Raw genomic sequence first — 127,444 nt, 5'->3', positions numbered from 1 at the left:
ATTGTTGGTCCCTTTCCTATTCTCATCAAAATCAATGGATGTCAAAACTCATATTAATATCGGTAGGGGAGGATGGTGCTGTGATGGCCACCTCTTGGCCAGGCATAGTGTAACAGCTTTCATCCCATATGTTGCCCCCTGCCAATGGTCACTCCACTGTTGCAGTAGTCTTTCTTAACGTAATTCTCAGTGCTCCCTCTTCACAACTCAGCCCTCTAGCTAGATCACTATGTGTCTCCCTTGGTAGCCTCGCCGGACCAGGTAGGGAAATGCAGGTTTCCCCCTCTCCCCCCACACCCATTCTATGCTGGGTTCCAGCCCAGAGACCCCTATATAAAGCAACTATGGTCTACTTGCTCCCAGTCCACATCGCTATTTCCCTGGACTCCTTCCTCCTTTCCTTCTCTACCTTATGGCCCTATCCCCCTCTGGGTTTGCTGACCTAAATTCCTTCCTCCCAGGGAGCAACTGTAGACTACTTCCTCCCCCCGTCCCGACTTCTTGCCAAACTCTGTAGCCCCAAACAAACCTACCTTCTCCCAGGAAATGACTGCAGACTACTTCCCTTGCAGTCCCCTTCTTTTCTTTTCTTTTCTTTTCTTTTCTCAGCCCCTAGCATGTGAGGGGTTATGACCACCACCCACTGCAGTTTTCACATAAGCAAAAATCTATTTCCTCTCACCCAGTCTTGTATCCATAAAAAAGCAAAAGCAATGCTTTATTAATGCTATTACTTTCCCGGTACTCTCACTAATCTTTTCAGACTATATTCTTTCACCTTGAGGGATCTCAGTTCTTCATAAAGAATCTTTCTTTCTGTGCAATTCTCCCTGCATTGCCACAGCAGATGCTCAACTGTTTGTTTGGCTTTGCATGTGTCCCACAACCAGTCTTTGTACTTGTTTAGTAAATATAAATTACCATTCAGGTCACAGTGACCTGTTGGCAATCTAAATATAGTTATTTCACTTCTTCTATCATAGCTATTAAGTATACCATTATCCTCAAGTTTAGGACATATTTCACAGAATCTTCATCCTTTTTTTCTCTTTGGTCCATTGTTCTAGCCATTGTTCCTTAATTTCACTCTTAACCAAACTTTTGAAGTCCTGTGTACTCAGAGGAATCTTTATATTAACCTCCTCATTTTGAAGGCACTTTTAGCTGCTTTATCTGCCTTTCCATTGACCAGTATCCCGATATACACTGGAATCCACACTATTAATATATGTATATCTAGTTGTATTATCTCCCTATTTAAGAACAGTATTATGTCATTCCTGTTTTCCAGGGCTCCCTTTCTAATTGCTGTTATACCCAATAAAGATTCAGATAGGATATCAGTCATAGAAGGTGTGACAGGGTCTGCTTACCCTGCACTAGCCCAAATAGGGTTAAGCCCATATTACTGACAGTGGAAGTCCCGCCTCCCAGGCGGGGCTGGGCATGCTCCAAATGCGCTAGCAGTATAAAAGAAGGAAGCCCTGCTCATTCTGGGCTGGAGGCCCCAGGGGAAGGACCTGTCTGGGAAGCTCCTGCGGAGGGCCAGCCACAGCCCCTGACTGTGCCAGGAATCAGAGCCTGGACCATCTGTACCCCAGTGACTAGAGGAGCCACCGGAGGCAACTGGCCCAACTGACCACAGAGAACCTGACATCTCATGGAAGACCCCAACGCAGATACTGGTAGGAAGTGACCCAGGAAGGGTGATGGAGTGGTACCTCCCACCTGGGAAACCTCAGTGTGTTTCGGTAGGACCCCCTGCTGAGTCAGTAGCAAGTTGCAGTGCCACTGTTAGGGCCCTGGATTGGGGCCCGGTGGAGTCAGGTGGGCACAGGCCCCACTACTGGGGCCACCACATCCCTTGGTGGGCGCCCTACCCTCATAGACTCTGGCCGCTAGGCCACACTGGCCAGCACCCAAGGGCTACTTTATAGACTCTGGCCCCTAGGCCACGCTGCCCTGAACCTAAGGGCTGCCCTATAGACTCTGGCCGCTAGGCCACGCTGCCCTGACCCTAGGGGCGTAGACTGTCACAGATGGGCATATGTCCCTTATTCAGATCAGTGCCAACAGTATGCCCATCATAATGGCCACAAGATTAGGTGGTCCCATAGATCTTTAATTCCAAATTCAGGGATACAAAAGTCCGTTTCCACTCTACCAGTGTTGTCAATGCTGACCTCATTTGCTATGTATAATCTCATAAACCTTAGTCATCATATTTGACAGTCCTGCTCTTCTTTGTTTTATTGTATAATTCCAAATCCAAAACTGGAGAGCCAACCGTCCAGATATAGTTTGATTTCTTCTAAGTAGAGATTTTAATTTATTTCTTTTCATCCAAATTTTTTACACATCCTGTTAATTTGTGGTGCCCAGTTATTTCTTGTCTACTTAATTCCCAACAGGGGTTCCAGAACAGGGAGAGTCAAGGGGCCATGGCCCTCCCACTTTTGAAAGTGAACAGGCCTGGACCATACACTTTTTGCCCCAGGCCCAGCCCCCTGCCACTCCTCTTCCCTTCAAAGCTCTGCCTCCCAACCAGGCCAGAATCTGGAGCCGGGTCCAGGGCCTGCTCCAGGGTTTTGGCCGCCCCAAGCAGCCAAAACAAAACAAACAAACAAAAAAAGCGTCGATTGCGATCTAAAAAAAGCCGCGATCGCGATCCTCGGTGGCAATTCGGCGGGAGGTCCTTCACTCCAGGCGGAGTGAGGGACCGTCCACAGAATTGCCTCCGAATACCTGGACCTGCCACCCCTCTCCGGAGCAGCCGCCCCAAGCACCTGCTTGAGAAGCTGGTGCCTGGAGCCGGCCCTGGCCGGGTCAGGAATAAGAGCCGTGTGGGCAGCTGTAGTGAGCCCTGGACCCTCCACCTGTTCTGGGGCACAGGTCGGGGGCTGCTCTCAGGCCTCCCCACCCCAGGCAGGTGGAGGGGCTCAGGATCCCTGGCCCAGTTCCAGATTCCAACTTGGCCAGGAGGGCAGGGCCTCAGGGGGAGAGGGGGGGCAGGGACGGGGCCACGGAGGGGGGGTGGGGCCTCATGGGCCCCCAACTTTGAGGAAGAATCTGTGGCTCCCGCTTCCCAACAATCCTCGTATATCCATTTAGTACTCTTATCTTCACTATTTCCATTAACCTTCTCCAAAAATTTAAATCTAACAATTTCATTCTTAAATTTATAGGTATTTCTCTGGTTGCTAACTGCAGCACACACAACGGAGTTATAATACTAGCACTACATGCGATTCACAGAGCTTGGGCTTCGATTGACTTTAATTTTTTAACTGATGATTTAGAAGTTGAATTAAAGTATTGGCGTCCATGATGTAAAACTGGTCTTCTTAATACCCTATACAGCATCAGCAATGTGTTCTTATCTGCACCCCAATTTTTCCCAGCAATACTTTTAAGCAGATTTATGCTGTCTTTTTATTTAGTCTTTATATGATCCTTCCAAGTTGGTTTGTTATCGAACATAATTCCTAAGAATGCAAAATTTTGAACTATATGTATTTTTTCTATATAGAGATATAGGTTCCATTCTTCCCCAACCTTCCTTTTTGTGAAGATCTTTCCATTTGTTTTACCAAGTAAGAACTTAAATCCCCAAGTATATCCCCATTCTGAAATCTGCCATAGCACCTCACTGGTTCTCTCCATAGCTATTTTAAGTCTTCTATGTTTGGCCCATATAGCACGGTCATCCACAAATACCTATTCCTGCCTGTATATTCCCCGGGAAATCATTAATCATTAATCATAATATTAAACAGGGTGGGCTGATAACACTCTCCTGCGGAGTGCCATTAATAAGTTTATAAATATTCGACAAAGCTTTGCATAGTTCTATTACTTCAAAAGTCTCTTACACACCAGAACAGTCTTCCTTTTATTCCACTTCCTGCTAGTTTGTACAGCAAGCCTTTCCTCCTTAGCATGTCAAATGCTTTTTCAATGTCCAGAAAGACAGTTATCATAAACTCTCTATCAGAGGGGTAGCTGTGTTAGTCTATATCCACAAAAACAACAAGGAGTCTTGTGGTACCTTAAAGACTAACAGATTTATTTGGGCATAAACGTTCATGGGTAAAAAAAACCACTTTTTCAGGTGCACGAAGTGAAAATTACAGATAACAGGCATAAATATACTGGCACATGAACAGAAGGGAGTTACCTTACAAGTGGAGAACCAGTGTTGACAATGCCAATTCAGTCAGAGTGGATGTGGTCCACTCCCAATAATTGATGAGGAGGTGTCAATACTAAGAGAGGGAAATTTGCTTTTGTAGTGAACTCTCTGTTCCTCCTGTTTTTTTGTATTTGTTTCTAATCTTACAATATTATCAACTGTGCATATTCCATTCCCGAAACCAGGACACAGTTTATAATTTCATTTTTTCCAAATATGCTACTAAGCTCTCATTTATCATTCTTTCCATAATTTTGCCCACATATGATGTGAGGACAATAGGTCTATATGCAGCAAGTCTTGTATGTAAAATGCCAGGTTCTCCTATTGGTATAACCACTGCTTGCTTCCATTATTCCCTTTCCTCATATTATTATATAATTTCAATTAAATTCTTAAACTCCCTTTGCTATAGATCCTGGCATCAAGATTAACATGCTAATATTGTCTTCACTCTGCTTGAGTGAAAGGCCTAGGAATTATAAGATTTCCTACAACTGTCAAGCAGAAATAGTCAGCCATCCTGCATTTGAGTCCCTCTTGATAACCCCAGACCTGGTCATCTAACCTAGCATCTTCTGTAACCTGTGCTCTGAGAAGCAAATAATCTATATTTCTATCAGTTGACATAAACTTTCCAGTTTCCTTATTTCAAATTCTAAAGTATATATGTTTCTGTAATAAAGTATGTAGAGAATCTGTTTGGTAATAGCCACTTAACTTACACCAGTCTGGGATTTCATTTGGTGACAACAGCATCTGATGCCTTCTATAATTACTGTACTCATAGATTACCCACATTCCACTAAGAACTTGAACTGAAACTATTTGAGGATTGTATCCTTGGAACTGAAGATTTAAGATTTCTGTATTAAATTCAATTTTCTTCCCCTTGAAACCTTCCTTTTCAAAGAGGATATGATTGGCTCTGAAAGCTTAATGTTTATAACATATAGAGATTTAAGTCTTGTTTGGGGTGGACATCCCATTGCAGACAAATTAGGATAGGTTCCTTCTTCCATCACATACTGACTACCAGAGAAATCTTCTTTATCATATGCAATCCAGCTGCCACCCAAAATCTTTGAAGATGTTATAGCAAATGAAACATCAATATAATTGATTTTTTTCTCAAATATTTGGCTGTAACCTTTGAATTCTGGTTATGAAAATAACTGGACGTTAAATTTCCCCATTTGGCTATTGATGGTATCCACAACTATGGACTGAATTGAAGAGATCTTACAATTAGTGGCTCGTCCAAGCCTCAGTGCTGGGATACAGTCCTTTATCAAGTATGTATTGCTCTCCTGTAAAGTCAGGATTCTCATAGACAACCCACTCTCCACTTAACACGTTTATGGATTGTGTCCTCAGCCATTCCAAGTGTCTCTCAAATTGTAAATAATTCCTAAAACATTAATATTGGAACTTTTACTCCCAAAGCATTTTTCACTGAACGTTATCATATGGGGGTTTCTGAAATCTCCTAGCTCTTCACTGTAACCACCCCAATCTTTCCATTCTTGGTACATATCTTCCTCCAGCAAATGATGACCTGCAAACTAATATATTGTAAGGAATCCAAACGCCTCCGAACACTTTTATGGACCCAACTGATGTAAATAGCAGTGTCTTCTTTTCTCACGGTACTTCTTGTTGCTTTCCTTCCTCAGTAAGTGTATTTCTGGTCCCAGTTTCATATATTTACCTTCAAAGAGAGAGTTCTCATAAATTATTACCTTTGGTTCTCCAGTTTTGTGGCCATGCATTTTCAAGGGATCTATCTCATGAACCTAATCTATAGTTCCATCTTCTCCCAAAACACTAAATTAGGATATTCACCAGGCTCTAACATTAAAGGGACTCCCTGGAAACCATGTTCTTCATAAATTAGTCCTATGCTCCAATTTACTTTTAGAGAACAAGTCTGCTGTCTTGTGCCAAATATATGTGTTTCCTCTTTGTTGTCAAAAAATGAAGTTACAATTCCTCACCCCTTCTGGTTTCATATACAAGTTAATTTGGCAAATCTTTTACTACATGTTTAATTTAACTAGTCACTGCAAGCTTAGCAAATATACATTAATCTTTTTCTTCTGAAGTATTTTCACCCCAAATATTAGTGAGTTCCTGTTCTCCTTCCTCCAGAGGAATAGAGGTCCTTCAAAATTTGGTTTCTCATACAGAATTCAGCTTTAACTATGTACCATTCTTGTGAAAGTTTGTTTCACTATATCTCAGCATCTGGTCAAGTCTGGGACGGATTTTATTTTAGCTGTTTCCTGAAAATGCCTCCCCATCTAATAAACCAGCAGAGACATTTGGTTCACATCAGCTAGACTTTAATGAGCTTGAGAAATTTTTGTCAGTGCTTTCATAGTTTGGCATTTGTAAATTTAGTTATTTTTTCCCATTATCAGTATGCAAATATTTTTCCATGTTACTTGGAACTTTTGAACCTGAAAGGGACTCAGACTTTTGAGGTACGTTGAATGGTCTGGCTGCATCAAGTTGTAAAGCAGGCATCCCTTAGGAGTCAGCTGTGAAAGTTGTTCTGATGCTGTTTATTGAGGATACAAAGGGAGTAAATATCTTTTCTTTAGTTGTAAATATTAGCAAGCTTGAGAAGACAGTACTTTTTCCAGACGGAACTGCTTAATTTCACCATCTTTACCATCCTTGTTCTCTTTTCCATTTACTTCCTGAATCAGTGCAGGTTAATCTCTTTTGGATGACTTGAGTAATTTGAAAAATATACTTTGTTCTGTAGATGCACGCTTGGGTATGACTCTGGCTTCAGTTTCTAGGCTTTGTATTTTAAATTACATCCTGATCCTGGGCTTTTTCTCTTTTTATTCACAAAATAAACTAAATATACTCGGATTAAATACGTTCTCTAAATTGTCTTCATGAATTGGAGACATTGTAAAGTGATTGCGGAAGACTTTGGAAGCTTTGGCCTTTTCTTCTTACAGGCTATACAAATTGATCTGTCTAGATTTTTGATAAAAGGAGTACTTGTGGCACCTTAGAGACTAACAAATTTATTAGAGCATAAGCTCTATATGCATCCGAAGAAGTGGGTTGTAGCCCACGAAAGCTTATGCTCTAATAAATTTGTTAGTCTCTAAGATGCCACAAGTACTCCTGTTCTTTTTGAAGATACAGACTAACACGGCTGCTACTCTGAAACCTAGATTTTTGATAGTTTCAGTAAACTTTTTCATGTCAGATGCGGACTCGAAAATGCTCTCATTATTACCATCAAAAACATTACAAGTGTTACTTGGGCTTTTCTGAACATTGACAATATTTTGCTCTAATGTCTGTATGTTTTCTAAATTGCTTTTGTTACTCTGCATGTTTGTAGACATTGACTCTCCTGTTTTTTGTCTTTTTCCCTTCTTTTTGTATTTGAGAATGCATATTCTGCTCTAATTCTGATTCTTTGGGATCAGATTTTAAGGGATATTTATAATCTTTACAAGGTGATGTGATCTCTGTGTTTGATAACAATATTTGTTCTTCATGTTGATGAGGTTGTATTAATTGCTCTATTAGCATTATCTTGGAAGATTTCATTTTGTTGGGGGGTTGTAAAGATGTTATTTTAGGTAACAAACAGTCCTTATTAATGGTGGTGGGTTCTACATCTGCTTGTCTTAAAGAGCAAGCACGAGCATATGCTTTGCTGGTGTGGTTAAAGAGAGATCCCATAACTTTAGTTGTAACTGTAGGACTGGAGATAAGTTTCTCAGCTCTGAGCTGTCTAAATCAGAACCTGTTTGTTTTTCAGTTGATTTGTCTACTTTTCCATTTTTAATCCCTTCAGTACACAAGAGAGCTCCTCCATCAGAGCTCCATTTTTACACGTTTTGCTGTCTTGGATTCAGTTTTCAGAAAGTGAGCAAGTGGTGCTTCTCTGTGTTATCAGTAGAGGAAAGTTTGGAAGTCTCCACATTGCTTTCACCAGAAGGTGTGGTGAAATATTTTGGGTTTTGGTTTTATTGTTTATTGCTACCACAGGTTGGATAAACTGTCTTTTTGATAAAGAATCTTTTACCTGACTCTTCAAACTAGTGGGAGAAACAGGAACTGCGTAAGATTGACTCTTTTTAAATGATCTTCTTCTGAATAGGGATGAAGTTTGTAGTTGTTTACTTTTGTCAGATTCAGTTTTAGGTCATCCCTTGTGATTTGATCCAACCTTTATGTCCTGGTTTCTTAAGGTGGAAGAATTCCATTCAGGAGTCTGTTTAAATTTAATTTTTCTTTCTGACTTGTTTATCTTTTCTGAAACCACATTCGAAGAAACAATGCCATCCAAAACAGAATCTTTTTTGCAGTATTCTCAATCTGATTTCTCTCTCCATTTAGAGTGTCATCAAATAACTGACATTTCCTCCTCTTTCCAGATCTCTTAGTAATAGTTTTTTATCCAATATGCCTGTATCATCACAAACTTCTCCTGATAGATATCTAATGTTAGAACTCTAGCAGGATCCATGCATTCAGTTGATTTGGATTTCACACTGTGGCAATTCCTTTGATTTGCATATTTGGGACGTATGGACACTTACACATTCATTAGTTGTTTGTTAATATGTTCTTTTCTAAGTCTTCACTGGATTCATAATTCAAATTTCTGATGAAATTTAGCATTGTGGAATTAGAAGTATATAGAACAGGCTCTTTTTCTAGTTCCTTTATCTAGTCTCCACTCTAAAAAACATGTTCCCTGAAGGTGACCTAACATATTTCAATGCTGCCGTTCCAATCAGTTGACCTTTCACTGTCAGAAGGGACTCCCTTGCTGCTCCATTCTGAAATATGACTCAAAGGTGTTATTGTCGTACTGAAATTATTGTGTCTCTGCAACAGCATTCCAACTTCTTGCCTTCTGCACATAGGGAGTTTAACATTTTTTCTTTAGGTCTTCATTATCTATTGATTTCAGTTAGGTTGTATGCTTAGGAGGATTTAGTATTTGGACTTGAAGAGGGTTCTAGCAAATTTTTGGCATTTTTTTCCCTACCTGAACTAAGCACATTTCTAAGCTTTTCCAAAACTGGTTTATTTTTGTTCTCTTCTTTGAAGGAGTCTGGAGACTGTGCTTTGGAATTAACAGTTTCAAGATTGGGGCCCGAGTCATTAGGGCATGGCATGACCCTCTATATGCAAAGGTGAAAACCTTGCTCTTAAACTTTACAGAATATTTTGTTTAGGTATTCAAATCAAGTAACAGTAAAGGTTGCTCAAGTACAACCACCACCCAGACATGAAAAATGAGGAAGTCCACATTTATGTCAAATACACATACACAGCAACCAATCACAATTTATTGAAAGCCCTGGCTTTAATATGTCATCCATCAAACTCCTAAGCAGATACCCCAACAAATAAACCTTAAGTCTGTCCCTGAAGTCCAGCGCCCTTCTATTCGCAGCTTAATCGCTTTATACAGGCCCAATCTGCTCCTTCCCAGCTGAACTTTGTCTTCCATTAGGTTTACTTTTCCCTGGCTCTCCTCCAGGTGCAGAATATAAGCTTAATTGACCTAATTTAACCTACTCTGCCTTGTGTAGGGGTGGTCACCCCATCACAGATGCCTATGATTTCCATTCCATTTTAAGTGCAAGTTCAAATTGGTTAGCTGTTTCTAATTCACGGGACAACATTAAGCCAACAGTACCAGCCAAGGCCTATCTATAAGGATAATCTTTGTACTATGCTCTGAAGGTCAGTGGACTGAGCTGTATGGGCAGCTACTGAAACACGTAGGGTCGTAACTTGGTTATTCCATTGTGAGCAGGGTTGAGCTCTCTTTGGATGAAATGAGAAGTAAAAGGGAAAAATTGATTAAATATCAATAATCAAGCCTATAGACTAGATCGTCAACTGATGTAAATCAGCATAACTCAATTTCCTTCCAGGGAACTGTACAACTTTACACAAGCTGAGGACTGTCAAGGCTGTATCCCCACTTTGAACTTTAGGGTACAAATGTAGGGGCCTGCATGAAAACTTCTAAGCTTAACTACCAGCTTAGCTCTGGTCCACTGCCACCATTTCCCAATTGGATTCCCTCCCTGGGAAGCCTTGAGAAACCTTTCACCAATTCCCTGGTGAAAACAGATCCAAACCCCTTGGATCTTAAAACAAGGAGAAATTAACCATTCCCCTCCTTCCTCCCACCAACTCCTGGTGAATACAGATCCAACCCCCTTGGATCTAAAACAAGGAAAAATTAACCATTCCCCTCCCTCCTCCCACCAACTCCTGGTGAATACAGATCCAACCCCCTTGGATCTAAAACAAGGAGAAATTAACCATTCCCCTCCTTCCTCCCACCAACTCCTGGTGAATACAGATCCAACCCCCTTGGATCTAAAACAAGGAAAAATTAACCATTCCCCTCCCTCCTCCCACCAACTCCTGGTGAATACAGATCCAACCCCCTTGGATCTAAAACAAGGAGAAATTAACCATTCCCCTCCTTCCTCCCACCAACTCCTGGTAAATACAGATCCAATCCCCTTGGATCTAAAACAAGGAAAAATCAATCAGGTTCTTAAAAAGAAGGCTTTTAATTAAAGAAAAAGGTAAAAATCATCTCTGTAAAATCAGTATGGAAATTAACCTTACAGGGTAATCAAACTTAAAGAGCTCAGAGGATTCCCCTCTAGTCTCAGGTTCAAAGTACAGCAAACAAAGATAAACACTCTAGTAAAAGGTACATTTACAAGTTGAGAAAACCAAGGAAAACTAAGATGCCTTGCCTGGCTATTTACTTACAAGTTTGAAATAGGAGAGACTTGTTTAGAAAGATTTGGAGAACCTGGATTGATGTCTGGTCCCTCTCTCAGTCCCGAGAGCGAACACACTCCCAAACAAAGAAGACAAACAAAAGCCTTCCCCCCCCTCAAGATTTGAAAGTATCTTGTCCCCTTATTGGTCCTTTGGGTTAGATGCCAGCCAGGTTACCTGAGCTTCTTAATCCTTTTCCCTGTAAAGGGTTTTGGAGTCTCTGGCCAGGAGGGATTTTATAGTACTGTACACAGGAGAGCTGTTACCCTTCCCTTTATAGTTATGACAAGGACCAAGGCCAAGAGCCTGATATTCAACTGGTCTAAATTAATGGAATTACAGCAAATTACATTATCTGAGAATATGGCCCAATAAATATTACGCAAATTCTACTTTGTGTGTTTCCATTCAAATGAATTTGCATGTATAACATATTGGTAAATAATTGTCAATCAATTACACTGGTCTACAATTTTTGAGAAGTCGTCTGCTTCAGAAATAAAATGTGCTATTTATTATGTATTTTGATGTGCTGAATTCAAATATGACAATTAAAACAACTGATTGGCTACTGTTTCTAAGATATTTAAGTTTTTACATTTTATGTCTATGTATATTGTGTAGATAGTAGAGTTTTAATCATAAATTGTAAACCTAGGTCTTTTCATGTGTTTATGGTTGCTTGACATGATAATATTTCACCTGTCCTGTTTATGTAACACTTTAAAAATCAGCAAAAGGGTTATATAAATAAAATTTATTATGAAACAAAAGGCAAAAAACTATTATGTACATAGTTTAGTCCTATTCAGTGTCTACTCGGCGCTTCTTGGCTTGTCTCTTGTATTCATTAAATGGAGCATCTCTTATCACTGTCCAGCAATAGTCTGCAAGCATTGATGGGCTCCATTTGCCCTGATAGCGTTTCTCCATTGTTGCAATGTCCTGGTGAAGTCGCTCCCCGTGCTCCGCAGTTGGGTGGAAAAAAATCTAGATGAGAGTGCAAAAATTGTATCTTTAGTGACATGTTGCAACCAAGGCTTTTGTATGCCTTGAGGAGGTTTTCCACCAACAACCTGTAGTTGTCTGCCTTGTTGTTTCCGAGAAAGTGGCAATAAATTAACTGGAAGGCTTTCCATGCTGTCTCTTCCTTGCCACGCAGTGCATGGTCAAATGCATCATCTCAAAGAAGTTCACGAATCTGAGGACCAACAAAGACACCTTCCTTTATCTTAGCTTCACTTAACCTTGGAAATTTTCCATGGAGGTACTTGAAAGCTGCTTGTGTTTTGTCAATGGCCTTGACAAAGTTCTTCATCAGACCCAGCTTGATGTGTAAGGGTGGTAACAAAATCTTCCTTGATTCAACAAGTGGTGGATGCTGAACACTTTTCCTCCCAGGCTCCAATGACTGTCGGAGTGGCCAATCTTTCTTGATGTAGTGGGAATCTCTTGCACAACTATCCCATTCGCAGAGAAAACAGCAGTACTTTGTGTATCCAGTCTGCAGACCAAGCAAGAGAGCAACAACCTTCAAATCGCCACAAAGCTGCCACTGATGTTGGTCATAGTTTATGCACCTCAAAAGTTGTTTCATGTTGTCATAGGTTTCCTTCATATTGACTGCATGACCAACTGGAATTGATGGCAAAACATTGCCATTATGCAGTAAAACAGCTTTAAGACTTGTTTTCGATGAATCAATGAACAGTCTCCACTCATCTGGATCATGAACGATGTTGAGGGCTGCCATCACACCATCAATGTTGTTGCAGGCTACAAGATCACCTTCCATGAAGAAGAATGGGACAAGATCCTTTTGACGGTCACGGAACATGGAAACCCTAACATCACCTGCCAGGAGATTCCACTGCTGTAGTCTGGAGCCCAACAGCTCTGCCTTACTCTTGGGTAGTTCCAAATCCCCATCAAGGTCATTCAGTTCACCTTGTGTTATGAGGTGTGGTTCAGAGGAGGAGGATGGGAGAAAATGTGGGTCCTGTGACCTTGATGGTTCAGGACCAGAAGTTTCATCCTCTTCCTCTTCTTCATCTGACTCAAGCGAGAATGATTCTGGTGCATCAGGAACCGGCAGTCCTTCTACAAGGGGTACTGGGTGTATAGCTGATGGAATGCTTGGATAATGCACAGTCCACTTTTTCTTCTTTGACACACCTTTCCCAGCTGGAGGCACCATGCAGAAGTAACAATTGCTGGTATGATCTGTTGGCTCTCTCCAAATCATTGGCACTGCAAAAGGCATAGATTTCCTTTTCCTGTTCAACCACTGGCGAAGATTTGTTGCACAAGTGTTGCAGCATATGTGTGGGGCCCACCTCTTGTCCTGATCTCCAATTTTGCCAAAATAAAGGTGGTAGGCTTTCTTAACCATAGTGGTTATACTGCGCTTTTGTGATGCAAAAGTCACTTCACCACAAACATAGCAGAAGTTATCTGCCACAAGTACGAGGCATCTCTGCTCACTTTGGCTAAACAGAAATGTGTCCCTTTGCAAAATCAAACACTGACAAATAAGAGAGCACGACACTGTATGATTTCTAGAGCTGATATAGGGCAGTTTGTTCAGCAGAGTGATGTAAGCTTCGTTATGATTGCATCATCCATGACTTCTAGGAATAACATGATGTAATTCATATCATGTATGACGCAATACCAGCTTCAGATTGCATCATTCATTGTTTTGCCTAAAAAGCAAGTACTGTCCAAACCCAGTCATAGATTTATTCATAGAACCAGTCAAAGATGTATTTTAGTCATTTCTGGTTTAAATTGAGATCCCTTCCCTTTATAACTCACTTATCCTCCGCCATTCCCAAGTCAAGGGTCGTATATACTGACCCAATAGCATATCTTGAAAACTAGAGCCAATGAACAATTTTAAGCATAATTTTTGTTCTCAGTGACCCAGAATTAGTAAAGTTTGACTACATTTATTTCAGAAGCATTTTGGCTGTAGAGCAGTGTTACCAATTCATTAAAATAACAAGAGGGAAACATATTTCTCCTTCTCTTTTAACAGGTTTATAAGAAGAAATGTGCAATAAACAATCTAAACTTTACTGTCAATACTAACAACATTTACTTGTGGTTCTTCAGTTTTCTTCTTTACTGTTATCTCTGTTTTAATTCAATTTCCAATTTAAAACAATATATACACCACTACCTCGATATAACATGACCCGATATAACACAAATTCGGATATAACGCAGTAACACAGTGCTCCGGGGGGGTGGGGCTGCGCACTCCAGTGGATCAAAGCAAGTTCAATAAAACATGGTGGTTTCACCTAAAACGTGGTAAGATTTTTTGGCTCCCAGGGACAGCGTTATATCGAGGTAGAGGTGTATTTGTCTTCCATTATAACAAACCCATATTACTGTGCATACATTTATATTTTATTCATCCATCTCAATAAAAGTGCATTCGATTTTAAAATTTATTCTTATAATGGCTCCAGAATATTATGTTGTGAATAGAAATTGGTTTCACCAAGTCTGGAACCACTTCTGAAGCAAAGACTTATATGGAAAAAAAAAAGTTTTCCAGCACTGTATCGGATTTAAAATAGCCAGCATTAGGTGAGACACAAAAGGCCTGCCAGAGACAACTGGTCAGATTCAAATTGTTTATTCTTCTCTAATACTGATATCATTTTGTATCTGTTGATTGGCTAGGTGGTTAGAGTGTAGTGTAGTGCTCTTAATGTCAAGGTCTTAAACTTAATACAGAAGAAGAATGGTCCAGTGGTTATCACACTGGCCTGGGACTTGCGAGACCAGGGTTCAATTTCCTGCTTTTTGTGTGACCTTGGCCTCCCTGTGCCCCTTCCCTGTCTATAAAATGTGGGTAATAGTACTTTCTTGCCTCAGAAGGGTGTTGTGAGGACAAACACATTAAAGATTATAAGGAGCTTAGACACTATGGTGATGGGGACCACTAAGTATGCCTTACATGGATATCCTCTTAGTATCTAATACTATCCCCTCCATTCATTTCATGTATTCTAGTTAGATACTGAAGAAATCTGGGGTTTTAAAAGAAAAGTTCACCTATGGCCATGATGTGGCAAAGCAAGTAGAGCTATAGTAGCTTCAGCAAACCTAGCATACTGCTTTTATATGGATGAAGGGCTAGAGCAGGGGTACTCAAACTTTTTTTGTTGGGCTTCCCTTTGAAAATTTCCCTTTCAGGCTGCGACCCCCCCCCCCAAAAAGTGATAGCAAATTACTGTACATACTCATAAGAGCACTAAATGAAGCATGTAATTATTATCCCTGCAGTCAAAGACGCTGAAGACTTTCAAAAAGTGTAAAGCAATAGTTTTCAGGAATAAATATGTGGACATTTAAGAAACACATTTTTTGGGGAGGTGCAATAGACAACAGGACAAAGTTTGGGGAGCTGGAAGCCTTTTCCAATGATTTTGGCAATAATCATAACATTGTCCCAAGGATTGTGGCTTTATATGCAACTATATACGATAAGTTTCCGGATACTTAATGCTGCTTTTTTAAGGACAATTATTTTAATCCAGAGAACTGATATCCTTACATCAGTTTTGCCCAGTATTTATTCTTTAAGTACATCAAAGCTGAGAAACCAGATTTGCATAAGTAAGTGGTTGGAAATGGGAGAAGCACATGACTTGCTGCAATTGAGATTTGGGTATAGGCTGCTTTGAGAGAAACTCAGAAGTCAGCCAGAGGCTGGGATTGGAATTGCTGCTTCAGAACGGAATCACATGAGATGTCAATCAATTTCTCTTGAGTTTTCAAGGTGAGTTTTATTAGGAGAAAACTGGCAGTCAAATGGATTTCTTATCCAATTAAATGTGGTTAGGTCATAATCAGCAAAATATTTTAGAAACTGGGCTCAGAGTGTAGAGACATGTGTTCAGTTACATGTTCTTGTATATCCCCAATAGTGACATCATTGGATGAGAATTCCAGGAGATTGTTCAGTGTTGAAAATATTTGAAAATTTTTGTTGTTGACTTGTGACTTCCACAGATCCAGTTTTTTAGCAAAGGCATTAATTTTGTCATTGAGTTTGAGAATGTAAGTTTCTTTTCCTTGCAGTGACTCAGTCGATGAATTTAAACAATCAAAAATGTCTGATAGATATGCGAGTGCTGCCAGCCATTTGATGTCACTTAAATGCTTCTTTGGGAGGAATCCACTTCAGTCAGAAACAAACGCACTGCATCTCTCAATTCAAACAGATGAGTTAGAACTCTTTCCTGTGTCAGCCAGCGAACCTCTGTGTGCAGTAATAAGTGCTGATGCTCCAATCCCATTTCTCCAAAGAGACTTTTGAAAAGTCATGAATTCAGTGGCTTTACTTTAATAAAAATAACAATTGCTACAGCTTAATTCAAAATTGATTTAAGATAGGGATCAATGTCCCTGCAGCAAGAGCCTCCCTGTGAATCATTCAGTGTCTACTAGGCTTCTAGGGCCACTTCTGTAAGTCTGCCAAGAAGTCCACTCTTGGTACCAGGCATAGCTTTTGCAGCATCAGTGCAGATTCCTACACAGCTGTTCCAGTTAATGTGTTCCCCCATTATAAAGGCATCAAGGAGCTTAAATATTTCCTCTCCCATAGTATATGTCGGCAGTGCCTTGCAGAAGAGAAAGTCTTCTTTACCTGTGTTTTCTCAAATGTACTGAACATAGACCAGTAACTGTGCTGCTCCTGAAACACCAGTGGATTCTTCAATCTGTAAGGAAAAGAACTTGCTCTTTTTAATCCTTTCCATCACTTGCTCTCGTATGTCATTGGACATATTGTCAATACGATAACTCATTGTATCATTTGTTGTGGAATAGAGCTCAGCTGAGTGGCAGAATCTTTGTCAATCATAATCTCACATATTTGTTTAGCTGCAGGAAGAATAAGAGAGGCTTTTTTGCCCTGGTGATTAAAATTGAAACAGCAAAAGACGCCTCCAGAGTTTTGGGTGTCACAGTTGCTTATTTACGTATAACAGTTTTTTGTTGCTCAAGTTCATGAAGATTTCTTTTAAAAAATTCCACAGACTTCTCAATGTATATAAGTCACTAAATTTTATTTGGTTTTAAGCTGTTATTGACCAAAACTTCACTGCACAAAACACACCGGGGACTTGGAATGTCTTCTGAGCCAGTGTAAGTAAATCCAAATGCCAAATAAAAACCAGTATTTTCTGTTTTTTGGGCTTTTTTACCACACTTATGATTCCTAACTCTTGTTCTCCACCATCTATGTCGACTTCAGCTCTCCTCTTCAAGCCATGTACAATAAAATGATCCATTTAACAAAATTAATTTATTTAAGAAATTACAGTACTGTATTTTTTTAAATTTTTGCTGCCTATTTTTTCCTGCTTTTAGAGTGGGGGCTGGCTGTCTTCAACAATATGTAACTCTTCTGCCAGGTGGAGCAAGCAGCAACCAGGGCAGGATTCAATATCTAGGGGTTCCTTTTTAACAATGCAACAAAGAACCAGTTTGAGCCCCCACCTAGTAACCTGGGAAAATTACACACCTCCCCTGGGCACCTCTGAGACGCAATACTTCCCCACTTGCAAGCACAGAGTCTGAGTGTAGAAAAAAAACTTTAAATAAAAGGAGAGAAGTCACCCAATATTAATTAGGGAAAATGCCACAAGCAGGATTCATAATCATAAAACTGTGAGCAGGGTGCCCACCCAGACTGCGTGGGGTAGTGCCTTCCATCTCATGTTCTTGAGGTCTACAGCCAAAAGTTCCTTTTCTGTGCCTGTCTCTGTTGGTCAATGAGGACCCCGGGGTTCAGAGGTGCATATGTGTGTCAGTACAGCTCTCACCCAGGGAAGAGGGCACGTTGCTTGCTTTGCCATCTGAGCGCCTGCTCTGGTTCGCTGCCTGGCCGCCTCGCCAGCTCACTGTCAGTCACCTTCTGCAGCCACCTGCCTCTCTGCTGTGACCTCTGCAGGTCAGTCTCATAGGCCTTGGCTACACTCATGGATGCACAGCGCTGCCGAGGCAGCGCTGTGAAGCGCGAGTGTAGTCGCACCGCCAGTGCTGTGAAAGCTCTGTCGCAGCACTGCAAGTACTCCACCTCTCTGAGGGGAATAGCTTGCAGCGCTGCGAGCGAGCATGCAGCGCTGCAGGCGCTGATTACACTGGTGCTTTACAGCGCTGCATTTGCTGCGCTCAGGGGGGGTGTTTTTTCACACCCCTGAGTGCAGCAAGTGCAGCGCTGTGAATTGCCAGTGTATCCAAGGCCAGTGCTTGTCAGCTCTTTGCAGGCTGGGCAGAAACACTGCCCCATCAGAAGCAATTTCACCTCTCATTTGAGCACTTTAACATAACAAAAAGGCTCCTCCTAAAGCTTATTTAGCTCTATCTTTGAACAGTGGGGAGGAATAGGTTAAACCAGGCTGGGGAACCTTAGGGAATGTCCACATTTCCTAGCTAGGACACCTATCCCCACCTCTTACTTTCACAGGGCTCTGGCATTCGAGCCCCTGGCTTAACAAGGTTCTTTCAGCTGAGGGTGACCCCCTCATTTGGGACAAGTTAAGCACAGTTCTGTTCCCCTTTATTCGTACAATAACGACAACAACAACACTGATAACAGCATTTCACTACCCCTGCAAGTGATTTGTAACCCAACACCAGCCAAAGTTGATTACTTTGAGCAACACTGCTCTATCTGCTGGATATCTAAGCAGAGTAGGGGTGTTTATGTAAATACAGTCTGCTCCTGAAGTCTCTCCCCCGCCCAGCTAGTTGTCAGGGGAGAATTCATTTAAACCCTGCTTACAAATATGCTACAAAAGGGTCACGTTCCATGACAACAAGGCCATTGCTTAGGGAAGTGACACAATCACAACAGCCTTGTTGTCATGGAACGCCCAGCTCAGAAGGCAGAGCCACTGCCAGCAGCAGCGCAGAAGTTTGGGTGGCTTGATATGCTATTGCTACCTTACTTCTGCGATGCTGCTGGTGACAGCGCTGCCTTCGGAGCTGGCCAGCAGCTGTCAGTCTTCCCCCTTTGGGGCTGGGGCCCCCCATTTGAGAAATGTTGGGCTAGAGAATCCATTTAGCAGCAGTTCCGACCTTCCCAGCATCATACACAGCCCCAAAATAGGCATCCCAAATCTTGACTTCTCTTATCCATTAGAACTACTCCAGTTCCAGTCATAGGTGTTGTCTTCACTACAGATTTTATCAGGTTAGAATACAACTGTGAGGTTTGTAAAGTTTGTGCAACAATTTAAATATTTTGGTTCAGTGTTGAGCTATGATGGAAATCTGACTCTGGATGTTAGAAGTCACAAGAAGAGCACTTGATGCAAATGGAGGGAGCTGACGGGAATTCTCTGTGACAAGAATATGCAAAGAAAACTAAAAAAACACGATTAGGTCAGCCATGACGTATGGGTCGGAATGATGGCCAATGAGGCAGAGAGAAGAACAACTGCTTCACGCTGCCAAACTGGCAATGCTTTGTGCATGCTGGGTGAGATGAGCGCTGATAAGCTATGCAATGAAATGGTACCTGCCATGACGGTAGAAAATAAGGTGACCAGATGTCCCGATTTTATAGGGACAATCCCGATTTTGGGGTCTTTTTCTAATATAGGCTCCTATTACCCCACCCACCCCCGTCCTGATTTTTCACACTTGCTGTCTGGTCACCTACCGGAAAAGCTGAGGAAATATTGACTGAGAAGGCTGGTGTCAGTGCGTGGTTTACTCCTCCGCTCACACTGGGGCTGAGGGGTCCCAGTGCCTCTTTCCCCCCCCCTTACACTGGGATTGGTGAGTCCCAGTGCCTGTCCTCCCTTTACACCGGGTTTTGGGGTTTCCAGTACCAGTTTCCCCCCTTACACTGCAGTTGGGGGGGTGGGGGTGTCCCAGAGCCTGTTCCGCCCCCTTACCCTGGCTTTGGGGAAGGTCCCAGGTCCTATTCTCTGCCCCCCCCCCCCCCGGGTTTGGTTGGTCCCAATGCCCGGTGTCTGCCCGTTAGCTCGGTGGGGGGAAGGTGGTAATCCGCTGCCCTGTCTGTCAGGGGCGAGGAGGCGGGGCTGGGGGCGAAGTGCCCGCCCATAGCGGGCTGGGCGGCTGTGATAGGTCAGCAGGCGGAGGGGGTGGTGCAGTGTGAGCCGCGCCCCCTTGGCTGGGCGGGCGCTGGGGCTGCCGTCGCGCGCGAAGGCAGCGTTGGTGCGGGTGCCTGCTGCCGGCGGAGCACAGCGGCTCAGGTAAGGCGTGAGCGGGTTGCGGCCAGGCGAGGTCCCTCCGCCCCGCGCGGGGAGAGGTGGCGTTGGGCCCGCGTCGCCGCTTGCGTTGCCCCGGGAGACCGTGCGGGTGGGCGCTGGGACATGTGGGCGCAGACCAGGGTACGGCCGCGCTCTTCCCTGCGAGCTGCCCCCGCCTCGGAGTCCAGCCTCACCCGCCGGGGGGGGGTCCTGCTGGCTCCGGGCTTCCCCCCACCTCATTCGCTGCGGAGGCGGGTGGCAACCAGCGTACTGGGCTGCTGCTCCCCCGCCACTTCACTGGGGTTTGGGTGGGGAATGTGGGGCTAGCCCGTGTCTCTTCCTCTGTTATTCGGGGTGGGGCGGGGGGCCGCAGGGCCCAGTCTGCTCCCCGTACCCGGGGGGCCGCAGGGCCCAGTCTGCTCTCCTGGAGCACCCGCGGGCCCCCAGTGAGGGGCTAGCACCGCACAGACACTTAAGCAAATAGGTGGGCAGTCACCTCCTCAAAGAGCTGACACATTTATTTCAAACTATAGCAGGTGGATGAGGCAAGCAGAAGTAGGGTGTGTGGGGGAATAATGCACACGTAGTTAGATGGTTGAAGGAGAGGGTCCTTCACGTCCACTGGGCTCTATGTGTAATTTTTTCCCCCTTTATTATAGTTTGTGCATCCAGCACACTGCAAAATGTGTTTTACGCTTTGAACTCACCATTTGCCTATAAATAGGGTGAGGCAGTACCAACCTGAGACGCCATTCCCCCTCTTTGAAAAACAAAATTTACTTTGTTTTTATTGTCCCCCTGTGAATCATTGAGACTGGGGACAATGCAGGGACGTTTTATCCGTTATACTGGTATAGTTATATCTGTATAAGCCCTGTGAGGACATTCCTATTCTGGTATTAGGTTGGTTTTCTTTTTTAGCTTAAACCTTCTTTCAAAGTGTAACGTAAACTAAAGCAAAAACTGCCTCTTGCACCAGAATGAAGAGTATACTGCCGGTATAACTACTGGTTTTAATTCATTCTCGGGTTATACTGAAAAAAAAATGTTTCCTTCTAGCTGCTGGTGACATTTGACTATAAAGTGTCTCGAGAAGGCTTTTCTTAGACTAAACATGAGAATACTGAAGTTAGTTATGAGGATGGGTGGAAAAGACTTCTGTAACATTGGCTCCACCTTCCTGGTTGAATCCCTAAACCCCTTTCTGTATAGTGATGTTTCTGACATTGAACTGATACCACACTTGATTTTACTCATTTTTTTAAAATTTAGCTTCAAGGCAGTCTCAGTTTTATTTTATTGATCTGGCTTTCAGTATGCTAAGCTCTCAGCATTCCTGTTTTATGTACTGACATCCTGTGTATGTTCCATAAAGCGCTAGAAAGACTTTCACTTTTCATTTTTCTCCCTTTTTTATTTTCATGTTGTCCTGTTTTTTTTATTATTATTTTGATTTTTCCCTTCCCTTTTCCTAGCATCTCTGCATCTGCTTAGTTAGAAATGTATAATAATCTAAACCTCATTTTCACTTTGAGCTCCTACCTGGAGGAATGAAATCCATTTGTGACATAAGATTGCCTTTTGAGTACCTAGCACTTGCCTACAAAGAAACAGAGAAACCTCATGCCAGGTGGAGAAAAATAAAGCTAATTCCTTGCCGGTTTTGTAAGGTGTGATGTTATTAAATGTTCCTTTTTGGTAAAATGTAGAGAATATTTGTACACCAGCAGTTTTGTCATTTTTCTCTTAGACATGATTTCTGTATGAATATGAAGTTTCTTTACTAACTCCCCATATGTTTAGTTTAAATAAATAAAACTATGAAGCACTATAGAGATCAGGAATTTCTTAAACCTCCCAAGGCTATACTGTAATTTGTTCGTGGGTATAAAAGAAAATTACAGATTATATGAGAGTAACATTAAGAGCTTGACCTAAACCCACAAAAGTGGAAACTAACAGTTAAGGCTAAAATTCTTCCAAACACTACATTTTTGCCTAACTACTGAAGCACATCTGGTTTATAAGATTATACCTAAATGCAGCTAACTATATCTAAGCGTTTCACTCATTCCTTTGCGTTCTGAGTACTTCATATTTTAGTGCACTCCCTTTTTAATTTCCTTTTATGCTACCCTCTTGTATCCTTTATGTAGTAACTCTTGAATTCCTGTTTCCTTCCGCCCTCAATTTAAAAAAAAAAAAAAAAATCCATACGTTAGAAGCCATTAAAAAGTGAGTACTTGTTAGTCAAAAGAAAAAATAAAGGTAATACATAGGGGGATACTGTAATAATGTTGGATTAGTTGGATACCATTGCATAGTAACCATTGGCAAACATTGACACTCTAGTGGTGGTCAGAGTAGTTGTAATTGTCATAGTGCTGGGGAGATTTTTCATTGTCAGTGTGCTGAGGTTTAGAATGTCTTCATAATACTCTGCTTTTCTCAGGCCAAAAAACTATGTTGTTTAAAACTAGTGTTTAAAAATACATCTCCGAAGTATCTGGACTACACAGTGCATATCATTTAGACTAGAATGAAAATTTCCACCTTAAAATAGAAGTCCTTTTTTGCTGATGTACAAATAACCTCAAACTGGTTAGTCCTCTCCTATCAGTCACTTTTATATGCAAAATCTGAATATCCTGTAATAATAGCTTTTAATGTAATTTGTTTGTGTTGGGCATGATGCAAAGTGCCAGTGGCCTTCTTTAAAACCATTTTAATGACTACATTCAGAAACTCCCTTTCAGCTGCATACATAAAGTTTGATCATTCATTTGCTAATTCATGTAATAATCAAAATCACAACACTTCCATTGCGTTAGAAAGGTAAGAATACTGATATTAAAATATGAGTTGTGTGCTTTTATTTGTAAATCAAAAACAGTTTAAGGGTTTTTTTTATTTTTAATATAGAGCATTTATACAAAGCGCTTTACAATAGTTAACTAACGGTACGAACAACATTTGGAAAGATCAGTAAGTGGTCCGCCGAGACCCTCAGCAATTTTTAAGTGGTTTGCGGGGAAAAAAAAGTTAGAGAACCACTGGTCTACGATACAATTCTGCTAGTATAGTAGTTCTGGATAGAATGGTCTATCAGCAATCCTGTTTGTTGTGGCCCTTTATTGTGGTAATAAAAATTGGCCCAGTTTGTGAACGTATTCCTACTTTGATCTGGAGGACAATATTGATGTGGTTTGATAATGATTGATTGTATAGGTTGTGGAGATTCCTGGGTTTAGTTCTCTAGTGCTCTGTGGTGACTTGTCAATTAACGAGTCATAATTGGGCCTTAGATTTTTACATTCACAAACCTTCCTACTCCATTTACTCCTGGGGGAATTCTGCGTCAAAAAATTAAAAATTCTGCGCACCATATTTTAAAATTCTGCATATTTTATTTGTCAAAGTAACACAATATAATTATGCCAGTTTCAATTATTTTGGTAATTTATTTCACAGTATCTCTCAGTAAGTATGCCTGTAACAATACAGACCAAATAAAAAAGATTCTGGTAATTTTTTTTTGTTTTTGGTCAAATAGATTCCTTACTAGGCACATTAATACAGAACTTTGAGTAATTAATTTAAATTACAATACATAACTGTCTTTCCTTCACCTGTCAGAAACAGTGCAAAGGCTTGGGAGAATCAGGGGTAATGGAGGAGCTGAGAGAGGGGGAAGGAGCCTGGAGTGAACCTGGAGGGTTGTTGGGTGTGGGTTGGAGAAGTATGGAACAGGTTTTTTGGGGGGAGGGAGAGGTGGGATTGTGAGGGAGTTGGGAAGCATCCCCCATGCAGACCCTGGCTGACCCCAAGCCTCTCCCATTCAGTCAGACACATGGGGCCCTTGTCCCCACACCCTCATGGGTCTCTGCAGTCCCTCCCCATGTGGCCTTGCACCCCCACTCTCATTCAGCCCCTGGCTCAATCCTGTCACCCCACAGGCTCCTGAGCCCACACCCCAATGTGTCCCCGCACTAGCCATTCTGAACCCCAGTCTGTGACCTCCCCCAGCAGCCTTGTGTGCCCCACTCTCTGTCCTAATGTGACTCCATGGGGAGGGTGCTGTGATGAACTTCTATTCTTGGGAGAATTCTGCGCCACTGTGCATGCACAGAATTTTTTTCCCCCACAGAAAATACATTCTGCCCGAGAAGTGTTTCCGTTCTTCCTTTTGACAACTAGAGGCCGCTGTGGTGTCAGAACAGCTGGCTGGGTTCATGCTGCTGGCTGTTCCAATGCCACAGCAACTTCTGGTGGGCAAAAGGTGGAAAGGAACTGCAGCGCTTTTTGGGCAGAATGTATTTTCTGCAGGAAAAATAAGAATTCTGCAGGACACATGAATTTTGCACATGCGCTATGGTGCAAAATTTCCCCAGGAGTATCCATTATCTTGTTGTGGTGTTCCACTGTTCTTAAGGGGGGAATGTAGGCATACACTGGCATTTTAGGACATAGCAGGTCCATGGTGTGCTGTAGTTCCTTGATGCTTTCATTTTGAAGTAAATTTATGAGTAATGCATGGTTTGGAGGCTTTTTTAGTTGGAGTTTTACCTGGAAAACATGGCATTTTTTCTCTCTCTAGATTGCCTTGTAGGGGCCTTGTGCTTTAGTAAGTCTAAGGCAAGACTTGGCCAGATTATGACAAGATGATTTGTATACCAACTGACTTTTTTTTTTTCTTGAAGGTTTTTAGTGAGAGCTCTGGGTAAGAGCACAGTTTGAGCAGTGTATGTGTAGGTTGAACATGTCTGGATTGATACCGTGGTCCTTTCTGCTATCTTGTCACTTGAAGGCATCTGTTTGAACATGTAGTTTTTTGTTTCATAGAGAATGGATTGGTACATATGCTAATTAATCCACCATCATTTCCATTTTGCAGAAGCCCAAAGTTCCATCCAGGATGTCACATTGAAGAAAAGCTCTGTGTAAGCTCAAAAGCTTGTCTCTTTCACCAACGGGCACTGGTCCAATAAAATATATTCCCTCACCCACCTTGTATCTCTGATATCCTTGGACCAACACAGCTACATGAACACTGCATAGATTGAATCAAAGGTTTTTTTGGGGAAAGAGAAGCTTGAAATGCACTTCCTAATTTCTTCTTCTTTTTTTTTTTTATATGTTGATTACCATTCTGTAGTGCAAAGATGGGGAACATCTGTTTTGGGTTTTGTGTAGTCTGATGATATTGGCTAGTCTTTTGATGATAATCAAGTAACTTGAATATCTTACTGATGATCCTTCTAATACAGAAGAATCTGTTTTTTGAGGGCTGAAGCAGTCCCAGCATGGTGGTTAGCTCCTATGATCCTGTCTCCGGTAAATGGACTCCAGAACTATGTTGAAACAGCTCCTATAAGGCTTATTACTGTGCACACCTAGAAGTTTGAATTTCTCCTTTAATATATTATTTGGGACTTGTTGGATCTAATTTTCTGTGGATTTTATTTGAATTAATAGATTGCAATAGAAATGTCTGAGGACAGGTTTCATAGGCTCCAAGGCCAGAAGGGACCATCATGATCATCTAATTTGACCTCCTGTATAACATAGACCACAGATCATTTCTTAAATAGTTCCTAGAATATATCTTTTAGAAAAACATCCAATCTTGATTGACAAGTTATCAGTGATGGAGAATTGAACATGAACCTAGGTAATTTGTTCCAGTGGTTAATTACCCTCACTGTCAAATTTACACCTTATTTCCAGTCTGAATTTGTCTAGCTGCAACTACCAGCTATTGGATTGCATTATATTTTTCTCTGGTAGGCTGAAGAGCCCATTATTATATATTTATTCCTCATGTAGATAATTATAGTCTGTAGTCAAGTTACCTGCTGTCCTTCTCTTTGTTAAGCTCCATCATTATAAGGCATATTTTTTTAATCCTTAATCATTCTCATGGCTCATCTCTGAACCCTCTCCAATTTATCAACATCCTTCTTGAATTGTGGGCATGAGAACTGGACACGGTATTTCAGCTGTGGTTGTACTAGTCCCCACAGTGGTAAAATAACCTTTGTACTCCTACTCCAGATTCCCCTGTTCATGCTTCCCAGGATGACATTACTTCTTTTGGCTACAGCATCATATTGGGAGCTCATGTTCAGAATATTATCCAGCATGACCCCCAAATCTTTCTCAGTCACTACTTCCCAGGATAGATTCTCTTATTCTGTAAGTATGGCCTACATTCTTTGTCCCTACATGCATACACTTGCATTTAGTCATATTAAAATGCTTATTGTTTGCTTGTGCCCCGTTTACTAAGTGATCTATATCGCTCTGAATCAGTGACCTGTCCTCCTCATTATTTACCACTCCAACTTGTGTATCATCTTCAAACTTTATCAGTGATGATTTTGAGTTTTATTTTCCAGGTCATTGATAAAATGTTAAATATTGTAGGGCCAAAAACTGACCCCTGTGGGATGCCACTGAAAACACACCCACTCAGTGATGATTCCCTGTTTAGAATTACTTTTTGAGACCTATTGCTTATGCAGTTTTTAATCCATTTAATGTGTGCTATGTTAATTGTATATCATTCTGGTTTTTAAATTAAAATATGGTGCAGTACCAAGTCAAATATCTTACAAAAGTTTGAGTATATTATGTCAGCACTTTTACCTTTATCAACCAAATTTATAATCTCATCAAAAAAATTACCAAGTTAGTTTGATTTACATTAATTCTACTACTCTCCTTAAATTCTTATTAACTGAGTCCTATTATTTTACTGGGATTGATGTCAGGCTGACGGGCCTATAATTACTGAGGTCATCCCATTTACCCTTTATAAAAATTGACACAATATTAGCTTTCTTCCAGTCTTCTGGAACTTCCCCGGTGCTCCAAGTCTGATTGAAAATAATCATTAATCTTCCGATGACTTCCTCAGCTAGCTCTCTTAAAATTCTTGGATGCAAGTTTTCTGGACTTGCTGATTTTAAAAATGTCTCTTTATTAGCTTTTGTTTAATATCCTCCAGAGGTACTAGTAGGATGAAGAGTATTTTTATTGCATGATGACACTACATCATTTTTTCCTTCAAATACAAAACAGAAATATTTACTGAGCACTTCTGACTTTTTTGAATTATTATTGATAATGTAGTGTTGTTATGGTCCCATATTATTGTCAGGTTTCTCTTGTTCCTAATATATTTAAAAAAAAAAAAAAAAAAACTCCTTATTGTCCTTAACTTTGCTGGCCATAGATTTCTTCTTGTGTCCCTTGGCTTCCCTAATCAGTTTTCTATAATTTCTAACTTCTGGTTTATATTTCTTAAAATGAAATTATATTATATTATATTTCCCTTTCTTTGGTATATATTATTTTTAATTTTTTTTGTACGTGTCTTCACTTCCCGTCTAAGTCAGATTGTGCTGGTGTGTGTTTTTTTTTTTTTTTTTTTTTTTTTAAGTTTTCTTCCTGAATTGTGGCTTTTTGAGATTCTGGTAAGGTGTTTTTAAATGATTTCCAATTATCATTCACATTGTTTTGAGTCAGTTCTTCCTTCTAGCTAACTGGCTTATGACTGTTTTCAGCTTTGTGTAATTGGCCCCGTTAAAGCAATAAATATAATATATATTACTGGGTTGGACTCATTCTGCTTGCACGTTATAAATATGACCAAGTCATGATCACTTGTACCTAAGCTAATATTAATTTTTAGTTCTATGATCAGCTCCTTGTTAGGACAAGTTCTACACTAATAAAAAAATTTCCCATGTTGACAGTACAATTTTGTTAGTTGGGAAATCGTAATCTGTAATGTTTAGAAATTCCGAAAATTTTTTAGTACTGGCAGCATGAGACCTCCAACGTGTATCATTTAAATCGAAGCCCCCCCATAATCACATACCTTTTCTCCTATGTATTATGGATAGGTGCATAAGGAGGCGGTTATCCTTTTCCCTGTTGTGACTTGGTGGTCTGTAGCAGACACTAACTAATACTGTATCTTGTACTTTATCTGTTAGAACATTGGTTCATAAGCATTCAAGATCATTTTCTTCTGAGTTATCAGTAACTCAGGAACAGGGAGGAAGGATTTTCTCATAGTATTTAATATTATTTGTTTAAATGACTTGTTTCTAGATTGGATCTGGAAGTTGGAATTGGTAGGATTGTTTCTCTTCTGAGTTGTCATTATTTCTAGAAACTATTTGTGTCTAATGCTGCTTCAGCCTGATAATCCCCTCCCTCAGTGTAATTTGATTTCCTCTGTTAACGCGTTATTATGTAATTTTGTAGTTCTGCAGTTCTCAAACTGTGGTGTAGCCTGCTGGTGGTTTCCATAGAGGAGGTTCTATGCAAACAGCATTGTTTTCAGATCTGAAGGGCTTGGACATCGGTAGAAGCAGCAACAAGGCAGAGCCATCATAATTGCCTCCAGTAGAAGCAGCTCCTGCATAGAAGAGGAAATGGGAGCTGTTCTATATTCATCTACATTACATCTTTAATATTAGTGATGTAAGCTCTAGCATAGACTATGCTTAGGTATTTTCAGCACAGTCTCAGAGTAGGGTTTCATAACATGGTAATGAAAATGTCAGACCCTATCTACTCTGGTGCTGGCACTACTATCACCAATGCAACTGTATCAGTGCTGGATAGTGGGTATGAAATTCTGTAGTGTAGACAAGGCCTCGGAGACAGGAACTGTCATCTACCAGTGAGAATGGAGCTACCAATTGTCTCAGGAGCTGTCAGTGAGACAGGAGCAACCTCTACCACTACATAGCTCTCTTGTGGTAGTCCCCTTCTTCCTGCACATAGGTCTGGAGGTGAGACCTCCTAGTGAGGTAAATAGAAAGGAACATAAACACTGCCAAAATAAGTGTAAAATTGTAATAAGAAAAGCCAAAGAGGAGTTTGAAGAACGGCTAGCCAAAAACTCAAAAGGTAATAACAAAATGTTTAAGTACATCAGAAGCAGGAAGCCTGCTAAACAACCAGTGGCGCCCCTAGACGATCGAGATACAAAAGGAGTGCTTAAAGATGATAGTCATTGCGGAGAAACTAAATGGATTCTTTGCTTCTGTCTTCATGGCTGAGGATGTTAGGGAGATTCCCAAACCTGAGCCGGCTTTTGTAGGTGACAAATCGGAGAAATTGTCACAGATTGAGGTGTCGCTAGAGGAGATTTTGGAATTAATTGATAAACTTAACAGTAACAAGTCACCGGGACCAGATGGCATTCACCCAAGAGTTCTGAAAGAACTCAAATGTGAAGTTGCGGAACTGTTAACTAAGGTTTGTAACCTGTCCTTTAAATTGACATCTGTACCCAATGACGGGAAGATAGCTAATGTAACGCCAGTATTTAAAAATCTAGAGGTGATCCCAGCAATTACAGACTGGTAAGTCTAACGTCAGTACCGGGCAAATTAGTTGAAACAATAGGAAAAAATAAAATTGTCAGAACATAAATTGTTGGGCGAAAGTCAACATGGTTTCTGTAAAGGGAAATTGTGTCTTACTAATCTATTAGAGTTCTTTGAAGGGGTCAACAAACATGTGGACAAGGGGGATCCAGTGGACCTAGTGTACTTAGATTTCCAGAAAGCCTTTGACAAGGTCCCTCACCAAAGGCTCTTACATAAATTAAGTTGTCATGGGATAAGAAGGTAGGTACTTTCATGGATTGAGAACTGGTTAAAAGACCGAGAACAAAGGGCAGGAATAAATGGTAAATTCTCAGAATGGAGAGGGGTAAGAAGTGGTGTCCCCTGAGGGTCAGTCCTAGGACCAATCCTATTCAACTTATTCATAAATGATCTGGAGAAAGGGGTAAAAAGTGAGGTGGCAAAGTTTGCAGATGATACTAAACTGCTCAAGATAGTTAAGACCAAAGCAGACTGTGAAGAACTTCAAAAAGATCTCACAAAACTAAGTGATTGGGCAACAAAATGGCAAATGAAATTTAATGTGGATAAATGTAAAGGAATGCACATTGGAAGAAATAACCCCAACTATACATACAATATGATGGGAGCTAATTTAGCTACAATGAATCAGGAAAAAGATCTTGGCGTCATCGTGGATAGTTCTCTAAAGACGTCCACGCAGTGTGCAGTGGCGGTCAAAAAAGCAAACAGGATGTTAGGAATCATTAAAAAGGGGATAGAAAATAAGATGGAGAGTATCTTATTACCCTTATATAAATCCATGGTATGCCCACATCTTGAATACTGCGTACAGGTGTGGTCTCCTCATCTCAAAAAAGATATACTGGCACTAGAAAGGGTTCAGAGAAGGGCAACTAAAATGATTAGGGGTTTGGAACGGGTCCCATATGAGGAGAGATTAAAGAGGCTAGGACTCTTCAGCTTGGAAAAGAGGAGACTAAGGGGGGATATGACAGAGGTATATAAAATTATGAGTGATGTAAAGAAAGTAAATAAGGAAAAGTTATTTACTTGTTCCCATAATACAAGAACTAGGGGCCACCAAATGAAATTAATGGGCACAGGCTTAAAACAAAAAAAAAAAAGGAAGTTCTTCTTGTGGAACTCCTTGCCTGAGGAGGTTGTGAAGGCTAGGACTATAACAGCGTTTAAAAGAGAACTGGATAAATTCATGGAGGGTATGTCCATTACTGGATATTAGCTAGGATGGGTAAGGGAGGGTGTCCCTAGCCTCTGTTTGTCAGAGGGTGGAGATGGATGGCAGGAAAGAGATCACTTACTTGATCATTGACTGTTGGGCTCACTCCCTCTGAGGCACCTGGCATTGGCCACTGTCGGTAGATAGGATACTGGGCTAGATGAACCTTTGGTCTAACCCAGTACCGCCATTCTTATGTTCTTAGGGATGTGGCAGGCCAGAATTTCAAGGGAGTGGAGAAATAGTTGCAGGTAGCTAGGGGGGAAGTGTGGTTTCCATCCAATAGAAGGACAAAATAACAAATATAGAAAACACAGTAAACAATATCTAAATACTTTCCTAATGTTACATTTCCATATAAACAATTGCAATTACTACAAGGACAGTTAGTGATTACAAATGAGATCAGGACTGGGATATTGGAAAACGGCGTCCATGAGATTCTCTCAAAGGTAGTCCATGCTAGGAAAATTTGAGAACCCCTGTTACTGTTATCAGTATTGAACAGATTAGTGTCTATATGGTGTATGTCTTGAGGTTCTTTATAGTTTTTCTTTATATTTTTGCATCAAATATTACCCTTTTTTTTTTTTTTTAATTTTTCTGTTGTGTGCTTTTAATAATTTGTTGTTGGATTTCAGATTTTGAAGTGAGTTTGGGCTCTATTGTTTGATTAACTGATTAATTTTTTTTATGAGTAGAGAGGCTCATGAATGTTTTCCTTTTAATTGTATAGGTTTTATGGACAGATCATAAAGGTTTTAGGTGTGTGGCTAGTTGCTTATCCATTAATATAATGGGTGTAAAACTAGTTAGTTACATTTTGACAAGCATGGTTGGGATTTGACTATTTATTTGTTCATTATGTCATAGTCACACATTGTCTTTTACTGAACTAAAATTAAATCTACCTAAAAAAATCCCCTTTTATTCTGCTACTGAAGAACACTGTGGGCTGCTAAGTCCTTGCAGTCTGAGTCACCACAATTGTAGTAAATGTTAATAGTTTTGTGAACGCAGTTACATTCTGTATGATCTGTTTTATTTATAAATCAAAGGGTTACTGACAGGTTAAAAATCAAATTTAAGAAGCATATTCCTTGCTAATGTTTGAAATCATATTTAATTATTAAAACAAAATTAAAAACATTTTTCACTATTTATGCTGCTAAATGCAAAGAGCAAATCCTATGGCTATAAAAATTTGACTAGTAAGTTTCTAACAAATTTCACTTTCAGGTTCTCATGTACTAGCAGTGATAGGCCTGGGGGGAAAAAAAACAAGTGGTGTGGTGTTTTTTTTTTTTTTAAGCTGGTCACCAACCCTGCATTTTGAATCATATTTGACCTGACAGTGTCCCTTGTTAAAAGTTTGCATCTCTTTCAGTTAGTTTTAAGGACCAAGGCTCTGCTATTTCAAATGCTTACACATGTTCTTAACTTTAAGACTTGGCCTGTGATCCTGCAAACACTTACACTTGGTTAACTTTAACTGTTTGCTGCATCAGTGACCAAGAAAGCAGGGACAGCTTGGTTACAATATTAAGTGAAAATAGCTGGGTAACAACAGATGGATTTTGGATCTGAGTCTGCAGCCCACATCCTATGGGGCTGGTGGCTAGGTTGGACCTATAAGTAATCTGTATAAGCGGCTGTAGTTAGGCAAATGTTTGCGTGTCAGGAGCATCATCATATGAGTTGGGCCAGGCTTCCTAATTGTCGTCTGAGTTACTGAGGCCCCAAACTGAGAAAAACTTTGTCTTGTTAATAATGCAGAACAACAAAACTCATTGAAGGCATGTGGAATGGCATTTACCTTTCTACAGTTTGGAGCCTTAAGTTGACAATGTCTTCTAAAAGGCCCAAGTTTTGTAAACTACATTATTAGTCTCTTTTCTGGTCCTGTTTTGTTGAGCTGCATTTGTTCAACAAAAGGGTGTGGAGGCAGACACCAAAACATTATAGAACACATATAGGAATGTAGAATAGTAAATACTGTATTACGCAGCTTTGCATTTTACTTACAGTTCTGAGTCAGTATATCTGATTCCAAAAGATAAATTCATATACTAGTGATATGGCATTAATAATTGTATTTGCTTACCTGTCCTGCATCTTTTAGTTTTTAAAGTGTAGCCAGGAAATCATGACATATTTTGTGACCAGTAACTACATATGTATTAGAAAAAATGTTGATTGATTTTCATGTTCTACGTTTGTGCTTTGTGTATGCACTCTTTTTTTTTTTTTTTTTTTTTTCCCCTGAGATAGGGATGAGTGAGTAGTAGAGCTGCTCACAACATCCTAATTCATATGCCAGTGCTGAAGGGAGCAGTTCTTGTAGTGGTGCTGACTTCCTTCTATTCTTTTGCCCATAAAAGGAGAAAAACGCTACCATATGACTTGCACTGGAGAGAATCACAAGGCAAAAAATGTATGTTTTAAAAATCACTTTAGGAAGTTTATTCTGTTACATTGCTTGCTGTATTCTATTTTATGTAAACATGTCTAAAGTAACTCAGATATTTTTTTGGTCCCCTCCCTCCGCCCTGAGTTTTGTGCATCTCGGTTGGTAACAATTTTTTTTTTTTTTTATAAAAGAGAGACCATATTACTGGTAAAGTGAAAAATAGATTTAATTCTTCCTGGGAATACTTGATAGTAACACCTTCAATGAAGATCTGCAGAATTGAAATATATTTTGTTGTTCTGATGATTTTATTTTTTTGTTAAACAACTTTGAACTAAAGGCCCAATTGTTCTTTCTTTCCCTTTGATGAGAGAAGATTCTGATGGGCGCAGGGGGGGGGGGGGGGTGTAAAGAGGGTGGAAGGTAAATACCAGCTCTTTCACCAAGCCATTTCTAAACCTCACAGAAACATTTCTCCTGGGGCTGAGGAACAGCTTTCCAGAGCATTCTTCCATCCTGTGTCAGTGACTATCTACACACACACAATCACTTAAGAATCACTTGGATTTTACAGAGTATCATGCAGTTTTGTCAATAGCATTGTTGTTTTGGCTACTTTAAACTAAAATAGATCTGAAATTTTAAAATATGTAGCAAAAAGCTGTGATTATAGATTGTCAGCTGCAGAAAATCATTCCATTGTGTGAATATTTGTATAGTGTCAAAAAATTACACATATATTGCATATTGGGGACCAGATTCTTTACTGCCTTGCAACCCTGTGTAATCATTTATACTCGTGCTAAGTGGGTTACAGCATTATTATTATTATTATTATTTTTTATTTTTTTTTTTGGGACTATGCCAGTGATTTTCAGACCTCAGTGGTTCAGGAGCCAAATTAATGATCAACATTACCCAAAAGAGCCACAGTAGTGTGAATTCACTGTTTCATTTACTTTAGTAGTATATATTCATGTTTAAACAATATGACAGGGAAATATTTAGTGTGTGTGTATAATATCTGTAAAAATTCTCTCAGCAAAATAACTGACCAAGTATTATTAATTTATCACCTATAATTGGTTAATCACATAGTAAAAGCATACTAATTGGTTGTTAATTAAATCAGTGTTTTAATATCATGTGCTGCAAATAGCTGCAGGAGACACATTAAAGAGCCACTTACTTAGTCTGAGTATGACTGAACTAGGCAGTATCTGATACCCACTTTGTACCTTGTGTAGCCATTTATGTAAACCACTGGAAAATCACACCACTGGCAATTAAAGAGCCATTGCTTTATTTCTTTTAATCAGAATCGAGGGGAAACTTTTGTATTAACTATGAAATTAAAATCTTAAAAATCTAGAGCCTGGTGCCTTTTCTTTAGGAATAAAAAGTTCTTTAACAAATTGGTGTTAACAAACAAAGAGGATTAGCTGGTCTGAAGTAACTGCTATAGTCTACATCTATTAATCTGTTTTGGAAACAAGTGAAAACATAAGTAGATGTCATTCCCCTTCCACCCCCCATTATTCATAAACAGTAGCAAACATACAGCCTCCTAAAAATTGGTGGTTTTATTTTACCTTTTCATTAGCTTCTCAAAGAGATCAAGTGTCCTCTCCAGATCCCCACATAACAACCAGCCAACTTAATAGTGGCAATGGAAGGCTGTACTGTCAGCTGCTCTATATTGGCATACCGTCATTGACGCTAGTGGACCTATGCCAATTTACAGAGACTAACAATTTGGCCCAGAGTCTCTTCTGGTATTGGAAGCAATCCAGGTGATTAGAATAAGGAGTCAGATGCTCAGATACAATAGAGATGGGCACACTAGTTATTTTTATTATTAAACAGAGATTGAGAATTTCCAGGCTTCTAGATAGAAGATGCACTTAAAATTCCAGTTATTCCCCATAGTGCCAAAAGTGTAGAGAGACTGTTGCCTTTGATCACTGCAATATGTAGATTGATATACACTAGCTGAGGATCAGGACCTTTAACTTTTGTCATCTAACAAAATATTGCAAACCTCTAATCACATTTTTAACTAAATGAAAAAAGGAGCTGCTGAGTACCTGTGTGGAATACCTGGAAACTCAAAAAGATACTGTCTGCTGTGTCCCTGGTTAATTTTCAGAATTCTTGTTTCTGAAAAGCAATGTCTCCAGAAATGGAATTGCAGCAACCCTCACTCAAGAGTATTATGAGAAGTATCACTTTTCAGGAGATTGTGATTCACAAACTTGCCATTGATGCTGTGGGGTAAGCTATGACCGGTTTATTTCTAGACGTTTCAGATGATTAGCTATAGGCATCCAGCACAACAACCATGGCTATCGGAGGAGGCCTTCCAGATAATTAAATTGAAGGCCGCAGCCCGCCAGCATGGTGATAAGCACGCTCCTAATCAGCTGAAGTGAAAATTTAACACCCTGAGACTCCGCAATTGCGAGGCATATTATAACCAAGTGGTGGATGATGCCAAATTTGGCTTGAAGCCAGCATTTCATGCCATTCGCAATTTCAGCAGTCAAGAGGTAGTCACTACAAACTGCATCCTGAATGACAGCCAAGGCCATCCATGTAAATCGGATGATTACCTTCTCTCATGGGTATTCTATTTCACATTTGGGGACAATGTATACCTTCAAGTCAGCGGCACTGCTATGGGTATCCGCATGGCCCCACAGTATGCCAACATTTTTATGGCTGACTTAGAACAATGCTTCCTCAGCTCTCGTCCCCAAACCCCCTATTCTACTTGCACTACATTGATGACATCTTCATCATCTGGACCCATGGAAAAGAAGCCCTTGAGGAATTCTACCATGATTTCAACAATTTCCATCCTACCACCAACCTCAGCCTGGACCAGTCCACACAAGAGATCCACTTTCTGGACACTACACTGCTAATAAGCGATGGTCACATAAACACCACCCTATACCGGAAACCAACTGACTGCTATACTTACCCAGATGCCTCCAGCTTTCATCCAGACCACATCACACGATCCATTGTCTACAGCCAAGCTCTAAGATACAAACGCATTTGCTCCAATCCCTCAGACAGAGACAAACACCTACAAGATCTCTATCAAGCATTCTTAAAACTGCAATACCCACCTGCTGAAGTGAAAAAACAGATTGACAGAACCAGAAGAATACCCAGAAGTCACCTACTACAGGACAGGCCCAACAAAGGAAGTAACAGAACGCCACTAGCTGTCACCTTCAGCCCCCAACTAAAACCTCTCCAATGCATCATCAAGGATCTACAACCTATCCTGAAGGACTGTCCTTCACTCTCAGAGATTTTGGGAGACAGGCCTGTCCTTGCTTACAGACAGCCCCCCAATCCGAAGCAAATACTCACCAGCAACCACATATCCCACAACAAAAACACTAACCCAGGAACCTATCTTTGCAACAAAACCTGTTGCAAACTCCGTCCACATATCTATTCAAGGAACACCATCGTAGGACCTAATCACATCAGCCACACCATCAGGGGCTTGTTCACCTGCACATCTACCAATGTGATGTATGCCATCATGTGCCAGCCATGCCCCTCTGCCATGTACATTGGCCAAACCAGACAGTCTCTACGCAAAAGAATAAATGGACACAAATCAGACGTCAAGAATTATAACATTCAAAAACCAGTTGGAGAACACGTCAATCTCCCTGGACACTCCAATTACAGGCCTAAAAGTGGCAATTCTTCAACAAAAATACTTCAGAAACAGACTCTAACGAGAAACTGCAGAACTGGAACTAATTTGCAAACTGGACACCATTAAATTAGGCTTGAATAAAGACTGGGAGTGGATGGGTCATTACACAAACTAAAAACTATTTTCCCCATGCTAATTTTTCCCCTACTGTTACTCACACCTTCTTGTCAACTGTTTGAAATGGGCCATCTTGATTATCACTACAAATGTTTTTTTTTTTTTTTTCCTCCTGCTGATCTCCCACCTTAATTGATTAGTCTCGTTGGGCAAATTGCAGTTTCTGCCTAGATGTCTAGAAGGCTGTGGAGCATCTATACAGAGGTAGGGTTTAGCTCATGCCACAGAAGTGTTGCTTTTTAATATATCTGTTTTCCAGAAAATGGTTTCCACTATTCATTCTGAACATCGCTGAAAAATGTACTGTTGAGTGCTGTAACCTACTGATGACTTCAAAATTCTGGCTATGATATTCCAAGACCTTTTTTGAGGCTGGCATAGAATGACTAATTAGAATTGTTTGTTTTCTCTCATGCAGTAAATTCTTGGACTCTGTCTCCTTTCGCCTAACCAGATTCTCTATTCCTATCATGGGGGTTTTGTTCGGGAGTGCAGACGTGCAAGCACATCTGAAAGAAAATCAAGGAAAGTGTGGGCCCCTTACTGAATGAGGGAGGCAACCTAGTGACCGAGGATGTGGAAAAAGCTAATGTACTCAAAGATTTTTTTGCCTCTGTCTTCACGCACAAGGTCAGCTCCCAGATTGCTGCACTGGGCAGTACAGCATGGGGAGAAGGTGACCAACCCTCTGTGGAGAAAGAAGTGGTTCGGGACTATTTAGAAAAACTGGACGTGCACAAGTCCATGGGGCCGGATGCGCTGCATCCGAGGGTGCTAAAAGAGTTGGCGGGTGAGATTGCAGAGCCATTAGCCATTATTTTTGAAAACTCATGGCGATCGGGGGAGGTCCCAGATGACTGGAAAAAGGCTAATGTAGTGCCCATCTTTAAAAAAGGGAAGAAGGAGGATCCGGGGAACTACAGGCCAGTCAGCCTCACCTCAGTCCCTGGAAAAATCATGGAGCAGGTCCTCAAGGAATCAATTATGAAACATTTAGAGGAGAGGAAAGTGATCAGGAACAGTCAGCATGGATTCACGAAGGGGAAGTCGTGCCTGACTAACCTAATTGCCTTCTATGATGAGATAACTGGCTCTGTGGATGAGGGGAAAGCAGTGGATGTGTTATTTCTTGACTTTAGCAAAGCTTTTGATACGGTCTCCCACAGTATTCTTGCCACCAAGTTAAAGAAGTATGGGCTGGATGAATGAACTGTAAGGTGGATAGAAAGCTGGCTAGATCGTCGGGCTCAACGGGTAGTGATCAATGGCTCCATGTCTAGTTGGCAGCCGGTTTCAAGCGGAGTGCCCCAAGGGTCGGTCCTGGGGCCGGTTTTGTTTAATATCTTTATTAATGATCTGGAGGATGGTGTGGACTGCACTCTCAGCAAGTTTGCAGATGACACTAAACTAGGAGGCGTGGTAGATACACTAGAGGGTAGGGATCGGATACAGAGGGACCTAGACAAATTAGAGGATTGGGCAGAAAAAAACCTGATGAGGTTCAACAAGGACAAGTGCAGAGTCCTGCACTTAGGACGGAAGAATCCCATGCACTGCTACAGACTAGGGACCGAATGGCTAGGTAGCAGTTCTGCTGAAAAGGACCTAGGGGTCACAGTGGACGAGAAGCTGGATATGAGTCAACAGTGTGCTCTTGTTGCCAAGAAGGCTAACGGCATTTTGGGCTGTATAAGTAGGGGCATTGCCAGCAGATCGAGGAACGTGATCGTTCCCCTTTATTCGACATTGGTGAGGCCTCATCTGGAATACTGTGTCCAGTTTTGGGCCCCACACTACAAGAAGGATGTGGAAAAATTGGAAAGAGTCCAGCGGAGGGCAACAAAAATGATTAGGGGTCTGGAGCACATGACTTATGAGGAGAGGCTGAGGGAACTGGGATTGTTTAGTCTCCAAAAGAGAAGAATGAGGGGGGATTTGATAGCAGCATTCAACTACCTGAAGGGGGGTTCCAAAGAGGATGGAGCTCGGCTGTTCTCAGTGGTGGCAGATGACAGAACAAGGAGCAATGGTCTCAAGTTGCAGTGGGGGAGGTCCAGGTTGGATATCAGGAAAAACTATTTCACTAGGAGGGTGGTGAAACACTGGAATGCGTTACCTAGGGAGGTGGTGGAGTCTCCTTCCTTGGAGGTTTTTAAGGCCCGGCTTGACAAAGCCCTGGCTGGGATGATTTAGCTGGGAATTGGTCCTGCTTTGAGCAGGGGGTTGGACTAGATGACCTCTTGAGGTCCCTTCCAACTCTGATATTCTATGATTCTATGATAAGCAGAACCATAACACTTTAGCAATGGTGTAGGAATTGGCACCACTCCCTTATGAAGTCCCACTCATGTGTGTCCCCCAGACTTACCACTCCCAGAAAGGGTTTTTCCCTGCTCTACATCAGCTTCTCTTCAGAAGAGATTCTAAAAGGGCAGACAAGCCACTGAAGGAAAAACTACCAAGGCAGAAAGAATCTAACCAATTCTGCTCTGTGTGGTGGGGGATGGGTGGCTTTTATCAATAAAGGTTCCTTCCTTTTCTCCATATCGATCTGTTTGTTTTCAAGAGCTCTAATTAGGAGGCCTTTGATCCTATCATGGAGCAAGGTGAATGGGCAGTTGCTTCTTGTCTCTAGTTAGATCCACCGTGGCTCTCTTTTTCACACCATTGCTGAGCTGCCAGAGTTCCTGCTCCAGGGACTCCCCCATCTAGCCACTTGCCTCTTCCTGGTATTAGTCAGACTTCATTTTTAATGCCTCAGAAATTCTTTTAGTTGCAAGGCAGTGTTGAATCTAAAGTGCTTTAGTGGTTCTGTTCGTTGAGCAGGTGTATAGCTTTCTTTTTCCTCCCTCTATCTCCAATAAGAACTGATTGATTAAATACCCTGTTGAATTCTTCTAAAGATGTGAGGCTTCTTTCTACCTACTATGCTCTGCTGAGTCCCTAAACTTGCTTTGACTCAAGTGTAAATGATCACCCTCCACACACTCTCCATTGCCTCAGAACAATAAACTGCGTCCATTAGGTCACTGTGGGCTAGAAAACACAAAATATGGCAATCTTTTCAGAGAGTTCCCCAACTTGGGCAGCTCTGCCAGCTTTCCTGCCATTCATCTCTAACCAAACAGGAACTATTTTAAAAAAGTTAAACCATTTTCCCTTCAAAGTTTGAAAACAAAATTCACCTCCAGGCAGAGATCAAGCATGAAAATTTTCACTGAGTGAAAACCTGTGATTAGATTGGAAACAGTTACTTTACAGCTGTAATTACAGTAGGATCTACAAGTGCAGCTCTGGGATTTCAAGAGCCAAGTTTTATCCCAGTAACTTATTTGCCTGATTACCTCTGCCTCTAAATTTGCACAGCAGAGGGAATAGTAAACCTGGATGCTTAGAGAAGAGACCTCTATTTTCTACTTCCATGCTAGAAATTTTGTGGTTATGGGTGAACTGGCATTTCAATTCCAAGCTTTTGTTTAGTGGCTTTTTAAAGTTGATTTTGTGCGTCTGCTGGGAAAAGCACGAGCCGTCAAAAGTAACTTCATAAACAAACTGAAGCTGTTTGACTATGGAATGAATTGTGGATTTTTAGCTATAAAAAATATATTGATACACTAGAAATAACCCTTGTTTGGTTACTTTGTTTTTCCCCTAATATTTACATATGATTTTGACAGCTTTGGTAATCGTCTGAAAGTATGAGAGCCCGATCTCAAATCTTCCAGTATGCAAAGGATTTTGGCAAAAGCAGTTCCAGTTTATGTAAATATTTTGTTTTAAATGAATATAGGTATTATGACAAGCAGCTAAATTTTACAAGGCATGTGTCTCAAGCATTCCCATAATTTAGTTGAATTCTTAACATAGTGTACATGCCTCAATTGCATGAAAACCACCTACACCAATCTTGGCAGCAATTCATCAACTTAATCCCAACTAATTTGTTGAGGCAGTTCAACAATAATTGAATATTTGCATGAATAAAACTTCAAATTAAATATTTTAAAAATTCAGCTCTGCCACACCTTTAAAATTGTTGTTCTAAGTCTGTTTTAACAATGTTCCAAATTTCACTTTTTAAAGAATGAGTATGGGCTTTCTTTGATATAACCCAATTTGTTTTCTTTTTAAGATACGGAAGTGTCATCTGCAAAGTTGAAGGAAAGGAAAAGCATAGTGATTCTGGGTGTGATCCTGAGTGTTTTATGTGACAGACGGATGCTGAGTTTCTAACTCCATCATTCTAGATTGTTGAACCTGAACTGGAACTGCTACCTTTCTAGGTAAGAGATCGCCATGTGTGTGTGATTTATATGCCTTCCCCTTTGTAGTGTTTAAATGAAAGTAAATTTATATTCTGAAATGTAGCATATTGTAGACTTGTAGAGTGTGTATTTTTGTTAAATGTGCTTGGCTTTATTAGGGGTGCCTGCACTGCTGAAATGATTGGTACAGTGTCCCCACGAGAGAGACAGCAGCAACAACTCTGCATGGAACAACTTTGAAAGAGCTGGCCAACAAAGTGTACTATGGAACTTTTAGTGCCCGGCAGGCTACAGCACTGTAGATTTACACCCCAGCTTGAGATGCACTAAGTTGCCTTTATAGATGATCTCTTGGTCCCCCTCCAAGAAAAGACTTTTGAGGCATCATGAATTAGAAGGGCGCCTGGTCTGAAAGATGCTACATACACCATGGTACTCTGTCCTTGACAATGACTTTGCTCTTTGGCTACTGCTGTCCACCCCCTGAGGGGAACAGAAACTGAAGAGAAAAATATAATGTTCCTTTTAGCACTATTAATGATGGACAAGTTCTTGATAAGAAATGTTCTGGGGCAGCGTGCCACAGAATTGTTCTCATCAGCTCTGACTGAGACAAGCTGTTCTTCACTAGCTCTTCTTCTTAGCTTGTTTGAAAACTTTTGGCAGATGTTGGTGTTTTGAAGCGCACTGTCCCTCAGATAGTAATTCCTTGTCAGATCCTTAAGGGAGGGACAGTTTTGTTTTCATAGTGTTTGTAGGACAAGGCTCATTAGAGGAAGTCAGTTTGGGTTAGTGGCTCCTAGCAGAAAGAAAAAGAGCCTGCAGATGTGTGGAAATGAGTCTTTAGGATAGCTCTTCCCTATTCTGGCAACAGGACCGCTGTTGTGCATTATCCAGCATGGTATGCTATGAGCAAGTGACCCCCCAAAAGAAACACTGATTTTTTCTTTGATATGAGCAGAAACAAATCAGTTCATCACATCAGAAGGCTGTGTCATTGGGGATGTCAGCAAAACAGATTTTGTTTCAGCCACACTCAGATAAACCCAGGGAACTCAATGCTAATATTATAGATGTGCTGTAAAAGGAACAGACTAGAATAGAACCACTAGCAGATTTATGGATTCACTTTTTTAAGGCCAGAAGGACTAAAATGATTATCTAGTCTGACCTCCTTCATAACATAGGCAATAGAATTTCAGTCAGTAAGTCCTGCCGTAGAGGAAAGTATTCTTCTCTACCATGTAAAATGATGCTATCAGGTCCATAAGTAAATACACACTGAGGTGCAGTTAGTAATCACCATAGATGCTTTGGCATTTGGGTCTCACTTATTTTTCTTTCTTGGTCTGCGTTACGGGGATCCCTCATGAAAGAATCCTATAGGATTTAACAGAAAATTATTACTGACAGATTTCTACAGGATTTTTTTAAAGTATAAAAAGACATACAGGTATAGAAAGGATATTGCTCTCAATTAAATTCTAGGTCTCATGCTTCTTTGAGAGGGAATGGGGGCTGGGCAACAGTGCTGCTCATGTGCTGCTGCCACTTTCACAGGCAGGAGCCGAGGGGCTCCACAGCCAGAAGCCATTGCTCTCCACTGAATGGGGGAGAGGAAGTTGAGTGAGCCAATGAGTGACTGGCTGTTGGTGTAGAGGGGTGGGTGTGGGATGGAGAAGAGGGGATTAATTAAGACACAGGACAGAGATCTTTGGGGGGGAAAGTGAGGCAAAGGGGAGAAGGAAGAGGACTAAGGCGAAAGTACTGTTGAAAGAGGAAAGGATATAGGCAGGTGAAGGAAGAACAAAAGAGAAGAGGGTCTATCACAATACCTATACCAATAAAGGAGAACTAACAACTTAAAATGCCTTGTTCAAAAATTTTAAGTAACACTTAACTTTCAAACGCCTGAACGGCAAATGTAATTTTTCTTATCTGCATGGTAAACACTGGCATTTTTATCTGTTTGATTATTCAAAGTGGTGCTTTCCGTGCCTTCTTGGTTGCAAAGATTTGAACTGCTTTCTGAAGGTCCACAGTCTGGGCCAGCTCATGCTCTATTGAGATGGCTGCATGGCCAACCACAATGACTCAGGAGAGGCTGGAGCATAGATGTGTTTTATTAACTTCAGCTTGGAGAAGTTGCATTCTCCACTGGCAACTGTTACAGGAAGTGTTTAAAAGTGTGCGCAGAGCAACAAAAGCATTTGGAAAGAGGGTGGACATCTTATTTGTGCACATATATTCCAGAACAGCCTTTGGAGTTGATCCTGCTGAAATGTATCTTGAAAGGGCTTTCAGTTCATCACCTAAATCACTCACATTAGTATCACGCATGTCATCATGTGTCAACACTGTCTCTAGTGCCCTGCATTCCTGGTGTAGGTGGTCTTCAGGTATAGTGAGGAGTTTTGGAATATCATACAACATCCCAAATATACTGTTCGGTTCCTTGAGCTGCATGAAACGTTCTTCAACTGACTGTATTGCACAATCTAGCACCTGGTTAAAGAATTCAACTTTGAATTGTTGTTTGGGGTTTCTTATGGGATTATCCCATACCTCGTAATCAAAATGTCTTCTTCGATGACTCTTGAATGGGTGGGAAAATAGCTTCAGTGTGAAGTTCCTCTGCCAACTTCTCTGCACTCTTCAGAACGTTATGAAATCCTTCATCTGACCGATAAGACTGTGGGTATGACTTTGCTTTGTCCAGTTGTTCCATTGCTCCAGATATATCAAGGTCAACACCTTGGAGTCTCTTGCTTACAACATTTATTTCAAACAGTATGTCATGCTACAACACTAAGCCACGCAGAAATTTGAAGTTAAGTATGTTTCTGGTGATTCCATTTCCCTCTGCCACTGTTCTCCCATGAACAGTTCCTGTCATAGCATTATCTTCCATAATGGCAACTATGGCATCATCTAACTTCCCAATTTGGTGTTGGATAGGCTTTATCGCCTCCACTCGACTATCCCATCATGTGGCCCTCAGTGGTTTCAGTGTCAGAGAGGATGTTCCCAGACGTTGCTTCAAAATTTGCCATTGAGTTGATGCAGAAAAAAATACATAGATGCTTTGAATTATATTAAAAAATTCAGCAGCCTCACTAGAACCTGATGCTGCATCACTGACCATCAAGTTCAATGAATGAGAACTGTATGGGACAAAAAAAGCTCAAGGGTTTGACTCTCGGATCTGTGTCTGCACTCCTCTGTTCTTTCCTCTCATGTTGGCACCACTATAGTAGCCCTGACCTCTCATGTCAGCTATCGCAATTCCCATATCTTCTAGCTTTTTAAGAAGCACATTTGTCATACCAGCTCCTGTAGTATCATCAATATCAATGCATTCTAGAAAATGCTCTCTGACAGTCACCATTGCTGGGACATTTTCACTAGGTTCTGTTGTTGTTGTTACAAAACGCACCATTAAAGTCATTTGTTCCGTATGGCTGATGTCAGGTGTGCAGTCCAGAATAACTAACAGAGTAATCTCTTGCTGACTTCAGATGTGCCACAATCTTCTGTTTGACTTTTGTTGCCAGTAACTGTATGATCTAATTTTGAATTTTTTCCAAGGTAGTGATGTGTGTACATTTCTTGGGTGGTGAATCTTCTTAGATGCTCCTGGAGTACAGCATCAAACTCCGCTATCAGCTCCACAATTTCAAGGAAGTTTCCATTGTTTGGCACATACAGCTGATCTGAAGTGCCACACAGTGCTAGGTTTTGGGTAGCAAGAATTGCCATTGTGAGAATGAGCCTTTTCAGAACATTTTGCCAGTAAAGAGACTCTGATGCAATCTTCTCTTGATGCTGATCAACTATGGTGGCCTTTAACCTTAGTCTCATCTCAAGCTTTTTCCACCTATGGAATGCTCTCTGGTGATTTGCTGCCTTCTCATGGCATGCCAGATTTCTAGCCATTTTTTTCCAGAGCTTTGTTCCTGTAGAACCCAGTGAGGCTGGAACATTAGACTGGAAGAGTTTGCAAAAAAAAACAGTATGCAGCCTTCTGGGTTTTTGAGTACATAAGCCATGGCCTCTCCACTTCGTCACCGTTGAAGATTTCACGCCAGTAATGTGTTGGATGGAAACTCCTATTTTCATAGTCTTTGGGGAACATGACTTTTTCACTTGCTGAGGCCCATTCAGTACAAGGAAGTCCCTCAGGCTACTGCTCAAGTGGGTTCACAGCCCTGGATCATCTAGACTTAAGGAATTAAACTCGGCAGCAGCTGTTTCTTGCGCCTCCACCATGCTCTTCTCTGATCTACACTTTTCTGGAATGTGCATGGTTACATCCATTTGAGATGGAGATGTGGATGCTGCAGTAGCTGTCAGGTCACCTGCACTCTGACTAACTGGAAGATCAGGCATTTACTCACCACTCACATCCTCACTGGGGCTGGAAGGCTCACCGGGAACATTTGTGTCTATGTATCTCAGGAGAGCTCCTTCCTGCTTAGATAGAAAAGCTTCCTTTTCATAGATTCATAGATTCTAGGACTGGAAGGGACCTCAAGAGGTCGAGTCCACTCCCCTGCCTGCATGGCAGGACCAAATACTGTCTAGACCATCCCTGATAGACATTTATCTAACCTACTCTTGCTTGCTTGCTTTTTCTGAATTCTGCTCCAGAGGGGCGTTCTCTTCTTTCACTCATGATTGCTGTTCTGTGCCAGCTATAGTGGCTCTCAACACTCAATTGAAGGGGACAAATAAGCAGGCTGGCAGCAGGGCCTGAGTGAGGGAAGATATCAGCGTCTTAAGGGCCTAACTGGCTCCTATTAGTTCAGTTGAGTGCCTGTTCTCCTCAAGTGGTTTCAGGGAAGCAGCAGGAAACAGGAAGCTCCCTAAGATCCTGGGGGTGCTAGAGAGGTACATAAGAGGCTGCTCCTCCTCTCTCCCCCTGCAGCTCCTGTTATTCCCTCTCACCTTTTCTCCTGCCTGTCTGTTACGTCTCTTGTGCCCTCCTTCCTGCAGCACAGCACTCCACCATGTCTGTGCATCTAGAGCACAGAGAATACATATGCACCAGCAGCAGACACGGTTTTCTATATTCTGGGTCCTAGTGGCGCCTTCCCCCCTCCCCAGCCCCCCCAGTCTGGCACCTGAGGCGGCCACCTCAGTTCACCTCATGGTAAGGCCAGCCCGGTAGAGATCAATATGTTAACAAGTGAACTGTGGTACTCTTGTTACACACAAATATTATGGTGTTAGGCACATTCACAATGCATGAATGTCTCTTGACCAATGGTTGAAATAGACCCCAAACTTTCACTAATCCTTTTCAAGTGGAAGGACCAAAATACGTAACTGTTTATAACTATTTGTCTTTTTTAAAAAAAAAAAAAAAAGTTAAGAAATAAACCCAGAAACATCTTGTAGAGCAATCTAGGTATCCAGATTCAATGACAAAATGATTCTACTGCACATGCTTTCTTGGGCACTTTTATTTTATTGATCATAAGTATTTATGTTGTTTCTGTTACCATAGAATCTCAGTACGATGCACAGAAACAAGATTGGTATAGGAATGATCATATAGGATTCGGCAATCTTTTCAAAGCCTTCCCCCACTTGTGCCAGTTTTTGCTTACTGTGGATTTTGTGGTTGTTGATGCTGTTGTATTTAATATTTGTATTGTCATAACACCTAGAGGCCCCAATCTTGTGTAACCCTTCTTCCCGGTGGAGCAACGAGGGCTGGGTTCAATATGTCCCACTTAACAATACAACACAACCGCCTCAAGCCCCCATCCAGTAATCTGGGAAAATTTAAACATCACCCTTGAGCGCCTCTAAGAGGTAATATTTCCGCAATCGCAAGCACCGAGTCTCTGTATAGCACAGAGAACTTTTAATAAAGAAGGAGAAAGGAACCCGGCATTAATTTGGGAAAACACCACAATCATGATTTGAACACATCTGACCAGGAGCAAAACACCCGCCCCAGAGTACATTGGGCAGTGTCCTTTGCCTCAGTTTCTCACTTTGCAGTGTGAAAGTCTGACAAATGTTCTTTGAACATGCTGCACCCCACTCATGGTTGCTGTCCTTGGTCAGTGAAGACCCGTTTCAGTGTTGTGCTCACATGAGTTTATCTCCAACCCTGGGAGGGGATGGGTGGCAAGGGGAAACATCGAGCAATGTTGCTGCTGCTGCCGTTGCAACTGGCTTACAGTTGCTGTCATGCACTCTGTTTTGGTGTCTGTTGCCGCCGCTGCACCACCATTCACTCCACTGCAGTCATTTGTTGTGCCACCGTTTGCTCCTCCTCCACCATCTGCTCTTCCGCCGATGGCGTTGCACCATCGCTTTCTGCTGCCACCTGCCTCTCTACTGCAACCTCTGCCAGTCGGTCTCTTGAGGTGTCACCCAGCTCTCAGTGATTTCAGCAGCAAATGAGGGGACCTCACTGCTAGAGTGCAGGCTGTGCAGCCTCTTCCACAGAAATGCTGTCCCACCTTCTTGGATGGGAGCCCCATTATGCTAGACACTGAGCCCAGATAAAGTGAAAAACTAGTCCCTTTTTTCAAAGAGCTTACAGTAAAGTATCGGACAAAAACGTTTAGATACCTTGTACACTGCTTACAATATCGAGATCAAGATTAGTGTCGTCATTACATGGTAAGCTTTCTGGGGCAGGGACTATTCTTATTGTTCTGTCTGTACAGTGCCTAGCACGTTGGGTCCTGGTCCATGACTGGAACTCTTGGGTGCTATTTCAATACAAATATCTAATAAATAAGCAGCTTTCTGATCATGCCTGCTGTCTAGTCATTTGTCAAATGTTCTATCGGCATTGTGACATAAGTGAGTCTTAGGCCTGGTCTACACTAACCCCCCAATTTGAACTAAGGTACGCAACTTCAGCTACGTGAATAATGTAGCTGAAGTCTATGTACCTTAGTTCGAACTTACCGCGGTCCAGACGCGGCAGGCAGGCTCCCCCGTCGACTCCGCATACTCCTCGCGCCGAGCAGGATTACCGGAGTCGATGGGGCGCACTTCTGGGTTCGATTTATCGCGTCCAGACAAGACGCGATAAATCGAACCCAGAAGTTCAATTGCCTGCCGCCGAACCAGCGCGTAAGTGTAGACAAGCCCTTATAGAATCATAGAATGTCAGGGTTGGAAGGGACCTCAGGAGGTCATCTAGTCCAACCCTCTGCTCAAAGCAGGATCAATCCCCAGACAGATTTTTGCCCCAGATCCCTAAATGGCCCCCTCAATGATTGAACTCACAACCTGGGTTTAGCAGGCCAATGCTCAAACCACTGAGCTATCCCTTCCCCCCCCCCCCTTACTTCCTTAAGGAGAGTAATGTAATTGTAATTCTTTGTCATGTGTTATTTGCAGGAAGGATGTTGCAAAAAGGTATAGGGTTTTGTTTCCATTAAGAAAATGGGAAGGCTCAGACTTGTGCTTAATTTTATCTTCTGTGCTAGATTGTTCCACAATCAAGTGCCTAAATCGGAGAATACCTTTGAGAGTATCATCCTGGCTGCACTCTCAAGACTGGAGCTTTCTCGGTGGGCATGAATGGAGAGGTGTTCTCTGATGCAGCTTGTGCCCAGCCTATTGATGACCTAAAATATTATGGGCAGGGTTTTTAAGGCACCTTCATGACTTGGGCACACAAGTTCCATTGACTTTTCATGCCGTAAGACCAGGGCTTTGAACTGTCACCAGAAGCAAAATGAGAGGCCGTAGAGAGTGAGCACAGTGTGAATTTTTTTTAAGCACTCATTTTAATTTATTTTGAAAACACACACCTTTGTGTGGTGTCCATCTCCATTAACAAAACTTGCTGACTTCTTCCTCAAATACTTTCCAACTGGAGCAAAGAAACCATTTTTAAACAGCTCTTGAATTAATTGATGTGAAGAATTTGGTAGTAGATTTGCTCATGTGCACCAAATGTTTGTGGTAGGTGGATGTGTAAAATAGGTTGTTGGCCTGGTGTGAACTCTGCTGTGCCTACACAAATCAGGAAAAATCCATTTGTAAAAACAGAATGGCCTCACTCTTTGAAGTGTTTTAAGCATGCAAATTTAGCTATGCACACGCTTATGTATTTGCAAAATTAGGGCCTAAACGAAGAGGTTATTATCTAGTCTACAAGTCAGATCCAAGACTGCACTGTGCTCTTGTGTATATACTGATGCAAATTCTCCACTGCCTTCTGTTTGTGCCTAGTGTAGTCATTTATAGTTGTGCAAAGTGGACATAAAGTGCTACCAAAACCAAATAGTAGTGTTTCATACCTACTTGAAATACTATTATTTCGCAGGTGTAAATGACTACATGAGGCAAATCAGACCCATTCAGAAGCTAAGCTAATTCTAATGAACTAGCTCTTTGCCTGTAAACACTGAGTGCATCTTAGTCAATCTGAAAATACTTTACTCTACGTGTAGTATAATAACTTTTGGAAATACTAGAGCCAAAATCTTCAAATATTGCTGCCTAAAATTAGGCATCTAAATATCTGGCATGATTTTTAGAAGTGTGGAGCACCCACAACTTGAATTAGCTAGAGTTGTGAGTTTTCAGCACTTACTTACAGATGCCTTGGTATGCATCTAGGTTTCTAAATTTGAGGTATCCATGTATGAAAATATTATACAGTCCTCGGTTGAGCACTCTGCTTCCATTGTACTAATGTTCCACTGATTCAGACTTGACTGTTTCCATGATTGGATTTTTAGCCGTATGCTCATGTAAGTAATCCTAGCAAGCACTCCTTTCCAGCCCGTCACTAGGGCTGCTGTGAGGAAATCCAAGCCTTTGCTGCTCTGGATTCCTGGGTGTTTTTAAGCCCATAAACCTGAACCAGAGTCTAGCCACTGCCCCAGTCCCAGGGTTTCTAGGCACGCTCTCAGAATACAGATCTTCTATATGATACCCTCTTTGGAGAGCTGGAGCCTGCGTTCCAGCTGCCTACTCCCTCTGGCTGCAGCAGGGAGTAGATTCATCCCTGCTTAAACACATGCTGTCCCAGATTCCACCCAAAAGGTGTGAAGCTTCTCGTTTACAGTTTAACTTCCTCAGGAGCACACAGTGGTAGAGAAGCAGTTCTCTTATAGAAAGACTCGGTGTCTGTATCTCTCTAACACATTTATGCTCTTAATCATTTAATGCACAGGAGAGTGCAGATGATAGAAAACAATAAACACTGCACTTGTGTCCTGGCATTCCTCACCACTTCAGGACATTTTTTGGCCTGCGGGAGGCCGTCCAGAGCTCTTCTGCTTCTGTGCCAGTGCATGGGTCATGGCTGCCATTTGCTGGATTGCTTTTCCATTGTGGACTGGAGAAAAATGGCCCCTGTGCAGACCAGTTTCTGCTCTTTTAAAACCTTTTCCCCCTCTCCCTCCCCAATTCAGTTGACATCCTTGACCAACTTTACCACATGACAAACACTGTCAAATGATTTCGTTGCCAAGATGACCTGCCCCTGGCTATGCCTGTCCTTCTGGGCAGGAATCAGTCTATCTAGACTGAATAGATTTCCAGCAATTAGGTACTTAGTCAACTAGCTTCTATTGTTCAGCCCTGTATCTTTGTGTATTGGAGCTTCAGTCCACTGTGGAGGCAAACAGGAAGTAGAGAAAGTGTAAAGCTGCACATTCAAAATTAAGTTTGCAGTCTCATGCAGATATATAGTTCATAATTTATAAATCGTACAGACAGATTCCCAAATTACAACGTGATATGACATTTCTGTTTTGCATCTTTCTAATGTTTGCTTTGTGACTGGACATTTCTGCTATGTATTTACAATTGTGTTGACTGAACTAATAACCTGGTAGTGCCAGGTTACTAATAAGCTTGAAACCTGTTAATTAAATTGGAATAATGCTTAAATCTTCAGCATTCATAAATGAAATTGATTATCCAAAATACTGTTCTTCAGCCTATTCGTTTTTAGGAAAATAAATGCTCTGTGTTCAGATGATGATTTTTGCTGTATTGCTATAGTTGAGTAAATAATGCCACTTAGTGGATAACTGCTATCACTACAGCCACTTATGAAGAATTAAATACACCTCAGGAGCCAAAAAATCTTACCGCATTATAGGTGAAACTGCGTTATTGAATTTGCTTTGATCCACCGGAGTGCGCAGCCCCCGTCGCCCCCACGGAGCACTGCTTTACCTCATTATATCCAAATTTGTGTTATATTGCATCGTGTTATATCGGGGTAGAGGTGTATTGCTCTTTATACTGTTTTCTTTTATTTCTAGATAGAATATGCTAAAAGTGGCACTTTTTCAAATGATGTTACACAGGTCCAACATTATGGTAAAAGGAGAAGATGGTATGAGTGGAGAAGAGGTTTGGCAAAAAGTAAAATTTTAAAAGTGCAGGATGGGGATGGAAATAGTTCTTTCAAATTCTAATGGAGTCCTCCTTTAGTTATGAAATCTAGAGAGGAGTCTAATAATTTTTTCTAAACACAGAATTGTGTGTTAAGATGCATCTGCCCTATTAGATCACTTCAGTGCATCAATGATTGCTTCCTGAAGTATGTTCCCTAGTACTTTCCACTGCCCACCTATACCAGTGTATCTGAGCAAGCTATGGTACAAGATTTTAAATGTGTCAAAAATCATGATGAAAGTTAATTATTAATAGATTAAGGCCAGTTTTTAGGGAAGTAGCAGGTGAAGAACAGTGGCTTTAGACCAGGCCATATCGATTGGATATTTATGCTCTGACATTACGGGAGGAGAGAGAAGGAATATAAGGCTGTTTGTTGTTCTCATCTACTTTATGAAGGCATTTGATTCAGGTTGGAGGGAAGCATTATCGAAAATAGCAAAATCATATGGCATTCCAGATAAGATAATTGTAGTTAAAAAAGCTGTATATGAAGACTCCTTCAGTGCTATAAGAATTGGTGGAAAATGAAGCAACTGGTTCAAGTCAAAGTTCAGTGTAAGACATTGGGGCAGGGAATAATCATTGTTTTTCATTGTGTTTTTTTAACTGGATGAAAATGGAAAAATGTTAGAGGAGTTGGAGGGTGTGACAACTCTAAACTAGAGTTGAGCTCTTTAGTTTATGCATTGTACATAAATGGTATGGTAGGTATGCTTGTTTGAATTAATGATATTTTTCACTACTCTGGAAAATCTGTGTACTTGACTTGTACTTACAATAAATGCCAAGAAGATGCAAGTGGTTGCATCTTGGAAAAGGGGCAGTAGACAGTGTTGAAATGCAGCAACGGTGAAGTCATAAACAAGTAAAATCTTGTGTACCGAGAAAGCTTGGTTTAGTGCCAATGGCTCCATAAAGGTTATAAGGAGATGGCCGCAGCTACAAGTGCTGCATAGACATTGACAAAATAGTGGCTGCTATAAACATTCATTTTTGGTTCCAAAGCATGCTAACAGTATTACGCTATAGTTTAGAAGCAACTGCTTTAAATGAAACAGACGACATAAGGCTGGAAGTAGTAAAGATGAGATTATTTTGAAAGATGTCTGGTGTAAAATGGAATGATTTGAGATAAATTGTTAGGAGCAGAGTAGGATGTGAAATCAGGATATGGGATTGGCAACAATCAAAAAGATTAAGATGGTGAGGAGAAGACAAACATGATAGGAAGCCAAAGAAAACAGTGCAAACGCAACCGGTGTGATGGCAGGACACTGTATGCAGGGACACAACCAGGGTAGGCGTATTGGAGGAACAAGCCAGGACAGGAATGAATAGTGATTCTGTACAGCTCCCCTTGTCTGCAGAGATACTTTGGGATGAAGGAGAAGTTTTTGACCTTGTGCATCAAAGCCACTCGAAGTGACTTCTATTGATACACACCCTGATATGACTTGTACTATTAGAGCATGGCTTCTGAATTCTAAAGCTAAAGTCTTTAAAAAATCTGGATGCATGGTTAGACTCAGAAATCCTTTTTTAAGTGCTCAAATAAGTGGCTTGATCTTTTTCCAGTGCTGAGCACCCCAAAACTCCCATTGCTAGCTTTAGGCACCCACTTTTAAAAAAAATTGTAAACTAATGTTAAAAAAACAATAGAAGTTTGGGTGGCCTCAATGGAATATATTCCTTATACTATGAAAAAAAATGCTTCCTAGTAGAAGTGGGGGGAGGCAAATAATAAGGGGAAGTTACACTCCTTTTCTCTACTCTCTTGAATATATTCATGTGTGCTGGTAGTGTTTTTTAGTGTTGTCTGGACCACTTTTCCCTAAATACATTTCCACTACTTCGCATGAGCCTGGCTGTTTTGTTTTTTTCTAATTGCATTAGAGGGCCTTGGAACAGGGCCTGGGTTTCAACTGCAGAATTTTTGATGCATCAACTGTAAATAATTAATTTAATTTGATTTTCAAAACCCAGGATGAGTTATTGATTAAAGATTCTCTCCTCCCTCCCCTCTCCCCTCCCCCCCCCCTCAACTGATCAAGATTGCTGTGGAAGTTACTTTGGCAAAAAACATATACTCTGAAGAGACTAAAAATTATATGGAGTTATATGTTTTCATCTTCAAGCCTTTTTGTTTGACAGTGGTAATACTGTAATAGTATGGAATTTTTGGGATAATAAAAAAATACTTGAAATATGTCTCTTCCTTGTAGTTGCCCTTGCAAGCAGCAGAGGGCACTATTTAATCAACAAATGTCTTACTCCAAAGCTTGTTCTATCCCTTTTTCACATGAAGCCATATTGAATGAGCAAATGTCTATAGACTGGTCTGTGAGTTTTAAATGTCTCCTTCACAGGAAATCCACTGAGTAGCATTGCAGGGTTGTCAAAACAACTGCACAATGTCCACTTTTGTGCATGTGTTTAACTTTTCTCACATCACTGAACAATACTGTTTTCTTTGTATAATGGAGCTTTCTGGTCATGGGCATCTTGTAATATGAAGGGAGTAAGCTGAGAATCATAAATGGGTTTATATGATTAGTTACTATGCAAATTTGACCTAATAGTAGTGAATTGATCTAAAACAGTAGTGTATAACAAAGCTGAACTTGAACATACAGTTCTACTGTGTATCAATTTTATTGTCTTAATAAAAAATTACTGTGCAATTTTCATAGCTAAATTAACAGTAGTTTCTGATCGTGATTTGCCACAGTTAAGTCTGTCAACATATTTTAAATTTCCTTTACCATTTTAACAAATTTAACTTTGAATTGCTAATTCTCATTGTGTGCTGTGAAAAGGTGTTTTATATTTGATCAGTTGCTGGATTTTTTTTATTTCCAGACCATCTGTGGGCTTGTTTAGCTGCCTTCTCCACATTGCAGATTTTCTTTTATTATGACTTTGGAAAAATAAAAGATTGTAACTGCTCATGCTGAGTGTGTGTGTGTGGTGGGGGAAGCTATCCTGTGAAGCTGATATTTTACATTCTACTTAGGTAAAGAAGATTGATATCTTGTCTTTCCTATCTAGGAGTTTCTAGGATTTCTGCTATAATAGCAGATGGATCTTTATTTTGCCCTTTAAGGAAGCTAATGTGACAATTAGCAAAAGGTGATATGCAAGGAGGGAAAATGGCCCTGAGTGTTTTTTGTTTTTGTTCTTTTACTTCTCCTGTCTTCTAAGTGTGTCCATGGGGAAGACTGCTTAGGCTGATATTAGACAGGACCTGAGCTTCCAGTGGAGAAGACTGAGCGGTAACAGCAAAAGCGTCAAGAAAATTAAACTTGAACAATTGAGGGTAGGGTTGGGGGGGAAGAGTTAAACTGTCTAAAACTTTATATCTTGTAGGTAGGATGGAGGAGGCTGTTTCTAACACCTGTTTAACTTGAATGCCAGGCTAACATTTTGGAGGAAGGAATTCCTAAAGATTCAGTATGTTGGTCCCTAGATTAAAGTGGGATAGTTAACAATTTGCACCTTTTGAGACATCCAGTAGGTATTCATAGAACATAGGATTGGAAGGCACCTCAAGAGGTCATCTAGTCCAGTTCCCTGCACTCATGGCAGGACTAAGTATTGTCTAGACCATCCCTGACAGGTGTTTGTGTAAATATTCTTAAAAATCTCCAATGATGGATATTCCACAGCCTCCCTAGGCAATTTATTCCAGTGCTTAACCACCCTAACAGGAAGTTTTTCCTAATAGCTAACCTAAACTGCCCTTGCTGCAATTTAAACCCATTGCTTCTTGTCTTATCCCCAGAGGTTAAAGGGAAGAATTTTTTCTCTCTCCTACTTGTAACAACCTTTTATGTACTTGAAAACAGTTATGTTGTCTCTTCTCCAGACTAAGCAAACCCAGTTTTTTCGGTCTTCCCTCCTAGGTCATGTTTAATAGACCATTAATCATTTTTGTTGCTTTTCTCTGGATTTTCTCCAATTTGTCCACATCTTTCCTGAAATGTAGTGCCCAGAACTGGACATAATACTCCAGTTGAGGCCTAATCAGTACAGAGTTGAGCTGAAGGATTACTGCTCTTGTCTTGTCTGGTAAAACTGTAGAATGCTGCTTCTGATGTTTCTGAAGTAAAAAGCAGAGGGTAAAACAAACCTTTCATGCCTTCTTTATAAATTGTCAATCAATAATGTCGGTGCAAGCCATCAACCTAGCCTCCATATATTTGTTATTCATATCTTATTTTTTAAAATCTAGCTGGCCTATGGTAATGCATGTTCTTATTGCTGCTTCCTTCATCTCTTCCCTCTTCCCAGTCCTTCTTAGTGCTAGTTATACTTGATTTAAATTAGGCTGTAAAGTCTTCAGAGTAGGTCTATCCTTTTACTTTGTTGGTATAGCACAATGGAGCCCCAATCACTTTTGTGGCTTCCTTACATTATTGTAATATACATAATAAATAATAGGAATCTATGTTCTGTCTCTCTCTTCTGCTGTCACTCAGAAATGGTGCCAGATCTTAAACTAACTAATTTGAAACTGCCAGGTGAATTAGAATCTTAATAGTTGCAGTCAAAATATGTATGATCTAAGTGCCCCACTAACCTATTTGCAATGTTGTAGAATAATGCATTTTATTCACTGGAAGTGTCAATGGAATATGAAAGGGTAATATTACACAGAAGTCAATGACCATTTGTTACTTTGTGTAACAGAACTACCAAATATCGTCACCCCCATGCATACTAAAATACTTAAACAATATATAGTCTTTATAAAGACTTAATATTTCATCCTTAATCACGATGTCTTGCAATATTACTGCATACAGTGTGTCAATAACCACTATTTCAGAATTTTTATGATGTCACAGAATTTCTTGTACAAATAAATTGCTTGCTTAGCATTATAAGATAGCATTTGTTTTCTTTTGACAGAGTGGAATACTTGCAAGGATTAGTTCAGATTTGTGCTTCATAGTTTACCTTATTCATAAATGCTACAAATAAAAAAATAAAATAATATACATGTTCAGACTGGGCATAATACAAGCATTAGCACATCACCAGTTACCTCAGGATTGATATGGCAGGTTTGATTGAAATTAGATTTGATATTTTGACACACACACACACACACACACACACACACACACACACACACACACACACACACACACACAACAATGGTGATAAAATATTTATTCATTTCTGTAGAATTAGAGTAAGATTTCTCTCAAAGCTCTAGGGTATGAAAAGGTTCATCTTGTTTTTAAAGCATTTGTATTGAATTTGCTCTGAGTGCAGTTCAGTATACTCCACAAAGCACCATCAAGAGCTTGAATAACAGATGAGACAACCAGTGATGGACAAAAAGGAACAGCTACATTATTAAAGTACTGTGCAAGTCCTTCTGTTCCTAATTTTCTTCTGCATTTGTACACCACATCTGATGAGCAATGATACTTTCATTTTCAACCTCTGCATGGTCTATAGGATATTTTCCAAATAAATCACTTCAGACAGTTAAACTTGCACATTTCTGGGGGGCATTTATTGCGATGGCTTCTGTGATCTTGATATGGGTTAAGTGGAGGAACATCCTGTGATATCTTCTGTAAGACTTCTCTCTGGCTGAAGAACAGCTGAGTCAAACTCAATCCAGGTCTAAACAATGTGGTTACATAAGAACGGCCCTATGGGGTCCATCTAGCCCAGTATCCTGTCTTCTGACAGTGGCCAATGCCAGGTGCTTTAGAGGGAATGAACAGAACTGGTAATCCCTAAATGATCCATCCCCTGTCGCCCATTCCCAGCTTCTGGTAAACAGAGACTAGGGACACCATTCCTGATTTGAAGTGGGGGGACTTTGAATTAGGCAAAACATTGTATTCCTTTTTCTATCAAAGGCATCTGCCCCATTTCTCAAAGCAAGCCAAAGCATGATTGGATTATGGGAAAGAACCTTTTTCACTTCCTTCCTGCTTGCAAACTTTACCCCTTCTCCAGGATGAGCATCTGCGAACTTGATCTGTATGTCCCTCAGATTGAAACTGGATACACTGTATACAAAGCTAATTGTGGAAGCAATAAAGAACCTGTGCAAAATGTGTCTCTTCCTGCCATCTCAGCCACAAGCATATTAGTCTGGTGCTCCAGTCCCTCCACTGGCTTTCATTCCACTTCTATTAACTGTATAAAGTCCTGATCTTGACCTGCAAATCCATCAGTGGATCAGGAGCAAGATATGACACAACCTCATCTCCATGCCGTCAAGATAGCTCCTTCTGGGACACTGCAGCCTCCAAAGCCCAGGACAAAGTATGTAGAAACTCAAGATAGAACATACATAGAGGGGTTTGGATGTGGAACAAAAAACATTTTTGAGGTTGTAATGCTAGACAAAAGGCTTCCAGTTCAGAGAAATTAAGGTATTATAATCTGAGGTCATCCCTTTTTATTTCATGATTGTGGTGAGGTATCTTTCAAGTGAGTATTTCTGTCATTGGGGTTGCAGGCTCTGACAATACTGGCCAGCTCTCCAGTGTGATGGAATCAGGGGAATTATTTATCATAGTGGGCCATTTATTAAGCAGTGATATGTTAATCCCTTCAGATCTGTAGAATGCTTCCTATAGTTCGCTTTCCTGATTGTGTGCCCGACAGTCTGCGTGTGGATTCCAGACTTGGAGCATTATCAGTCTAGCTCTGTATTATGGCATTCTCTCTTCTTTGAACTGTTACTCTTATACTGGGGTTTGTTTGCAACTTGCTTTTTATCAATGATGTATGTCTTACTCTCCATCTTGTGGCCTACTCTGTACAGATCACATAGCCCTGCTTTGCTTTTTTCATTTATTATGTTGTAATTCAGGTATGTTACACCTTTCTACCAGTTGATGTGTGGGTAAATCATTCCCAGTTGTTATTGATTTTAGTTTTTGTTGTGAAATTATTTATGCCTTTTTGTTTTTTTTAAAGGATATGTTTATGGGTCATACTGGGGCTGAAATGATTGTCTTCTTTGGAGATGAGTAATAGTGTTGCCTTTGGTGTGTAATCAGAATGATCTCTGTGTTGCTGAGTATAGGTGGAGGTAATGCAGTATGAAAGTTCTCTAGGAACGGTCTCTAGCCTTATTAGAGAAATGCACGCTCTCTATATACTGTACGATTAGTTCCAGTGATATTCTGGTGACATGCTATGGCTATTCTTCTGTCTCTTAGAAGGTCACCCACCTCTGTATGCATGTTTCTTCAGCTGTTATTGATGGCTCTTAGTAATCAATATACAAGTGATCTGGCTGCCTTTTTGACATAAATCAGTCTAGTCTTGGAGTATCTCCGTCACACACACACATTTTATCCACTCCAGGTTTTATCATCTGTGGTCTCTTTCTTGCACCTCAGTCATTGAAGATAAAAGGACTCAATATCCCTTGTTTGAGTCTGTTCAAAATAAATTGAGAAATTCTACTTGTGCTTCAGATTTAATACAACAGTTCAGAGGCCAAGAAAGACTTTTTTAATGGATTCTAGAGGGTGAGTCAGTTTCAGGCTTATAATGAAAACTTATTTGCAACTTTAGCTGTTAAGAGTCTGCTCTAATAATGTGATAAAGTAAAGTTAGTATGCACCTTTCAATCTTGACCAGTAATCATTGTAGCCCAGAACTACAACTAAAATTTCAGCTATCTAAGCAGTTTGAGGTTGGTCACATTGGAAGGTGCGGGGGTAGGAGGTGGTAGTACTCTTCCAAGCTCTACCTACGTAAGTGTAGGAAGAAAGAATGTAGGCCATTCCTATAGAATGGGGAGGGGAAGGTATATACTGGAAAGCAGTGACTTTGGGGAGTAGGAGTATGGGAGGCGATTTTACTCATGTTTATAGCATTGGTGAGACAAATACTGGAAAGCTCAGTCCTGTTCTGCTGTCAACATTTTTAAAAGGGTTTTGGAAAAATTGGAGATAGTGCAGGAAAGACCCACGGAAACGATTCAAAGATGTGAGAAAATGTCTTGCAGTGAGAGACTTAAATTTCTCTGTTTAGCTTATCAAAAAGATAGAGGTGTCTTGATTACAATGTATAAGTACTTTAATGAGGGCAAAATACCAGGTACTAAAGGGATATTTAATCTATTAGAGGAAAGGTATACCAAGAACCAATGGCTGAAAGTTAAAGCAGAAAAATTCAAATTGGAAATCTGTGCAGAAAATTTAATAGAGTGTTTTTAACCATTGGAACAAACTATAAACATAAAGTAATGGATTCTCCCTCTCTTGATATCTTTAAATCAAGACTGAATGTTTTCCGGAAGATATGCTTTAGCCAAATACAAGTTATTGGACTTAATTTCACCCAGTTATTCCTGCATTATATGAACTGTGTTATATAGGAGGTCAGGCTAGATGATCTAATAGTTCCTTCTGGCCTTAAACTCTGTGAATGTATGAATAATTGCTGATGATCACTGTGATTTTGTGTGGTTTGTGAGCTCTTTGAGTTTGGCTTCACTTGAATGTGCTCATTGTATTGTTTACTGGGCTCCTTCTTGACTAACTGGTGTGTAGGTGATGAAGCTCAGGCGAACACTACCTGCTTGTGCACCAGAATAGACATCACTTTCAGTAAATTGTGAAAATCTGATTTCCCTCCCTCCCTCTCCCTCTCCCCCCCCCCTCCATTCTTGCTTACATGAGGCATGAAATAGTTATTGTTGACATCTCCCTGAGATGAATGAGGCAGTTAACAAGTCTTGTTGCTATTGTTTCCCCCCATGCATGCAAGGCCTGAGGCAGTACGTCCCCTCTCCCCACATTGATTTCAATGTATGTAGAGAGACAAGGTGAGTGAGGTATTATCTTTTTATTGGATCAACTTCTGTTCATGAAAGAGACAAGCTTTCAAGCTACACAGAGATCTTCTTCAGGTCTGATCCCAGATGCCCATTTATAAGTGTATATAGTGATATAACGTCCTCAACCCTCACTGCTTTTTATTATGACCTCTCTGGGGTTTTTTTTTTTTTTTTGGTTTGTTTTTGGTTTTTTATTTATTTTTTTGTCTAGAGCTTCAGATTCGAAGCATCTAAGGAATAAATTGGGATTTGAGGCTGTTAACTGTCCTGAAAATTTATGTAAATGAAATAGAAAAGCTGTTTTTCTTACATGCTTGTGTAAATTCATAACTAAATTTGAACTGTTTGGAGAGCAGAAGAAAGCCTAAATATATAGCTGAGATTCTGATGTCAGCAATTCATTGATTTAAAGCATACCACTGAAAGGTAAGTTATTTCTACAATTTTAAGTGGTTTGGACACTAAACAGAATTTGGCACCCCATTTAGGAGTATTAGTTGAGCTGGAGCTCATCTTTTAAACTGAGTCCACAGTACTAGAGAGCAAATACTTTCCAGGTTACTGAAACGGAACATTGTGCTCTTCTAAAACTAAACTAATGATTATACGTGATTTGCTAGTCTATCAGCTTTTCACTTGAGTATCTAATCTGTGTGATTGAGGAGACAAATTACATTCACACCCCTGAGCTGAAATAATTAGCTGCTATTTTGTAGAGTTCACCATTACCACAAAAGATTCTTTATCAGGTTAAAGTTTACAAGCAAACTGGTTTGCACTTCTACATCTTCCTTCACAATAAAGCTTAAAATACTACATTTGAGATTTTTCCGGTGGAAGTTATTTTGTAGAAATTCTCCATTTTATACCCTGAAATATGGTAGAGCAGTCAGCTCTCCACACAAATGTATTTGTCTGAGGTTTGAGCTAGAACAATTGTGAAATACGAGATTAATGTGTTGTATTTATTAACTGTTAACACTGCTGTTCACGCTATGCTAACACTCATGTCATCATAGTTTTGGTTCCCCCCTCCCTCGTCCCAATAAGGATCCTGGATAGGCCTTTCCTATATTAGAATATTTTGACGATATTTCGACTGGTGGGAATGTTGAAAATGGTAGTTTAATGTAGCTCAGAGTTACAGGCATTTTTTACCATACTGTAGTCAGATATTGTATGCACATAAATATTTGAGTGACCTTGAGTCAAAAACTAAAAGCAGGCATCCTGAGGGGGAGCGGGTGTCCAAGGCCGGGGGACTCCTGCATTTTTTCTTTTCTGAAACACCCTTCCCCCACCTCCTTGTTCAAAACCTTTCTGTTCATATCCCTGAAAACTGTGGTAGAACCTTGCTTAGCAACCCTGTTTATAGTTAGCTGTCCCTTGGGGTGGGCAAACTTTGTGGCCTGAGGGCCACATCTGGATACGGAAATTGTATGGCAGGCCACGAATGCTCAAGAAGTTGGGGTTGGGGGGTTGAGGGCTTCGGTTGGGGCTGCGGGCTCTGGGGTGGGGCTGGATATGAGGGTTTGGGGGTGCAGGAGGGTGCTCTGAGCTGGGATTGAGGGGTTTGGAGGGTGGGAGGGGGATCAGAGGTGCAGGCACCCAGCAGCGCTTACCTCAAGCAGCTCCTGGAAGCAGCAACAAGTCCCCCCTCTGCCTCCTACGTGGAGGCACGGCCAGGTGGCTCTCCATGCTGCCCCATCTGCAGGCGCCTCCCCTGCAGCTCCCATTGGTCTCCGTTCCCAGCCAATGGGAGCTGTGGGGGCGGCACTTGGGGCAGAGGCAGCATGCAGAGCCCCCTGGCTGCCCCTATGTGTAGGAGCCGGAGGGGGGACATGCCACTGCTTCCGGGAGCTACACGGAGCCACAGCATGCACAGAGCAGGGCAAGTCCCAGACTCTGCTACCCAGCAGGAGCTTGAGGGCCAGATTAAAGTATATTAAGGGCCGGATGCGGCCCCCAGGCCGTAATTTGCCCATCCCTGCCGTAGCATGATTTCATCCCTTCTGGTGTGATTGTCTTTCACTGTGCCTGGTCACATGCCACGTGAGCCACATTGCACATATGCTAAGAAGACTGTCTAAAATCCAAATTCAATTTCAATAACTTCTTGGCCGGACAGGCTTTGCCAGTGTTTCCAACAGATACACAATGTTTCTTATTCCTGAGATTTATGGGCTTTCTAATTAGGAGGAGCTATATTTGTTTCAGGTTGGGACACTAGGATGGATAAATGGAAAGATGCTAGTTTCTCTAGAGGGTTGAAGGTGACGTTACGTTAGAGGTCTCTCCCAATATCTCCAGAATTAAACCAGTCTGCCTGAAATTACATATATATGATCTTAGCTCAACATACAGGTTTTTTGTTTTTTTTTCCTGCCATGTCTAAAGCAAATCTTATATAGAGTTTTGGGGAATTATGAGTGTTCAAAGATAAGGTAATCGCACTTTTTCAACATTATTCTAAAGTGTGTTTTGGTTTCTTATAACTCCAAACTAACTTGGTATATAGAGACTCCCAACTTGTTTTTAATCTTTTGCTTTTCGTGAGGACTTGTGATCATGTTTAGTTTGTGAGGATGATTGTGGGTGGAATTTAGTTCTTTAAAAGTATCCATGGATGTTGAGCTTCTGTGTTGTGTATGCACATCAAGTATTTATGTCTGAGTCTAAAGACTGCTGCCAAACAAATCTTCTAACTCCATTTGGTTTACTATTCTCATAGTGGAGGAAGTGGAGAGCTATGTAGAAGGAAAGAATGGGCCCAATGTGAATACTTGGAAATGAGATGTTCAAGTATTTAAAAAAAAATTAAAGTTGGATTTTTTTATTTAATCCATGAACAGAAACCCTTAAGAGGATGTTGAACATTGTATTCTAGCCTGAAAGTTCAGTAACTTGAGACAAGATTTTGTTTTAGCCCCATATTTTTTTTTGTTGTCCTTTTGATTTTAGTACTACAAAACAAGGAACAACGTTTAGTAATCAGCTTCACCAAATCTTTTTGATACAGAAGTTTTCATGGTTTTGTTTTGTTTTTATGTAGCTTTAGACACCAGTGGTAGAGGATGTTGAAGTATCAACTTCTAGAACATCAGAAGTGGCAGCATAATCATCAGCAATGATCACTATGAAATCACTATTTGTTAAACGATCCTTGTTTGTGACGGGGAACAAATGAAACTTGAGGTGAAAATTAATTTAATTACCTGACTATTCCAAATGAGGAAAGAAAATAAATTAAAATGGAAGTCCAGGTATATGTAACTTCAGTCCAGGAAATGTATTTAGATTTTTTTTCCTTAGCCCTGGAGTGCTGCACTACAGGGTATTCATAAAATACCCAAGGTCAGAAATAAGAGTTTTAGTCTCAGACTAGCATGTTGGTTTTTTGGCAAAGGGGCCTGCTTTCTTGCTGTTTCTAGCATGCTGTCAACGAAGCCAGTCTTTGGATGTAGTGCTGACTTTGGAACTAGAAGAAATTGCTTTATCAGATGCTGTCTGAACAGTGAGGTAAGACACAATTTAAAATGAGTCGGAAGTGAGGAATCCAAAGTGGGTCATGTTAACTGTTTTCTTAAAGCAAAGGTTCAATAACAGTGCATTGTTTCTTCCACGATTATGAAAAGGAAATTGAGATCTGCATATTATTTCTTCTGCATGATGCCGGTAGCAATGTATTACTGTTGTTGGGATGAAATGTTAAATTACTGATGAAATACATGATTTAGTACTGTATAAACTAATTTTGGTTCTATTTGCATTTTGTTCACTTTTGTAATGTAATTGGAAAGTTAAACTCAGTAGTTATAATACAGACCTCGCTTTGAAAGTTTTTAAAAAAAGATAGTAATCTTTGTTTCTGCATATGAGCTGGTATAACTTTCTGAAAACAACCTGATGTTCACGTTTTAATATTTTGAATGCAAAATGTTGCTAATTGTAAAGGGCTTGACAGTCTGCTCGTTAGAGGTGTTCTGGAAAGGAAACTTCTGGATAGTTGAATTCCATGAAAAATGTACAACCATTTAAAGCCTAATATGGCTTCCTAGATGAAGTGAGATCATATATCATTGTCTTTTAATTTCACTTATAACACTTTATGAAATAAACAGGCTGCTTTAAAATCATAGAAACATTCCATTACAAGGCTATTCCTGTTCTTTCTTGTCATGGAAACACATCCTTTAAATGTGTAACAGGCAGGTGCCATGTCACCTTTCATTCACAAGGTTTATAGGATCATTGGAAAAAATCTCACTCCTCAAATTAGGTATATGAACACTGTATGTGTGCTTAATAAGTCAGAGTCTCGTGTGTGGTCTAATACTAGTTTAAATTAAGAAAGGAGGAGGGGGAGAGAGAGAGAGATTAAACTAAAAAATAGATGACTATCAGGTGCCATCCGAAGATCTATGGATGATTGGGTTTGACAAACATATTTGCCATGCTTAAATTGTCATTAATATAATGCCTCACTTATCTTATAATATAGTATTTCTGAAAGAGGTACTTGTGTAGATGAAGGTAAAGGGGAAATATTGTGGTCCTCGATTGCTATGGACACTGTCGAAACATGGAAGTTTTTCAGTGTCACTTAGTTTAACCCTTTCTCTCTCTCTCCTATTATAACTGCCTTTTTCAGTTTAGCTTGTCTCTCTGTCTCTTGGGAAGTGGGGTTAAGCTAACCTGAAAAGTCTTTTTATACTCTGCCAGAATAAGAGTCTCCATGTAGAAAGATTATACTGGTATAACTGGTAAAACTTTCCAGCAAAGACAAGGCCATACAGAGGTCCTCTTCCATGTCTGTCAATGAGACACTCTACTTTTTCAGGAATTTCTGCAAATTTTTCTGTGACAGTGAGTTTTTTTTCATTAAGATGGGGCCTGGGTGTTTCTTAAATCACTAACAAGATGTATCTGAAGTTTAAGGGGTTTTCCTTTTTTGAATAATTGTACTACAATGAAGGGGTAAAGTTCAACATTCAAAGTACGTTATTCAAATGATAATGCTATTTAAATCTTAACTTTAGAAACACCGAGAACAGTAACTTTTTTGGTTCTGTTCCTTAGATTAATGGATGGTGGGTTTTTTTTTTTTTTTTTTTCAATAGATGACTACTTGGGTTTCTATTTAATATAAATCCAGGACTGAGACCTTGTTTTTCTTTGGAATTTTCCTGATTCAGCAATTGGGAGAATTTACAACCATTCAGGGTTTGTCAGGTTTACAAAGTGAAGTAACTCTGACATATCTTTGCCTACATTTAAGGGTCAATACAAATGCATCTACCCTGACTGCTCACCATCTGTTTCTTGATCAGAGGTATTTCCAAGTATAGACAAGGCCTCACTCTCTCTGCATTGGTATGTAAATAAATACCACACAATTAATAATAAATGTTTTATGTAAGGTCCAGAACTTACCATGAAATTTAATAGATGTTGCAGACTGTGTCAAGCCCTTAGTTTTAACTTTCTAATTTTGCATATACAGTATAATTATTTTATGATTTTGTTGCATTCACTAGGTTTGCTGGGATGGGTAATCTTCTTAAGGTCCTTACCAGGGAAATTGAAAACTATCCACATTTTTTCCTGGATTTTGAAAGTAAGTTCAAAAAATTACAAGACAATGAGAGAATCTTTTCCATGACTTAAAAGCTCGTTGAGAGAACTTTTTAATGATCAAATATAGTGGCAAGTTTCCAGCAGAATCAGAATATCCAAATCCATATCTCCAAGATCATTCATTCACTCAGGATGCCTGTCCTCTTTCTTTTCTGTTTTTCAATAACCAAATGTGAAAGCTTTTTAAAAGTTCTCATTTGCACAGAGCTTGATCGGGCGCAAATTTTATCATTGACTTTGAAAGTGAGCAAAAGTTCTTGCCTGGCTTGCTGCCTTTATGCCTAATACTGTATGGGTTTATGCATCATACACTATTTAAAAGGAGATTTGTAAACAAATTGATATAGGCTTCTGTTTACTATTGAATTCCGATAAATACTTGTAAAACATTTTACTGTCAAATTGCTAAAATCTTGTTGGGCAAAGAGGATAAATGTAAGAGTAAAGTCTCATCTTGACTTGGTTTCAATGCACGGAGTATCTATCCTGAAAGTAGACACACAAATACTGATGTTTTTGATGAAAGGCCTTGATTGCCTTATTCTTTTTTTAAGAATCATGTTTATAAAAAAAAAAAAAAACCCACAATATTTTATTTTGTCACTTCATCATATAAAAGGTTTTGTTTTTTTTAAATAAGTACCAAATGTATCAATAACTACATAAATTGTTCAGATGGCACTTTTCTTTGCATTGTTCAATACTGAATAAACTGGGCTATTTTTATAACTTCTAAAAATGAAAATGTGGTCTGTATATATGCTTTATTGAATCTTTGTCACATGTTTGTCAGTTTAAAAAATGTAATGTGTTGCATGCTAATTTTCTAACTACATCTGTACCTTGATGCAAGATAATTCATTTTTTACTGGTTAGTTCTGCATGTATGCTAGACGTTCTCTTGAAAACTCGCTATCACATTTTTAAACATAGATTGAATTCTGCTACTTAAATGAAATGCCTTTTTAAATTATACCAATGCATGTTGGCATGGCTTTTTTTCTTAGAGTATTTAAATACCTTTATTAAACAATGGTTCTGGCAGAAATAATTAATTACAGACTTCTGTCAAATTCATTTGGAAGAATGACAAGGACAATTTCAGTCTGAGTCCAAATTTGTACTTGTCTTAAAATACTCTACTTGAAGAATTCGATACCCACCTGTTTTCTAAAATCATTTTTTTAAAAGATTGGATCCACTTTAAAAAAAAATAATCTAGTCATTGTTTTTCTGTTAAGAATTAAAAATAATGGCGTTATTTACACACTCAGGTCAGCATGATCTTAAATCAATGCCTGTTCAAGAAACCACTAGAGCATGCTTTCCTGAATTGAGGCTACAGCTTGGAAATAGTGTTTATGTGGATATATAACAATTTCCCCGCCCAGATCTTAATTTACTACGTTATGAAGAATCATGCTGATACTACTTAAAAATAGTACAAGTAACAATTTGAGTTTGTAAGCCTTGCATCCTTCTCTCTCTTGTCCAAAGAATATGAATGTGTTTTATTGTAAAACTGGGGTGTCAAACCTTTGTCCCAAACATTGTAATCTGGTCTATCAAACTTTAGAGTATTCTAATTGAGCTCTACACCTGCATCTATACTTTTTACAAAGGCCTCTTGCTGCCTTGGGGATGCACTGTTTAATCAGTACCATCATGTCATGGTTTGAAAAAAAGGTACTTCTGCCAGAACTGCAGACTTGGCAGGAGACAGGTGGTCTGGCTGTAGGAGGCCTTGAAGGAAGAAATATCTATTTTTAAAAACTTGGCACTAGAACTGGATTTTCCTGAAGTATGTTGCCAACAAGAAATGGAGTGGGGTAATGCAGAGAACACCCAGTCCCCAAGGACAGTGACTAGTAATTATTATAGGTACGTGCATACACTTGTCTGGCACTCCCAACTATGGAGGAGCAAAAGTGCCTACAAATTTAAATTAGTTGACACTGTTGAGTGAAAGGTTAAAAATGCTGTGGTTTTGTTATTACTTTTAAAGGTACTACATGATTGAATTGAGCCAAATCTAAAACGTATAAAATAAATACACCAGAAGATTCCTTTAGCTGCATGCTTGAATGAGCTCACAACCCTAGGTTTAGCAGGCTAATACTCAAACCACTGAGCTATCCCACATACGTTCTACACCAGTGTCTTTTCTCAGGCACAGGCCACCAGTACAATTTAAAATGCAAACACATTAAAGAAAGTTATTCATCATAATAAGCTTTATTTCCACCAAAAGAAGCAGATGGAACTATCCCACTGTAAGATTACTTCTGTTTTCAGACACTTTCTTCCTAGCCCAGTTGCTTGGCCTGTCTCCCTGCTGTTTATTGCCACTCCTCAGAATTCCCTAACCTGATCATGGGGATGAAGACTGAGCTGTGGAATGATGAAAGTAGAATGGCATACATGCAGTATTACTTGATAGGGCTGCTCCCCAGCTGTGCTCCTTAATTTGTCCCCATCTCTGCTTTAAGATGATGTGGCATCTTTTGGCTTGCCGGAGTAGTCCTGCCTGTAAACAGACTCAAGCCAACTACCACCTTAGCCTTTCTCTAGTCCCCTGGCCCACTCATTCCGGGGCCCTGGCAGATGTCATTGCTTCCACCAATGGATGTCTGCACCTGACATCTGCTTGGGTCCAAAAGACTGAAGCCCCTCTCTGGCAAACTACAAGTGGATCCCAAGAAAAAAAATTGCTTCTAGAGTTTAGGTGATGACCTGCGGTGCACATTGTTTTTGTAAGAATCTCTTCCCTCTCTGCTCACTGTTAGATGATGTAAAAGATCTGATAGAGAGGGAGAGTTGCAGATTAATGCACCTGAGGAGCAGAGCTTAATAGTTCAGCTCCTGAGGATGCCCTTTCCTCTGTTGGACTTCCTGTGGCTTGCTGAAGAGGAGTCCGAATGTGACAAACCTGAGCATGTTAGCTGCACCCTGCAAAGGTGGGGGGAGGCATTAGTTATGTGGGTGAAGACCACCACTAGAACATGGCTGGAGGTTAAACAATCTTGTACTAAATACACAGCCACTCCCAAATATGCTCTTAGAAAATGGGCTGACATCCAGGGGGAGGGTGAATCAAGACATGGGTTGAGGACAAATGGGTGAGCTGAGACTGTGTAAGGATGTGGGTGAGCAGCGAAGCATGCGGATAGGGAAGGGAGGGTGTTGTATGGAGACAAGAGGTTGTCCTGTGCTGAGGCATTAGTGAATGAAGGGCTCCCTAGAGTGTCTAGAAAGCAGCACATGGAGAGCTCTTGATATGCCAATGCCTCAGTGCAGGCATACTTTATGGCCGAAACGTGTTGTTACAGGTATTTCTACTAACAAAATATCTTAATCTGGCCCAGGTCTGAGTTCATGTTTTGTATGGGTGCTCTCAAATCATTGGATGTCTGCATTGCGAGTGGCTGTTATAATTGAAAGAGTTTGTTGTATAGCTGTGGAGTTTGTTGTGCTGTGAATTGTGTGGTAAGATCTGGGAATTAAGAATGGTTAGATAGGACTATTTGCTTAACTGATGATTTCCTTTATTACTTTTAAGCTGTTGTGTTAAGTGGGATGTGCATTTAAACATTAACTCTGTTAGTTAAGATTTTTGTTGACAACCAGAAGTACAAATAGGTTTCAGAAAATATGCACATATATCTAGGTAAATAAGGACAAGTTGGTTACTTACATTAATTTTCTCAGGGCTGCAAAGATTCCTTCCTTGTTCAGCAAAACACTTGCCACGTGACAAAGTTTTTCAGTTGTGTGACTATATATAAATAAAGTCAGTATTGGTTAGCTCAGTTCATTCAGTATTAAATACAATGTATAAAATAGGTCAAATGAGCTATCAGCTTTCTTAAACATTTTATATTCTTTTTACCAGATTCATGGATGAATCTTGGATAAATTTAGAGGACGGATAATCTGCATGTATATGTGTATGTATTTACAGGGTTTTATTCCAGGCACATATCACTGGTGTGCCAGGGCAGCTAGATCTCTACAAAGTGATGCTTCTCGTTAAAAGGGGCAGGGTTTTAGCTCAGCGCTTTCCTTTGTCGGGTTCTGTTTTCCTTACAATGATCAAAATGAAGTCCAACTGAGGCAAAAAATGTTATTTCAACCCTTGCATGGAATAACTGCTGTTCAGTAGCTTCCTTGGGTGTGAAGTTAATGTGCAGACAAATATACAGCACTCTGATTTGGGAACGCACTCTGGAGAATGTTACTTTAAAAAAAATGGTGTTTGGGGACAGCAAATTTTGTTTACTGCATTTTGTGACTTAGCAGGACACTGTACTCTTTTTCTTCATAACTACATGCTGAAATTTCAAAATGTAATCTCTGCATCAACTCAGAATATATATCTTTTTGTAATTTATCTTGCAATACTTCACTAGCCCTTGGGATATGTCAGCTGAAGAATCAGTGGGTATGTGAGATGATCTATCACTTCCTGTCATGGATGCAAAATGTCACACTGGATTGCAATCCCTAGTGATTTCTTTGGCAAACCAAACTTTTTGAAAGTAAATATAACTATGACCCACATGATTTGCTCCACCCTCTCCACTTCTAAACAGAGGTTACATGTGCAAATATTGGTCAAAAGTGGTGAAGAGACAGGGTAAGAGATCTGAGTGGCAAGAGAAGCCAAAGATCAGCATGGTTCTCTACTCTCCACCCTTCATGTGAACTGTCCATAGGTTGAGGTAGCTGGCTGTAGGGATGAGCTGCACGATCTTCTCCTAACAAAGTAGCATGTTACATGTTTATTAAATGCTGATTCTCCATAGCTGTTATTACTGGGTTGACCAGTAATTCTATAATTTGATACAGATTAATAGCAGGACATCTTCACTTTAGGATTTGAAAAATCCTACCATTTAATTTTCAATTAACAATACATAAGACTCCAGTCTACTTCCAACTGCTCTTTCTTTTCATCAGTTGAAGGATCTCACTTTTGTCTCAAACAACTATCACCAGCCTGCTCTCCATCTTTTTGTCCTTAGCGTTTCAAACTCTTTTGACATAAAATTCTTGTCTTTCTTACTAGGGCTATGTGGAAAAAATGAGCTGAGGACTCTTGAATATTTGTTTGAAAATTCTCACACACACACACACACACACACACACACACACACACACCCCTTTTTAATTCAAAATTTGTAAAATTTTGACTAGCTCTACTGTTGGCTGAAAAATAGGTGAGAAGGATGACAATCCTCAACTTTTTCTTTATCCAAATCTTGAAATTTCATCAATTTCAAAAATTTTGACCAGCTCCATTTTCTTACATTTCATCTATGGTGCTTAGGGATTTCGAGTACAGAAAAATCCTTTACCTCTCTAAACTTTTTTTTTTTTTTTTTTTTCATGTAACCAGCTGTGTGATCAGTGTAGTTTTTCTTTTGGTGTTTTCCTGCATTATCTTGACAAGAAAATATACTTCTGAGCTGGAGATGAAAGTAAGAGCTAAGGAGGTAATACTTTAAAATTGCCATTCTACTTTTCTGTAATATTGTCTTGTAAGCAAAGGGAGTTCTGTGTACACAGGAGTAGTTTTCCTGAGTTGGGCGGGTACTGTGGTGATCAGTGCCCTAAGAACCTAGACACATTTAAAAAAAAAAAAAAAAAAAGAAACTATACAGGCAAAAATCAAAGCTGTTAATCACTGCACATATCTCAATATAACAGCCGAGTAGATTCAGCAGCTTCCATCATCTTCTTTCACTCCAGACTTTGAAACCAAATAGTGCTCAAGACAGTCTCCCTCTCCAGCAAATGATATCCCACTTCGGGAAGCAAGTCTTATCTCCTGTGAGTGGGGGGGAATAATTTCAAAAGCCCTTCTGTAAGGGTAGGATGCAGACCAGATAAACGTAAGCCATATCACTTTGATAAAGGACTACCAGTATAATCTTACTTTACTTACAACAATAAAACAAATGAGCATTCTTCTTGAAGCACCAGGCATTGGTGATGCAGGCATTTTCATTCAAACAGGTTTGGATTTGGATTGATTAGACGCCTCCTATACTTCTTCCCCTTACCCCATCAAATTTTGTGTTGATAGAGTAAGTGATACAGAGACAGAATCTTTAACTCCCAATTGGTCATGTGAATCTTAGGCATCACAACTAATGAAAACTTTCATTAGCACTTATGGTGAATTCCATGATGTGCATTTTGTTAATTCAAGGGGCATTGTACTGTTTGGGTCTGACCATGTTTAAATTAATGGCTAGTAGACTGAATCCTGAGTACCTGAGGCTGTTCTCAGCAGGCGCTGAATTTTCTCTTTCTCTTAAAGGATTTACTGCCACAGTTTATTGCTGCCCATGGAGGCCCTTTTTCAGGGGTACAAAGAAAGCAGAAAAAAATATCTTGCTGGGAATACTTTGGAGTTTTCTTAAAGCAACAAAAACAGTCCATTTTGAACTTTGAAGGAGTTCTGTTTTATAGCAGCCTCACAAGTTATTTTGGAAGTTTTTTTTTCTTGAGCAGTTCTTCTCTTCCATGTACTACTTCTCTTCTCTCCCCCCCCCCCCCCCCCCAAAAAAAAAAAAACCTTTCACTTTCTAAAAGCAGGGGCACTTCCAAAACCACTTGGAACTAAATGTAAGTTAAATAGTGCCCTACAGAAATTGACGTTCCATTTTTGAACTATTGGGCAATATTTGTTCTCATTTCTATTCAGGTGGCTTTCAAAAATTATGATGAACTTTGGAACAACAGACCAGAGAATTTGGGGCTGTTAGTACAAATAACCATTTTATTCCCAAGAGATGCTAAACCTAAGACCAACGCTTTCAAACTAGATTGTCTCAGGTCTGTATTTAGGCACCTAAGTAATCAGCCTGGGTTTTTTTTCTTCCAGGCCAATTATAGTTGTGGGTGTTAGCATTTTTCAAAATCAAGCTGGCTGACTAGCTGCCTAAATGGGAATTTGTGCCTAATTTCAGACACTAGAGTCTGAAAATGATATCCAAGACCATTTTTATTCATATCCCAGTGATTTCAGAGCAAGAAAACAGTGGAGCTTGAATTCAATTCAATTAGAAAAGTTATTGGGTCTCAGTTAGATAGATCGTCAGCTAATTACAATTTGCAGAAATAGTCATAAAGCTTCCAAGGATCCCCTCTTCAGGCTGGCTAGCAACTTCACTGTGAAATCAGATATTGTCAGCTCCATTGCTCAAAGCATTTGCAACTTCCGGATGGAGAATCAAGTTTCCTGTTAAAACATGAATAGAGGCATCAACCATTGGAAGAAGTAGTAGATATCTATATTACATCATGTTCCAACTGTCTTAAGTTCTTAGAACTTATGCTCCTCCTATTCCCCTCAGATCTGCACAGTGAAGGCCTGAGAGCATGCGGATGATGAACAAGATTGACCAGGCCCTTTGCCTAGGCATCCACTTTTGCAACTTCACACTGAGGAATGCAGTTCTCCCATGAATCCTAGGTTCTGTTTCTTTGCAAGTGCAGTGCATCCAGGAAGTAATGTGGGTTGAGGTTGACACTCCCTTAATGGCCTATTGGGTACTTCTGCTCAGTGGAAGTACCCGGGCTACTTTAAGTTCAAGAAGTTGGCATGCGGGTGTTGTGAACTTCCTAGACTCTGAAAAAACAGGCATGCAAGTTCCTTTAACATACATAAAAGCGCTTTTAAGTAGCTATAATTTCTCCCTTAAGTGTTCCTTCACCCTTCCAAAAAAAAAAAAAAAAAAAATCCTCACCAAAGGTGCATTGGTCCTTGCCAAGACCAACAAGTTTAGAAGTGAAAGCTGCATTTGGAGTTGGAGCCAGAAAAAGTGAAACCACTGCCTTACTTTTTTGTAAACACATCCATGAAATGCCTTTGCTGAAAACATCAAAAAAAATTGTTCCTTGCACATGATCATACTCAGGAAATTTCAGGTGGCTTGGTTTCATTTTGACTAATTTAGAAGGTAGGAAACTCAATCTAGTTTATAAGGAAATTTTTGTTTAAATCTTAACCATGGAGAGATTAGCATCTCTACCTAATACTTTTTGGAAAAAAAATACATTGCATTTAATGGTGTTTGGAGTCCTCTTAAGTATAGTATTTGTTGTAACAAGTAATGCTGGGGGAGAGGGGTATTCAAGCTCAGAAAATACCTTTTGTCTAATTGCTTTTGATAAATGAGGGTGTAGAAACAATGTTGCTGTGATTTTAAGACATGACTACAGCATACATACTATATGTTTCATTCTATGCTGTTCTCTGTATTATCAGTGCTGGGTAATGAGCTATGTAGTAAGGGGCAGTGCTGACAAGATAGGCTCAAAGCAATTCCTTCAAGGCATTATGCTCCCTTAATGTTCGGGTCCGTCAAAGCCAGACAGGTGTGATGCTTTTGGAAGATATGATGCCTCACTTAGTGACATGCCAACATTAGTCTGCTTCAAGAGGAGACATTTTAACTTTCATTTGGCTTCATTTTCAACTCCTTGAAGAGGCCACCCAAGACCTCACGTTACCCCAGCCTCATTTGGCCCACATCACAAATTCTTAGGGACAGCAGGATATATTGATTGGCTTTATATCATCCTCATGGCATATAATTTTAGTGATATCCCAGGTAATTGCACCAGCTTCATCACAGAGCCAATCCTCTGTATATTTGATGGATAAGCAAGGCACTGCCTGACAGTGGTTTTTGCACAGCTAATGTTGATGCATACCTGGCAGTTGCTACATTTCCAGCAACTGCATGGTCTGAAACAGATCATTTGAATCAGGGATGTTAGACCCTGAGGAAACTGAGGGCAAGTTGGGTTTTTTTTCCCCTCTGTGAAGAAGGAGATGCAATGATTTCTTCCCTGGAACATCTGACTCCACTGTTAGTAGGAAAATGGCCTGGATTGTCCCTTCTGCTTCAGAGACCATTAAGACCCCATGGTAGGCATTTTGAGGAGTACCTCAAAGAGGCTGCTCTTACAGACAGGGTAAATGATGACCACTGTCTTGTTCATGACTAGCTGGTTGAATAACAACATCCTTGCAGCTCCCTATCTCTAACGGGGCTGACAAAGTATTTTCTCTCAAGGGGTTACACCAGTTGTTTTCCACCTTCCCCATGACAATTTGCTGGTGGAGGTTGTAAAAGGCAAAGCCGGCCACTTTGGAGGCTTTGATACAGGATTTACCAGTTGGTAGTGCTGGCAGTTCATATTAGGCAACCATCACTTGAAACTGGTGAAGAAGGTCTCACTTCCCTGTGTATTTTATTTTCCTCCAAGAGAGATGCAGTGAACTGTCAATGATAACCAGTGAGTGTATAGGCAACCAGACTTCAGATGCAGGTGTTTCAAGTGATGGTGATGTGTCACTGAGGGCAGTTGTATCTAGCATGGGTGCTTGTTGGCTCTCTTGGCTGTGTTCAGACTTTTACAGTAGAACCTCAGAGTTACGAACACCTTGGGAATGGAGGTTGTTCGTAACTCTGAAATGCTTGTAACTCTGAACAAAATATATTTATTTCAAAAGTTTACAGCTGAACATTAATTAATTAAAACTGTCTTAAGTCAAAGTCTTGTATTAAGTTAGGAAAGTAGAAGTGAATTATCTGGGCTGTCATGGTTGTCCTAAATAGAGGGGATTTCATGGATGGGGCTGTCTCCTGTTGCCCAGGACAGACAGATCTGGTTCTACCCTCAAGCTGCAAGGAGGCTGAAGTAGCCATTGTAATGGATTTGTGGACCTTATTACTCAAAGAAAGGAAACTTTCAGTTAAGCACAGTTAGGTTGTCCTAGTTTCTAATTTATTTACTTCTGAGAAATACCTCTAACTTTTTTCTATGCAATGTTGTTGTAGCCTTGTCAGTCTCAGCATGGTAGAGAGACAAGTTGGATGAGGGTATATCACTTATTGGACCAGCTTCTGTTGGTGAGAGACAAGTTCTCGAGCTTACACATGAAGAGCTGTTGTTAAAGTGTAAGCTTGAAAGCTTGTGTGTGTGTCTCTCTCTCTCTCTCCAACAGAATTTAGTCCAATGAGAGATTACCTCACCCACCTTGTCTCTCTAAATATTTTGAACATTTGAATGTACTGACTTGAGGAGTGGGGGGAGAATTGAGCAAAGACACTGGTTCTGATCTAAAGCCCACCAAAATCAACGGGAATTGACTTGAATCAGCTTTGGATCAGAGCCTGATTCTGATCTTTCTTTCTTTGATGTAAAGGAATAACTTCTTTTAAGTTAGTGGAGTCGTACCAGAATAAAATCAGAATCAATTATGACTGATCCAATTGGAGTTATCTCCATAAATGGAACTGAATTATGTTGACATTCATATTTCATTTGTAATGTGATGTGTATTTGCTTTTTATGTTTCTTAGATGCACAACCTACAGATGGAGAAAGGGAGGTATGGAATCAGATCAGTGCAGTTTTACAGGATTCTGAAAGCTTGCTTGCAGACCTTCAGGCTTACAAAGGAGCTGGACAAGAAATAAGAGATGTATGATAATATAGCAATGACATTTCTCTTGAAGAAACATCAAGTAATAGCCTGCAGTATTTATTTCTACTTTGCATGCCAGACAGTTCACAAAAGTTATTTATATTAAAAGTCCTCAGAAAAACTGTACTTATAAAATACAGTAGATATTTAGAATTAAATTACATTAACTCTTTCAATGATAGGTTCAGTACTGTCAGTGGTGTTTCATTTAAGCATCTTAATATTAATACAATTAAATACTGTACTTTGGTTCTCAGAAAACACATTTTATATACCTTTATGGGGGGGAAAATAAACATCCATATTTAGAAAAATATTTCAATATCATTAAGGCACTGTAAACATAAGAAAAATGCAAAATAGTTTCTGTTCTATGTAAGACTGTCAAATGACACCATAAAAATACACTGCAATTACAATTCTACATGTGTTCGTCTGAGGGAAAGCTTCTGAATTGCTACAATTATCTGCTAGCATTCAGAATTGTATCTGTCAGCTTTAGCTCTGACTTAACCTAGGGTGTTTGCCAAGATAGGTGTCTCGGTCTCTCTGATACAAGATCTTCATGATTATCATTAGTAAGAGCAATTGGTCACTTAACAGCCGAAACCTACTACTAAAGTAGTGACAGAACTCCCATTCACTGTGAAGGGACCAAGCTTTGACCCTGTAAACCCTTTTCAGTGTGAGTGTAGTACAAATGGCCTTCATTAATGTTTCTGCTATGGATACTTTGACCTAAAAGATGATTCTGAAGCATGCTCCTGTATGTGGGTGCTGCACTTTGAATAAATAGTTTTAAAATAGTTCCCAGGACTGCATTAAATGTTGTTGTTTCTATCACAGCTGAAACAGATGCCTTGATATTTTTGGTTGGCTCTTTTTTAAAAAGCCCTTGATCTTGTATTTTTGTCTTTTTCTTCATTTCATTTAACAGCTTTTTTTCTTACAATTGTTCTAGATTTTTTTTTCAAGAAATATTTTAAACTACCATACTGGCAATCTTCCTATATCTATACATCTACAAAAGCCTGGTTCTTTACTCCAGTGTCATATATATTTACAATAATATTGTCATTGCAGGCAATACAAAACCCAAATGATATCCAACTTCAAGAAAAAGCTTGGAATTCAGTGTGTCCTCTGGTTCTGAGGCTGAAGCAGTTTTATGAGTTTTCACTCAGACTAGGTGAGTGCCTCATATATTTGTTTTAACCGATAATTTTTTCATATACAGATATGCAAAGCTTCTCTTTTTCTGAAAGCTTAGAGCGTTTCACAGTAAAACGTTGTACTATTAATTTGACTACAGTGCCTAGCTTTCTCTCTTCTGGGAAGCCTGTAGGTTCTATTTGCACAGATCTGAACATAAATTTATCCTGATGTAATTTTGGGAAGTTATTAAAAGCAGCATGAAGCTATATGCTTTAACATTTAGGGTTCTGGCCAGCCCTTGAGTATGTTTTCACTATGCGTACTGGTCAATTTCCTGAGCTAAGGGAGAGCATCTAGAAAGAGCTGGGAAAGAGGGTCTGGGTTAGGACTCCTGAGTGGAATGGGGAACAAGTATAGAGAACCTTCAGGTCCACCTGGCTGAGCTTTCCCCTCCCAAAGCCTTTGTAGGAGATTATCCCTGCATCCTGTATTGCCAGGTCCCTCACTCTGCATTTGTCATCCTCATGTTGGACCCCAGTGGCATCGGTGACGAAGGTTGGATTCTTTTTGGCAGAGGTCCCAGAAGCATCTTCATATGGAAGTGGAGCGGAGTGACCATTAGGGGAAGTAAGGTGGATGAAGAGTCTGAGAGACTGGATGCAATAGATCTTTTTTTAGCATTTGTGTGTGGGAAGGACTGTCAAAGAATTAGGGATGTGGAAGGTTTCTTTTGAGAGAGAAGAACAGGATGATGTGAAGAACTGGGAGTGATGGCCGAGAGTGAGGAGACAGGTTTTTTGTTTTTTGACCCCACCCCCATCCCTCATTTTAGAATCCTATGGACAATTACTAATTATGTCCTTAGAGCTCCGCAGGTTACAGAGGGCCTTTCTTCTTGACAAATTCTTATTTAGAAATCAAGTTTGTTACAAAAATAGCTATACATATGGCATAAAGCATCAAGGTACAAATTGACATTGTATCAAAAATGCAGAAGCCATGACTTACTACACAATATTTTGTGTGATTTTTATCTTCCTTAGAGAAAGCACTACAGAGCTTATTGGAATCATTGACCTGTCCACCCTATACTCCAACTCAACACCTGGAACGAGAACAGGCTTTAGCCAAGGAGTTTGCAGAAATCTTACATTTTACTCTCCGCTTTGATGAACTTAAGGTTAGAAATATTTTTTAAATATACACTGAAACATTTCCTTGCATTTTGAAGTGTTTTGAATACTGATTCTTTTTATCCATTAAGATGAGAAATCCAGCCATTCAAAATGACTTCAGTTACTACAGACGGACAATATATCGCAACAGAATAAACAATATGCATGTAAGTAAATGGAACTTGGACATTTTGTTTCCACTCTGGAGTTTATGGATGTGCGATCCCACCCCTGGTGGTAATGTTTTTTTGCATTGGTTTACAAGCTGCCTACATTAAAGACCATATTGTCAACTCCTTACATTGGTGAGCAGTTAATCAGACAAGTTGTACTATTGACTGCAATGGGACTACTCATGTAAATAACGGCTCACCAGTGAGTACGCAGTTTATCTGTTTCTCCCTGCTGGTAACATTTTGAAAGGAGTGTCATTTATTAACTACTTTTTCTTCATATTTTCATCAGATAGACATTGAGAATGAAGTAAATAATGAAATGGCCAACAGAATGTCTCTATTTTATGCAGAAGCCACACCAATGCTGAAAACACTCAGCAATGCCACAACACACTTTGTATCAGAAGTAAGTGATAGAAAATAGTGCAAAAAATCTTAATATTTAGTTGTATAAGTTGGTTTAATGATCATGGTTGTGTTTAACTTTTCTAGAACAAAACCCTACCGATTGAGAATACAACAGACTGTTTAAGTACTATGGCTAGTGTATGTAAAGTCATGTTGGAAACACCGTAAGTTATTGATCAGTTCAATTTTTTTTTTTTTTTTTTGGTCTGTTTCAGTAGCCATCTAGCATGTGAGCAGTTTTTGCAAACTAAGTCTAGTATGTATCCCTTAAATTAAAATATCTTTCTAATATCTTAGATTTTTATAGAACAACCAGCCTGGTAGTTGCTCTATAAAAATCTAAGATAGATATTTTAATTTAAGGCCTACATACTAGACTTATGAGTAGTCAAAGAACTAACGTAAGAAGTCCATGCCTTCTATCTTGACTAGTATGAATATTTTTCATTAATAAATTAACAGTTTTGCCCAGGGAGGTTCACAACATAAGGCTCTGATTCGGAAGAGTGTTAGAATTGGTACGTAGACTTCAGTGGGATTACTTGCATCCATAAAGCTATGCACACACTCTGTGTTTTGCTGGATTGGGGGTCTAATTTCTTAGAAGATCCCCAAACAATTGTACATGGGGTAATCTTCCTGTAGTTGATATCACAAAACCAGATACTTCAATCTGAGCTATGTCATTTTTATAGACAAACTGGTGGGAACAAAGATAGTCTTTTTGGGTGGTGAGGGTTTTTGTTTGTTTGTTTCTGAAAATACTGGAGGTTCTGGAGAAGTATATATTTTATTGATCAGGGAACTTGTTTAAATTTAATTCTATTTTGCTGTAAACCCGCCAATGGAGAGAGTTTTCACTCAGTTGTGATGTTTGGCCAAATCTACCTTCACTGCAACAGTTTATATATAAAGTTTATCTAAATAGCTAGAACTGCAACAAAAAAAGAAACGTCAAAATGCTCCTCTGCTTCGATGTCATAACACAGCAGTTTTTGTAGGCCATGGCTTACCAGGTTGATCCTAGTCATTTGTTACTCTGTGCTCCCTTCCCAATTTGTTTGTATCCATTTCCTATTCAGATTAAGGAAACTCTTGGAGGTAGAGGCCATCTTCTCATTATATGCTTGTACAATGCCTAGTACCATGGGTTTTGTCCTATAGGCATTACCACAATATAAACATCAAATACTATCAGTGCCCCCGTTGTAGAAGAGAGGGATGTAAGTAACAGAATAACTGATTATTTCCCAAGAACAGAACCCCGTTGTACGTTAGCAAGGAGTACATGTGTCCAATGTTCTGCAAACGTTAATTCAATCCTCATAATACAGCTGTGATCTCCTAGATTAATATTTTCACATTGGGAAAGTGTGGCTGCAAAAGAAAATGTCTAAAGCCATATAGGGAGTTGGTATTCGTGCTGAGAATCCTTCTGCTCGGTTTCTGTACTCGGCTGACAAGAACAGAGGGAGAGTATACTAAAATGACAAAAGGAACGTAGACTATATTGTCTTTACCTTTTAACTCAAATGCCCTTACTCCTTTAGAAAGGGACTATTACTAATTTTACTGGGTCCAAGGGATTTCTTTAAATAAAATAAGCTAAAGATTGTGTAATGAGGAAGCCACTGTTTGTTTTTTGGCTTTTTTTAATTGTAGTCTAGTTTTAGTTATTTTGTACAATCCATCTTTATGAAAGGAATCCCTTAATTTTACTTACTGTTATGGCTTCTGCTGCAGTTTATCTACTAGTTCTAAAATGTCCTAGCATGATGCTTCTAAACAGATGGTGGGAGGAGGGGAGGAGATATTGAAGGTCAAAGAAGGTAGTAGTAGTACATCTCCAGTGAACTCTCATTTACCCTAACATTCCAGGAGCTATGACATACTAAAAATTATCATCGTCCTAGGAATTGAATTAACAAAGCCTTAAATATGATAAAATGTAAGATACAATATTTTATTCTTACTGATGGTGAAAAAAATCTGGTGACCTTTTTAAATTCATCCTCCCTCTGCTCCATATTTCATATATTAGTGACCCTTAATCTTAGCTAAGGGTTGTGGTGGATTCTCCATCACTGACAATTTTTAAATCAAGATTGGATGTTTTTTCTAAAAAAGATGCTCTAGAAATTATAGTTAAACTTCTTCTTCGTTCAGAAGAGAGCAATGAAAAGTGACTTATTTTGGGTGATTCAATTTTTGGTTGTCCATCTTGACATCTGATAGGAAGCTGATTTACATAAGTGTTAAGCATCTGCTTCTTTATTTTGAGTGCATCAAATTTTTTGTACCCATCTTGACACCTTAATCAGTCGCCTTTCAAAATGTAGGCCCATGCACTTACAAAAAGTTAGCATAATTAAGGAAAATTTAAGGAATTAAAATCATTCAGTTAGAGTGGCTAATACGTGTAATGGAATTCCAGTTGATAAGCTTAAAGGGGTGTTTGGTTTGTGTTTGCTGGCCACTCGGGGTCAGGAGCAGATGTTTTCACTGATAATATGCCTATCCCTAGATCGACTAGTTACTGTTTGCAAGAGATTGTATTGCCATCCTGGTACAACTGTTTTTTTTAAAGACAATAAAATAAGGAATAGGACATTTTTCAGAATTGCACAGCCTTGTCCTGTCTGCTTCCAATGAAGTCAGTGGTAAAACTTATATGAAGCAGAGTTAGGCAAATGCTGATTGCTTTTGAAAATACCACCTAAAAACTTTGTAAAAAGCATAATTTTAACATTGTTTTTTAAATCATAAAGGAGACAACTGAATAGTTATCAGACATTTCCAGATATAAGTGTTCATAGCCTGTTTGATTATATGCTATTATTGTGACTACATTATTTAAACAAGAGAAAATAGAGTTCAGGAATTCAAAGTAAAGGAAGTTAAAGTACAGCTTCTAATTTTTGGAAATTAACAAGGTTCACCATTCTCCTATTGCTGACTTTCATTTAAGAAATCAGCAGAAAAGTCGTCAATTAAAACAATAAAAGAGTTAATCTGAACCTCTGATGTAGGAAGGTAGTTGAGAAATATAACACAGACTAGTCTCAGGCCTCTTTTCTGCTCAATTCATTTTTCACCTCCCTGATGATAATTTCAAGGAGTAACTGTTGTAATGACTGTTCAACTTTGCCATCCACATACTGAGGCTACCATTTAAAAGGCAAATAAAATCTTGGTAGGAATGTTACCTGTTCACTACTCCTATTTAAACAGAAGTAGCCTTACTGTGAGTTCCTATTGTTTTGGTGTTCTAATAGTGAATAATGAGCATTGTCTACCTTTATAACCTTCCATATATGTGGAGACCTCCAGTAAATGTCTAAAATTCATGCTTTGATAGAGGCGATAATATAATCTTTGAAGAGGTAGTGGACGATTTTACCGTACCATCAGTTGCTTTCTGACACTCTCTCTCTCTCTCTCTCAACTGCCAAGTTGATTCAAGGATCATTACTGGTGTTAGTTTCCTTAAAAGCTTATTGATTTACACTTTTAATGCTATTATATCAGATTTGGGATTTCCGTGCACTAATACTCTAGTTTGAGAATAAAGTTCTTATGTGAAACACATGAAAGAATAAAATTGTGCTATGCAGAATCAGTCAAGAATTTATTTACTTATTTTCCAGAGAATACAGAAGTCGGTTCACCAGTGAAAACACTCTTATGTTCTGCATGAGAGTAATGGTAGGCGTTATTATTCTCTATGATCACGTTCATCCTGTGGGAGCTTTTTCTAAGACATCAAAGATTGACGTAAGCATAATTTACAAGGAAGATTTTTTTAATGCTCTGTACATTTGCAAAATATTTTTCTATAGATTTCTTCCATAGAAGTTTAGGCTTTTATACAAATCATTTTCAATTGTTTTTGAATCTTGTATCAGACGTTGGTGCTCATTTGTCTTGTATGAAGCCAATTCTGTTGCTTTACTAGCTGTTCTATTACAGTAAAATTGCAGTGTCGGCATTCTGGGATAAACTAACCTTGTAATTTGTCAGTTCTAAAACTCTCACTTTTTGGACATGTTTCTAATCTAAATAACCAGCTATTTTGTGTGGTTACTATTTTGTCTGAGACCCAAACTAAGCCTAAAGTTTATCTGTTTAATGCTGACTGAGAGGTTTTAGCTTAAGTTTTGGTGAACATAGTCATGAAGTGAAATCAACCTTTAATGTCTTGCATACATACAGGAAAAAGTGCCTACCTATTTACCCAAGGTGCTTTTGACAAACGTAAATCTACAATCAGTTAAACAGCTTACCTTCAACAAAACTAAACTGCAAGTGACCAAAGAAAAAAAGTTCAAGTGATTGCTCATGTGTATTCCACAGTGGCTGTGCGTGCTCGCCACGTGCACCGATGCTGGAGGTTTTTTCCCCTGGCAATGCCCCTGGGGAGGTGCCCCGGTGACCCCTGGAGTGGTGCTTCCATGGCACAGTATAAGGGGCGCTCATCCCCAAAACTGCTTGTTCGTTCAGTGTATGGTACCTGTAGTTAGTTAGCTTAATTAGTTTAGTTTAGCTAGAGTGCCCGGGCTGGGGCATGTCCCGTGCCCTGGGTTTTAAGTTGTGTGACGCTTGTTGGCGATCTATGCCAGTGTGTGATCAGCACGTGGACTGTTGACTCTGTTTGGGGGAAACCCATCTCCGCGATCGCTGCAAGATTTGCAAGTCGTTTAAGCCTCGGACCAAGAGAGAAAGGGACATTAGGTTCTGGGCTACTCTGATGGAATCGGCGCTGACCCCGCCTCCAGCACGCAGCTCTGTGTCGGCACCGCGGTGTGGATGCGTGGCAACCCTTCGGTGCCGTCAACTAGTCGGCGCCGCTCCTCGTCCACAGGACAAACCTGGGACAGAGGCTTGACACATGTTGGGCAGTCCTCGTTCCCCACTGGCCTCTAGGCCTCAGACTCAAGTAGAGTGGAGTAGCCCAGCCCATTCGGAGCAGGCCTCCCTGGATGTCCTGGATGCTTTCCACACCGGAGGCCCTGCAGGTGGCCCGGGATGTTGTGTCCATGCCAATACCGCCGATGTCAGCCCCGCGCTCGAGAGGCAAGCCGCCGCTGGGATCTCCGCAGTCGCCCCTGGCTCGGTAATGGTCTTGATCAAGGGAACGTTCCCAACATCATTCGCCCAGCGATGGTTCAAGGCAAAGTCCACGTTGATCACCCTCAACGCCCACCAGGCTGTCTGTTTGGGTTCCATATGACTGAGACTCTCGGCACCGCTCCGCCTCGAGGAGCGAACACTGACAGGACCGAGGGAGATGACGCCAAAGGTCCTAGTCTCGAAGGGGCTATTGCAGCTGGTCACTGCACGAACGTCAATGTCGTTCCCGCTCCAGGACCCCGCCACGGCACCGCATCCACAGCCCCGGTCATTGATCGCCGGTGTCTCACCATTGCAGGTCCACCCACCGGAGCCGATCGTGGAGCAGCTGTTATCAATGGTACCAGTCCTCCACGTCAGGACTGCGGTCCCGTGGTCGGCATCACTCCCAGCACCGCTGCTCCTCTCGGCCCAGGGACAGCGGCAGGTCATATGTCAGCCCAGCCTCCCTTCATAGTCATCCATTGATGGGCCAGGCTAGCCAGGCCGAACAGCCAGCTCCGCCGGTGCCACAGTAGATGCAGTGGCACCAGGCCCCGTGGCCAGCCCAATGGTACCAGTGGGCACCGTGGCCCCTGATGCAGTCCTCAGTGGGCTTGCTCGGTGGCCAGAACCTCAGAAGGACCATTGGCCTCCCTCACCAGACCTCTGAGGAAGGAGTAAGTGGGACGTACATCCTTGGCACCGTGCCCGGAGACCGACCAGGTGGTGGACCCTCCAGTGGACACACAAAGTATTGCGCCAGCCTCCTTATCCTCCCCAGATGAGGCGATTACAACCCCTCCTCCCTCCGTCCCGCAGGAGGACTTTAGGGTCCACCAGGAACTCTTAAAAAGGCCTCAACCTCCAACCAGAGGAGATGGAGGAGCCCTCGGACTCCCTGTTTAATGTACTGTCCTCCTCGGCACCGGGCAGGGTGGCCTTGCCTCTCCACAAAGGGGTGGCGAAAATTTCAAATGCCCTGTGGCAATCCCCGGCCTCACTGGCCCCCATTTCTAAGAGAGCGGAACACAAGTATTTTGTACCCACCAAGAGGCATTAATACTTAATCACCCACCCTGTTCCTAACTCCCTGGTGGTCGAATCGGTCAGCCACAGGGAACAGCAGGGCCAACCAGCCACTACCCCAAAAAATAAAGATTCAAGGAGGCTGGACTCATTTGGAAGGAAAATGCATTTGTCCTTAAGTTTCCAGTTATGGGTGGTGAACCACTAGACTCTCCTGGGCCAGTATGAGTTCAATCTGTGGGGCTCCCTGCCCAAGTTCGAGGACTCCCTCCAGGAGCGCGACAGGAAGGAGTTCAAAGCGCGCTGGTGGAGGAGGGCACAGCGGCTGCCAGGGCAACCCTGCAGGCAGCTTTGGATGCAGTGGGCATGGCCACGTGGTCCATGATCTCTGTGGTGTCCATGAGAAGGGCGTGATGGATCCTGCTCTCTGGGCTCTCCAGCGAGGCGCAGACCTCCCTGCAGGACCCCCCCCCCCCCCATTTGATGGCAAAGCTCCGTTTGTGGAACAAACAGATACAAAGCTGCATGGCCGGAAAGACTCCCGCACAATTCTCCAGACTCTGGGTCTCTATTTTCCGGCTCCGGCTAAACCTAAGTTCAAGCCGCAGCAGACTCCCGCTCAGGCCACCCATCAAAATACAAGACCGCTTATAAGAAGTCACAGGACTATAAGAGGAACCCACAGAGGCAGTCTCGGCCTGCCCCCCAGACTGGGTCCTCCAAGGGCAAGCAAGCAAGCAGGGAAAAGGTGGTTTTGACGGGACACCCAGGGGCGCCCTGCCAGTTATCAGGGATCCACCCTCAATAAAGCTTCCCTTCTCCAATCGGTTGTGTTTCTTTCTCCTGGAGTGGTCGCGGCTGACCTCAGACCGATGGGTCCTCAACACCATCTACTAGGGCTACACCCTCCAGTTTACTTCCTCCCTGCCAACCCCCCCCCTTTCCCCCTCCCTCCTGGGGGAACCCTCGCATGAGGCTCCGCTTGAGCAGGAGGTGGGCGGTTCCTGGGAAGCAGTACTGGGGAAGTTCAAAGGCAAGGGGTACTACTCCTGCTATTTCCTTATCCCAAAGGCTGAAGGGGGGCTCAGGCCCACCTTGGACCAGCGAAGCCTGAACCCAGTATATGGTGAACCTCAAGTTCCGCACGGTCTCCCTGGCCTCCGTGATTCCCTCCCTGGATCCCAGGGACTGGTATGCCACCCTCGATCTGCAGGACGTGTACTTCCACATTCACATATTCAAGGGGCACAAATGCTTCCTCCATTTCATGGTGGGGCGGGAACACTACCAATTTACGGTCCTCCCCTTTGGCCTGTCCACTGCCCCCAGGGTATTCACAAAATGTATGTCGGTAGTGGTGTCCTACCTCAGGCACCAGGGGGTCCAGATCTTCCCCTATCTGGATGACTAGTTGGTCAAGGGCAGCTCCCGGCTGCAGGTGCGGGATCACATGGTGCTCCCTCTGTCCACATGCACCACTTTGGGCCTGTTGGTAAACAACACCAAGTCCACATTAGTCCCGATACAATGCATAGAGTTTATCAGGGCGGTCCTGGACGCCTCGTCGGCCAGAGCCTCTCTCCCACTGGACAGGTTTGAGACCCTGAAGGGGCTCATCTACATAGTCACAAGGTTTCTGGTGACAACAGCCAGAGCGTGCCTCCAGCTCTTGTCACATGTCGGCGTGAACGTATGTGGTCCGTCACACCAGACTCAGGATGAGGCCCCTCCAGCTCTGGTTGGCCTCGGAGTTCTTCCAGGCCAGGGGCAGGATGGACAAAGTCCTCATGGTGCCCGAGCCAGTGATCACCTCCCTACGGTGGTGGTCGTCCCTGAGAAATATGCTCCAACGGTTCCGGTTCAGAGGCAGGACGCCGTCGCTGGAACTGGTGTCCGATGCATCGGACCTGGAATGGGAGGGGTCCATGTGGGGAAAGTTCAGACCCAAGGTCTGTGGTCAGCACAGGATCTGACCTTCCACATAAACGTCAAGGAGCTCAGGGCAGTACGGCTGGTGTGCATGGCCTTCCACTCGCACCCGGAGGGCCAGGTGGTCAGGGTCCTCACAGACAACACGGCCTCGATGTTCTACATCAACAGGCAAGGTGGGGCCCAATCCTTCTGCCTTCTGCCGTGAAGCCCTCAGGCTGTGGGACTTCTGTATAGCCCACGACATCTGCCTACGGGCCTTCCATCTGCCAGGTGCCCGGAACGCATGGGCAGATCGCTTGAGCAGGGACTTCTCCTCTCAGCACAAGTGGTCTCTCCACCCAGAGGCGGTGCACAGACCTTTTCAGAGCCGTCGCTGTCCCTGGTTCTGCTCTGGGGAGGGCTGGGGCGGGGTGCTATCTCCGATGCCTTCCTCCTGTCCTGGTCAAGCCAGTTTCTCTATGCCTTTCCCCCATTCCCACTGATTGGCAAGGTCCTGGAAAAGATAAAGACGGACAAGGACCGGGTCCTTCTGATTGCCCCGGCATGGTCCAGGCAGCATTGGTACGGGACCCTCACAGGCCTGGTAGTCGCCCCCCGTGGCCATTGCCATCCTGCCCGGATCTGTTCTCCCAGGACCAGGGCCACCGCCTCCACCCCAACCTAGCGGCACTCCACCTCACAGCATGGCTGCTAGATGGTTAGGTAGGGAGTAAAGGATATGCTTGGAAGGGGTTCAGCACATCCTCCTAGAAAGCAGGTGGCCCGCGCCGAGCCTACTTGGCAAAATGGTCTCGGTTTTCCAGATGGGTGGACAAGTGGGGCGTTTCCCCGATGGCCACCCCAATCCAGCTTATTCTGGACTACCTTCTTCACCTTAGAGCCCAGGGCCTGGCGCCCTCATCAATCAAGGTGCACCTGTCGGCCATATCGGCCTTCCATCTGCCGGTGCAGGGCCACACAGTATTCTCCTATGCTATGACTAGCCTATTCTTTAAGGGGTTGGATTGTCTCTTCCCATATGTTAGGCCCCTGGTCCCGCAGTGGGACCTAAACCTGCTGTCTCATGGGGGCCCCCGTTTGAGCCGCTAGCCACGTGCTCCTGGTCACAGCTCTCATGGAAGGTGGCCTTCCTGGTTGCAATCACGTCGGCTAAGCGGGTCTTGGAACTCAGGGCCCCGACCTCCGAGCCCCCGTACATGGTGTTTCATAAAGATAAGGTTCAGCTCCACCCACACGCTTCTTTCCTCCCGCAAGTGGTCTCTATCACATGGGTCAGGACATTTTTCTGCCAGTCCTCTGCCCCAAGCCCCATGCATCCAGTGAGGAGCACCGCCTCCACACGCTGGATGTGAGATGGGCTCTGGCTTTTTACCTGGAGCAGACTAATCCGTTCAGAAGGTCCTCGCAACTGTTCATCGCCTCAGCCGAGTGCGTGAAAGGTCAGCCGATCTCCACTCAGCGGCTCTCCAACTGGATCACCTCTTGCATCTGTACCTGTTATAACCTGGCGGGAATCCCTGCGCCACCAATTGTGAAGGCGCACTCGACTAGGGTGCAGTCCTTGTCTGCTGCCTTTTTGGCCCATGTCCCCATTCAGGACATTTGTAGGGCTGCCATGTGGTCTTCAGTTCACACATTCACCTCACATTATGTGATTGTGTCTCAGACCAGGGAGGATGCCAGGTTCGGCAGGACCGTTCCCCGTCCCGAGAGTTTGTGAACTCCTTCCCACCTCCAGCAGATATAGCTTGGAATCACCTATTGTGGAATACACATGAGCAATCACTCCAAGAAGAAAAGACTGTTACCTTTTCCGTAACTGGTGTTTTTCGAGATGTGTTGCTTGTCTATTCCACATCCTGCCCTCCTTCCCCTCTGTCGGAGTTGTCTGGCAAGAAGGAACTGAGGGTGGGCTGAGCGCGCAGGGCCCCTTATACCACACCATAGAGGCGCCACTCCGGGGGTCACTGGTGCGCTCCCCTACGGGTGCTGCTGGGGGAAGAAAAAACTTCCGGACCAGTGCACGTGGCGAGCACGCACACCTGTTGTGGAATAGACAGGAGCAACACATCTCGAAGAACACCAGTTAGCGAAAAAAAGACAGTTACCTTTTCCATAACAGCTTTCCTTCCCACATATGAACAACTGACCACTTTCAAAAAAAATTTGTGCATCTGTTTTTATAGTAATATTAGCTTTCATAATAATTTCATCTGTAGATCTCAAAGCACGTTACAAAGACTCTTTCACTGACTCCATATTACAGTGGGGAAATTGAGGCACATATAGGCAAATTGATTTTCTCAAGGTCAGTGGTGGAAGTGGGACCAGGTTTCCTGATTCCAATATCTTACCCAATAGACCATGCTGCCACAGAAATAAAACACTTGAAATCTTGCCAAAAGCCCAGTTGTATATGATAGCTTTCCTAATCTATATGATGATTGTTTCACAATGCTGTTATCAAATGAATGGGGATCATTTGCTTGGCACTTTAAACTTGGATTACAATACATAATATAACAGTGTAGGTAGCTAGATACAAAGTAAAAAGGAATTGGCAGACAGGAGATACTCAAGTCAGATTTTAGCGTGTGCAAAGGGGACCCAAATCTTAATTTCAAGTGTACAGTGCAAGTCCTAGTATGAATACTTCCAGTATTTCAGACTGGTCTATTCAAATGAAGGGTCAGTTTTCTGCAGAAGACAATTCTCCTCTCCTCTTCTCTCCAAGCCAGCAATCTCTTGGAAGTTTTGGCACCACCCTTGCCCATTTATTAATATAATGACATTTTACTGTTCATGCTCACTGGCTGTATGAGACATATTTGGAAATAAAGCTGACCTGTATTGGTTAGGTTTTTATCTGTTTTCATATACTGCAAATTCTATATTGTTCAATAGTCCTATGCTTCTGTTTCTAGATGAAGGGGTACATAAAAGTTTTAAAGGAACAGCCTCCTGATACCGTGGAAGGCCTTCTGAATGCTCTCAGGTATGTATGGGAGTAGAGAGAAGAGTATGGTGTGAGGTGCTCAGGCTATATGGTAAGGGGGCAGGGAGGCATGCACATATCTAAGGTAAGTAGATGTACTAAACTAGGGGTCGGCAACCTTTCAGAAGTGGTGTGCTGAGTCTTCATTTATTCACTCTAATTTAAGGTTTCACGTGCCAGTAATACATTTTAACATTTTTAGAAGGTCTCTTTCTATAAGTTTTATAATATATAACTAAACTATTGTTGTGTGTAAAGTAAACAAGGTTTTTAAAATGTTTAAGAAGCTTCATTTAAAATTAAAATGCAGAGCCCCCCGAACTGGTGGCCAGGACCCAGGCAGTGCGAATGCCACTGAAAATCAGCTCGCGTGCTGCATTTGGCACACGTGTAAATGAAGATTCCAAAAGAGCCGAATATATTTTGATTATTTCTTAGCAAAATTAATGAGATTGTTTTGAGATTTGTAATGGAGATGAAATGGATGAATGATAACGGAACCACTGACTGTCTTCTATGAAAGTGTTAATATCAAACCATACAATTACACCTTCCATTTTAGAGTTATGTTCCCAGCAGTAGCTTTGTTTTCCATAGGGAAAGTGAGGAAACCATGTTTAATAAACATAAACCTACTACATTTTGTAAAACTTCATATTAATTTGCAGAACAGCTAACAAAGCTTTGAGGATATCCTAATTCATGTTCATTATTTGTATATTACGCTTTCACTTTGTATTTATAATTCCTAGGTTCACTACAAAACACCTGAATGATGAATCTACTTCCAAGCAAATTCGAGCTATGCTTCAGTAGTTCCTTCTGAGACAAGTGGATCTATGTATTGATCACAGAAGATGTGTATGTTTACATAATTTAATACAGATTGGTGTTAATACTTGTGTGTATGTTCTTCACATCACTGAAATCTATGAATCTTTAGTCATAACATGACTGACTTTATATAGCACAATCTCTATTTACATGTTGGCCTTATCTTTTTACATTTTACTTCAGCTACATCTATAACCGTCTGTTGTTGTCTGTGTTTGTTTAATCCAAAAAAGCCGCCTCTTTCACAGAAGAAAGCAGTAGTAAGGACAAAATGGAGGTCAAAAAGACTAAACTCTAGGGGTGAAATCTTGCAGGAGAAATTGAATGTGAATTAAAAGTGAAATTGTCTCATTTCTTTTTTAGTGTGCTGTTGGAAATTTAGTTTTACATAAAGATCTCCATTGAATTTTTATGGAATGAAGGTCATTTGAATGTTCAGCACCATTGCATGAGACACAACATGTTTTGTATTAGGCAGAAGGAAAAGTGACCACCTACTGCTCATTCTTGCTTGGCTAATAACAGCCAACACATTCTCTTGCCAAAGACGACATTGTGTCTCTTTGGTTTATTATGTAACCCTTGCTGTTCCACAGTTGAGAAATTAATATCCTGTTTCAGGTTTAATGTATTTACTTATAAAATGCAGTTCAAGACTATCCTGAGATTCAGACAAGCTTGTATTTTTCTTATTCAGTAATACTCTTAGGCCTAATGCCTGAAGCTTGGAGAATAATGAGGAAGTACTAAAGCCTTGTGTAAATTAGAAAGCTTATGCCAGTTCCCCAAATGAAATCTAAGGGTCTGTCTACACTGAAATGAAACACCTGCAGCTGGCCCTGGTCAACTGACACGGTCTCAAAGGGCATGGGCTGCAGGCTATAAAATAGCAGTGTAGATGTTGGGTCTTGAGTTGGAGCCCAGGACCCTTCCCCCTTGCGGGGTCCCAAACCCTGGGTTCTAACCAGTGGTGTAGGCAGGTGGAGGGAACGGGGAGCGATACCAAAAAAAAAAAAAAAGCACCACCCGCTGCGGCACTTTTACTCACCTGGCAGCACTCCAGATCTTCGGCGGCGGGCCCTTAACTTGCTCCGGGGGTCTTCGGCGGCACTGAAGGACCCGCTGCCAAAGACCTGTGGAGCGAGTGAAGGTCCCACTACCGAAGACCTGGAGCGCCGCCGGGTGAGTAAAATAAAAGCGCCGCAGCTTTTTTAATTACTCCCCTGGGTGAGTACAAAGGCGCCAGGAAATTGACAAGGCACCACTTGTGCTCAGTGGGGGAGCCCCCCCCCGGCCCCCCAGCTACGCTACTGGTTCTAACCCAAGCCTGAACATCTACACTGCAATTTTAAAGCCCCAATCCCCACAACATGGGCCAGCCGCAGGTCTCTTATTGTAGTGTAGACATACCTTAAATGGGCAAAAAGCCTTTTTGCTGGTATAACTGTGTCTGTACTAGAGCCTTCTGCTGATGCAAAAACATTGTAAAGACACCCTCACCCCTAACTGACATTATTATACCAGCAAAAGTTTCTAGTGTAAACCTGGTCTCATTAGAGCAGGAGTGATATAAAGAGGGTTTGATGGTGTTTGGGAGTTGGGCTATTTGTAAACTTCCTTAAAATTAAACTCCTTTAGTACTTTTTATCAGCCAATACCATGTGAAAACTGAGAAGTTTCAGTTGCTTACTTAGCCGTTGTTTTCAAATGTGACTTATGCTTTCAAGAAGTTGAGTTCCTCACTGAGTTGCATTTGTTCTTAGTTTCTTCAGTCGAAGTAATAGAGGTCTTTTGCCAAAACCAGCAAAGTGCTCTTTTGAGTGTCTGAGTGACCTGCAGCAGCTGTGAATTTTCTAGCAGAGAGGATCACGTTTTCAAAAACATGCACTACATTTTGCATGCTTGGCTTACACGTTTGCATGTAAACTCTAAGGCATATGCATAAACCCTGATTTGTGTATCCGTATACATATTGGAGTTTTTGTGCAGTCACTGGAGTTTTCATGAATGCACTTCAGAAAATGTGGTCCTTTCATGTTTTGGAGGTATAACGCTGCACGCTAGAAACTGTACTGCACTGCTACAAAGCTACTTATCAATGTCAGTTCTTAGGTAGTATTTAGTTTGTAAGCTCTTGGGGTAGGGATTGCCTTCTGTTTTATATTTACACAGCACTTATTACTCTGAGGCCTCAATTCTGATTGGGGCCTCTAGAAGCTAATGTAGTACAGATAATAATGCTTCTGACTCTACTATACAGCTGCTGCCGAGTACTCAAATGTCATCAGAAACAGTTTAATATAGGGATACTTACCAAATGTAAAAAAGTACTTTCACCATTGTCAGCTAAATGGACTACAGATTCTTAGTGGATCTGGTAGATTCTTTATTCGCTAAATTTCCTAAAGTTAATACTTGCCGAAAGAGGAGAGCTGTGTAATAAAAATGTAAACCTGAAAGCATTCTTAAAGTTGTCATGTGCTGTTTGCAAATGTCCATGCATTTCTTTGCCTGGTGTGACGGGATTATTTTGTACAGAAGTTTGTATGAAATAATAAAAAGTTTGGTACATTCACAGCATTTGGATGGTCTGTATTTATACAGTGGGTAATAAGAAAGGAGGGTATGGATTGACATTTATAAATTGGGTATATTTGGGGATATTGAATGGAACTTTCAAATGTTATACTTCTTTATACCAGTAATATTACAGATACTACAGTTGTTAGACACTTGAACAGCTCTGCTGGTTGAATGTATCCTATATAATTACTCTTGGAGAAATTCTGCACCATTGCACAAAGTAGAATTTGCACAGAAATTAGTATTATGCTCAGAATTTCCTCCCCTTCCCTGCGTTCCCCCCCCCCCCCCCCGAGAAGTGGGCTTCAGAGCTGCCAGTGGCCACTAAGGAGCGCTAGACCCAGCAGAGCCCAGCTCACAAATAGAAGACACTGCTGTGGAATGGGGGGGGAGGGAGCTGTAGGATTCCTGGTAGCTACAGTTCCCAGCATGCCCTGAAGGAAAGAGGTGGCATACAGGAAACTCCATTCCAGCCCAGGACCCAGCATCAGGATGTTTCTCCCTGTGGATCACTGGGCTCTGGGGGGGTAGGAGGTGCGTGCAAGTGTCGGGGGGGAGGCAGGGGGGGCACAGCTGAGCTTTGGGGGCAAAGGTTCCAGGAGTCTGGGTTGGGGGGAGGTCCTGCAGCTGGCCTCTGGGAAGAATGGTTGAGGGTCTGGCCCCCCGGCTGGGCTCTGGGGTGGAAGAGGGTCGAGAAACAGGAATTGAGTTGTCATAGGGGTTTCCTTAACTCTCTACTTCTTGGGGAATTTTTTTGTGTCTGTATTGTTAAACATAGTTGCTGATAGGTATTTTGAAATAAATTACCAAAATAATTGAAACTGCCATGATTATATAGTGTTGTTTTGACAAATAAAATATACAGAATTTTTAATTTTTTAACAAGAATTTTTAACTTTTTTGGCACAGAATTGCCCCACGAGTGTATAATATACCTTTCTGTGTGTGTGGTATGCTTTATACAAGAAAAAGCCTCCAACTTTTACCTTACATTTTTTAATTGTTTTTAAGCTGCTTGACATTTGATTACTACTATGTCATCCTATATTATAACGAAATAAAAACTGGCTACCATAAGCTCTGAGGCAATGCAGAGTCTTAAATAGCTTACCCTCGTTGGAGAAAGTTCAAATATTTAATTGAATCATCATTTTTAATATGGTGACCAAATGTAGAGTCAGGGTCCATTGTGCTAGGCAATGTACACATGTGGCTATAACTTTCTACCACTGCTATGGCAGGGTATGGTGCATTCAGGCTGCATGTTGAATCTATGTGGGTGGCTAATTTCTTTTGAGGAGGAAAATTCATGATAGAAGCAGTAATGTGTACATTTTTCCATCTCCATCTCTCCTTTTGCCCTAAAACTGCTGCCCTTGGAACAGAGAGGCTGGAAAGGCCAAATGAAACTATTCAAACATTTATTTTTCCAAAACCACATATTGTATATGCCAATTAAATTGACCAAGATATATTTAAAAGATTTGGGATGGGATTTTCAAAGGAGCTTAAGTGAGTTGAGTATCAGAGGGGTAACGGTGTTAGTCTGGATCTGTAAAAAGCAACAAAGAGTCCTGTGGCACCTTATAGACTAACAGATGTATTGGAGCATAAGTTTTCGTGGGTGAATACCAGATGGGGGGGGGGGGGGGGGGACAACAACCCAGAATGTAGCTGGCCAAATGAGAATCAGAGAAAAAAATTCCTTCCTAACCCTTGCAGGTGACTTTCTGAAGCCTGAGGTTAGATTGTAGTGATTTGACTAAATGCAGAGCTGTTATGTACAGAATGAGGGCCATTCCTGTTCTCTCTGGAGCCCATGAAAAGAGGGAATGAACAGGGGAAAGGAAAGGGGTTATGGCCTTTATTTAGCAGTGAAAGTGGGAATCAGGAGAGGGTAGGGACAGTCCCTCCAATGAACTCGGTGCTTACACAAAACAAATCCAAACAGGAAAATTCCATGTGATCTTCCTTCCGTTGTGTGAGAGCAAAGCACACTCACTGTACTGCCTTTGTTGAATGATGGACTTGCGGATGGGCTCCAATTGCTCGTCCCCCCTCCCTCTCTGTGTATACACTGAGGATGCTTGTGCTGAGGACATGTGAAAACAAATTACATTATTATAAAAAGAATGCTAAATTTCTATGCGACATTGACTGGTTTGACGCTTTGGGATCCAACCCAGACAAGTAAGGAGTTTTATCACTGCCTGCCCTGTATATCAGAGCCCTGACACCAACAGTGTACTCACAGCACAATAGCCTCATCTTGGTTTCCACCAGCCTGGTTATTCCTTGCAGAGTGACACCAACACTCTCCCAGTTCTGAATTCTCCCCAAGAATGTCTGTTGCTGCAGTGCCCAGCCCTTCCTAGTGTAGCACCCACAAAACCTCCTCAACTTTGCTGTTTCTTTCAAGAGACCACACACAGCAGCTTATTAAGTAGGGTGGAGAAATCCTCCACTTCAAAGCACTGAGTTGGTTTATGGTAAAAGTAAAACAATTTTATTAAGAAAAGGCCATACAATGATTTTCAGGACCAGCATGTTACCAGTTTGTATATGATACCTTACTTGACACCTTTTAGATACCAATTATGACAACACTGTGTGAGGTGTGGTGAATGTCAAGCCTGACGAGAGTTGCTGACACAGACTAGTGAAACACCAGTGGGCCTCTGTATCACAACTGTGTCTTCCCTTCCTCGTTCAGATTCCCATTGACAGTGGTGCCATCCCCAGTGGGCTATTAATAATGATATAACTGGAGAAATGGTTGCTGTCTGGTCCTCTCATGGGGTCAGGCAGGACAAATGAAACTGAAGGAGAGAGGCAGGATCTAACAGAACCTCTCAAATTGTTCTGAAGAGCTTTTGACAAATTCAATTGCGTTGTTATTTTTTTCAGTAGAGCTGACCGAAAATTGAATTTCCATCTTACGGGAAGATCAAATATTTTGACATTAGTCTTTGTACTAAAACAGGATATAAAGTTGAAGTAATGAAATATTCTGAAGAAGAAAAAGTTCCCCAAAAGTGTTTACTCAGACCTATCGTAATGTTGCATTTCATGTTAGTTTGGCATTAAAGTACATCTGCTTTTGGTGTAGTAGTGCCTCAAGAGAGTTGTAGTTTGGGTATCTTTTACTCCTACTCTCCCTTATGGGGTTGTCTCCCTCATCAGACTACATCTCCCACAGTGCACCCACAGTCATGTGACACTCGTGATACACCAGGTGGCTCAGCAAAAGGCAAAATCGGACAGTGAGGGTGGCTAATCATTGGAACAGTTTATGTATGGATGCGGTATTATTATCAACTGTCATTTGATTATGGTAGCACCTTGGGGGAAGGACCTCACTGTGATTGGCTCTGTATAAACATATAGCAAACAAATGGTCCCTGCCTAACAGAGCTTACAATCATAAATTCTCCATCACTTGGAACCTTTAATGCAAGATTGTATGTCCTTCTAAAAGACATGATCTAGTTCAACCACAAGCTATTGGGCTACATGCAGGAATCACTGGATTAGATCTATGGCCGTGTGTCATTCATGAAGTCAGATTAAATTGTCATAATTTTCCTGCCTGACCTTAAAAATCCATGAAGTTATAACTTTCAAAAATATCATATATAAAATGACAGTAAATAGTTGTCATCTCTCATAGTTGCACCCCTAAGCAACTATCTGGTTCTGACTGATACCTCACCTGTGTAAATCGGGGATTATTCTGCTGTAAAACATGTGAGAGCAGACTGTGCTCTGGTGTTTGTATTTTTATGTGTAGATAAAGAATGATGATAAAAATACTTTGCTAGGTTTTTTTAATGAGGACTCTTCTCCCTCTCAGCTTTATGTTTTGTCCTGCCAGCTGGCTTAGTTGATATCTAGTGCTATCATAAATGGATAACGGAAATAAATGGGACTCGTTTCCATGAAGTGTGGGCAGTACACAACCCTTAGAATTCACCACCTGGATTAAAGCTCCATACCACAGTGGCATTGGTGGAGATCACTTAAAACTTTTTAGGAACAAAACTATAATGACCTACGGGTGTGTGCAATAAATTGGGCAATCTTGTGTGGTGTCTTTCTTTCATTCCAGATCTGTTTTTACCTATATAATACTTAACAATGTCCATGTGTAAAGTACTTTACAAGCATTAATTAATAGCCACACAACACTGATTTTGGTGTAGGTAAGTGAGATTTTCAACCTTATTTTACTGATGGTGAAACTAAGGCTAGCAGGATGAGACATACTCCATGCCACAGAGTGCAGTATTGTCAGAGCAAAGACTAGAGTTTAGGAGTTCCCTTATTCTAGGTCTCTCACAGAACCACCTCTTGCCAGTGTTATAGTTGTGTATGCTGAAAGAGTTGCATATATTCTATGGCCAGTGAACTGCTTGGAAGTGTATGAGTCTATGGGCATGGGCATTTGAAAAGCCAAGTCCTGGAATGCAGAAGAATGTCAGGGCCCATTGTTGTAATTACATGCAACACACAATACAATATGGGAACCAATGGGCTGAAACAATTATAAGATTTCCACTTGCAAATAAGTGAATGAAAACCATTTTTGTTGCATTGAAATCTGACTCCAGTTCTCATCCAAGCTCATTAGCCAAAGCAATAGTCCACTCTAATGGCGCCTTTACAGACTAAATAAAATAATCTGTGACTGCAATATTATCAACATTCTTTAAGCCTGATGCTGTTCTCACATCAGTTTTACACCTGTGTAACTCAACCGATTCCAGTAGAAATAATTCTAATATACTGCGCGTTGTGTTTTCTCACTCATGGTCTTCCTCTTTGGTTACTTATTACTAATAAAATTTAGGATTTTGTTAGTGCAGATCAATATATAACATGAGAATCTTGTTGAAATCTTCTACTCATAATCGGTCTGTAAACTGAATCTAAAAATTAACAAGCAAGAAAATGTTTCAGAAAAATTAATAGATGTTTACAAAATCCTTTATTTTCTGAACTAGACTGAATGAGGCTGAGTTTAATGAAGATAATAAAGATAATATCCTAGACTTTTTCCAGTTGATCTAAATTTAGGGGCCAGCTGATGTAAATTTGGGAAATGCTTTATTTACCCCACTTTGTAAAATTGTTAAGCAAGACACAACGTTAAAAAATGTCCTGTTTTATAATGTTGCTTTTTTTTTATGCCTTCTTAATGCATTTCAAATCCTGTTTGTTTGTTTTTTTAGTATCTGTTATTTATGATTGGCCAACAGTAAGATTACCATTTCAATGCACGTTTTTATGTGGTTTTACGTGCTAACTGCAGTAAGCGTTAATCTCCTTTCAACCAGAATGATTTTCTAATGGAACTGTTTGTTTGGGAACACCACATTCTCAAGTGGGTACAGAGTGATCATTTTACTTTTCCGTAAGGTAGGTCACATGCAAAGAGTACAGCAGCTCAGTTCAGCATATTGGAAGCATTGTACCATATCTTAGGCTGAGGACCATGGGTGGGATCCACAAAGGGAGTTAGGCATTGCAAGGCTGAGCATGACAGCGCCTAACTTTTAGGCATATAGAAAAATCACAGGAACAATACTGTAATACACAAAGCTGAATTAGGCACCTAAGCTCCCAATACTATGAATGGGGGGAAATCATGCCTAAAAATACAATCTGCAAAAGCTAGCACACTAGGTGGGAAGCCACCTAAGCTCATCAATGGGGGATGCCAAACAATGGAGTGTGGGCAAAGCTAAATCCAGGCTTCAAGGTGATGCCTAGTTACCTGAAGTCAGTGCCTAAGGTGCTTCTTGAAGGATGAGTTAGGAGCCTGCCTTGCTCTACTTGAAATGACCAGACTAGGTACCTACCTTATAACATTTAGCTCAGTGGTTAGTGCACTTGCCTGGGATGTAGGCAACCTAGGTTCAAATTGCCCCTCCTTACAACAAGGGAAGAAAGGATTTGAACTGTGATCTTCCACCTCTCAGCAGAGGGCTTTACCCATTGGCCTACAGAATCATACTCATTCTTCCCCCCAACCTTCAACAGGAGAGACTTGGGGAGGCCCACATCAGACTAGCTCAAATCCCTCTCCTGAGAGATGGGAGACACCTGTTCAAATCCTTTCTCTCCCTTAAGTGGAGTGTGGGGATGAATTGCACTTGTCTCCCCCATATCCCAGGTGACTGCTCTAACCATTGGGCTAACGGTTATAAAACAGGCACCTCCTCCGGCTGAGTTTTGAATAAATTCTGTTTGGTAGGTGGCCCCTGGGCACACCTACCAAATCAGACCTGACCTGAGACTTAGGCGACTGAATCCCTGTCTTTCCCTGGGCAGTGAATTGCTCTGGGACTTAGGCAAGAGAAAGGCATCTGGACATCTAAGGGAGGTAGGACTGTGCATACCCAAAGGCTGAAACATAGGCATCAAGGGAACTTTTACTTTGAGAACTTGGGCACTGAGTAAGTATAGGCACCTACATGATTTGGCGGAGTGTTGTGGATTGCGGTAGTGCCAAAACTGACTTAGGACCCTACGCCTGAGACTTAGGTACCTAAGTGTGGGGATATGCATGTCTAAGTGCCTTTGTAGGTGTGTGTGTGTGTGTGTGTGTGTGTGTGTGTGTGTGTTGAATCCCTGCTGCTTGCTTGCCAAAGGACTGAGCCAGCATCTGTCAATGTAACCGGCAACGTTCCCTTGACTTCACTGGGTAGAGGTCTGAGCCCTAGGATTGGTCAAAAAGTTTCTGTTTAAACTTTATTTCTGTTGGAAAATTTGGTTTTTGACTCAATGAAAATTTTTGCTGAAAATGTCTGCTTTCCTCCATGGTTTTATTTGAAAATTTTTTTTTTTTAATTAAGTTCACAGAAGGCTTTTGGTGAAAATTTTGGGGTTTTGGTTGCTGAAAACATTTTGGCAACTTTTCAACAAAAAGTTGAGATTTTTCTAGTAAAACTTTTGACAAAAACATTTTTGATTTTGTCAAAGCTTTCAGTGTGCTGGAGGGAAAAAGGAATACATTTTTTGACCAGCTATATCCAGTAGACTACCTGCTCTCCACCTTCCAGCCATCTCCATTCGCCACCTCTGCTGATATGTCCTGCTCACTAATTCTTCTCCTCTCTATTGTAGTTCTGTTTTAGTTCTGTTACAACTGATTAGTTCCGTTACAACTTTTTCCACATCTGATTATTCCTCAACTATATGAGCAGCACCTAGATCGGCCTGTCACACTATTCACCCATCCTTAGGTCAGACATCGGTTAAAACATGTATGTTTTAACATGTTTGTCCCCAACCAACACAAGCTGGAGTGAATTGTATTACAATCCAGTTTGTCCATACCTGAAATAAACTCACTGTTTTATAGTGCACACAGAGATAGTAGTAGTTCCAGTTAAATCAAGCATAAGTACCCTTGCAGAATCAGGGCCTTAGAAATCATCTTCCCCAACCAGTAAGTATTGGCACCTACATGATTTGGCAGGAGTGTTGTGAATTGCGGTAGTGCCAAAACTGTGACTTGGGACCCTACCTACCAGATAGCCCGATTTTATAGGGACAGACCCAATATTCAGGGCTTTGTCTTATATAGGCACCTATTACCTCCCCACCCCTGTCTGTATTTTTCACACTTGCTATCTGGTCACCCTATCCCCAGTAGAAGGATTTCTAACATAGGATTCCTTAGAGTGGATGTGAACCAGGGTCTTACATGAGTTTTACCGAAATTAGTATATTTGGTCTCAGTTACTGATATTTGGCGATCTCAATTTATGCTTTCTAAGGGGGTGCCATGGTGAGATCAGCCATTTAAATGCTTGTAAAATTAATAACTAATTGTGGAACGAAACCTTTGTGACCCCAGACCAACCTTATTAAAGATTTACATGAAATTCTTATTATGTATATTAGATTAAAATTATGTATTCATTATGTTGATTTTTTGATTGCACACATTTTGATTGAAATATATGTTCATAATAATATCTTAATATTTATACCCTTAAAGATTACTTCCAGCTCCTAGCCCAGCCAATTCTGTGCTGCTGTGTTTTAAAATTACAAAGTAAAGGCCACATTTGTTTAACTTAATCTGTCAGAATGACATTTGTTTTATTAATTAACAAGTTAAATAAGCTAATGAAGATTTCTTTGTTCAATGGTTTCATGTTCACATTATGGCTGATGATGTCTTGCACAGCTATAATTATTTTAATTAATTTAGTGGGATATGCATTTAAGCTTGAATAATTAACCTTTATTTTTATCACTCATGACATAATTGCCCAGATCCTCAACTGATGCAAATTGCTCTTGTGCCATTGACGTGAATAAAGCTATTCCAAAGCTACACCAGATGACGATCTGACCCAAATAATTTAAGCTGGTTTGAGGTCAAACTAGCTACCACCAGCCTTTTGTATTTTACAGTGGCAATGATTCATATCAGAACATCTAGAGATAATTAAATGTCAAGGATTTTACATTTGGTAATGAATAGTAGATAGGAACCCAATAAAAAAATAAAGAGCTGCTCCCCTTTATAAGTGCATTGACCTTGTGGCTCTGCCTGCTTTCCTGCTGTTCTCAATGTTTTTTATGGTGCTAGCATTAAGATAATACACCCAAAGTTATATAGAAAAGAGAAATTAATTACATTAATAACTGACGGCCTGCTCTGAATAGTGAGAGTCTAGTACACATGAGGATATGTGGGGCCCAATTCTCTCGCTTACATCCATTTTACATAGTATAAATTCCTGGCCCCATTAAAATCAATGGGCATTTGGCCATTGACATCAGTGGTAATACTCTTGATTTATACCGGTGTGAGCGACATCAGAATTAGGTCTTATGGCTCCAGTTCTGATGTGACTAGTGATCTCCTTGTAGTCATTTGCTTTTTAGCTGATAATAAAATAATCTTGTTTCCATTGTTCGGGTTATATGAAGTTTTTACATCATTAGACTTTGGAATGACAACTAGGTCTTGTGTAGGGTGACCAGATGTCTGGATTTTATAGGGACTGTCCCGATTTTTGGGTCTTTTTCTTATATAGAGTCTTATTACCTCCCACCCCCGTCCTGATTTTTCACACTTGCTATCTGGTCACCCTAGTCTTGTGAGAGAGTGCTAAAGCATTCTTGCCTTCAGTAGATTTGTCTAGCTGTAACTGACTGGAACTTAATAAACAAGTCTGTGGATAATGCACAAATAGGAATAAAATCCAGCTCACAGTACATGTGTTGGCCACACAAAGTGAACAGGAGTAAAATACAGTAAACGTTTAGGACTTGCCTACATTCAGTTTGTGGCAAGCGGGGTGTGAATCTACTCTGCAGTAGCCTGTTGTGGACCAGTCGACCACCTGCACCCTTCTGAAGCACATTAACAGCTCTTGAGAATACTTTGATCTAGACATCTTTGAAACAGGACTGGCTCAAAGTGCTCTAATGAACTGTTAACATGTGGGGCACACACACAGCTAATCCACAGAAGGCTAGTGTGGGGTAGATTCACACCCACCTTGCATTGAACTAATTGTGTAGAGAAACTGTGATGAGGTGTCCACTCCACACAAGGCAGAGATGGTTAAAGTAGGTTAATTAATCTGATAGGCTGCACCTGGGGAGAGCCAGCCATTGAAAGACTGATTCATGATGGAGTCCAGCTGAGGAGGGACAGGTGGGTCTGCAATAAAGCCAGGAAGTTGGCAGTAAAAAAGGGCTGTAAGGAAGTAGTTTTTAGTCACCCTTTGGGAGAAGAGGGATGTGTTTTAGAGCTTTGGAGTTGAGTAGGCTGCAGTTACTCCTTGGGAGGAGGGAGTTGGGCTGCCAGGGAAGGAGCCAAAAGATGTAGGAAGGAGTCCAGGGAAAGAACAACAGCGTCTGGGAGAAAACAGACCACAGTTACTAGACACAGAGTCCCTGGGCTGGAACCTGGAATAGAGAGCAGGCCTGGGTTCTCCTACTAGCCACTGGGCAAGTGGCATGGACTGGGCAGTGGAGCAGAAAACTACCTGGGACAGTTGTCCAATAGAACTTTGCAACCCTGGAAGGGAAGGACTCGAGTGACTGGCTGGAGGGCCAAGCCATGAAGAGAAGAGAATACCTTGGGTCACAGAGAGAGGTGGCAAAAAGGGGTGTCCTCCCTGGAAGGAGCTGGTTCCCCAGAGCAGCTAGGAGGAGGCCCCATAATGGTGAGTGGGTCCTGTGATACAAGTCCTTATTTTAGCCACTACAGTCAGCAGCTATTATTCTGAATTAGGATTGTAATTCAGTATAGGTAGTATTTTCTATGGGGAAAAAAATACAATTGTGTAGCTTTCTGCTTTGACCAGCAAAGGGAACAAAAATTTCAGTTTTGCTTTGTCAGAAAAAAGATTTAAAAAGAAATGAGAATTTCTGTGGAAAGTGACCTTTTGTGTGAAAATGGAGAATTGAATGTCAACAACATTTTCATGGAAAATATTGCTTTTGAAGAAAGCCCAGTCTGTAACCAAAATACTTTTCTGTTGAAAAATTTCAACTAACACTAGTATTTATGTAGCTCACATTCATTCTGCAGAATCTAAGATGTCACTTTTTATAGGAGTGAAAGCTTCTAGACCTCAAGGTTGTGGTACAAACTTTACAAATGCTCTCTACCTGAGTTTGCTGGGAGTCTGAAACAATGGCTCTGTGAGGGAACCTATAAAACATACCTTCAGGGCATGTCTATGCATACAGTGCCGCTGCATCGCGTCTGGTGAAGACCCTCTATGCTGACAAGAGAGAGCTCACGTATTGGCATAATAAAGCCAAAGCCACCTCTTTGCGTGTCGGAAGCTATGTCAGCGGGAGAAGCTGTCACACAGACAAGCATCGATGTGGACAGTGCGGTGTAGGTGAAACTTACGTCACTCAGAGGGAACAGTTTATTCACACCCCCTAAATTATGCCAACATAAGCTGTAGTGTAGACAGCCTCAGCTAGTCTGCGAAGCTCCTTGCTTCTCTTCCTCCAAATCCCTCCCCAAGAATCAATCCCGTATGGGGCCTACAAGTAATCAGCCATCAAGTTATTAAGTTGAATGAAAGTTGCAGCTTGCTTCCTTTTTACATCTTGTAATGAAGAATAACAAGTGGCTGAGAAGAATGGATACTCCTTAGCAGTATAGGAGATGCTATATTTAGACTAATTCTGATGAGAGTTCTTTCATATCTTATCCAATTCAGTGTGAAACGAGTCAAATAAGCAGGCACAGCTCCCAATGAAATAGCAATTTTTAGCCTAGTGCAAAAAGTCCCTTAAAGCTCTGTGTGTGCCTGGGAAGCTCATTTTTCAGGGGATTCCTGTTTCATTGTATTACACACTATGCTAATTGTAACTGCCTCTTGCTGGGTGTACTCCTTTGACATAGCTTGTATTGACTTCCCAGGTCAAGAAACATAAAAATGAAAGATCGTGTTTTAGCCCCTGCAGTGGTGGCCATTTACCTCCGTGATCTCTAAAGCAGTATGAAAACAATTCATGGCCAGAGTGCTGGTATTAGAGCAGTTAAAAAGACATTCTCTCAACTACTTTTTAATGGGCTTTAATATTTTTACTAGCTGCCTCCTCCTCCCCCGTTTAAAAGCTTGAAAATAAAACCTTTTTCCTTGGCCTATTCTCTCCTTGTCTATCTGATGCAGGGTTTATTTCTTCCAAGCCCTCTTTTGCAGTATGTCCATTGGAACTGAAGTGAACCCTTGGAAGCATAGACTTCTGAATGCTGCCAGCAAAAGACATCACATGAAATATATTGCATATGATTCCCAGCACGAAAGGGGGAACCCTAACTGTGATTTGTTCCCTGCTTTATTTATACACCAATATCGGCACAATTCTGGGAAGGGCCCCCTCCTCCTGCTCCCCCAGCAGTCTCAGAGGTGGCTTTGTCTGGGTCAGCATGGCACAGAAAACCCCTGGCCTCTCTAAAGATGGCACACCTACCCTTGTTTTTCTCCTCTACTCCTGGCCTCCTCCTCATGGGCCTGAGGAGGATGGCTTAGGCTGATTGGTTCGGTGAAGGATTCAGCATAAGTCTATTGGCTCCTATGCACCCAAGGAGAGGATTTATAAAACCTTTTGCCTCCTTGGGATTACAATAGGACTGGATTTTTTCCTTTGCTGTGAGCATCATGCTAGTTGCCTTTTGTGGGGTGGGAGGAAAAATTCCCTTCCCTGCCAGATTGGTCTGGGAGGGAGGTTTTTTTGCCTTCAGCTCAGCAGCCCAGAGACCTGGTGAGTAGGTGAGGCTGTAATAGTCATTTTGCTGCAATGTGGCTTGTGCCCACTGCAGGTACTTGTTCATGAGGGGATTGGAATTAAAAGTGGGTTAGAGGAAGACCTCTCCTAAAGAAGGTGAGGAATGGGGTTTGTCCTCACCCCCTTAGCCTTCGGATAAAGGGAAGGCAGTGGGGGCTCACAAATGGTGCTGGGACCAGGTTAATAGGGTGAGGGACTGATGGCTGCTGCTCTAGCAGGTGGAATGTATTAGAAAGGAAGGAGGATCTGCACTGGATGAGATATTGCTGGATAGTTGCCAAATGCATAAATTAATAAAATGGCAGCCTAGTTAAACCACATTCCTGGTGTTATGTCGTGCTTACTGGGTCCTGTGATAACTCCCCTTCCTCCAGCGCAGCATAGGGCATATATCAGGGGAAGAGCAGAGCTCTCTTCCACCCTATCGATCCACTGGCATATGTTAGAACTGTCTCTAAGATAGGCTGGCCCATCGAATCAGGCAGCCATAACTAGCACCATGACAACTCCTGCCCTCTCCTCCATAATTTCCTCTCATAATAATCCCTCTAGTCATTCAGACACCCCCCTATCCCCCAGTGTGTGTCAGTGCGAGAGGCTACAGAAACAAAGCTCAATAATAATGGGGGGGGGGGGGGGGGGTTTCGACTATCCCCATATTGACTAGGAATATGTCACCTCAAGATGGAATGTGGAGATAAAATTTCTAAACCCCATTATGACTGCTTCTTGCAGCAGCTAGTCCTGGAGCCCACAAGAGGAGGGGCAATTCTAGATTTAGTGCTAAGGGGAACATAGGATCTGGTCCAAGAGGTGAATATAACTGAATTGCTTGATAATAGCAACTATAATGTAATTAAATTTAACATCCTTATGGGGGGGGGGTAACCAAAGAAACCCACCACAGTAGCATTTAACTTCAAAAAAGGAGTTACACAAAAATGAGGAGGCTAGGTAAGTGGAAATTAAAAGGAATGGTCACATGAGTGAAATGCCTGCAAGATGCACAGAAACTACCAAAAACTTCCTAACAGAGGTTCAAACTAGACATACACACACACCCTTTTTTTTTTTTTTTTTTTAATTTGGGTTAAGAGGACCAAAACTAAAGAGCAGGGTAAAAGAGGTGATCAGAAGCAAAAATGTGTCCTTTAAAAAATTGGAAGTCAAATCCTAGTGAGGAAAATACAAAGGAGCATAAACTGTGGCAAGTCAAGTGTGTAAGTATGATTAGGCAGGCCAAAAAACAATTTCAAGGGCAGCTAGCAACAGACACAAAAACTAACAGCAGAATATTTAAGTACACCAGAAGCAGGAAGCCCACCAAACAATCAGTTGGGCCACTGGACAATCAAAGTGCTTAAGGAGCATTCAAGGAAGACAAGGCCCTGGTGCAGAAGTTAAATGAATTCTCCACTGCAGAGTATGTGAGCAAGATTCCCACATCTTCGCCATCCTTTATAGATGACAAATCTGTGAAATTGTCCCAGGTTGAGGTGTCAATAGAGAAGATTTTGGAACAAATTGATCAATTAAACAGTAATAAATCATCAGGGTCAGATGGTATTCACCCAAATATGAAATGAAGAATTACTAACTGTGGAATGTAAATCGGCCTCTGTACCAGATGACTGAAGGGTAGCTAAAGTAATGCTGATTTTAAGGCTCTAGCGGCAATACTGGTACTTACAGGCCAGTTAGCCTAAATTCACTACCAGGCAAATTGGTTGAAATTCAGTTCTTTACTAGAATTTATCAGACACATAGATGAACACAATTTGTTGGGGAAAAGTTAAGATGGGTTTTGTAAAGTAAAATCAAGCCTCCCCAATCTATTAGAATTCTTTTGAGGCGATAATGAGCACGTGGACAAGAGTGATCTAGTAGATATAGTGTAGTTGGACTTTCAGAAAGCCTTTGACAAGGTCCCTCAGCTAAGGCTCTAAAGCAAACTAAGCTGTCATGAGATAAGAAGGAAGGTCCTCTCATGGATCAGTAACTGGTTAAAAGACTGGAAACAAAGGATAGGAATAAATGGTCAATTTTCACGGTGGAGAAAAGTAAATAGCAGGGTCCTGTGAGGATCTGTACTGGGACCTGTGCTGTTCAATATATTCCTAAATGATCTGGGAAAAGGGGTGAACAGTAAGATAGTTATTTTGTGTTGTCTGCAAACTTTGCTATCTTGAGTAAAGTCCAAAGTTGACACTGAAGAGTTACAAAGGGATCTCACTAAACTGGGGGATTAGGCAACAAAATGGCAGATCAATTTTAATGTTAAGTGCAAAGAAATACATAGGAATAAATAATCCCAACCATACATAAAAATATGATTTAACTTAGCTGTTACCACCCAAGAAAGAGATCTTGGAGTCGTGGATAGATCTCTGAAAACTCTCAATGTGCAGCAATAGTTAAAAAGCGAACAATGTTGGGAATCATTAGCAAAGGGATAGACAATAAGACCAAAAAAATCATAATGGCACTATATAAATCCATGGTATGCCCATGCCTTGAATACTGCATGCAGTTCTGGTTGCCCCATCTCAGAAAAGGCATATTGGAATTGGAAAAAGTACAGAGAAGGGAAACAAAAATCATGAAGTGTACAGAACGCCTTCAGTACAAGGGAAGATTAAAAAGACTGACTGCTCAGCTTTGAAGAGATGACTAAGAGGGGATATGTACAGGTCTATAAAATCATGAATGGTGTCGAGAAAATGAATAGGCACATCACACCCATACAAGAGATCACGCAATGAAATTAATAAGGAAGCATGGTGGATGTTGTGAATGTCAAAAGTATAATTGAGTTTAAAATAAGTGTAAGTTCATGGAAGATAGGTCCAGCAATGGCTGGTAGCCAAGATGGTATGGGACGCAACCTCATGATATGGGTGACCCATAACCTCTGACTGCAAGAAGCTGGGACTGGATAACAGGGGATGGATCACTTGTTAATTGCCATGTTCTCTTCATTTCCTCTTCAGCATCTAGCACTGGTCACTGCCAGAAGACAGGATTCTGGGCAAGATGGACTATTGGTTTGACCCAGTAAAGCCATTCTTATGTTAATAATCCTAGCTTTCTTATCTCCGTGGATCTCTTATTTATTTATTGTCAATAAAATATATGTCCATGCATAATCGGAGCATCTGTATGATTGTAAACCTGTCCCCTCTGTCCTTTCTCATGCCATCTCTTCCTTTCTTTTCCATTCTATTCAGGGTCTTGACCATCCTTCTTATCATCATGTCTGAGCCCCTTCCTGAAATGCATTAAATGATGTGACTGCCATGTGACTCATTCTCTCCCCAGGGAAAGAATTGTGTGTGCAGTGGAGTGTGGTTTTTTTTGTTTTTTGTTTTTTTTTTGGTGGGGATGTTTTGTTTTAGTTTTTCATATACATGCTACTCTACATATATGTTAAGAAGGCAGGTCAAAGACAAGCATCTTGGACTTGCAGCAGAAGGAGGGGAGGATTGTGAAGAGTTTCTATAAAATATTGTTCCACAATCTGATCTCCCTCACAGAAAGCTGTCTCCTGCACAGATGAGCTATATTCTTATGGTAGAAAGTCACATTGTGCCCTAAGAAGCAGAGTCATTCCACTATGGTCCTCATTCCAGAGCTTTGGTTGATCTTTAGATATGCTGGGCCCAGGCCATGGAGTGCCTTAAAATAAGGATTGAGATCTTAAACTTTAATCGATATTGCATAAGAAGCTAGTATAGATGGCAGTAGACAAGTTTGATGTGCTGCTGGTAGCTTCAGTAGCTGAGGAGAAGTGCTACTCCATTCTGAGGTAGTTGGAGTTTGCTAAGGGTTGACAGCTTCATGCTCAGGTACGTTGCATTGCTGTAGTCCAGATAGGAGGTGACAAAGATGTGTATAACTTAGGATGGGATGAGATGGAATCTCCTTCCATAGCCTATCAGAGATCGTAGAAAGCATTATGTGCAGATGCTGCTAGGTGAGATCTTAGCATCAATGAGGAATTCAGGGACATATTTAAACTACAGATTGAAAGTGCACACCCACAATCAGTTAATTCAATCAAAGGAAAATGTACCATGAGAGCAAACTCACCTACACTGGTCACCTTCACTCACGCTGGTGTGGCTGAAATTTAGGGCCCGGTCCTGCAAGCTGAGGCAGATGGATGGACCTTCATGACTATGATCAGATCAGTGCTTAACCAACAGCACATATTAACAATTATAATACATAGACATGCCCCCCACGGACCCACTATAAATGATTGGTGTATGTGTGCCTGGTACTCTGGGCCCGACCAGGCTGAGGTGACTGCAATTGCCAAACAGAGGTACTTGGACCACAGTGGGAACAATGGAAAATAAAGCCAGTGACCTGGCTCCCATGTAACTCTTTACTTAGAATCTGATCTAAAGCCCCTTGAAGTCAATGTGTTTTGGATCGAGTCTGTTATGAACTTTAAAAAGAAAAAACTAAAAAGCAGTTATTTCAAGTTCTAACATTTTTGTACCCCATGTACATCCTCATGTACCCCAGTAAATCCTCCTTTTTCTCTCTGGTGGCCACAGGCTACCTGACAGGCTAACGAACAATACTAGTTTCTCCAGAAGAGTTCAGCAGTTCATCCTTACTGAGTTACTTGGAACTCCTTTTCACTTACTTTCTCTGGGTCTCTTTTCCATCTGTGTCCACTTTGAACAGAGATCCTCTCCAATGCTACTATGTTTTAAGACATGTTCTATTTGCTGCAGCACAAGTTTTATAGCCAGCCATAATTGTTTAGAGCCGACCAAAAATACTCCAAATAGCAATCTGAACCTGAATGTGTACACTCATCACACATCATAATTTTAAGTATTTTTGAGAAAATGTCTCTGGTTTAATAAAAGAAATAAAGATAGAAAATCAGTTAATCTATTTTTTCCATCAGCAAAGGACACATCATAGCAAATATTTCAGGAATTATGCTTATTTCTGCTTTAAAAGGCCCATGCAGCCTAAATAAGGTGTTTACCATGTTGGTAACTTCCTTTCATTGGATCACATGCTTCCCTGACTTAGGCCTGTCTTCTACGAACCTTGTTTTATTGTAAAACTCCTGCAACTCATGGGCCAAATTCTCTACTGGAATAACCCCACTGAACTCAAAGTACTTACCCCAGCAGAGAATTTGACCTCTTAACTAAAATATGTCAATACTCCTATGAGCAAGAGGTTGGCAATGAGCAATGTGTAAGTCCTACAGTACATCATATGCATATATCATAGCATAGAGCAGGGTAGAATTTGGTCCACTGTAGAAAAAGGAATGTTTGCTACAGATGCTACTGAATATTATAACGCTATGTTCTATACAGTCTCACCTACCTAAGCCTCTGATTTTGGTCAGGTTTTTCATTGTCAGTTTTCTCCTTTATTGCCAAATGATATTCCCTGTCAACTCAAATTTGCTTCCTGCAGTTATATTTCTTAGAAGAGAAAAATAGCAAATCATAACTTTTCACTTAAGAGTTTGCTTCTAGTCAGATCTGCTTTTGTCTTATGTGGAAGGGAAAAAAAGGCCATTCTGTTATCTCATGTTTCAGCTCAGTCTAGCATAGATTTGCTTGGGGGGTGGGGGGGAGGTTGAAGGAAAAAAGGAAAATGTCAAAAATGAATAATAAATGGTATATAAACAGAAGCAGATTTTCTGTGATACATTACCCCTGATAAACTTGATAATGTTTCCCAAATGTGTTGAGTTGGCTCAAAACCAAGTTGACTGGTCAGGTTTTATGTGCTATTTTTAATTTTACTGCTTAAAAAACTTGACATCATCCTATAGGAATTCCCTCCTACTGCATAGCTGCATCTAGTTATTTGTATGTTAAAATTCATCTTTATATTGATTCATATAAAACATGTGTTACCACAGAGGCAGCAGAGTCAGAGCTGGGTGGGTAAAACAAGCAGGATTTGCAAGGAAACCATTTTTTTAAAAAATGAAATATGTTTTCCTTTGAGGTCACTCCACTGTTTGATATTGTAGACCTGAAGGTCTTTCCATTCAGTAAACTTTCCTTGCCCTTTTATGCAGTGAAATCTGAATGTGAAATGTGAATGCAAACAACTACGGACAAGGGAACATAGAGATGTTTTGGGTTTCACAAAAAGCCACTAGAGCTATATAATAAACTCAGGAGGCTTTGCAAAACAATTTAGCTCTTATTTAATCTCCCCCACCAGCATTACACCAATAGAACTCTGTTAACCTGAGTAGTGTTACTCCTCACTTACATTGATGTAACTCTGGGTAGTTAGACTCAAAGTAAAAAGAATCTTGCTCTGTCTCAAAAGAAAATATTAAAGAGCTACAAGATTTTAAAGGGCACTAAAACAGACCAGGAACACAATGTAGTGATGCTAGTAGTGAGACACTGGTAGTAGAAAAAAGTAGCACCATCAGTTTAAAAAATAAAATAAAATATTGGCACACCATCTGGCGATCATTCAGCTAGTTTTTGCTTTGCTCATTAGCCCTCAGCAAGTGATAGATGTGTTGAAACAACTCTCCAAGAGTCTCTCAAGTTGAGGGTTTGGTGCTTTAGCTCATCATTACAGAAGAAGGAATTATATGGACAGATCCTCAGCTGGTGTCAATTGACTTCAATGGAGTTGTGACAATTTATATCAGCTTAGGATCTGACCCAGGGAGCCTGATCTACTTTTATTTCTTCCACCACCAACCTTTCCAGGGAAAGAAGGGTTGTCAGCCATCCAAGTGTTTTACTTTCTCACTACCCAGAGTGGGAGCAGCATAATGAATCCCATCTCCAGAGGGGAGATCATTTAGGAAGTGCTGCAAATCGCATTATGCAGGGAGCTTCATTTTGCCTGCTGGTTCTGTATGGGAATGTATACAAGGACCATCTAATGATATTGGTTTATTGACTTTCTCATAGCTACTTTCTCCATAGGTTGATGGCACAATTGACTGTATGTAACATATGGCTGATTGTGGTTACCACAACCCCTTTAAAATATTAAAATGCCCAAACTTAAGGAATTAAATTATAAGCTGGGCACTTTACTTGCCAAAAAATGCAGCTTTGGGGTTACCAAAACTATTTGTAGATTTGGGTCAAACTTGGAAACTAGTTGCAGCCAAAAATTAAAGAAACATGTTTCCAAAAAGTCAAAATGCCTTTTTTTTCCCCAACATTTTTGAAGTGAAATGTTACAACTTTTAGTTTCAAAACTGTTTCTCATTTTGAAATTTAGCTAGAATTATTTCTTTAAAAAGGATAAAAACACTCCAAAATGAAATGCAATTTTGGCTTGAACAGAACTTTGTTTGACCTGAAATGATTTTTTTGTTTGTTTGTTTTTTGTTTCAGTGGGGCAAGGGGTGGAATCTGTTTGAGGAGGACCATTTTTTCTCCTTTTTTGGTTTGACCACTGAACCGAATAATTATTCCCTCACCACTAATTAAATTGCCTTTTGCAGTGTCTGTCTAATAATGCACCATCATTTAAATGAAACATTATGCCCCTCATTCCCAAGTTATTTGGGAAGAGATGGAAACTCATCTGAACTTCTAGCTGAGTGTTAATTGGAATGGGAAGGGAGCAGAATATGGTTGGAGCAGGAGATGTGGTGGAGACTGGAGGAGCAGTCAGAAAAGGTGAGGAGGTTGGGAAAAGAAGCAGCAGTGTGATTAAAAACATGTGCTAAAGACAACAAACACAGCAATGAGAAATCTTACACGCACTTGGAGAGCTAAGTCTATGCATCTGGGGTGAAATTCTGGCCCCAGTGACTTTGACTTCAATAGAACCAGGATTTCACTCCTAGTCTTTCCTTTCCAGAAGTGCAGATCTCTAGTGAGCTGAAGGAGATCTATCAGAGCTGGCCCTAGTAGTCAGTCCTTTATTCTTACTCTGAGCCACACACTAGATGGCAACATGGATACATACACACAGTCACTGCAGTACAGTGACAAGGTTAAAATCAATTTTAATATTACAAAACCAAAAGGGGCCTACAAACTAAAATGGTACTAATTTAAAAATAGAGAACTACTTTGTCATGTTTAATTACTCTGTAGAACTCACTACAATAGAATACTCTTGAGGCAAATAGCTGAATAAGATATTAAAAAAAGGATAAAATATTTAAATGAATAATGGTAGCATGTGTAGTTACTAGGGTTATCAAGCAATTAAAATATTAATCACAATTGTGCTGTTAATAATAGAGTACCATTTATTTGAATATTTTGGTTTTCTACATTTTCAAATATATTGATTTCAATTACAACACGGAATACAAAGTGTACAGTGCTCACTTTATATTTATTTCTTATTACAAATATTTACACTGTAAAATACAAAAGAAATAGCATTTTTGATTCACCTAATACAAATACTGTAGTTCGACTTTCATGATAAAGCAATTGCACTTACATATGTAGAATTATGTACAAAAAATATAACTGCATTCAAAAACAAAATGGTGTAAAACTTGAGCCTACAAGTCCACTCAGTCCTAGTTTTTGTTCATGCAATAGCTCAAAAACAAGTTTGTTTACATTTGCAGGAAATAATGCTGCCCACTTCTTGTTTACAATGTCACCTGAAAGTGAAAACATGCGTTTGCATGGCACTGTTTTAGCCAGCATCGCAAGATATATACGTGCCATAGGAGCTAAAGCTTCATATGTCTCTATGTTTCAACCACCATTCCAGAGGACATGCTGATGATGGGTTCTGCTCGATAACCTCCATTGGTCTGCAATGCTTTGGATATTCTTTTTCATCATGTGAGTCAGATGGCACCAGCAAAAGGTTGATTTTCTTTTTTAGTGGTTCGGGTTCTACAGTTTCCGCATCAGAGTGTTGCTTTTTCTGAAAGCATGCTCCACACCTCGGACCGCTCAGATTTTGGAAGGCACTTCTGATTCTTAAAACTTGGGTTGAGTGCTGTAGCTATCATTAGAAATTTCATATTGGTACCTGCTTTGCATTTTGTCAAATCTACAGTGAAAGTAAGTAAAACGAACAGGTGCTGGGTCATCATCTGAGACTGCTATAACATGAAATATATGGCAGAATGCAGGTAAAACGGAGCAGGAAGCATACAATTCTCCCCCAAGGAGTTCAGTCACACAAATTTAATTAACACACTTTTTTTTAATGAGCATCATCAGCATGGAAGCATGTACTCTGGAACGGTGGTCGAAGCATGAAGGGGCATATGCTAAACATTCATATCTGGCATGGAAATACCTTGCAATGCCGGCTACAACAGTGCCATGCAAACGCCTGTTTTCCCTTTCAGGTGACGTTGTAAATTAGAAGTGGGCAGCATTATCTCCTGTAAATGTAAACAAACTTGTTTCTCTTGGCGATTGGCTGAACAAGAAGTAGAACTGAGTGGACTTGTAGGTTCTCAATTTTACATTATTTTTGAATGCAGTTATATTTTTTGTACATAATTCTTCATTTGTAAGTTCAACTTTCATGATCAAAAGATTGCACTACAGTACTTGTATGAGGTGATAAAATAAATAGTATTTTTCAATTCATTTTTACAGTGCAAATATTTGTAATCAAAAATATAAAATGAGCACTGTACACTTTGTATTCTGTGTTGTAATTGAAATCAATATATTTGAAAATGTAGAAACATCCAAAAATATTTAATAAATTTCTATTGGTATTCTATTGCTTAATCACTCTTAAAGCTGTGATTAATCGCGATTAATTTTTTAAGTGAATCGTGTGAGTTAATGGTGATTAATTGACAGTCCTAGTAGTTACATTACATATGATAAATATTATAACGACTGTGCACCATCATATTTCAGGGCAAAAGCTTTTCACAAACAGAGGTCAGGCAGCACTTCCCCAGGATACAGAATCACACAGTTAAGTAAATTATGGAGATGTTATGTTATGTTATGTTATGCTTTGCTTTGAAACACCAGGTATAAACATCTTAGGTATATTAGCCTAGATGTACCACTGCTGTGTGTTGATATGCCAGTTTCCATATTCCTATTTAAAAAGTAATTTTAAATTCTTTAAAAGCCTCATGTCCTTCAATGATTTGGAAACAAATTACTGAAATAAATCCAGAGCCCACTTCCATTGACTTCAGTGGGAATAGGACTGGGTGGATAGGACCCAATCCTGAAATGAACTTAGCATGAAACTCATCTGGAAGGTACTCAGATAGTATGATAAAAGTAGTACAAGAACTAGAATAGCCCACTTGGAGCTCATAAGAGAACTGATGGTGTAGTTTGCAGCCATTCATATTTCCATTGGGAAAACAATATGGAAAGTCTCTTTCTGTAATTACTTAATTTAATAATCATAAATGCCAGTTTTTCCTTTTTTTGATAACTTGTTGAACATGTTCCCTAAAATGAATGATCTTTGTAGGAAGAAAAAGTAAGGTAAAAGGTATACTGTATTTGAAACAAAAAAAAAAGTAAGCCAATAAAATTTCAACAAACCCTTTTAAATTAATGTCCAGTGTCCACTGTGTTTTTGAAAAGTGAGACAGTTTGCTCTGCAGAAAATGCTGGTCTCCTTCCACCCTTTTACAGCTTCCCTCACTTTTTTAAACTGGCAGCAGCGGTGAGAAATTGGGGCATAGTAGAACCACCTCAGATCCTGCAAATTCTAACATTCCCTGAGCCTTTTAAATGGGGGGGGGGGGGGAACTAGTCACTCTTATCATTTAAGCACACAGAACTCAACATTGAACCCATTGTAGTCAAACTGATTTCCATAGGAGCAGAAGCAGGACCAATATATTCAACTTTCCCTTCATGATTTACAATATCCATCATTCAGTTACTTCTTTACACACTCACACACTTTCCGTGCAAAAAGGAAATGTCACATGACCAGGAGGTAGAGCAATCATTTACATAGCGGGCTCCTGTTTATAAATATTGGACTGAAACAACATATCGTATCTTTATTTGTATGTGAATCCCCTGCAGCACCAAACAAGTGCATTGGCTGAACAGTATTCATCACTCTGAAAGCTTAGCATATCTGACAACATATTGGCATCTGGGCAGGGTGGACATTCAGGATGCTTGAGCTCAGATTTCAAAGACAGGCTGCCTCCTTTTAGCAGCTGTACATAGTACAGTATACTGTATGTAACTGGGATATTATAGGGCTAGACTAACTGTGCCCTGAATAGAGTGTGGTGCCTAACTGTACCTCCCCAGGAGAAAGCACAGAATGAACTGAGATTCACAATTCCTCTCCTGCCCCTCTCCCTGCCCCTTGCTGAAGGGAGTAAAGTAGAACAAGCTACTTGGTCACTTTTCATGCAGCAGTTTACTACCCTGATATGCTCAGCCAAGCATAGCTTGCCCCTCTTCACACTTCTTGACCAGGGAGTAACAGGCAAGTGGCTTTTGTTCTCTACTCGACAGCCAGAGTCACCATCTGAGCAAGCTGGAGTAAAGAAGTAAGGGAGGCTCACTCCCTTCTCACTCTCCTGTGTGGCTAGCAAAGGTTCCATCAATCTAGCCCAGAGTCCTTTCCTTTTAAAAAATGTTTAGTGCCAAAACTTACATATGACTGTACAGAACAGATAAAGTCAGTCCTCACCCAAAGTGCAACCTTTCTCAAATACCCATTCAGAAGACTGAATGCCTGTGGGAAAATCTTAGCTAGGGCTCATAACTATTGTCTAATATTACTGCTAAATTCACTTCTTGGGAGCATCACTGATGGGCCTCAAGATGAGATTACTTTTTACAACACACTTTATTTCTGTGGTTACTTTTGGGCTCATTTCTGCACCATCTTGCTCCTGTGTAATATTTGTCTGGACTGTTTTGCCTCTTTATCATAAATCCCTAAAACCGTGACCATCCTTCAAGGCAGCACCAAGCCCTTGGCCAGCACTTAAGAAATAAATAATATTAATATTTACATACTAGAAACAGGTCTTATTTATGGTCTACACTTTTCTTTAGTGTATTTCCCTTTGCAGTTAAAAAGTATGAAGTTGTACATTTAAGAGCCTTTGACTGGAAGCGTTGTCTAACACAACTTTTTGTACATTCATAATTAGCCAAATACTAGGATCCTGGCTCAAATTAAATTTTATCAGTTGGTTCAGAAAAGAGATTCCAGCCTGATTCTTAAATCAGGAGTAGATCGGTAGTGTCCTGTTCTATACAGGCTCTGACCCCTCCCTCATCACCATGGTATCTGAGCGCCTTCCAATAGTGCATTAAGAGGTGTGGTGAACATCTATTATGTGAGATGTTGTCTCGTTCTATCCCATGAGGGAAAGGGGGAAGTGTGTGTGTGCGCAGTGTTTTTGTAGGGGGGTTGGGTGCTTTATAGGGTATTACATTACACTAAAATGCCATCGAAATTCCATTGGCTTTAATTTAACTGCTGTGAAGGAGAAGAGAATCAGGCCCATTAAACTGTGGTTACAGAGGGGTTTGGTTAAGGAAAACCCTTCACTGAGCCATACACACATCATCCTCTATGGAGTGTGGGTTGTATAAAGTTGTATTGTTCCCTGTTCCAACTCACTCAAAGGTTGTTCCCCGCCCCAATCTTATATGCTGCCTGTTCTCTTTTTATTCTTGCTGCTGCTGTGTTTCCTTTTTTGGCCTCTGGGCAGGATGTAGCAGAGCCTGGGCTCCCACCCCTCTGCACATGAACAGCATATCTCTCTTCTAAAACAGCCTGCAAGCCACAGGAATGCATCATTACATCAGCACCAGGCAAGGCCTACCAGTTTCTCTAAATAGCTCCTTATATCCCTGGCTGCTGAGCAAACCACAGGGTGGTGAGGTTGGTGGTTTAGCGTCTAGCCTGTGTCAGCAGTAACTCACATGCCCTTGCTTTTACTCTATAGATACATTAAAAAAGATTCCCAGAAAATAAAAAGCTGTTCATATTGGATTCAGTGTTTGCTTTCAAATATATTTGTGCTCAATGACTTACAGTCTAAAGAAGGAAAGATGTTTTTTGCCCAGTTCAAATCAGTGAGTGCAGAGATAAAAGTAAAGATTTGTTCACATAATTTAGCTTTCATATTGCATCCATGCTTACAAAATCCATCATTATAGTTACTGGATTTCCTTTTATTCTTGGATTGATTACTTTGACTGGTAGGTAATAATTATAAATTTGACCTATAGGTATCTCATATTTTACAACATTCCCAGATTATATTAATTAACATTTGTAGCACACCACTCTCATGGAACTAGGAATAAGGAAGGTGGATCAAATAAGGAAAAAGGGTCAAATTTCATCCCTGAGGTTTTTTCATATACTTTAGTGGTGTTAAATCACTGATGGGTTTGATCAAGCCTAATATTATTATCCCTATGTTATGGATGGGGAAAATAAGGCACAAAAGGTGATATTCATCCCAGATGCTAATAGAAAGTCTGTGTATCCCTTCAGTGCCATTTAAACTCTTCAGATGTATTGTTTAGTACTTACAGTAGCATCTAGAAGCCCCATAGCATGGAGCAACCCTTAAATTTTAAATCAGATAGTTTCATTTGAGGGAAACAGTAAATGGCATCATGTTTTCCTTTACCTAAACATCTAGGAAGCTAGCTAGTTGTCCCTTGCACTAATTTCTTGCTCTGCTAAAGGTAAATTTGTTTCTTTATTCCACTTTCTTCATCCATTCCAGAAGAGGATATCCTCCGAGAGGAAAGTTTCCAAGAAGCAAGCCTTTTGGAGGCAGGTATCTCTCCAAATTGTATGAGACACAAGTAGATTTCTTTAAATTTAATCACAGTCATAGGGTTAGAAAGGATCGTAAGGATCATCTAATCTAACCCCATGCCAAGATGCAGGATTTGTTGTCTAACCCATTCCAGACAGATGACTATCCAGTATCCAGCTTTCTTTTGAAAACCTCAGGTGAAGAAGCTTCCACAGCCTCTCTACCCAGTCTATTCCATTGTCCTATGGTTCTTACAGTTGGGAAGCTTCCCCTGAGATTTAATCTAAATCTGCTATGCTGTAGTTTGAACTCGTTGCCTCTTGTTATGCCCTCTGTGACTAAAGAGAACAACTTTTCACCATCTTTTTTGTGGCAGTCTTTCAAGTATCTTTAGACCGCTATCATGTCCTCCCTTAATCTCCTCTTTTCCAAACTAAACATACCCAGTTGGTTCAGCCTTTGCTCATATGGCTGCATTCCGTCCTCTTGATCATCTTTGTCACTCGCCTCTGGATCCTTTTCAGTTTCTCTCTATCCTTTCTATACAGCGGTGACCAGAGCTGGACACAATATTCCATCTGAGGCCTAACCAGTGCTGAGTAGAGCAGTACTATCACCTCCTGTGACTTGCACACTATGCCTCTGTTAGTTCAACCCAAAATTGTGTTTGCATTCATTATCTCACCATGTATACTTCTGTCACATTTTCTCCTTTCTCCTGGACTCCTACTCCACTTGAATAAAGATGGAAAATTTGGGGCCTGGATTTCAATGATAGATCTGTTCTAGATAATGAATTCATAAGTTTCATTGCAGTGTATCAAAATTTCATTACAACAAAACTCTCAAAACTTATTTCTGTCTCTATAAGCAACTAAATCCAAAATTTTGGTGCCCTGGGCATGCTCAAAACCACTGTTCAGCTGCCTCCTAATGTCTGATAGGTGTTTTAAATTTATGCTGGTGGTCATGTGAAAGCCACCTAAGTCCTGAAGTTACTCCACAGCTAACAACCTCCTTGAAGCCCTATCATAGAATATCAGGGTAGGAAGGGACCTCAGGAGGTCATATAGTCCAACCCCTGTTCAAAGCAGGACCAATCCCCAACTAAATCATCCCAGCCAGGGCTTTAAGCCTGACCTCAAAAACCTCTAAGGAAGGAGATTCCACCACCTCCCTAGGTAACCCATTCCAGTGCTTCACCACCCTCCTAGTGAATTTTTTTTTCCTAATATCCAACCTAAACCTCCCTCACTGCAACTTGAGACCATTACTCCTTGTTCTGTCATCTGGTACCACTGAGAACAGTCTAGATTCATCCTCTTTGGAACCCCCTTTCAGGTAGTTGAAAGCAGCTATCTAATTCCCCCCTCGTTCTTCTCTTCTGCAGACTAAACAATTCCAGTTCCCTCAGCCTCTCCTCATAAGTCCTCAGCAACAAGGGCACACTGACTCATATCCAGGTTCTTGTCCACTGTAACCCCTATGTCCTTTTCCGTTAGGTGGAGCCCGTCTCTGCCTAGCACTCCTTCTTGTAACACTATCCCATCATCAAAGAATCCAAAGCCTTCTCTCCGACACCAACTGCATAGCCATTCGTTGACTTCCATGATTCGACAGTCTCTACCTGGGCCTTTTCCTTCCACAGGGAGGATGGACAAGAAGCCTGGTGGGATTCTCAGACTGGTTGTTTCCCCATCTATCTTGCTTGTAGGACCTGATCGTGCAGGCATGCTCAGAGCACACCTAACAAGTACAAAAGACAGCTGGGGTGAGCAAATCAGAAATGTTGGGGTCTGTCTGCAGGGTTTTTCCTCCAAGAATATCCAATGGCCCAGGGCACTGATATGACACACCCAGGTTTGAATAGTCACTCTGCCTGATTTTGAGCAGGAAATTGAGTCAAGGTTTCCCACATCCCAGGGAAATACCCTATCACCAGGCAACAGAATATTGGAAGGGGGAATCTCTCTCAATCTCTCCTGTTGGAACTGTTCTGCTTAGTATAAGTAAATAAATATTACTATGGCCACAAATTCCCAGCAGAAAATTCCATTGGCATGAGGAAAGATTGAGCATAGATATGCTGGATCTGACTTATTTTTCCCACCCTGGGATATGGGGTGGAGCAAGTGACTGATGCAGCTATGCCAATTCTCCACAGGCATACGATTCATTAAGGCAGCAGTTTGGACCCAAGGGTCAGTCCTGAGACCGGTTTTGTTCAATATCTTCATTAATGATCTGGAGGAGGAGGTAGATTGCACACTCGGCAAGTTTGCAGATGACACTAAACTGGGAGGAGTGGTAGATAGGATACAAGAGAGATCTAGATAAATTAGAGGATTGGGCCAAAAGAAATCTGATGAAGTTCAACAAGGACAAGAGCAGAGTCCTGTACTTAGGACGGAAGAATCCCATGCACTGCTACAGACTAGGGACCGAATGGCTAGGCATCAGTTCTGCAGAAAAGAACCTAGGGCTTAGAGGGGATGAGAAGCTGGATATGAATCAACAGTGTGCTCTTGTTGCCAAGAAGGCTAACTGTATTTTGGACTGTATAAGTAGGACCATTGCCAGCAGATTGAGGGACGTGACCATTCCTCTCTGTTTGGCATTGCTGAGGCCTCATCTGGAGTACTGTGTCCAGTTTTGGGCCCCACACTACAAGAAGGATGTAGAAAAATGGGAAAGAGTCCAGCGGAGGGCAACAAAAATGATTAGGGGGCTGGAGCACATGACTTATGAGGAGAGGCTGAGGGAATTGGGATTGTTTAGTCTGCAGAAGAGAAGAATGAGGGCGGGATTTGATAGCTGCTTTCAACTACCTGAAAGGGGGTTCCAAAGAGGATGGATCTAGACTTTTCTCAGTGGTACCAGATGACAGAACAAAGAGTAATGGTCTCAAGTTGCGGTGGGGGAGGGTTAGGTTGGATATTAGGAAAAACTTTTTCACTAGGAGGGTGGTGAAGCACTGGAATGGGTTACCTAGGGAGGTGATGGAATCTCCTTCCTTAGAGGTTTTTAAGGTCAGGCTTGACAAAGCCCTGGCTGGGATGATTTAGTTGGGGATTGGTCTTGTTTTGAGCAGGGGGTTGGACTAGATGACCTCCTGAGGTCCCTTCCAACCCTGATATTCTATGATTCAAAATTGGGGTGTTGAATCTGAGTGTTGTAACTAGAACCCATGATTTCCTCCCTCCACTCAGTTCAGGAGAGAATCTGGCCACACCAATACTAATACTATCACTGCCACTGAACCTGTGTTGCCTTGGCCAAGCCACTTGGATCTACATTTTCCTAAGCAACTGCTTATTGGGCTGCTTCATTTCTAGGTGCCTAACTTGAGCCACTTCATTGTAGATTTTCTGAGGTCCTGAGGATTTCCTTTTTTCTGTTGACTACTTAAGTGAGTAAAGGTTTGCAGAATCAGCTCCTTAATTGGTCCTAGAAATATGAAATAGAACCTTTATTATACATTTTCCATCCCCTGGTTCATATAAGAATTTATAATCTATGACCCTGATGAGCACTGAGGAATGAATAATATTTACTTACTCCATTTTGTTTTAATGATGCTTAATGCAAGGCTAAGGTATATTTTTGGTCTGGCTGGAATGAACAATCTACACCATTAATGCACAAAGCCATCATACGGAATCAAAGGGGGACCCGTTATCCATTCATGTTTAGAAGTGACTTCAGTAAAATATGAATCAATCTATCTAATCTGTTTATAGGGGAATGATAAAGGCAACCTATATATTTCAAACTCCACTTCCTGGCATACTCAATAGTTCTGTCTAGACTGCGGGTAAAAGAGGGGTGGGGTGGGGCCAGCCAGGCCAAACTAAACTCTGCTCTAAGGATCAACACTTTCTTTCTTATAGAAATCTGGGAACTGAACTAAATCCTAGATGTCCTCTAATGGTTTCATAAGCATAGTTTAAAATATCAGAAGCAAACCACTGATCATGATGCAAAAACATAAAAGGTTGTTACAAGGAGGAGGAAGAAAAAATGTTCCCTTTAACGTGTGAGGATAGGACAAGAAGCAATGGGCTAAATTGCCATCAGGGCAGTTTGGACATTAGGAAAAACTTCCTAATTGTCAGGGTAGTTAAGCATTGGAATAAATTGTCTAGGGAGATTGTGGAATCTGCATAATTGGAGATTGTTAAGAGCAGGTTAGATAAACACCTTTCAGGGATGGTCACATAATAATTAGTTCTGCCATGAGTGCAGGGGACTGGATTAGAAGACCTCTCGAGGTCCCTTCCAGTCCTATGATTCTATGATATTGAGGTTAATAAATCCATGTGTAATGGACATCAGTTATTCAATTTCAAAGTGTACGGCAACTTGAATATCTTGACCTATGCAGACAATCTGATCCTGATCGCAGATAACCCTGAGTCTCTTCTGACAGAGGAGCTATCTGAGCTATTAGTAATTATCTTTGAAAAGTCATGGAAGATGGGAGAGATTCTGGAGGATTGAAAAAGGGCAAATATAGTGCCCATCTATAAAAAGAGGAATAAGGACAACCCGGGGAATTACAGACCAGTCAGCTTAACTTCAGTACCCAGAAAGATAATAGAGTAAATAATTAAGCAATCAATTTGCAAATACCTAGAAGATAATAAGGTGATAAATAACAGTCAGCATGGATTTGTCAAGAACAAATTATGTCAAACCAATCTAATAACTTTCTTTGACAGGGTAACAAGCCTTGTGGATAGGGGAGAAGCGGTAGATGTGGTATATCTTAACTTTAATAAGACTTTTTGATACTGTCTCACATGACCTTCTCATAAACAAACTAGGGAAATACAACCTAGATGGAGCTACTATAAGGTGGGTGCATAACTGATTGTAAAACTGTTCCTAGAGAGTAGTTATTAGTGGTTCACAGTCAAGCTGGAAGGGCATATCAAGTGGAATCCTGCAGGGGTCAGTTCTGGGTCCAGTTCTGTTCAATATCTTCATCAATGATAATGGCATTGAGAGTACACTTATCAAGTTTGCAGATGCTACCAAGCTAGAAGAGTTTGCAAGTTCTTTGGAGGATAGGATTAAATTTCAAAATGATCTGGAGAAATGGTCTGAAGTAAATAAAATGAAATTCAATAAGAGCAAATGAAAAGTACTCCATTTAGGAAGGAACACACATACAAAATGGGAAATGACTGCCTTGGAAGGGGTACTGTGGAAAGGAACAGTGCTGAAAATGCAAACATCATTCTGGGATGTATTAGCAGGAGTGTTGTAAGCAAGTCACAAGAAGTCGTCATTCTGCTCTATTCCATGCTGATTAGGCCTCTACTGGAGTATTGTGTCCAGTTCTGGGTGCCACATCTCAGGAAAGACGTGGACAAATTGGAGAAAGTCCAGAGAAGAGCAACAAAAGTGATGAAAGGTCTAGAAAATATGATCTCTGAGGGCTGATTGAAAAAATTGGGTTTGTTTAGTCTGGAGAAGAGAAGACTGAGGGGGGACATAAAAGGTTGTTACAAGGAGGAAGGAGAAAAATTGTTATCAATTTGTCTTACTCAGCTTCCATTGAAACTGCTAACCTGCAGTCAAATTCAGCAAGATGTAAGGGCACAATTTAAAACACTGCCAAGGGGCTGCATACGGCGGAGGCCAGTGCAGCAGATGAGCAAGGTGTCTCTGTGCTCCCTGTGCATTGCACAAGGACTCCTTATGCACAGAAGGGTTCAGAGTGCAGTGATGGGGCAAGCATAGGGAGCGTGGGGGGAACACGGACAGGTTCCATTACAGGTAAGGGGGGGGGGGGCATGACGGAGAAAGTTTGGGAACAACTGCTCTAAGGACTAGAATTAGCAAAAAATACCCCCTACCAACACCACCTCCAATCTCCTTTTGTGACTGCATAATGTTGTATTAACAGATACAATCTGGCAGCTAGGTGTGCAGGTAACACCTTCATTAGACAAGTGGGTTTCGTGTACATAAATTCTTTCCCTTACACATTCAGGTGTTAGAATCTAGGGTGTTCAAAACATGCACACTTTGATGTTATTATGTACACACAAAAGAAGGGTTGTATCTGGGAATAAGGCCCTTGATGTACACAGGGCCTAAGATTTGTAGTTTTGGAGTATCCAAGTGGGCATTTTTTGCAGAGCTAGTCAGACACGTTCAAATCAGGAAGTTTCCCATATTGCATTTTGAAGGGTGTTTTTACTGCACCTTCTGCCTCTCTTCTTCCCAGACCCCATGTTCCATTCTCATGGCTTGGCAGCAGCACTACTGCAAAGGATCGGGGAGTTGTGGTGGATCACAACCTCAACACGAGTGAGCAATGCGATGCTGTTGCAAAAAAAAAGCAAATGAAATTTTAGGTTACATTAACAGAGGCATAGCATGCAAGTCATGGGAGGTGATAGTACCACTCTACTCGGTGCTGGTTAGGCCTCAGACAGAATATTGTGTCCAGTTTTGGTCACCAATATATAGAAAGGATGTAGAGAAATTGGAAAGGATCCAGAGGCGAGTGATGAAGATGACCAAAGGGATGGAATGCATCTATATGAGAAAAGGCTGAAGAAACTGGGTATGCTTAGTTTGGAAAAGAGATTAAAGGAGGACGTGATACCAGTCTTCAGATACTTGAAAGACTTACATAAAAAAGATGGCCAAAAATTGTTCTCTTTAGTCACAGAGGGCAGGACAAGAGGCAATGGGTTCAAATACAGCATAGTAGATTTAGATTAAATCTCAGGAAAAACTTCCTAACTGTAAGAACAGTAGGACAACAGAACAGACTGCCTAGGGAGCTTGTGGAAGCTACTTCACTTAAGGTTTTCAAAAGGAGGCCTGGCAGCCATCCATCTTAAATGGTTTAGACACAACAAATCCTGCATTTTGGCAGGGGGTTAGACTAGTTGACCTTCGTGATTCCTTCTAACCCTATAGTTCTATGATTCTGATTGGTTTGGGAGTCAGGGAAATATTTTCCTAAAGCAGTTCCTGGCAGGGTAATCAATGGGTGTAGGGCATCTAAATACCTTTAAAAATCTGACCCTAAAAGAGCACTAAACTCACAACTTCTGACACCATCAGTGGCTTGCCTGATGAATGAGAACCCAAAGCACCAGCAGCCATATTATCATCATCATCATCATCAAAATGAACCTAATGTGGAGGCTGAAGATAAATAAAAGGGGATTAAGTCCAACATTAAGACTGTGCTTAAACCAGGTCAATA

At 40.9% G+C, this 127,444-nt stretch overlaps 1 protein-coding gene and 1 pseudogene across 4 annotated transcripts; one reads left to right on the top strand and one right to left on the bottom strand.

Moving 5' to 3' along the window:
- Positions 1-4,642: 4,642 nt before the first annotated feature.
- LOC128834288 (beta/gamma crystallin domain-containing protein 1-like) lies at positions 4,643-6,238 on the bottom strand (annotated as a pseudogene).
- Positions 6,239-20,180: 13,942 nt separating this feature from the next.
- CYRIA (CYFIP related Rac1 interactor A) lies at positions 20,181-94,191 on the top strand. Of its 4 annotated transcripts, none has more exons than XM_054023798.1 (12): positions 20,181-20,253; positions 41,290-41,440; positions 66,194-66,273; positions 76,679-76,800; positions 77,887-77,992; positions 79,002-79,138; positions 79,223-79,300; positions 79,599-79,715; positions 79,802-79,881; positions 83,365-83,491; positions 90,712-90,782; positions 91,535-94,191. In XM_054023798.1, exons 3-12 carry the CDS (start codon positions 66,204-66,206, stop codon positions 91,596-91,598), a joined length of 972 nt encoding a protein of 323 aa, XP_053879773.1. In that variant the 5' UTR covers positions 20,181-20,253; positions 41,290-41,440; positions 66,194-66,203; the 3' UTR covers positions 91,599-94,191. The 4 variants fall into 4 exon arrangements, with proteins under 4 accessions (XP_053879773.1, XP_053879777.1, XP_053879774.1 ...); XM_054023799.1 differs by lacking the exon at positions 20,181-20,253 and adding an exon at positions 40,865-40,919; XM_054023802.1 differs by lacking the exon at positions 66,194-66,273 and having other exon boundaries at positions 76,679-76,843.
- The last annotated feature ends 33,253 nt before the right edge of the window (positions 94,192-127,444 follow it).

This window comes from Malaclemys terrapin, chromosome 3 (genome assembly GCF_027887155.1).
Source record: "Malaclemys terrapin pileata isolate rMalTer1 chromosome 3, rMalTer1.hap1, whole genome shotgun sequence".
NCBI classification, from domain to species: Eukaryota; Metazoa; Chordata; order Testudines; family Emydidae; genus Malaclemys; species Malaclemys terrapin.
This window is presented reverse-complemented; position numbering and strand designations above follow the sequence as displayed.

Bases quoted from the DNA above. Each gene is read 5' to 3' on its own strand.
- CYRIA (XM_054023798.1), top strand. From the start codon at position 66,204: ATGGGTAATCTTCTTAAGGTCCTTACCAGGGAAATTGAAAACTATCCA. The intron at 66,274-76,678 runs GTAAGTTCAAAA...TATGTTTCTTAG, and splicing joins TTTTTTCCTGGATTTTGAAA to ATGCACAACCTACAGATGGA. The intron at 79,301-79,598 runs GTAAGTAAATGG...TATTTTCATCAG, and splicing joins ACAGAATAAACAATATGCAT to ATAGACATTGAGAATGAAGT.